Source organism: Microtus oregoni, unplaced genomic scaffold, assembly GCF_018167655.1.
Source record: "Microtus oregoni isolate MIOR12 unplaced genomic scaffold, Mior012 000005F_ref0000423, whole genome shotgun sequence".
NCBI classification, from domain to species: domain Eukaryota; kingdom Metazoa; phylum Chordata; class Mammalia; order Rodentia; family Cricetidae; genus Microtus; species Microtus oregoni.
Genome location: NW_024543064.1, coordinates 4301883 through 4432070, shown reverse-complemented (window position 1 = coordinate 4432070; position 130188 = coordinate 4301883). Strand labels below are relative to the sequence as shown.

The following is a 130188-nucleotide window of genomic DNA, read 5'->3' as shown; positions in this document are numbered from 1 at the left end:
AAACCGGCAGTGGTGGTGCAAACCTGTTATCCCCGCACTCAAAAGTGGAGCCAGGAGGGTCAAAAGCTCAAAGTCTTCCTTGGGAAGGCAGTTTAATGCCCAACCTGGGCTACACGAGAGTCTTTTGTGAGAGCTAAAGTGAGCAAAGCTCCCAGGTATCCACAAATTAAATTAAGCTGGTGTACGCGGGCCTGGGGGACTTGATGAAAACATCTGACTCTTTATAATGAGCCCTTCTTACCCTGAGGGACCGGCTCGGAGCCGAGGAATTATGGCAGTGTCCAGGGAGGAAGGTGTGCATCTCAGACACAGACCTGAGTTTCCTTGTTTAGAGCTACGTTTGGCCAACAGTATCTAAGTCACCTCTGCTGAATTCCAGAGTGACTGAACCAGACCCCATTACAAATCCTAGCTTCACTTGCTGACCGAACCCCCAGCTTCATACCACTGGGAGCCTGACAGCTTAACCCCAGCTGCGCATCCTGTCAGCTTCCTACAGGAAGGAGAGGTGAGAAGGTTACGGAACTGAGGTAGATCCCTGCTCAGCCACACCTCTGGTAGTCCCATGTCTATGTCTCCCCCCCCCCACTCAGCCACACCCCTACACTCAGCCACACCTTTCATTCCTCCCCTCCTCTCCATCTTCCAGCTGCAGGCATCTGACCCTACCCTGGGACCTTTCAGAGATTTCTTCTAATGCTTTTATCTGACTCAGATGTCACGCAGACTGAGGGAGAATTTACAACCTGGTAGACCCATACTAAGCATTTGAACTTAGCCCAACCCACGTTGAACGAGCTAAAAACAAACAAAGAAAAATTCACCGTTAGCCCAAAACCAAATAAAATTATGGGGCACAAGCATTTTTTAAAAACAGATTTATTGACAGGCTCCAAAACCACAGAGAAACCCTGTCTCAAAAAAAAAACCAAAAAAAAAAAAACAACCCCAGATTTATTTTAGCTGGTTGTGCAGTAGTACATGCCTTTAATCCCAGCACTTGGAATTGATTGATTGATTGATTGATTCTTGAGGTGGGGTCTCTATATATAGCTGTGGCTGTCCTGAAACAGTATATTGACCAACTTGGCCTTGAACTCATATAGTTCCAGAACAGTCAGGCCTACACCAAGAAACCCTGTCTCCAAAAACAAAACAAAACAAAAATTAATAATATAAGTAATAAATTCTTATTCAGTTGGTGTGTGTGTGTGTGCGCGTGCACGCGCACTCACCCTACATTAACATGCGGGTGCTAGGAATCAAACCCAGGTCCTCTGCAAGAACAAGTGAGCGGTCTTTCCGGCTCTGCAGTCGCTCCACCTTATATTTTGAGACAGGGTCTCTCCTGAGCCTGAGGCTTGCTATGCCAGCTGGAGTGGCGGGTCCATGCGCACCTAGGATCCACCGGTCTCCATCCCCAGCACTGCTATAGACACAATGTGATGTGGTGTTGATCTGAACTCATGCTTGCACAGCCAGTGCTTCTCCCACTCCGGCTCCCCAGCCCCTTATCCTCATTCCTTAGAAAGCACGGAGAGGCCACACGGGAAGGAGGTGCCTGGAGATGGATTCATGCCGCACAGCTCTGGATTCTTCTGTCTTGTCTTTTGCTGGGTATGGAGCCCAGGACCTCCCGGGATGGTAAGTGCTCTACCACCGAGTGCCACCCTGTCCCTCTCCCCACCTTGTTGCTTCCTCTTCACTGTGATTAATGTCTTTGTGAATTTCATTCAGAGCCTGGAACAGACTCCTGGGGTGGGGCCTCAGCCTCTGGGGTTCCCTCTGCGGCTTTAGGGTTTTTTTTTCTTTTAGTTAGTTTTCTTTCCTTTTTTCCCCCTTCCCTTGCTCCGTCTCTCCTTTTGTGGGTGCAGGCCAGAAGCCAACTTCATTCCTCAGTCACTGTTCACTTTTTAAAAACGTGTTTAGCCTGTATATGTAAATGTACTCCACAAGCTCGCAGTGCCCGCACAGGCCAGAGGAGAGCATCAAATCCCTGGGACTGGAGTTAGAGATGAGACTCGAACCTGGGTCCTCTGCAGGAGTTGCAGGTGCTTTTAACCGTGGGGCCATCTCCCCAGCTCTACAAAAATATTTTTTCTTTTCTTTTCTCTTTTTCTTCTTTCTTTCTTTCTTTCTTTCTTTCTTTCTTTCTTTCTTTCTTTTTTTACCGAGAAATGTTTCTTCTGCTTGCTGCGCGCGCGATCTGCAGGTGGGCTGAGTGCTTGCTGCGCGCGATCTGCAGGTGGGCTGAGTGCTTGCTGCGCGCGATCTGCAGGTGGGCTCTCGCCTCGGCGCGCTGCCAGATGGTGTGGAAATGTACTCTGCCTCTACGTGGCGCCACAAGGCCACAAACTCAGAGCGCGCTGCTTTCAGATTCCAGCGCAAGGATGTCAAGGGACGGGATCTTAAAGCTGTCTTCTCACGACTCGTTAGTTTTCAGTCACCAGGCACGGACTAACTCCAGATTTAAAGTTAGTTTCTATCCTATTTTACTTCATGCGTATGGATGTTTTGTCTGCATAAACGTAGGTGTAACAGGGCCAGAAGAGGGCATGGTGAGCCGCCGTGTAGGCGCTGGGACCTGAACTCGGGTTCTCTGGAAGTGCTCTTGGCTGCTGGGTCATTTCCGGCCCTAAGAAGTGATGCTGGGGGATGAATATGCCCCTACTCCAGACTCATGGCTGCTGTTCCTCATCACGAACTCTTCATTCTTTCCTCTTGGCAGTGAGTCCTATTTTGGAGTCCTTTATTAATCCTGAGTTTCTCAGGGAGTTTGTTCTGGGCCAGAGGATGTGACTCTAAAAGTTAAGTTGGGAGCTGGGTGACATGAGGTCAGGGTCCTCCTCCCAGTAGCAATAAGTGCGGGGAAGTCCTTCATGGGTTGCATAGACTTCCTGCTGGCAGCATACTTGGGGCTTTGCCCAGCAAGCACTAAGGACAGAAGGCAAGATCTCTGCCGTTTCTCCGAATAGAGAGGACACCACAAGGGTCTTCCTGGGGTGCAGCTGCCTGAGCCACTGATACTCTTAGGGTTCAGTCTAATTTGGTTGTTGGCACAAAGTTTTGCAGGTGCCTTGTGAAGTCAACAGCACGCTGTGTTGGGCAGGTAGGCCTCTGCCTTGAGGGTGAGCTGCTGAACTCTCCACAGCTAGACTAAAGGTCTGGCGCTCTGGCAGGCAGAAGTGGTGCTGGTCAGCTCATTGTCACAGCCTCAAGACACTCAGCAGGTTCTCAGGTGAATGAACACCCTAGCCTGGAACGCCCAGGAAGCTCTTGGTGGTGTTTACGCAGCAGTTGAGCTTCTGAGTGGGGAGGAGTGCTCTCTGAGGTTCCTCAGCACCGGGACTCTTACCTCAAAGGCAAACACCAACGTTCGGGCAAGGGGCTTCAAACAGGTGTGTAAAGTATCGTTTCAGTAAGCGTTCATTCCTGTGTGCCTTCATTTCCTCATTTTCCACCTCTTCCCAACACATAAGTGCTCTGAGGTGAGAGAGAAAACAAATCTACAAACCAAAGAATACAACATAGGCTGAAGAGACGGATGAACCGTGAGGATGGGGAGGCCTGGGCCCCTCTCCTGGCTGTGTCCTCTGACGCAGGAGACATGCAGGTCCTGGGACCCTGCAACATGCGCCTCCTCTCTCAATCTCAGATTGAACCGGGCAGCATCAGGAAGGGGCTTCTTCCCGGCCTGGACTCTTGGAATCACTTCATCAACACCCCTGTGGCTCCAGACTTCAGCGCAGCCCAGTTTCCTAGCAGGTTCATGTAGCCCTTTGGTTTCCCTGTCCCAGGTCTCTTTCCAAGCACCTGAAATGCTCATCCGATTACTCCTTGCACGACCCTATGGGCAGGTCCTCTGAGCTCTCCACACACAGGGAACGGAGCTGCAGCTGGCTGGGAGCTCCTCTAAAGCTACACATCCTGGTGTCGGCCCCTTTTCTCTTAATTCTGTACTGTGTTAGCCTGTCCCTGGTACTATCCTGTCCCAGAAGGTCTTCAGGGGGTCTTAATGAGACTCACACACAGGCAGGCTGGATGCTCCTTTAGGCTCTCAGAGGTCCTGCACTCCATGTGAAGATGAAAGCAAGCTGAGATGGAAGATCTGCATACTTTCCCAGAATCCCTTCTGGAGTCCTGGAGCTCAGCAGCCATTCAGGCAGATGGACAGGCCACATGGCCACACTGACCACTCCCAGGAACCATGCTCATTTGGTTGTTTCTATGGCAGAAAATTTGTGAATTCAAACTTCTACATGGACCAAATCTTTAGCCTATGATTTTTATTGGCTACAGGTAGTTTGGTGGTAGAAAGCTTGTCTTATACTCTTGACATAGTAGGTTTGAGGAATATCAGCACATGCACAAGCAACACACACACCCAAACACACACACACACACACACACACACACACACACCCTACTCAATGTAGTTAAGTATGTGTTGTCAACTTGAAGAGATTCAGAATAGACTTAGGAGATACAGCTGAGTTGTGTCTTCCAGAGTACTCCAATAGGGCAGCCCAGATAGTCCAAGGGAAAAAAAAAACAATGTTGCCTGTCTCCACTCCTTTCTGAGGAAGGAGGGCATCTGTTTCTGCTGCTGTCACCCTCCAGTGACATGATGCTCCAGTGACATCAGCCTTCCAATGCAGACCGAAGATTAACAGCTTTGGATTGGGACTGCTGAGGCACCCAGTTTCATGGACTGAGCAGCGACCAGGTTCTCTGCCTCTCTAGCATGTGGACAGCCATTGATGGGCCATCCAGGCAACTCCTATCAGGAGAGCCAACACATCAAATCCCTTTACAAGTTATTTTTTTTTTTTTTGGTTTTTCGAGACAGGGTTTCTCTGTGGTTTTGGAGCCTGTCCTGGAACTAGCTCTTGTAGACCAGGCTGGTCTCGAACTCACAAAGATCCGCCTGCCTCTGCCTCCCAAGTGCTGGGATTAAAGGCGTGCGCCACCAACGCCCGGCACAAGTTATTTTTTTTTATTTATTTTTATTTATTTATTAAAGATTTCTGCCTCCTCCCTGCCATCGCCTCCCATTTCCCTCCCCCAATCAAGTCCCCCTCCCTTGTCAGCCCTAAGAGCAATCAGGGTTCCCTGCCCTGTGGGAAGTCCAAGGACCACCCACCTCCATCCAGGTCTAGTAAAGTGAGCATCCAAACTGCCTAGGCTCCCACAAAGCCAGTACGTGCAGTAGGATCAAAAACCCATTGCCATTGTTCTTGAGTTCTCAGTAGTCCTCATTGTCCGCTATGTTCAGCGAGTCCGGTTTTATCCCATGATTTTTCAGACCCGGGCCAGCTGGCCTTGGTGAGTTCCCGATAGAACATCCCCATTGTCTCAGTGTGTGGGTGTACCCCTCGCGGTCCTGAGTTCCTTGCTCGTGCTCTCTCTCCATCTGCTCCTGATTTGGACCTTGAGATTCCAGTCTGGTGCTCCAATGTGGGTCTCTGTCTCTGTCTCCTTTCACTGCCTGATGAAGGTTAATATTCAGGAGGATGCCTATATGTTTTTCTTTGGGTTCACCTTCTTATTTAGCTTCTCTAGGATCACGAATTATAGGCTCAATGTCCTTTATTTATGGTTAGAAACCAAATATGAGTACATCCCATGTTCCTCTTTGCAACCACTTTGGAAAGCAGTGTGGCGGTTTCTCAGGAAATTTGGGATCAACCTACTCCTGGACCCAGCAATACCACTCTTGGGAATATACCCAAGAGATGCCCTATCATACAACAAAAGTATATGCTCAACTATGTTCATAGCAGCATTGTTTGTAATAGCCAGAACCTGGAAACAACCGAGATGCCCTTCAATGGAAGAATGGATGAAGAAAGTATGGAATATATACATATTAGAGTACTACTCAGCAGTAAAAAACAATGACTTCTTGAATTTTGCATACAAATGGACGGAAATAGAAAACACTATCCTGAGTGAGGTAAGCCTTTACAAGTTATTATGTGCATGGGTGTCTTCTGCGCATGGAAGCAAGCCTGCTAGGTGAGTGCAATGCATAAGGGGCCCAGGAGAGGGCACTGGACTCCCTGGAGCTGGAAGGTTGCGAGCCCCTCTCCTGGGGCTGGGAACTTTGGAAAGAGCAGCAAATGCTGCTTGCAGCTAAGCTATTTCTCCAGCCCCACAGTGCTGGAGAAATACTATTTCCTGTGTCTCAACATCTGGAAAATTGACATAGGAGGATAGAGAGTTTGATGTTGATCTGGATTACATATTCCACACTGGGTTTCTTTTGTTTGTTTGTTGTTTTGTTTTTGGAGACAGGGTTTCTCTGTGGCTTTGGAGCCTGTCCTGGAACTAGCTCTTGTAGTCCAGGCTGGTCTTGAACTCACAGAGATCCCCCTGCCTCTGCCTCCCAAAGTGCTGGGATTAAAGGCCTGTGCCACCACCGCCTGGCTTCCATACTGGGTTTCATGGTCTGAGCTGATGAGGACGACTGAGCAGGTCTCTTCCTCAGAACAGCGACTGAATGTGTATGAGATGGAACGTCTCAGCAGGATTCTAGGCATCACACTGAGACAGGTTGCACAACGATGACATTAAGAAACATTTCTATCTACAGAATGAAGTAAACTACAGGATACGGCAACAATGCTTGAGCTACTTCGGCCATGTTATGAGAATGAATGACGCAGATATCTGAAGATAGCACTGCTTGGAAGAGTGCACAGGATAAGGCAAAGAGGAAGGCCCAGAAAACACTGGCTAGACAGCATAGAGGAAGACTGTGGAACTTGGGTATGACAATAACACAGGCATCTAGGATTACCCAGGATAGGAACAACTGGAGAAGCGCCATAAACGGGCTGCCCATGCAGGCTTCAGCATTGCTGGGGCATAAATGATATGATGATGGGTTACATATTGATATTGTTTCAATACTTAAAAAATTCATAGTAGTACTTTTTTGAAGGTGCAGACAGTCTGAAAATTATGACTTGTATACTTAATTATTAATTATAAAATCTTGGCCTTAGCTTAGGTTTGTTCCTAACTAGTTCTTATAACTTAACTCGTCATTTTTTTAGTGTACATTATTCCATGAGGCATATTACTTCATCTCCGTCCTGCTCATCCTGCTTCCTCTGCCTGGCCACTCTGCCTTTCTTCTTCCCAGAGTTCTCTCTCTGCCTGGAAGTTCTGCCCACATTCTTCTCCTAGCTATTGACCGTTCAGCTTTTTATTACACCAACCACAGCACCCCTTCTTCACACAGGGTACAAATAGCCCACAACAAAAATGAAAACACCTTTTCCAGCACAGCCATATGACTCTGGAATCTGAGGGACAGGCGAGGCTGGCTGCAGCTGTGTGTCATGTAGAGGAGTTAAATCATGAGACAGAGTGGGAAGCAGAAGGCTGTTCTGGGGTGGACGGTGGAGAGGGAGTGGAAGAGAGCAGAGCAAAGGAAGAATTTGGCCATGGGGGGGTGAAGACAGGTGTGGGGGTGTGGAGGGAGAACCTAGAAGAGAGAGTGCTCCCAGAGCAAAGAGATCACGGTGAGTCAGGAAGTTGGCTTCTCCAGGAGAATTTTAAGGCTTATTGAATGGGAAGGAATTTAAGTGTTGTGGTAAGGAGAAAAATCTAGATAGAGTGATCTCAGTGGAGACTGGGAAGACGGGAGGGCAAGGGCTGTGCTTGCAAGCAGCATTTCTGAGGAGTTCTGCTGACACTGAGGGACAGAAAGGGTCTAGTAGTTTGAGAAGAAACCAGAAAGCTATCTCAAAGAGGAAGTAAGAGGCTGCAAAGAACAGAGCACACCCATCAGCACTGTCGCTTAGCAACGGAGGGAGTGTTAGCCCAAAGAGGGATCTTCTACATGCCCACAGACCACTGTGATGGAGACAATTCCCCAATTCGGCTTCCCTCTTCCCAGGTGATTCTAGTTTGTGACAAGTTGACAAAATTTAACCAGCATGCCATCTCTATACCCACCTGGAAACCTTATTTCTTGGATGCATTCCAAGTGAAGATAAGGGGCAAGAACAGTACTTCAGAGTGTAGCTGTGCTAGAATTTGTATCTGTTCACAATATTTTTGTGTGCCGGCACAGGTGACAATTTTTTTTGAGAAGTTTACACACAGTTCTAAGGATGCATATATATTTGGCTCTACATTCTGTGAGTTTTGAAAAACTTACCTAAGACCTATGTGCTGGCTATTCTTGGCTGTAAACTACATCTGGAATGAATTGAAACCCCAAACGGATGACACACCTGTGAGGGATTTTGCTTAATTTGCAGTGGGACAATCCACTTCTAATCTGGGTTTTTGAGGTAGGAAAAAATGCCTTTAATCCAGATCTTTTGAGGTAGGAAGACCTACCTCTGATCTGGGCCCTGCCTTCTGACGGAAGCTTATATATGGACGTGGAAAGACAAAGCATTTGCTCTTTGTCCACTCGCTCTCGCCTCGCTTCCAAGTCCATTACTTCACTGGCATTGGGGCCTACTTATTTGGGATTTGGGTTTATACTGGAGACCAGTTGAGACCCCGGAGTGAACAGCTACTGGACTCTTGGGCTTCTGGCTCATGGGCAGCCATTGTTGGATTAGCTGGACCACAGCCTGTAAACCATTCTACTAAGTTCCTTTCTGTATATACAGAGAGATTTACTCTGGAAGTTGTTACTCTAGAGAACCCCGACTAACACACCCAAGAAAGTCATGGACTATTACCACTCTAGAGCCTTCCCTCACACCTGTTTCTAGTCTTTTGTCCCTGCTGGCAACCGTAGTTCTGTTTCCACAATAGCTTAGAACTTTCAGAACATTATATAAATGGCACTACGCTATTCTGTACTGTAGAATTGCACGTCACAACCCCCTGATCTAGTCACATTTTCTTTTCTTTTTTCTTTCTTTTTCGAGACAGAATTTCTCTGTTTAAAAGACCTGGCTGTTCTGGAACTAGCTCTTGTAGACCATGCTGGCCTCGAACTCAGAGATCCGCCTGCCTTGGCCTCCCAAGTGCTGGGATTAAAGGCGTGCGCCACCACCACCGCATTTTATTTCTAACATTTGTGTAAGTGTAGTGTATGTTATGGGTAGGTGCCGGAAAAATCTCAAAAGAGGCATCAGGCCCCCTGGATCTAGCGTTACAGATGTACCACTACGTGGGTGCGCACTAGGAACCGAATTTAGGCCCTTGACAAAAGCAGCAGTTAAGTTCTGAGGTATCCTCTAGCCCAGAAAATCCCATTCTATTATTCTGCCAGACTTAATGCTCTCAGGGGTTTGGGGGTGTTGTGAGACCCAGCTAGTAAAAAAGGAAAGCTTTAGGCTTAGCAATACCTTCCTCTTAGATCTGGACCCTATAAGGGGAAGTGGTGGTATTTTAACAGTACCTAAACCCTGGAGGGCTTTCTCAATTTATGCGTAAATGCTGGGAGGAGAACACAGGGTAGAAGCCACTGCCACTAACCCTCTACTCTCAGCCCTAAAAACTGAACCCTTTGAATAATAATTGCAAAATCCCAGGGAAGGCTGGGGTGTGTAACATGTGCCTGCTAGGCAAGGCTTTTATCACTAAGTTCCATCTGCTGGCACCTGGTATTTAGAAGTGGCAGCTCTCTGAGGGCTAGCGGGCTTTAGTTAAGTGGGTCGAAGTTCTGTTAATGGGTCGGTTTTCTTGGGAAACCGCACAGGTCGCAGAAACCCTGTAATGATATAGGCGGGTGTGTGTGTGTGTGTGTGTCAACATTTCCCTTTTTTGGTGGCTTCTGTGGCCTGCGATTTGGACAGACTCCATTTCTACGCATCTTAGGCACCTTTGGGGCAGCGGCTGCCCCCAGCTAGCGCTTGGGGGTCCCGGGGTGTCTTTTTGGAGGCGACCTGGGCAGTGTAAGCGGAGACGGTGCTGGGGTAGGGGAGGGTCTGCGGCCCACAGGGTCCCCGGGTTCCGGGTCGGCTACCGGAGCCAATGCCTGCCTGTCCAGGAGGCCTAGGCCGGGCGCCCGGGTCGGCGCGCGGCTCGCAGGCACCGTTCCCGTCCGGGTCGGGCCTCCCCCCGGTGACCTCATCGGGTGGCCGTCCCGGCTGGGCAGCGAATCGCCGCGCGGGCGCCCAGGAACGCCCCGTAGACGCTCGGCGGAGGGGGGACTCTCGGCTCCTCGGCCTCCGTCTGCGTGGTACCGGCCGCTCGCCTGTTCCGCGCCGGCGCGTGGGGTGCGCGCGCGCGCGCCCTCGCTTGCGGGCGTCCGTCCGCGCTCGCGCCACCCAACGGCCACCGAACCTTCTGGAAGTGGAGTCCCACGGCCGCCCCCGCACCCGACCGAGCTCGCCGCCCCCGCCGGCCTCGAGGGCCGTGGAGGCCTCTGGGCAGGGGAGAGGGAAGGGGCCTGGGCGCGGGCGGGGCCTCCGGGGGGCGTCCGCTTGTGATTCGCCGCCTCAGCGCAGGCCCCGCCTCTCAGGAGCCATGGCCCCGCCCTCTTCCTCCCCCTCCATGGCGCCTCCCAGGCTCATTCATTCGGCGCCGGGCCTGCTAGACACCTGTTCTCAACTCCCGCCGTCCTCCGCCGTAGCAGAGACGATGTCAGACCCCGGCACCGACACCCCGTCCGCCATCCAGATCTGCCGGTAAGACGGAGGCCTCCCGAGTCGACCCTTCCCTGCTCGTTCGCTCGCTTGCTCGGGCCGGGGCCGGCTGAGGCAATGCTCGCTCTTAGGCTCGCTAGGATGCCGCCCTCATCCTGGGCCGCCCTGCCAGGCTCCACGCACCCGGGACCCCGACCCTGGAACCCGCCCTGGACCCTATCTTTGGACCCAGGGCCAGGACCCTCTCCCCGGACCCCGCCCTGGATCCTTTTCCCGGTCCCCACCCTGGACCTCCGCGTACCCTCCTCAGGGATGCTCCCCGCCATGCTGCAGAACCCGGCCGGCTCGCCGGCTCCTCCCACCGGCCTCTGGCTGCATCCCAAGGGCGGCGGCCGCAATCCTGAGGAGCCTCGGGCTTCGTAGACCGGGCAGTGCAGGGACACTGGGACAGGGAGACTGGCAAAGGGTCTATCCTGCGTCTTCTTGTTCGTCCTACAGGGCTTGCCCCACCCCGGGCTCGGCTAGGCGCCTTATGGTCTGAGCTCAGCCTCCTGCGGGGTTGGGAAAGGATAACTCAGGCTCCAGAGGGTGGTGAGGAGGATGCCCAGCGCAGTGGGAGCACATACGGATGGGTGCCTTCGTGAGAGCGGGCCCGGACCCGCTGTTCCTTCAGAACCCCGCCTCAGCTGAGAGGAGCGCAGGTGTGAGAAGGGAGAACTCATCCCTTCAAAGGCTTTATTGCCCAGGAAAAGGGAGTGAGTGGGTCATCTCACACAATAGGGGTAAAGGATTGTTCTAACCAGCGCATCCTCCCCAGTCTTGCTCCTTTGGGGGTGCTGCTTAGATGTGGGTCCCCAAAGGAAGCTGGCGCTGATGAGCAAGCTCATTCACCCCGCTCTCTCGCGCCCCTCACGGCAGGGAGGGCAGCCTCAAGGTTACCCTGCGGTTTCGGTTCACTAAAGTGGAAGCCCAGGCTAGCTGGCGTGTGTTGTACAGCAGCTCAGTAAGGGACGCGCGCGCGCGCGGTGGGGGGTTGGGGGGGGGTGCAGTGTGCGCTGCCCGCAGGGCAACTGCGTTGTCTGACAGACTCCCGAGAGTGAGAGTTTTGGACGCTGGGCATCACACTGACCTTGTGTCTAAGCCGTACCCAGCAGAGGCAGGCTTCTTTTTTTTTTTGTGGCTGTCCCTGCTGGATAGCTGGAGCTCTTTGCTCTCAACCTCACGTTCTAGCCTGGAAGAGGCCATTTCCTGTCTTCAAGGACAGTTGTGACCTCCTAGAGAGCTTTTGTTTAGGTCTCTTGCTTCCGTATTGGCTGTGCGGCTGCACTGGCCCTTTTACTAGAACTCTCTGACGTAGGAGTCTTGGGCCTTAGTGTTTGGGAAGAACCTGTTCCTGTCCCATCGTACCTTTCCTGGGAGCTGGGTGGCAGCGTCCTTCTTCCTGTTGTATGGAGGAGGGAGTTGAGGAACCCAGTAAAAGCCATCCAGCTCCAGGAGCTTCAGGGTCCGCTCCTACCTGGGTCACTTCACCAGGATGGCTGGTGACTAGACAATCTTTTTCCTGCTAGCTTCTAACAGCCGATGGATCTTTATGTAGCTTGGATACTTTGATATGTTCTCAAATGTCTTATGTGTGACTTTTCTCATTGTACCCCACAGGGCCATCTCTCTGGCTGTCAGAGTTACAATTGCATAATTTTTCCTAAGTGACAGAATGGGTTTGTGGCCAGGAGGCCTGGCTGAGATGCTTTGGGTGCAAAACATGGCTGTCAAGGGAGGTGGGACTGTGAAGTGCATTGTGGTCTTTTGGATTTGACCCAGAGAAACCCTAGGATACTGGAACGTGGACCTAACAGAGTGGAGAGCCCTTTAAAGACATGTGAGCCAACCCACTGAAAGAGGAAACTTCTGGCCTGGTACATCCAAGTCATGAATTTAACAAGACTTTACCAGACACCTCCAAGGAGCATGCACTGGGAAGGACACCAAGCAGTGGAAAGTTTAGTCCTTATCTTAGGAGAGAGACAGTGTCATATAGATGGGTTCCCATCATCCTCTGCTTTCAGTTCCCAAGCTGTTGAAGGAAGAAAGCTTTAAAGACAGGGGCCAGGGAGATGGGACCTGAATGCAGAACTCACATAAAACCAGACAAGGTAGCGTGTGCCTGTCACTCAGTGGTGCTACAGCAAGATTGGGAGTGGAGACTGAGAACGTTCCTGGACGCTCAGGTCAGCTGGCCCTGTAGCTGCTGCAGTGAGACCCTGTCTCAGGTGACGCTTGAGGTGGTTCCCTGACCTCCACCCTCATACCATGGCATGAGTGCCCTGCACACACACACTTCCTGCAAAGGTAAAAATAAGTGTGGCATGTGGCCTCTGCCCTTGGTGACTGAGTGACCTGGAAGCCCACTGCTTAACTCTCCTGTGTCCCTGTTCTCTTGTGGGTCTGAGTATTTAATAAGCGTCAAGATAGACAGGTGCTGCATACCTTTAATCTGAGTTCAAGGCCAGCCTGGTCTACAGAGTGAGTCCAGTACAGCCAGGGCTATGCAGAGAAACCTTGTCTTAAAAAACCAAATTAATAAATAAAGAAAAGAAAGAAAGTGTGGCCAGACCTGGTAGAAAGGCTAGCACGTAAGTCAGTGAGCACTCATTATGTGGAAAGTGGGCCGCAGCTCGGGAGGCTGCCAGCCTGACTCCACTCCTGCGTCTGACCCTTGCAGGTTGCTTGAGTGGCTTACCTCACTTCCTTAATCTCACAGCAGAATCTCACTTGACCTTGATTTTCTTATCAAGAAAATCTGTTTATTGGAGCTTGTACAGGGCCTTTCTTTAGCTCGCTGCAAGGATTGATACCTTTGTCCCATTTCCTGCTGGTAGAAACGTTACAAAGGGAGCCATTTGAGAGCCAGCTCTTTGGGTACTCACTCAGACCACAGCAGGTCATTGTCCCTGTCTTTGGGTCTGTTGCAAATAGATTGTCAACTTTCAAACGATATGCTGGTGGATGGGCCTTGGTGCAAGATGACCTACCAGGGCCATAAGCACATGTTCATGTGTGCACGTATATGCACATGTATGTGGAAGCAAGTTATCCATATTGGGTATCTTTCTGAATTACTCTCCATTTTGTATTTTTCTTACATCTATTTGTTTATGACATCTATCTTTTAGTGGTCTTTTTGTTTTTTTAAGACAGGGTTTCTCTGTGTAGCCCTACCTGTCCTGGAACTAGCTCTGTAGACCAGGGTGACCTCAAACTCTGAGATCTACCTGCCTCTGCCTTCCGAGTGCTGGACTTAAAGGCATGTGCCATCGCTGCCCATTGCCTCTATTTTACTTATTTATTGCCTTTCTTGCATCCAAGTTTCACTTTATAACCTATGCTAGTCTTGTCCTTGGCTTTCGCACCAGCCTTGTGAGAGCTGGGATTCGTGCCTTTGGAATCGGTTTGGGGTTAAGGATATGATGTCTGCAGGACCTGTCTCACTTTGCTTGTCCTGCTCTCCTTTTCCTGGGAGCTGGGCTGCTTTGTAATATGAGGATTCCTGCAGTGCCGCCTGGAGTCTGGCTGAAGGTGGAATTAATGAAAACATAGAATCTGTTGTGGCACCTTCCATAAAACACAGTGCTGGCTCTGTACCTGGGAGGATGTATGGACCCTGAGTGACACTCTCTGTAGCTCAGTAAGCCTGTGGTGGAGGGCATCTAAGTTTGCTATTGTCCTGTTAAATGTTCAAGGCAGCCCAGTGTCTTTGCCCCTGCAACTAGCCAGCTCCCTGGTACCATTCAGGCCAGAAGGTGTCTTTCTCTTATTTACTTAAATCTGATTTGTTTATTATGAGTATGGATGTTTTGCCTGCATATATGTCTATATACTGTGTGCGCCTGGTGCCAGAAGTAGGCATCGGATCTCCTGGGACTGGAGTTGTGTATTGCCATGTGTTCTGGTCTTCTGGAAGAGCAGCCAGTGTTCTTAACCAATGAGTCATTTCTCCAGCCGAAGTGCCGTCTCCTGAAGAGGACCCATGTGCCCATATGAAGGGTTGGCCCTGTTCAAGTGAGTTCTTGTCAGGGCTGACCCCACAGGTGCCTTGGTCTTCCATATGGGTGCTGGTTGTCACTCTTGGAGACTTCCTGGGAAGGGAGTTAATTTATGTCCTCCCCACTAGCTACCTACCTGTCCCCAAATAGCTGGGGAGACTCTTCACCATTGTGGACGTCAGTGCCCGAAAATAACATTTTAGTAGAGAATCAACAGAATACAGATTTTAAGTATTTATGGATGCTAGTTCCTTGAAATCTGGGCAGCGTAGCCTTTATTCCCATAGACATAGTCATCCCCTCAATTGAGGATAAGGCAGGAAGATTGAGTTTAAGGACAGGCTGGGATACAGAGTAAGTTCCAGGTTTAACTAGGCAACAGGGAGACTATCTCAAAAACAAACAAACAAACAAACAAACACCCTCTTAGCTCGGAGAGAGTCTTAGAAAAGAAAGAAAAATCTCTTGGGGCTGGAGAGATATCTCAGTGGTTAAGAATGTTTGCTGCTCTTCTGCAGGACTGGTTCAGTTCCCAGCATCCGTGTGGTCAGCTCACAACCATCTCTAGCTCTACCTTGAGAAAAACCAGTCCAGTCCCTCACATATACACATAATAAAAATATTAAAATAAATTAGAAAAAAGACTTAGTGTGAACTGAATGATACTTGTCATTCCAGTATGTGGCAGGCAGAGAGAGGCAGAAGCCACCTGGACTGTATGACGAGACGTTCTCCGTTTTTCCTTTTTTTTTTTAAATTGATTTTTATTGAGCTCTACATTTTTCTCTGCTTCCCTCCTGCCTCTCTTCTCCCCTTCAACCCTTCCCCAAGGTCCCCATTTTACTCCCAATTTACTCAGGAGATCTTGTCTTTTTCTACTTCCCATGTAGATTAGATCCATGTATGCCTCTCTTAGGGTCCTCATTGTTGTCTAAGTTCTCTGGGATTGTGATTTGTGGGCTGGTTTTCTTTGCTTTATGTTTAAAACCCACATATGAGTGAGTACATGTGATAATTGTCCTTCTGTGTGTCTGGGTTACCTCACTCAAAATGATGTTTTCCAGCTCCACCCATTTTCCTGCAAAATTCAAGATGTCGTTTGTTTTTTTTTTTCTGCTGTGTAGGACTCCATTGTGTAAATGTACCACATTTTCCTTATCCATTCTTCTGTCAAGGGGCATTTTAGGTTGTTTCCAGGTTCTGGCTATGACAGACAAAGCTGCTATGAACACAGTTGAGCACTTGTCCTTGTGGCACGATTCAGCATCCTTTGGATATATACCCAAAAGTGGTATTACTGGGTCTTGAGGAAGGTTGTTTCTTAATTTTCTGAGAAATCGCCACACTGAAATTCAAAGGGGCTGCATTCCCACCAGCAATGCAGAAGTGTTCCCTTTAACCTACATCCTCTCCAGCATAAGTTGTCATCAGTGGTTTTGATCTTGCCATTCTTACAGGTGTAAGATGGAATCTCAGAGTTGTTTTGATTTGCATTTCTCTGATGACTAAGGATGTTGAACATTTCCCTTAAGTGTCTTTCAGCCGTTTTAGATTCCTCTGTTGAGAGTTCTCTGTTTAGGTCTGTACTCCATTTTTTTTTTATTGGATTATTGGTTCTTTTGACGACCAATTTCTTGAGTTCTTTGTATATTTTGGAAATCAGACCTCTGTCTGATGTGGGGTTGGTGAAGATCTTTTCCCTTTCTGTAGGCTGTTGTTTTGTCTTGTTGACCGTGTCCTTTGCTTTATAGAAGCTTTTTCAGTTTCAGGAGGTCCCATTAATTGTTTCTCGCAGTGTCTGTCCTACTGGGGTTGTATTTAGGAAGTGGTTCCCTGTGCCAATGCGTTCAAGTGTACTTCCCACTTTCTCTTCTATAAGGTTCAGTGTAGCTGGGTTTATGTTGAGGTCTTTGATCCATTTGGACTTGAGTTTTGTGCATGGTGATAGATATGGGTCTATTTTCATTCTTCTATATGTTGATATCCAGTTATGCCAGCAGCACTTCTTAAATATTAAATATGCTTTTTTTCCCATTTGATATTTTTTTGCTTCTTTGTCAAAAATCAGGTGTTCGAAGGTGTGTGGATTAATATCTGGGACTTCTATTCGGTTTCATTGGTCCTCCTGTCTGTTTTTATGCCAATACCAGGCTGTTTTCAGTACTGTGGCTCTGTAGTAGAGTTTCAAGTCAGGGATGGTGATGCCTCCAGAAGTTCTTTTATTGTACAGGATTGTTTTTGGCTATCCTGGGTTTTTTGCTTTTCCATATGAAGTTAAGTAATGTTCTTTCGAGGTCTGTGAAGATCCCTTTTCCTTTTAAAGTATAATTAATGTTATTAATGCCAGATAGAGACCCATGAGATGACTCAGCTCTTGAAGGTGCCTGCCTGCTAAACTTGATGAGCGCTTAGAGTTTGATCCTTGGAACAAGGCAAGAACCAACTCTTGTAAATTGTCCCCTTCCACTCACCTGTGATATTCAGGCAGTGGTAAGCCCACCTCTTTTCTATAAAGAAATATGTGGGAAAAAAATTGCTCACCCACCCTATGTTCGACCCAGGGCCTCATGTGTGCAGGCAGCTGGTTGTCATTTATTTATGTATTTCACACATAAAAGAGGCATTTATTTATTTATTGGTTTTTCGAGACAGGGTTTCTCTGTGTAGCTTTGCAGCCTGTCCTGGAACTATCTCTGTAGACCAGGCTGGCCTCGAACTCACAGAGATTCATCTGCCTCTACTTCCCAAGTACTGTACCACCACCGCTGGCTTGAGATTTTATTTTTTATTCTGTGTATGTAGGTGTTTTTGCCTGCACCATGTGCATGCAGTGCTTGTGGAGGCCAGAAGAGGGCGTCGGACCCTCTGGGACAGGAGTTAGAGATGGTTGTGAGCTGCCTTGTGGGTTCTGGTAACTGAACCCATGTCCTCTGCAAGAGTAAGTGCTCATAACCACTGAGCCATCTCTCCAGCCTTCTCAGTTGTCATATTGTCTTTTGCTGTTAAAAAATATTTATTTTAAATATTTATAAAATGTTTTGTCTTTCTGCAGGGAAATGAAGCTTAGGGCCTTGTCCCTGGCACCTGAGTGCTTCCCCACCAAGTTGTAGTTCTATATTGAGCTTTGCTTTTGTGAAAGCCTTTTTAACATATAGATGCAATTAAAACGGCACATGCTCCATAAACCATTCTGTCTGAAATGCAGCTGCGTTAAATGTTCATTTCACCGAAGTTTGTTTTCTTTTAAAGTGAAGTCTCACATAGCCCAGGCTATTTTCAAATTTGCCACGTGGTGGAGGATGGCCTTGAACTCCTGATCCTCCTGCTTCCACCTCACGTCTGAGATTACACACTCACCACATTGCAGGTGTGTGTGCCCGTGTGCGACCATCTGACTGTGACCCAAGGTATCTTCATCACATCTGATAGGGAGGGGCAGTTATTTCCTTCCTTAGCGACTGGTACCCAGGGGCTTGTTCTGCGGTTGCCTGGGGAGGACATCATACTTAGCATAGTGCCTGTGAGTGTCACCTGGGTGGGTGCCAAACTGGCTTCTGTGAACATTCGTGATTTTAGCTGTTTGTGGATGTGGTTTACAAATGCAGGTTTCCTAGGCATTGGGATGTAATCTAGGGCATGGAAACAGTCATTTGGTGTTTGATGAGGCTGAGGGATTTTTATTATATGTTCTAGGTGTATTTATTTATTTATTCATGTGTTTACTTATTTTAAAATGGAAAGCCAGGCCTGGTAGTGCATGACTCTAATCCCAGCACCTGGAGGCAGAGGAAGCCTTGGGCATCTTTATGGGTGTGAGGCCAACCTGGCTTACATAGGTGAGTCTAGGTGAGCCAGGGAGACATAGTAAGACTCTACTCTGTCTTTAAAAACCATACCGCACCACATGTGAGGCTTCACTGTGTTGCCCAGGTTACCCTGAAATTCTGGGCTCAAGTGAGCCTCTTCCTCTGCTTCCTAAGCTCCCAGCAAATGGAAGAACAAATGCCGTCTTGCCTGTGGTGGGTTTGAGATGCCCCATTGTCTGTGGTGTTTTAGAGAGGATGCTGAAGTATCCCTGGATGCCACTCCATGCTGGGATTTGCTGCAAGATAACTTGGCACTGGAGCATGCTGGGAGTGGAGAGAAAACCAGAGGTGGCCTGGAGGCGGCCGAACTGACTTTTTGTTTTGGAGCTACAGGGTGGGGACAGGGGACTCTGAGCCTCTGGTTCTTTCCAGGATAGAGAGTCAGCTCTGGAGCCTCAGTCCCTGGGATGTGAGGGTGGGCGGAGTCCAGCCCTGTGTTTTCCTCTGTGGTCCGTCCCACTGCAGCCCTTTCTTGTCCTCCCAAACTTCCTCTGCCTTCATGCTGAGCCAGGACCTCTGCCCTACTTGGCAGCCCAGCCTTGCTGAGGATCTTTTGGCCCAGGTGGGACCTGTGCTTCAACTTGGCATAGCCAAGCAGGGTGAAGCTTAGCTTCAAGTTCTTGGAGATGGGGGTCCTAGAGGGAGCTCTGTCAATTGGCAGCAGGCGGTGCCTTTGTCTCTCCTCCCCATTTCCTCCCTCAGAGAGGTAAGGCCAGGCTGAGTGACTTAAATCTCTTCACTTCCGTGTGAGCTGCTTGCATCACTGGGCCGCAGGAACAGGCCCACCAGCTTGCCTGCCTGCTCAGCAGTCATTTGTTTACCTCCTAGTGGTAGAAAGAGGAGCCAGTCAGATTCCCTTGAGGAGGCCCCTTTGCTAAGCTGGGTGCTGGCTGGTGGACACGGCAGCTAAGCCTTTGGCCTAGAGGGAGGAGTTTGTTTGTCCCACTCCACAGGATGAAGCTGCTTTCCAGGACTCTGCGCCTCTGGGAGGTGGCGAGACAGGTAGCCTCCTGGAGCCTGGTGACAGACCAGGGGTGTTTGGGGCTCAGGGAAAGAAGACGCTGGGCTTCCATGAGGGCTGTCGGAACCAGAGCATATCTCCAAAACTCTGATGATTACCTCATTGCCACGAGAAGGTAGGATGACTGGCGAAATTCTGTTCCCTCAGGACTCTGCTCAGGGCCTCAGGTCATAAAACACCGAGGGTGTGCTGTGACTTCTTCAAATGAGGGTTGGTGAACGGCCTCTTGTCACTAGGTAGCCATCATTTGAGACCTGTAGTGCTGTTCTTTTGGGGACTAGTGGCTCCTGGACTCTAGGCTTCGCAGCTCCAGGCTGTAGGAAGCTGGGCCCTTCCTAGTCATGAATTCCTTTGGGTGTGGTTGGAAATCACCACATCCTAAGAACCAGCAGCTGTGCCCGCCCAGGCCCTCTTCCAAGCTGCTGTTCCAGGTGGCAACTTCCGCACACGCCCTGTTTGGTCCCGGATGAATGAATGGGCTTTTATTTCGCCTGAGCTTTGCAGAAACTTTATTGAGATGTAATTCACGTCTGTACATTTTACCCATTAAAGTTTACAACCTGGGCGCTGGAGAGATGGCTCAGTGGTTTAGAGCGAGCACTGACTGCTCTTTCAGATGGACCCGGGTTCAATTCCCAGCACCCACATGGAAGCTCACACCTGTCTGTAATTCCAGTTCCAGGGAATCTGACACCTTCATACCAATGCACATAAAATAGTTTTTTTTTTTTTAAAAAAAAAAAAAAGAGGTATACTCTTGAAAAAAAAGTTCACAACCTTGTGGCTTTAGCACCTTCTCTGAGCTATGTCACCATCAGTTGCCTCAGTTTCGCAAGGGACAATAAGGTGTTCCCCCAGCTCTTCAGACTCCAGGGAGTACAGGGAATGTCTTTGTATGCTAATGAGGTGACTGGGGGGTTGGCCTCTTGAAAGACTGTGGGAAGGACTGGAGGGTTTGAACTTTTGGCTCCATCCCATTACTTGCTACTCCCGGGGTAGAGGAGGGTCTCAGTTTGAGTGACCAGTGACTTGATCAGTCATGAAACCCCTTTAAAGCTCCTGATGCTGAGGTTAGCATTTATTTCCGAGCGTCCCATTGGCAACCACCCCATCAATCTGGCTGGTCCTGGTTGTGTCTTTTATTATTTGTGTAATTTTGAGCTAAAGCCTTAGGATATAATCCAGGCTGTCTCCCAGCTCTCCTCTTCTGCACCTGCCCGCCCAGTGCCAGGATCCCAGCAGGAGTACCCAGTGCCTGCAGTCTTGGCTTGGGTAATGAGCCTGTTAGAAGTCTCTGAGATAGCAGATGGAGGAGGGGCTTGTGGGAAGACTGATTTAGGTGACAGTGACGAATGGGCTTGTGTCTCATGTCTGAAGCAGCTGGTCTCTGGGGAGACTGACAGAGCCTTGGGCCTGTGGAGTTGGTGGCATAGGGGCACTGAGTTGAAGGAGTGGAAATGTCACCTGATTTGTCAACAGAGGTGGTGTGTGCAGAAACAGCTCACACCTCTGGGAGTAGAATCAGAACCACCTGGTCACCAAGTCAGCCTTTGGGGCATGCAGGGTGACTTCCACAGGACCCGGCTTCATCAACCTCTCCTGGCCTGTGGGAGGGCTAGTGTCCCCACATCCTGGCCAGCACTTGTTTGTTGGTGGGTGTGTAGTACTGCCCCACTGCAGGTCTGATAAGCACTCGCTGGATGACTCAGGTTTCTCTTTGCTTTTTTATTCCAAGACAGGGTTTTTCTGTAACAGCCCTAGCTGGGACTTGCTTTTTTTGTTTGTTTGGCTTTTTTTTTGTCTTTTTGTTTTTCCTAACAATGTATTTTGTAGCCCGGACTGTCCTGAAACTAGCTCTGTACACCGTGCTGGCCTCAAACTCACAGAGATCTGCCTGCCTCTGCGCCCAAGTGCTGGGATTAAAGCTGTGTGCCACTACACTTGGCTTCTTTTTCTTTTTAAGGATTTATTATTTTTTAATGTATGTATATTATGTGTGTAGCTGCCCCCAGAGGCCAGAAGAGGGTGTTGGGTCTGTACCGATGTAAAATGAATGCAGGCAGATTGTAAAAAATATATACAGCTTTAATGTAGAAATAGACTTACAGTACCACGGTTCCGCGGAGAAACAGGAAGCAGAAGAGGAGGGTGGGCACACCCGGCAGATTTATAGGTAAATATTACCCCGAGGTGAACATGCCCCCTAAGGCTGGGCTTAACCCCCTTTTGTCTAAATAAGACAGAACTAAACCACATACAACTATATACAATAATAACAAATAATAAATATAACAAACAATATTGAGAACAAAAGTTTTGCTAGACATTCTATCTCAAGGAGTCTAAATAATGTAGAGAGTAACTACAATTATATAATCTTCAACTCCGTCAAAGATCTGAGAAGGGAATAAATATTACTTAACAAACGAGAGATATTCAAAATGTGCAACAATTGACAGAGACAACTGACTACCTGGGCAATCACCCAAAGTCTTGTTTGCAATGTTGAGTCAACCAACTTTGGCTAAGGCCTAACATAACTGACATACCATTATTAAAGGTAAGGAACTTTCTTAGAACTATCCTACCCTGTCTTGGCAGGATAAGACAATCCTGTTTCATCCACTTAGGGATATTCTGTATCTTTGTCAGAAGTTGAGGTATGGGCTTTTCTTAACCCAAAGGCCAGTTCTGCCAAGAAGACAAGCTCCCAGTGGAGTGTCTTTGGTGCTCAACGTTCTTTCGGGAGTAGAGTGGCGTTGCCAGGAGTAATTGTGTCTCGTTGGCACAGAATTCTAGGTTAGATTAAAGACCATTTTCTACAGCTCTTCGAAGAGGCTGAAGATTATACTATCTATAAATATAATCTCTATGTATCTAAAAGACCTGATTAACCTAAAAATAAATATGATAAACGTATAATTCTCAATACCTATCCAACTGTGCAATATATGAAGACAATGATCTTCAACTGTAAACAATGTCATTACATATCAAATGTAAACAATGTTATTATATAAATAGTATCAGAGGTAGAAATGTACATTGTAATATGGTAGATGTATCAGTACAATATAGACAAAGTTATAAGCATACTCTTATACAAAAATAGAGGTAGGAACACTCACATTCAATATTCAATATATCAATATACAGGAAACAGTACCAATAGAATTTTCTAAAAACAGTAATTCACAAATACCAATCATCCCATCAAACCAGTTAATCCTCCCCCCCTTTTTTTTATGAAAATACCCCTAATTCCATAAAATATCTCCCCATCCCCTCAACCCTGAACCAACCACTAAAAGATGTCCCTAGAGCCAGGCGGTGGTGGCGCACGCCTTTAATCCCAGCACTTGGGAGGTAGAGGCAGACGGATCTCTGTGAGTTCGAGACCAGCCTGGTCTACAGAGCTAGTTCCAGGACAGGCTCCAAAACCACAGAGAAACCCTGTCTCGAAAAACCAAAAAAAAAAAAAAAAAAAAAAAGAATAAAAAAAATAAAGGATGTCCCTAAGCCTGAGGGCAAACTCTGTTGGGAGAGGGGATGTCGTCCTCTAAGATTGCTTCTAGCTGACATGGGGGTGACGTTCTCCTTAGGGGCTCCTGTGAAAGCAAATGATGGTAAAATTCCCAAATTAACCTTTGACCTAAGAAAATTGTAACTAGTCTCTGAGCTAGTTTTGAGAAGGTCCGGCCAGAGTGTTGTCAAAAATGTGCACCATTCAAAATTGTCTCGTGCAGTTGGTACCAAAAAACAGGTCTAATATTAGCGCTTAAAAAAAAAATTCATGATGTCATAAAAACCATATTGAGTTGATGTTGTCGGGCCCCGTCTTCGTCCTGGAAACTTCAAAGATTACTGTAGGAAAATTTGTTGCTTGTTATGGGAAGTTTAAACATTATCAACAAAGACATATACTGACATATAAAGAAAGACACAGATATGAGGAAAGGCAAAGAAAGTTTATCAAGTATATAATTATTCTTATTCTGTCCCATTTCATGGCTCCTGACCTGAGACAGAAACTCTGAAATATCTCTTATCAACAGGCTTGGGATTGAAGAGGGACTAAGCCATAGTCCAACTCCAAAACCAGCTCTACATATTTATGAAGAAATGTTTAATAAGACATATATATAAATTTGATACTTACAGAATATGTCCATCCATCAGTAATTAAATATTCAGGGTCCCTTAAATTCTTTGAAGATGAATATTTTCCTGTGGAGATAAGAAAAGAACCCTGCCCCAACCTATATGTATTTCTTACCATCAATATGTTCGCCATTCTTGTGAATGAATTGTTATTTATCTTTTCCACGGGGCTTCTCTTCTTCAAACCGAACCTTTATTAATTTTGACGGTATCCACAATTTTTCCTCACCTGTGGAGACAAGAGCAAAACCCCTTCCCCAACGCAGCACATCTCCTGGCTTCCATTGTGAGGTCAGCACATCCTTGAAATAAACTGGTTGATTTAGTTCAGTAGACTTTTCCATTATCCATTGTCTTTCTGCAGCTGTCATTCCCTTCTCATTGCGTTGAGAAAATTCAAGATTAACAAAGCATTATGTAACCTATTTCTGGGGGTGTTTTCCACCCCTTTCTGTTTGTTCAACATATCCTTTATAGTTCGATTTGATCTTTCCATGACTGCTTGACCTGTAGGATTGTATAGTATACCTGTAACATGCTTGATATTGTAATAGTCAAAAAACCGTTTCATTTTCCTAGAAACATAAGCAGGACTATTATCTGTCTTTATTTGTGTAGGTATACCCATGAAGCCATGACTTCTAATAAATGAGTGATTACTGAATCAGCTTTTTCTGAACTTAAAGCAGTTGCCCACTGAAAGCCTGAATAAGTGTCAATGGTGTGATGAACATATTTTAATTTGCCAAATTCTGCAAAGTGGAACACATCCATCTGCCAGATTTCATTCCTTTGGGTGCCCTTTGGATTAGCCCCTGCAGGCAGTGGCGTTTAGTTATAGAAAGAGCAAGTAGGGCATTTCTTTACAATCTCCTTAGCTTGTTGCCATGTAATAGAAAACTCTTTCTTCAAACCTTTGCTATTAACATGATGTTTTTTATGAAATTCAGAGGCTTGCAGCACACTACCAATCAATAATTGATCAATTTCTGCATTACCTTGTGCTAGAGGACCTGGCAGACCCATATGGGATCAGATGTGTGTTATGTACATAGGGCAAAGCCTGTTCCTGATCAAATCTTGAACCTGGAGAAACAATGAGGTTAGTTCTGTATCATCAGGTATAAATTCAGCAGTTTCAATATGTAAAATAACTCTTTCTGTGTATTGTGAATCAGTAACTATATTAATAGGTTCTTTAAAATCCTTTAGCACCATAAGAATGGCATATAATTCTGCCTTCTGGACAGAATCATAAGGACTTTGTTCCACCTTACCCAAGTCTTCTGATTTGTAACCTGCCTTCCCTGATTTATTGGCTCCATTTATTGGAGCATCACGGACGATTTGAGGAAGGATCCAAGAAGTTCTCTTTATGAAGTTAAGTCTCTTGCTTTTTGGATAGTTGTAATATGGTAGATGTATCAGAACAATATCCACATCTTCTACATAAACCTGAAGGCTGAGTCCTCCTATTTCTGTTATTTCTAGAAGATGCATTATTATTATTTCTGAAAGATGCATTATTATTATTATTTCTGAAAATCCATTGTCTACAATTCCTTTTCATATGACCCATTTTTGCCACAATTAAGACATTTGGTATTCTGGTGTCTCCTTTTACCATTGGAAATTGCTTCTTCTACCCATGCTTCAGTGCCATAGTCAAATATATCAACATTCAGTGTATGCAGGACCCATTCTTCCAAGGGCGCTGATCTGAGCTTTAAAGGGCCCAAAATCTTTTTGCATTCCACATTTGCATTTTCATAAGCCAAAGACTCAATCATTATACGTCTTGCTTCTGGGTCAGGTATCCCTATTTGTACAGCATTAGTTAGTCTTTGTAAAAATGCCACTAAAGGGTTCTCTCTGACCCTGTTTAACTCTGACAAATGATTCCATTCTCTGTCCTGGGTCTTGTACCCTGTCCCAAGCCCTTAAGGCTGCTGTAGTACACATGGAGAGTGTGTTTTCATCCAAATTAGCTTGTTCCTGAGGGTCGGAAAAGAGCCCTTCACCTAGAATTTTATTTAGGGAAATGTCAATTCCCTTCGCTTTTTCCTGCTGTTCTAAGAGTCTAGCCTCTTGCCTGAATAAGCATTTCCATTTCAATTGCGGTCCACTCTCAAGTACCGCAGAGCTCAGCTGCAGCCAGTCCGAGGTGGTTGCTCTGCTTGTTGTGGTCCAAGATTTTAGCATCTCTTTAACAAAAGAGGCATGCATCCCAAAAGTCATGACAGCCTGTTTAATTTCTTTGAGATCATTCATACAGACAGGCTCCCATGTATCTTCCTTGATGACCCTAGGGTTTCTGGAACCAATCACCTTCTCTGTTATTACTGGAAAAGCAGGTAGAGCTGTAGGTAGAGCTTTGTGGAAATTGTCCCGGAGGGATTTACCCACAGATGTAGTTAAAATTTGCCTTTCTACCCTTTGCTCTTCTTCATCAGAATTTAGAAATTCCTCAATCTTTTCAATTCTGTTCACCATTGCCTTCGGCCATGTCTGAATCTCCTGTCCAGAATTATGTTCCAAAGCCTTCATTGAGGATTCTAAAGTATGAAGTTTGTCCATTAGAGATAACTTCTCATCTTTGGACATAATTTTTATGGCTTAAACTGTGCCTTCTTGTATTGACAATCTTTCCACCAATCCGTCATAAGCTTTAGACAAAATTCGATTGTCACATTCAGCAGTTTTGATTCTCTCAGTTAATGTTTCAGTTCCTACAGAAAGGGACTGATGAAGCTTACGATCCAAATCGTAATGTTCCTTCTTCCATAGTAATGAATTTCTCCTTAACATCAGCCTGTACCTTTTCTAAATTTTGCTCAGTTAACCGAGTCATGTTAAACAAAGATCTGTTCTTTTCCTGGAGAACTTCAAATTGATTCTTGAGAAGATTGTTGTCATTCTCAATAGTTTTTAAAACGTTCAACCTCTGCCTTAAGAATCCTGGATTCGTCTTCTAAAGACTTTATCATATTTCTAGTATCAAGCCACATAGTACCAAGGAAAACTACAAATCCCAGAAAGATCCATAGATGTGGGGTGATAGACACCTCTTGTAAAATCTCCCACGTGGTACACTCAAAAAGGCTCTTAAAGTCTCGAATTGTAACGTTTTCAGACATTTTATTTATAAAAAAAAAAAAAAAAATTTTTACCTGCAATGACCGGTTCCTGCCAGTGGTGGCGAAAGAGTCCACTTGAGTCCACGTGGCCTAAATCTGAAAGAATTGACTCAAAACTGAAAATTGGAGCAGACACCAGACTGATAAATAGCACTTGGGGGGGGGGGGGGGGGAGGCCAGGAAGCCTGGCAGAACTAAGCCACCCGCAGGGAGGGGACCCACTCTGTACTGATCACGCTGTTACAGAGGCGCTTGTACCACTGTTGGGCAGGGCAGGGCGCACAGACTTGGCCGATTCCAAACTTCTGGGCTAAGTCTCCCGTCCAGTTTGGCGACTTTCTAGCAGGTGCCAGGAAAAATCGAGTCGCTCAGAATCTCAGCTGCTTCTGCCGCCATAGTCGGCAGAAGCGAACCGGCAAGGAGCAGTGCTGAGAGGGTACAATCTGCGCGCAGAGGGAGGCCTCTGGAGGGGGGTTGCCGCTGTCTCCCAGCGGTCGCCCCGAGGAGGCTCTGATTCGGGGCGGGTATCCGCAAAGCCTCACTGGGCGCCAAGTGTACCTACGTAAAATGAATGCAGGCAGATTGTAAAAAATATATACAACTTTAATGTAGAAATAGACTTACAGTACCACGGTCCCCCCCCCCCCCCCCCCAGAGAAACAGGAAGCAGAAGAGGAGGCTGGGCGCACACCCGGCAGATTTATAGGTAAACATTACCCCGAGGCGAACATGCCCCCTAAGGCTGGGCTTAACCCTACGTGGGTGTTTTGGAGCTGCAGTTAAAGGAGGATGTGACTGCCTTGTGGGTGCTGGGAACTGAACTTGGGTCCTCTGGGAGAGCAGCAAGCATTTTTAACCAATGAGCCAGCTCTTTACCACACTTCCTCCGACTCCTCCCCACCCTTTGAGAGAAGATGTCACTATTTAGCTGGGTTGTCCAGGAATGAGTTCTGTGGACCTGGCCAGCCTTGAAGTCACAGAGCTCCGTCTGAGGCGTGCGCTGCATTCAGCTGTCTTTTGACTTCAGAGTCTGACATCAAGACTAGCCTCAGACTCGATTTTAGTTGAAGCTGGCCGTGAACTCTGACCTTTCTGCCTCCACTTCCTGAGTAGCTGGGGTTGCAGGTGTGTACCACCACATCTGATCTTGGCCTGCTTTCTGGTAGGCTTGTTTTTTATTAGTTGAGTTCATAAAAGTTCTTTATATATTCTAATACAATTTTCCTTCTCAGATATTTTTCCTAGCTGCCAAAATTTGTTAAAGTTCAGGTAAGATCACATTTATGAACTTAACTGTTTCAGAGTGTGGGGTTCAGTGCTGTTTAGTTCTATCCATACCACATTGTCTCCCGAGAAACTAGTCCAGCCCCATCAAACTGTCCCCATCAGTCTTCCCCAGTCTCTGGCAGCCCCCCTTCTATGGTAGCGAAGGTAGAACTTTCTGAATCTGACTGCTCTGGGGCTCCAGGTGAGTTGTACAGGTCTCGTGATAGTGTATTCATTAGTACAGGGCCTTGCTCATTCGCGTGGTTGGATGTGTTGGGATTTCCTTCCTTCCTTTCTTCCCTTTAGTTTGTTTGTATGAATGTATGTATGTGATATATGGTCTCATGTAACCCAGCCCACCTTGAGATTTTCCATTTGATTTATGTGTATGGGTGTTTTGCCTGCGTGTGTATTTGTGCACCATGTGTATGCAGTGCCCTAGGAGGCCAGAAGAAGGTGTCCCATCCCCTAGCACTGGAGTTGCCGACTGCTTGAGCTGCCGTGTGGGTGCTGGGAATGGAATGTGGGTCCTCTGTAAAAACAACCAGTGTTCCTTACCCACTGAACCATGTCTACGGTTGTCAGACTTGGTGCCTGGTTTATGCAGGGCTTAGAATCAAAGCTTTGTGGGCAAGTGTCACCTCTCTAGAGGTGGTGGGACCTAGGAGAATGAAGCAGAGAGATGAGGTGGGCTAAAGCCTCATGCGATTGCCTGCTTTATTCAGAGCCTCCGACAGTTTATACTCGAGGATTGAGGGTCACATGAGTAAAAGTGTCCTGAGTTCAAGCTGTATACAATCACAAAGACTAGCCACTCTTGGCAAAAATGTGTTTTTCCATAGAGCCATGGGAAGGACAGGTTAAACCTTTAACTGAATGACAACAGCAAGCAATGATGTGTACTCTGAAGTGAACTCACTCCTGTCCACTCCACCTGGGAGAGTGTGAAAACACATTCAAAGAACAGTTCCCTGTTTGAAGAAACTGAGGTCACGAGACTCTTGATCTCTTGGAGTGCTCTCTCAGCACCCAGAATTGGCTCTCATGGCTTTGCTCCTGGTCTGTGTGCCGACAGGCGAGGACTCTGCCCACGGTGCTGTGTCCTCGGCCTCTTTCTTCCCTTTTAAAGGCAGGGTAATGTTCCTCATGTGGACAGCACATGCTTCCTGTTTATATGCCTGATGGTGGCTTGTGGGCAGGTCCCCTGTGCTGACTATGACATAATGCTGCTGTGAGCATGACCCATTGGGATAGCTCTTTTGATTGTTCCAACTGGACATACTCCCAGAAATGGTTCACCAGATGATAGGGTAATTGGCTCTAGTTCTAATTTTCTACAGAGTACGCCAGGTTCCAGCCCCAAACCAGCACACTTGTTATTTTCTGTTGTTTTTAGGGGGACAAACCACGATCATGCCATGTCACCTAGCTGGTCCTCTAGCTCGTGTGTCCGTTCTCTTCTCTTGAGACAGTGTCTCATTGTGTATTCAGACCCTACCCTGCACAGGCCTCCTCTGCTTTGTGAATATTGGGTGTAAAGGTGCTCCAGGCCCGGCTTCTTATTAATTTGTTTATTTATTTTTATCTATTTTTTTTAAATCTGTAAGACTTATCGCAGATTTCCAGGAGGTAGAACAGTTAACTGTAACTTCAATAGAAAAGTCTTGTCGCTGTGGTCATTCCAGTCACTAGTGGATGGCCTCAGGATAGGGCGTAGCCTTCTGTGGTGTTGGTGTCACAAACTTACGCTGCAGCCTCCATTCCTGAGCCAGTCACTGAGCGGAGTGAAAGAGCGGTGTGCTCATGCCCTGGGTGGGCCGTGTCTTCAGTGTCCACAAACACCTGGGAAGCAAGGAAGAAGGGTTGGGTAGCCATCTACCACACAGTCTTTTGGGTTCTCCCTCTAGTGGAGGTACCTGTTGGCGGGTGTCAGTTTTTCTCCACAGGCCACCTCTCTGTGTGTCCCTTGACACTCAGAGTGAGACAGGGGTGACCTCATATTCGATACTCAAAGTGAGATGGTGGTAGCTTCATATTTGGGATTGTTTGGGGCACTCCAGCCTGCTGCCTTGCCCATGGTGCATCCCTGTAGATATATAAGTATCCTCATAATTGTAGACATGTAAGTATAAATATCCCCCCACCTGGGACCGCTCTCCCCAAGTAGCCCTGGCTTGCCTGGAATTTGCTTTGTAGACCAGTCTGACTTCGATCGTCCTGCCTGTGCTTCCCAGTTGCCAGGATTGCAGGTATGGGTACTATGTCCAGCTCTTCTGGGGGCCGTGTGCCAGCATGGTGTCTGTTAGTGCAAGGCTGCAGTGTTCTCAGTGATGTCCTTCCTGGGGGTCACGAGGCACAGAGGGCTTGGGATGGGACCAAGTCTCAGTCTCCATCCCATAATTGTACTTACTGAAATGGACTGAGCTCTGAGAGTGCACCCAGGGTCAGCGTGTCAATCCGAAACCAAAGGCAGCTGTAAAGAGTATAGGCTCCTGTAAAGGGACAGTGCGGGTGGAGTTGGCACTCGTTCAAACTACTTTATGGAGGCATAATTTGTGTAGTTCAACCCACTTAATGTATTTGCTCAACTTTGACCTATATGCATACATGCCTGCAAAGCTAGGCCATGGTCATGATAAGGGACAGGCCATCGCCCTTGGGAGTTTCCTCCTGTTAAGTTTTATTTCTCCCCGCCTGTGGTGGTTTGAGTAGGCATAACCCCCATGGGCTCATATATTTGAAAGCATAGTCATTGGGAGTGGCGATACTTGAGAGGGATTAGAAGGTGTGGCCTTGTTGGAGGAAGTGTGTCACTGAGGGTGGGCTTTGGGGTTTCCAGTGGTTCACCTCTCTCTTCCTGCTGCCCTTGGATGCAGATGTAGAACTGTCATGGTGCTTCTCTAGCTCCTTGTCTGCCTGTGTGCTGCCACACTTCCTGCCAGGGCAATAGTAGGCTAAGCCTCTGAAACTGTTAAGCAAGCAGCTTTCTTTTCTAAGAGTTGCTGTGGTCATGGTGCTCTTCACAGCAACAGAACACTGACTGAGACACCACCTCTTGCCTTCCCAACTTCAGGCACCTGCTGACTGGCTTTCTGTCTTGTGGTTTTCATTTCCCTAGAATTTTATAAAAATGGAGTTTGAGCAATACTTTGGTGATGTATATCTAATCCGAGGCACAGGCAGCAGTGTCGCAAATTCAGAACTAGCCTGAACTACACAGTGAGGACTGTCTCAATAACCAAGAGCATGGGGCTCAGCAGTTAAGAACCCTACTGCTCTTTGAGAGGATCCAGGTTTGGTTCCCAGAACCCACATGGGACACCTGGCAACCACCTGAAACTCCTGCCCTCTTTTGGCCTTCACAGATACCTGCATACATGTGGTAGGCGCGCGCACACACACATCCCTATCATGTGCAGGGGCTGGACTTCATTCATGTGGCTTTCTGTCTGTATTTGTCCCTCTCTGTGACTGGGTGGCACTGCAGTGTGAATGTCCCATCAAGTGACAGATGAACGGATTCTTAGGGGGCTTAGGCTGTTGTATAGAAGATGATGTGAATACTTGACCACAGGCCTCACTGGTGCTTGTGGGTGATTGTAGGCACGCTGCAGGTGGATGTAGGCTGGTGTGCTCAGCATTAGTCCTTGAATAATACACATGCTATCTGGACTGTATCTGCTCCTTATACAGTCCCTCAGTATTCCCTCTACTCCCCACAGCCTTGCTGGCCCTAAGCTTATTTCTGTACATGCTTAGAGCAAGTGAATACATTCAGATATCTCTGCAAAGACAGAAGAATTAAATGTGAGTGCCTGGGATCCTTAGTGCCAGGTTCAGTGAAGTTTCCCACAAAGACTTACTCGTTCTGTAAGCTTCAGGGCTCATCTCCATCTTTGGGTCATACTACTGAGGTTTTTACTTCTTTGCTTAAGTGTCCCAGAGTAGCTGGGGATGAGACAATGATGTTGACGATTCCAATCCTGGTGTTGGGTGTTCCCCTCTTTGGACGGCTGTAAGAAGGTGCAGAGAGGTGATCGTCTCAGGCTGTAGTTCCATTTTCCAAGTCTTCAGTTTCCTCACTGTTTTCCTTACCCTTCAAGCAGTAGTTGGAATTTTCTGGGTTAGCTTGATGAGTCTGTGACTTCCTGCCACCTTGCACTCAGCTTTCAGTTTGATAATTAGCTGTGCTGTCCACATGGTGATCTCGCATCTGCTAGTGTTTGTCTTGGAACTCAGATTCAGAACTGAGCCCACGCTTCACTGGGTGGAAAAGTACTGGGGAAACTGGTCACGCTTGCAAGGGCCTGGTGACTGTGTCAAAAGTGGCTTCTTTCTGGTGTCAGTGTGTGTGTGTTCTTTCTACTTCTTTCTTGTTGAGACAGGGTTTTCTGGAGGCTCAAGGACACAGGTTCAGAGGTATTAGCCCATTGTTGCCAGGAGGGCAGAGCAAAAGAGTTATGCCACCGTGGGCAGGAAGCCTGAAGCACAGGCTCTAAGAGATCATTTTATTTAGTTAGGATAATGAATAACAGGTTTTATTATTAGTTCTTCCTTTTCCTTCTTGGTTTATATATATGTCTGTGTACCATGTGCATGTCTGGTATCTGTGGAGTTGAGAAGAGGGAGTCAGATCCCCTGGGACTGGAGTTCCAGACAGTTGTAAGACATCATGCGGATGCTGGGAACCGAACCTGGGTCCTTTGGGAGAGCAATAAGTGCCTTAATCTCTGAGCCAACACTAGCCCATCCATATGACATTTAATACACTGTGTCATTGTCTTTTGTTGACATTTGCATACCCATCATCTTTCTGTCCCCACCCTTCTGTTCTCTTCCTTCCTTCCCACAAACAGTTCACACACACACACGCACACACTCACGCAATACACATGCACACATGCGTGCACATGCACACTCACACACAATGCACGCATGCATGCACACACGCACACGTGCGCATACACACTCAGACATGCACACTCACACAATCACACACACAATGCATGCATGCATGCACACACGCACACACACACACACACACACACACACTCACATTCAACTTTTTTGAGATAACTTTTTGAAGTCTGGATCCAGCTTCCTCTGGCCTGACGGTTGGGCTGTAGAGGGAAGGAACATGCCCTCTGTCTAGGGGATGTGGGTGTGTCACGTCCTGAAAGCCTGCTGAGGCCCTCTGTAAGTTGGCCTATTGTTCTTTTGAGTTTCAGGTGCCTGGCTGGCTCTGTACCCACTTCTCTGTGACTCTAGAACTTGGTGCTTGGTGAGGTCACCTACTCTCTTTGGAAAGAATGCTTTTCCATGCTGTTGAAAGCTGCAGAAGGTGGTGGTCTATATTCCCTGGAAAAACACCAAACACAAAGGGAGGTGTGGGTGTTGCCTGTTCCTAGGCCCCCAGCTGTCTGTTAGTGTAGGAGCGGCATTACCAGCTAGCGGAGTGGGTCTTTCTTTTGAGACAGGCCCTTCTATGTAGCCCTGACTGGCTTGGAACTTGCTGTGTAGACGAGGCTGGCCTTGAATTCACAGAGATCTGCCTGCCTCTGCCTCCTGAATGTTGGAATAACAGTCATATGCCACCATGCCTGGCAGCTGTGTGTTTTTGCTAAGTCTTGGGCGTGCCTTTCTGGGTCAAGGGTGCTTTTGGAGGGTCCTCCCAGAGCATTGCTCTCACGGCCGGCCTATGTCCATGTTATTTCCCATATCCGTTTGGCTATTTATAACTTCTTGAAATAAAACTTGCAAACCACAAAGTTTACCCCTTAGGCTATACATGCGGTCCCTGGATGTTTAGTGAACCCAGATATTGCCCAATCTGTGTTCCTGGGCCCTTTGATCAGCCACAGAACGGTACCTGTGCTCTACACGGTGCTCCGTTCCCCCGCCCAGGCCCTGGCAGCCGTCAGTCTACCGTCTGCCTTCTTCTACTCTAACCCAGGGCCTCATGGGTGCAGGATGAGTGTTTAGTACTGAGTCCACAGCCTTTTACTTCTCAGAGAAAGACTCACAGTGTAGCCGTCAGCCTCAGTCACAGCTTTCCTGCCTCAGCTCTCTGAGTGCACAGGCTGGACCACCACTCTCTCTGCTTTTGATACCGTTGTTGTGTAGGCCCCTCAGTCCTTTTTAAAAAGTTAATTTGTTTATTCTTGTTCGTGTGTATGTGTGGTGTGTGCATATGTGTGTGCATGTCTGTGCAGGTGTGTGGAGCCCCAAGTCCCTGTGAGGTGTTTCCCTCCATTTTTCTCCACTGGCTTCTTGTTGTTTTGTTGGACAGGGTCTACCTCTCCACTGGAACTTCCTGATTTGGCTAGACTGGCGTGTTCTGCAAATGCCTTGAGGTCTTCCTGCCTGCACCTCCCAGCTCTGGGATTACACTATTGAGCCTGGCTTTTATAGGATGCTGAGAATACAAGCTCAGATCCTCTGAGACATCTCTTGATCTCCCCACCAATCCTCTTTATGGTCAAATGATGCTCCATTTATGGACTTAGGAGTGATGGACATGAGGGTTGTTTCCTTCTTTTGGTGTATGAGGGGTGCCGCTGTAAATGCTCCCAGACATCTGGTTTTGTCACATAGGTGACTTCTGGTTAACTTAGTAGGCAGAAGCATTAGCTCTGACTGTTCTTTTTTGGAATTATTCATTCATGTGGCTGAACCCTGGGCTGTCATCCTCTGTCATGCTCAGTTACCATTACTCTGGAGGCCTAGTAGGTGCCTTACTGCTTGGGGTGGGTAGTGTGCTTGATATATCTGGGGCCAGGTATGGGAGAAGCGGGGGTTGCTTAGGGAGGAAGCAATGCCTGCCTGGAGGGAGGAGACAAGTCCAAAGGGCACAGCACTGGGTGCCAGGGCTGCTCCCCTACTTGCTTTTGGCTGCAGCTTCTAGAGGGAGCAGAGACGGAAGAACATGCTCCTACTGCAGCGAGCCTTGTCTCTTCAAGTCCACAGAAAGGGAGTCACCCAGGCCTGCCTCAGGGACAAGGTCAAACAGTGAGTTAGGACCTGGGAGGACCTGGGAGGAACTGGGGTTCCCCAAGTAGGAGAAGTATGTTGAGACCTGCCTTGATACCCGGGTGGTTGGGGCTGTGGTGTCCAACCCTGGGTCCTAGGATGCTTTGGTGTCCTTGGGGTGCTTTCTTCTGACTTGAAGGTAAGAAATGGACCAGAACCGCAAGGCTCTGGAGCCTTGTGGTGTCCGCTGCTTGCAGGCGTGATGCCTGGTCCCGGGTCTTTCTGAAGCAATACTCTTCTGTCTCTTGGTCCAGGAGAGGGAGTGGGGGTGAGGAATGCCTATCCTGGCCAGGAGATCTTTGCCTGGCTCAGGGAACCCCATCTTGCCTAGTGTACAAGGCATGGGGCAAAGATGGGAGAGATGCGCTTGGTCCTGTCTTGTCGTGTGACTTACTCACATCTGACATGACCATGGTGCTTTGCCTGGATAGGCTACAGTCAGGTCTGGCACCTCTCAGGCCTGTCCATGGTGCTCTCTGCAAATGAAGGCATTTCCCCTTAGGATAAAATGCCCCTGGGTAATCAAAGACCCAGGTTCTGCATCCCAGGGAGGGCCCCTGGCAGGCTGTGTGGGTGGGGGAAGGCCCTGAGGGTTCCTCAGAGTTGGTCTCCGACTTAGAGCTCTGAGGGCTGTGGCCCCTGGCTTCCCTCAGGGGAGAAGTTTGGTGTAGTTGGGGGAAACTTGTTTAGGATCATCTGTCCCCAGCTTCTAGGTGTGCACTAGCCCTAGGCTGTCAGACCAGGGAGGGAGGGCCAGGGAGTCCCAGGGGCAGGGCTGCACACCCTCTCTTTGGGGCCTAGCTCTTGTGGTGATCAGGGGACAGGGTTACTGCCCTCCTTCAGGAAGGCTAGCTCTTAGAGGTACCTGTAATAATTTGCCTTGGTTGCTTTTATCAGATAGTCACCTAGTTAGGAAGTCCCCCAGGGCTGGCCTGTCAGGAGCGGAAGCTGGAAGCAGGTCCTTTGGTGGGGCTGTCTGCTAGAGCAGGCCTGGCTGCTGCTTTTTGTCTGCTGGGCTCTTTGGCCTCAATCCCTGTGACAACAGATGCAAGACCTGGGCCAGGTCAAGATGCTCTTTCTGGAAGGACACCGAGTAGTCTACAGTTGGCTGTGTCCGTTGCATGAGCCTGTTAGCCTGTAGCTTAGTTTCCATTTCAGTTCTGCCTGGAGGTTCATGGAGTCGTGTGAGGTCTGATCCCTCCCAGGGATCAGCCACTGTACTTGTCCCTGGCCACTGTGGCTATTGACTTTGCTAACCAGTGGTGGGAAGTGGGCGTGATGAGAAGAACTGGCCATGGTGGGAGGCACTGGGGACCCTCGGGGTAGCTGGTAGCTCTAGAGCTGTCCTGTCTGAGAAGTGGTAGGAGCAGACTGTGAGGCCCAGACAGTTCCCATGATCATGTGAGGGCTGGGGCTAGACATCTGTCCCCTTCCAGCTGCCCTTAGGCCCTGTTGCTAGAGTCAGATCTGAGATTCAGTGGGATGCAGGCTTAGATCAGGCAGTCTCCTTTCCCATCAGCCTTTCGGCAAGTCTAGATGGCTGGCAATAGCTTCCGGCTGCGGCTCTTCTTGTTTGAGCAGGGCTGGGGAGGGCAGAGCCTCCGGACTGCATCCTGAGTACTACTGGGTGGGGACACCTGCTTTCGCTCCCCTAGTGTAGTTGCCAGAAAGGGCTGCAGAGTTGCTTGAAGTAATAAGGGCGGCGGCGGGGCTGCGTCCCCAACACCCCAGCCGCCTGCCCGGCTAGCTTATGCCCTGAAATAATTACACACAAACTGTATTCATTTAAACACTGCTTGGCCCATTCTCTTCTAGGCTAATTCTCACATATTAATTTAGCCCATTTCTAATCATCTGTATGTAGCACCCCAAGGTGCGCTTACCGGGGAGATTCTAGCCTAGTCCATCCTGGGTCGGAGCTTCATTGTGTGTGTCTGCCAGGGAGCAGGGCATGGCGTCTCTGCTGAGGCGTCTGCTCCGGAGAGCAGAGCTGTCGAGACTCTCTGAGCTCACTTCCTCTTCCTCCCAGTATTCTGTTCTGTTTTCTCCTCCCACCTATCTTCTAACCAATAAAATGGGCCAGGGCAGTTCCTTTATTAGCCAATGACCTTCCTCCATCAGTTGCTTCTTCTGTAATGATCAGTAAAACAATTTCCATGACAACTGGCTTTGGTTGCTACAGCCTCTTCCTGTTTAGATTAAGCAGTTCAGGAAGTTAGCACCATAGTCCCTGAAGACTGGTCTGGTCAGTGGTTTGTTGAGATGGGGCTGGTCCAGGCAGACCTTGACTGCTTCTAAGGATGAGTGGCTCTAACTACCATTATCCTTGCTTCCTCCTCTTCTTATCCCCCTCCCCTTTTTGTTATTTTATTTTATTTTTCCGAGACAGGTTTTTTTTTCTGTGTAACCTTCCTGGAACTCACTTTGTAGACCAGGCTGGCCTCAAAACTCATAGAGATCCACCTGCCTCTGTCTCCCAAATGCTAGGTGGGATTAAAGGTATGCACCATCATTTTTCTTCTTCTCTGAGCTTGTTTGGAGGTTGTAGCAGGGGAGTGTAGCTACTCATATACCCTTGACTGAAGATAGGCCCTCCTATATACAGGGAAGGTCGTCCTCTTCCATCGAGAGCACTGAGTGCACAGCTTTGGGGCGGATGCACGTGAAGCAATGAAGAAGCCATGGTGATGGGTGACAAATGTCACAGCCAAATTACCTTCATATCCTGTTTTTGTTTTTGAGACAGAGTCTCACTTTATAGCTTTGAATGGCTTGGACTCGCTATGTAGATCAGGCTGGTCTCGAACTCACAGAGATCTGCCTACTTCTGCCTCCTGAATGCTTGGACTAAAGGTGTCTTCCATGAGGGCTTTTGTAGGGATAAGTCCCGCCCCTTAGGGGGCGTGTTCGCCTCAGGCTAATGTTCGCCTATAAATTTGGCGAGCATCCTCCCAGCCACTGCTTCTGCTTTCCTGGTCTCCGCTGGACCGGTGGTTCTGTAAGTCTATTAAAGCTGTATATATATATTTTACAATCTGTCTACATTCGTTTACGCCGTTACATTTTGGCGCCCAACGTCAGGCTATTTTGCCCCCAACTCAAGCGCATAGCCCAGCTAGCTCAGTCGGTAGAGCATGAGACTCTTAATCTCAGGGTCGTGGGTTTGAGCCCCACGTTGGGCGCCATTCTGTTGTAATAGGGGCGGCGGGGCTGCGTCCCCAGCACCCCGGCCGCCTGCTAGCTTATGCCCGAAATAATAACACACAAACTGTATTCATTTAAACACTGCTTGGCCCATTTCTATCTAGCCTCTTCTAGGCTAATTCTCGCACCTGGACTAGCCCATTTCTTATAATCTGTGTAGCCCACGAGGTGGCTTACCAGGGAGATTCTAGCCTACGTCCATCCTGGGTCAGAGCTTCATTGCGTGCGTCTACCCAGGAGAGCGGAGCATGGCATCTCTGCTCCAGAGAGCAGAGCTGTTGAGTCTGAGCTCACTTCCTGTTCCTCCCAGCATTCTGTTCTGTTTACTCCTCCCACCTATGTTTTAACCTATGAGGGCCAAGCAGTTTCTTTATTGCTTAACCAATGAAATCAACAGATTGATATATGACACTCCCACATCAGGCTTTCTTGACCCCTTCTGAGTCCTAGTCTGGGGAGTTCTAGTTTCATGGTTTCCTAGCCCAGCAGGTACTGTTCATCACAGCTCTATCCAGTGCTAGATTGAGTATGTGGGGAACACTTGGATGTAGCTCCTGTGCCAGGCAGCCTGGGTGGCCTCGTGTAGCCAAGGAGGCCATCAGGAATACCCTGGTCTTGTGTCTACTCACTGTTAGGAATTTTTCCTAATGTGAGCTCTCTGCCAACGCAAAAATTCCAATCAAGCCAAATCAAAACAAGCCAAATTAAGAAATATCCAGGTTTAATGGGATTCTTGCTCTTGGGTGGGTGGCCCCGAGGGGGAACCAGGAGGAAGGAAAAGGGACCACATGATCCTCTTTTGGGAGTTCACTTAAATACTCTGTGGGAGTGGTCCTGACCCCCCTCCCTGCCCTGGCATCCTGGGATTTGGAATCCAGACCAATACAACTCTCAAGTCTGAGGGCTGGGGGCTATGCTCCCAACTTAACACTCACCCTAGACATTAGGTGGCACCCAAAGCTGAGATAGGGAGAGGACGGGAAGTCAACACAAGACACCCAAAGACCAACTTCTCAGCACAAAGGAGATTGACTTGCCCTAGAGGGACAGAGGTCAGGGAATAAGAGACAAAGAAGGGAGACAGAGAATGAGGGAGAAGGGAAAACAAACAAGGGGTAAGGGGAGAGATATTTGCCCCAGAGGAACAAAGGACTGCCTCTGGATAGAGCAGAGACAGACGTGACCCACAGGAAAATGGCGGTTTAGGAAGGGAAAAGGGAGCCCCTGTGTTAGGATGAGTTGGTTAATTTTTGACTGGGATGTTAATTAGGGTCGTCACAAGGGGGCTTTTGATTACTGGACTTCAACACTTTGATAGCTGGACCTTGGTAGCCATCCTCAGGTGGAGGAAGTGGCCAAATAAATAGCCAGCTTTAGGAATGTAATCTAATGGTTTTTAGCAAGGCAGAGGGAATTGGGGGAGAAGGGCAAAATGCAAAACCTGTGGGTGCCATGTTTGAAATGTTAGTTCCTGCATTGGCCATGCTCTGGCCTGCTAGAGCCCTTCAGGAAGTCTAGCCCTGGTGACCTGGCTCTGGATGGGGTCAGAATGTTTCTCATTTGGAGCCTCTGGGGTTGTGGCTGGTCTCTAGTCCCAGCCTCACCCTGCTCCCTGTTAGGAATTTTTCCTAATGCCAGCTCTCTACCCATGCAAAAATCCCAATCAAGCCAAATCACAACAAACCAAATTAAGAAATATCCAGGTTTAATGGATTCCTCCACTCATGGGTGGCCCCGAGAGGGAACCGGGAGGCTGTGAACACAACCACTGGCGGGAGAGGAAAGAGACCACTCATTTCTCCTTTGGGATTTCACTTAAATACCCTGTGGGAGTGGTCCTGACCCTCCCAGGGAGGGGTCAGGACCTGGCATGCTGGGTTTTGGAGTCCAGACCAATATAGCTCTCAGGCCTGGTGGCTGGGATGGATGCGAGGAGATGGGGCTGTGCTCCCAACTTAACACTCCCTTTCTTTCCCACCTTCCTGTGTCAGACTGTCTTGTTGACGTTGTGGGTGCTGGTCTGTGGGCCACACATGGAGTCTTTGGTCATTTCCCTGCCCCAAGCATGTATGAGGTTGGGTGTCTGGGAGAGGTTGTTGGCTCTTTCCCCTTCTGCTGTAGAGCCTAGAACACCCTTAGAACCTTTTCTTGCTGTGGATGGTTCTCCTACCCCTGCCCACTTCTGGGGTTTGTAGTATTGTTTCTGACTGTGCCCACGTGGGAACTCACACCCTCTCCTTGTTCTCTGGGCACCTGCTGAGTCCCAAGGATCTTCTGACCTGTCTGTGCTGGAGCTAGTATGACTCAGCCCTGCTCACACCCCTGCAATAGGCTCAAGGGTCCTTCCTGTCTTTGTCTTTGGGTGCTTGGTGGGACCACGTCTTAGTCCTTTAGGTTTTCTCTGTTGAGTGGAGGGAGCCGGCACACCCCTCCCCTGGTTGTCATGGTTTCCACACAGCAGTGGTTTAATTTTAGCACTGACATTTCCAAGGCGGATTTAGAGATACTGGCCACAGTCTCAGTGGGCTGCGGGAGGAGGAGACAGAGGTCATCTCTCTCCCAAGCTGTTGCCAAAACGGAGTGTGGGGCCTCTGAATGGCTCACTAGTGCCACACACTGTTGCCTCAGTGGAAGAAGGAAAGGCATCTGAAGGGGATAGGATGGATGTGGGGGTGTGGCCCTGCTATGGGAGTGACTTAGAGCAGCCAAAATGAAGACGTCAGATCCAGGAGTCAGAGTCTTTCCTGCCTCGTGGTTTCTGCTGGCTTCCAGGGATCTCCGGCGTTTCCTGGCTGGAGCCGAGGCACACTAGTCTCTTACTCTCTCTGCAGTGGCTTTTCTCTGTGTCTCAGAATTTCCCTGTTCCTGTAAGGGCATTAGAGCCCTTTTGGATGTGAACTCTAAAATACTCATGCATTGAAAGCCTGGTTCCTGATGCAAGAGGTGGGGCTTTGGGGAAATGGCAGGGTCCCTGAGGGCTCTGCCTTCATCAGTGAGTTAGTTCATTGGTGGATTTGGAACTGGAATAAAAGTGCGTGTGCGTGCGTGTGCGCGTGCAGGAGTGCGTGTTGGGGGGCATCTGGAGCAGTAGGTCACTGGTTGTGTAACTTTGAAGAGTCCGCCCTACCTCGTCTTTTCGCCACTTTCCAGACCACAGAGCTTGACATATAGGAAGGGAAGATTGGGTCTGGCTCCTGGTTTCGTTCAGTCCATGGCGGTGGGGAAAGCAAAGGAGTGGGGGGCAGGCAAAGGTTCATATCATGGTGGCCTAAGAAGCAGAGAGTGAGGCAGGAACCGGGCTTACCCCTGCTTCTGCTTAGGCTCTGCACCCCACTCTCAGAATCTTCCCAGCTAGTGCTCCCAGCTGGGAACCAAGTGTCTAAAGCGTGGCCTGTGGAGGAGCACATTTCACCCTGTAACAGGTGAGCCTCTGCTGTCCCTTCGTCCCCATGCTGCTCCGCTGCGGGCTCTAGGGCCGAAATCCATCTGCCCTGCTTTTAGATTGCTCCAGGTCTTTGTCACGAAGTCTGGCTACAAGCAGTGTGGGTTAATTAACACCTGCAAAGGTCTAACTCCAAGTGCAGCCACTTTCCTAGTTGTTGGGTGAGACTTGGTCCTAGAAATAAACCAGGTTCAACCCAAGTTATGGGTTCCACGCAGGGCACTGGACTGGGCTCTACCTTGGAAAGAGCCCAAGGAGTTTGGGGCCAGGTACTGTCAGAACAGGTGTGGCCACAATGCTGCTGTGAGGCTGTGGCTAAAAATGGCTTCTTGGCTGGAGAGATGGCTCAGCGGTTAAGAGCGCTGACTGCTCTTTCAGAAGACCTGGGCTCAATTCCCAGCACCCACATCGCAGCTCACAACCGTCTGTAACTCCAGTTTCAGAGGATCTGACAACCTCACACTGACAGACACAAGCAAAACACCAATATACATAAAATAAAAATAAATAATTCATAAAAAGGATGGCTACCACTTCCCCTGGGGTGGTAGTATGCGCCTTTAATCCCAGCATTCTGGAGGCAGAGGCAGAAATATCTCTTGAGTTCAAGGCCAGCCTAGTTAACAGAGTGAAGAGCTACACAGAGAAACCCTATCTTGAAAAACCAACAAAACCCAAAAACTACAGAAAAGAATGGCTCTCTGACCTTGGTCCTTCTCCCTTATTCTGATGCCTGCGTTTGGTTTAGAGCAGCATTCCCTGCCTCATATCTGCCCCCTGGACTGCATGGACTGCATGAGCATCTGCAGTCCCAGGGGCAGATGTGGGCTGCACCCTGAGAATACACCTGCAGGGTGCTGCAGGAATGGATGGGCCTGGCCAGTTTGTGAGTGCAGAGGAGATGGCCGAGTAGACTATCAGGCTGATGGGGTGTAAAATTGAAACCCAGTCCCAGTCCAGTTGACATCTCCCTTCTCCAGGGACAGCTGGTCACTCTCCAGTGGGCTTCCAGCTCAGATTGTTCCCACTGTTATTCCTTATTCTTTCTGAGACAAGGTCTTGCTATGTTGCCAGGCTAGCCTTAAGGTAATGTTAATCCTCCTGCCTCAGCTTCATGAGTGCTGGGATTACAGGTGTGAGCCACTATATCTGGCTTTGTACCCGTCATTATTTTTTAAAAATTATTGTTGAGGGGCTGGAGAAATGACATAGCAGTTGAGAGCATTTGCTGCTCTTCCAGAGGACCTGAGTTCAATTCTGAGCACCTACATTGCATGGCTCACAGCCATCTACAGTATCACTCTAGGGGATCTGACACCCACTTCTGGCCTTCAGAGGTCCCTGCACACATGTAGCATACACTCATACAGACACATAAGCACAAATAAATCCTTAAATTATTGTGTGCATATACACATCCACGCATAAATAGCTTTAGATCAGCTATATGTGTGCAGTTATTTGTAGGGGAACTTGTAATAGGTCTGGCTCCGTCCTCTAGCAGCCGCCATTTGCCACTACCTCCTCTTGCTAGGGTGGGGATCGTCACCCCCTTCCCAGGTCTCTCCTTTGCTGTAGTGTTGATTTGTGGTGCAGGTCTGGCAGGCACCTGTAGGTGGTGTGAGTCCCTTCATGTTTGGAAGACATCGCTTTGTCCCAGTCCTCTTCAACCTCTGGTTCTTAGTCTCTACCCCGTCTCTTCCACGATGCTCCTCGAGCCTTGGGGAGAGGGCTGGGATACAGCTGCCTCAGTTTTGGCTGAGCACCCTAGACACTAAATTTTTTGGGAGCTTCTGTGAAAAACACAAATTCTTACAAAACTTAAGTGAAGGTTCTAGAAGCTGCCTTCATAGTCTAGGACTCCTTGTGCATTGTTAAACCTCACGTTACGGTTACAGTGTGCAGCCACTCTGCAGCTCCACACCCCGGTGTCAGGCAGGCTTGGTCGCTATGTACCATTTGACTTGGTGAAGGGGTGGCCTTGAAGGTGGGTGGCATCACGAGTGTTTGCCATTTGCGTCTGGCTCTTTCTTGAAGCTTTTAGCCCAGCTGGCTAAGTATGTGGTGAAGGGAGCAGCACTGCTTAGCATGTGCTGGGTGCCAGCTGTGCATAGTCCCCTGGCTGGGCAGCAGGGCCCTGGCATGTTCCCAGGCTCTTTGTCTTCCTGAGCCATCGTTGAGGCGTCACTACTGTGACATGTACATTTTACAGGTGAGGAGGTGAAGGAATGATTAATCCAGTTAAGTAATTGATTGGCAGCTCTTGTCCTGGAGTCCCGCCTGCTCAGAACTGGGGCCAGGCTTGATCTCTCAGAGTCCTGACTTACTCAGACTGCCAGCTACTGCTGTAAGAAGGCTTGGCAGCTCTAGGCCTGAACCTGCTAGTCTGGGACCTCACTCAGCAGGAGTGAGCCGCAGATAGCGTTAGACACATAGGCATGCTCCCAATACATGCTATTAGTGATGTGGATGTCTGGGTGGTTTGTGATAGCACCGAACTGGCTTGTTGAGAGCCCTGAGCTTTTATGCAGCCTCTGAGTGGCTGTCTGCTGACAGGAAGTGCAACATCTCTTTTCTGGAAGAATGAGCTAGTGTTTCTATTCTCCCTGACCCTGAGAGATCCCAGCTCCCAGCCTTGGGTCCTTGGTACCACGTTGCATCCCTTGAGGACAGGCAAACAGTGGACCTGTGAGTATTTAGTCCAGAGGTCTTGAAGCTGTGGCCTGTGCCTAGTTTTTAGAACAGCTCCAACTACCCTGTCCTCTGGGCCTCCTATCAGTTCTGCTCTGGGGTTTGCTCCTGGGTTGGCACCTAACCTGTCTTTGTGCTTGTTCATCTCACCTGTAATCAGAGACCTGGCCCATGGTGAACGTGGCACATGCTCTCTGAGGGATTTGTACAGCTGAGCCACCTTCTTTCTAGTGGTCTTGTCAGTCCTTTCAGACCAGGAAAGGAGTCTCCCTATGGCACCTGTGACCTCAGGAAGGGAAGGTCCTCTACTTGCCTTCTGTCCCCTATAAAGAGGACTGTGAAGTCCCCTCTGTGCCTGTCAGATTTGCCTTGGTGGACACGCTGTATTGAGGGAGAGCCAAGATGTGTGGGAAGTTCTTGTCCTTCCTGTGGGTACACTTGCTTCTCTCTCCAGGGGTGACTGTTATAGTAGTGTTCTCTTGAAGAGGCTTATCTCATTTCTCTTACCTGCTGTAGGATCATGCGGCCAGATGATGCCAACGTGGCTGGCAATGTTCATGGAGGAACCATCCTGAAGATGATTGAGGAGGCAGGGGCCATTATCAGCACCCGGCACTGTAACAGCCAGAATGGGGTAAGTGCCCGGGCCTCTGTTCTTATGTGCTAGAATTACCCACGAGACTGGACTCCACAGCACCATAACAGTGTGGGGGTCTGGGCAGCAGTTCACGGGGAGGCCAGATCTGCGGCATATTTATTGCCTTGCCTACTAGGTCCGGGTGTCTGGAGGTTCTGGCACAGTCAACCCTGCTTGGGTCCCAGGGAATAAGGTTTGGCCTTGGCCTCAGTGTGGAGGGTGGGACATCAGCAGGGACAAAGCTGCTGGGCGGCTGAAGGGTCTGCTTACCACCTCCATGCTGGGTCCTGTAGGAGCTATGGCTTGCACGTGGTCTTGTCTCGAGCCTTGCTAGCTCCTTGGTTGTGGTCAGAAATATCGTATGCCTGTGTGGATCTACCATTTATTTAAGAGCTGACGTGTGGGTGCTGCCTGAGTACCATCTGTGTCCCTGACTGAACTCTGGTGTTGTGGGCAAATGCTTTGGCTTTCTGGGCTTCAGCTATGGTCTGAGCATTGCTGGCCCTGCATATTGCCGGGCCAGTGTTTTACCTGCTTAGGAGCTGTTCAGTGGGAGGTGACCCTGCACTTATTTTGGGGTCTGTGTAGAACAGTCTCTCTGGGTTTAGAACCTTAGGGTCTCTGTAAGCTGTCATGAGATGAAAGCCGGAAGGACCTGACATTTTTTCTGAAGGCTAACCAGGGAGAGAGCATCTCCCTTGACAGCAGCTGCCTGCTGTGGTAGGTACAGATGTGGGCCTGCAGGGGTCTGTAGTGCATTGCCTCTGTGAGCTGTGGGTCTCAGCTAGTGCCCTGCTGGGCAGAGAGGAGGAAGATCCCACCTCACTTAAAGACCCCTCTTTGGACTGATGTGAACACAGGGTTTATTCAGGACAGGGAACCCCAGAGAGGCCCTGAGTATTTTGACCTGGCAAAGTTAGCACAAGGGACATACTGGCCTGGCTGTGCAGCCTGCCATAGCAAGGCCCAGATGCCCTGTGCTGCTCCTTGTTTATTGTTCTCACATTGTCCTTTCACACTTGGCATTGAACAAATAAATCTATTGAGGCTGTTTAAGCAGGAATGTCTTGGCTGTGTATGAGCCTGTGGAACCTTTTGATAATTCTTCTGTTGTTCACTGTTTGCTCACCAGATCTGCTCTGAGGCAGTTTTTAAGATTTTTAAATAAGAAAAATATGTGTATGTGTGTATGTATGCATGAGTGCAGGTGCCTTGGAAGCCAGAAGAGAGTGTCAGGTGCCCTGGAGCTGGAGTCATAGGCAGTTGTGAGATGCCCAGCTGCTGGGAACAGAATTCTGGTCTTGTATAAGATCAGAACATGCACCCAACAATCTATCTCTCCAGCCCCAATATCCTGGGTCTTGTGCATGCTTAGGCAAGTGAGTGATATTCCTAGTTCTGCTCAGTTATTACTTTTGTAATTTCTTCCCCAGGACAGGATTTCTCTGTGTAGCCTTGGCTGTTCTGGAATTCACTCTTGAAGTGCATGCTGTGGGTGCTGTGTGACTGGGAAGGGCAGCTTTACTGAGAGCTCATAGTCTGGAGTGCCTACCATCCTGGCACCTGCCATCCTGGCTAGCCAGCAGCCACCCACACGGAGGCAGCTGAAGGCTTAGGTAATGGTTAACAGATTTTCAAGGCTGCATCAGACTTTCGAACCAGGGTTTTGCTGTGTACTTAAGTGATCCTGGAGTGAGGCTGTTTCTTAGTTTTTTGGTATCATGCCGTTGCATCCTTGGCAGGCCACTGCAGTGCGAGCAGTTTCTCACAGAATGCCTCTGGGTTGCTTGCTTACATTTTCTTTATTATGGTATCCTGATGAGTCTCTCTGGTAGGCTCCAGAAACCCAGGATGGCCTGTGAGCAGCAGAAGCTGATCTCTCACCCGTGAATTGTCTGGGGAGGGCCTGCTCCCTAGATCACTGTTGGTGCCGTCTAATGGTTGGGTTCACGTGGGACCTCTGGTTGTCTAAATAAAGAGCACTTACCTCATTTTCATTTAAAGGATGTGCCCCTGGCCCCATCACCCCAAGCACTGCCCAAAGCTCCACTTCTGGTTCTGTCCTTTTGGTGGGTGGAGTTTACACGATGAATTTAGACCAGAGCACAGCATTCAGTGTAGTCAGGGAGCCACCCGTGTCACAGCTTGTGTGTGTAGAACGAACCTTGCCAGCCCTTTGGGGTGGCTGTGCGGGCCTTGGTGGGGTGGTGGACTGGGGACTACCTTGTGAAGCTGGCTTCCTTCTGTTGGAAGGTGCTGCCCTTAGAGCTTGGTGCGTCTGGGTGCCCTCTGGTGGCTGTAGAAAGGGAGGTGACAGTCTCAGAGGCCACCCTTTCTGTAGAGAAGCTTCAAGAGAAAAAGCAGTGTGCATGCACCTCAGGAGAGCTTGACGAGAGAATGGACTTGGGAAGAGGAAGCTGCTTGAGCTTGGGGATGAAGGAAGAGGATGACTTGGGAGGACAAGTGGGCAATGATGCCAATAAAAATTGTAGCACTCAGGCTGGTCATGGTGGAACTTGTCTTTATGACCAGCACTCAGGTGGGTCTCTGTGAGTTCAAGGCCAGTCTGGTCTACATAGTGAGTTCCAGGGTAGCCAAGGCCCTGTTTTCAAAAAAAAAAATTAAAAAATGTGGAGTAGCTATCGCCATCCTGGAAAATGTGCTTTTGCTCGTGTGACCTTATCTTACCCTAGAGATGTGGTGACATTATCACTGCTGCTGTCTCTGAGGGGCTGAGCCAGCCATAGAGGGGTATGGGCCACTTAAGGAGGCAGGTGGCAAGTCTGGTTCATGGAGCTTGAGTCCCTGCTTCCTCGGGATCCAAATCTGGTAGCTCTGTTTGGATATTGTTGTCTTATGCCTTAGACTCCAGTCATAGGTGACTCCTAGTCTGAGCACTGTGATTGGCAGTGCCACCTCCTGCCTGGGATTGTTGGGACAGAGTGTCTTTCTGGTCATTGCCCACCTCCCGTGGTGTCTGTACCCAGAATAGTAGCCCGTCTCTTTAGATGTGACTGGAGCACACCACACAGTAGGGCAGCAGGTGCTAGTCCTGGAGTTCAAGCCCAGTCCACACCCAGACCCTCCTGCACCCCCTACTCTGGAGCTTACTTCCTATGGCTCTTTTTCCTTGTCTGCCCTGGGTGTGTTCCTGCCTCTCGGCTTTTGTTGTGCTCTCCTCTGGTCTGAGCTGCTCTTCCGTAGATGCCTGCAGGGTTTCATTCTCTCTGTGGACAGGGCTACTGGGAACAGAGAGGGAGCAGGGGGTGCAGGCTGGACTCTGCTTTCTTTGGGCCAGAAACAAATCAGAAGACTCCTGAGGTCTGTCCTGGGGACAGCACAGGGGGAGGTCAGTGTTGTCTTCCTGCCTCTCTGAGGAGACTGTCCTTGCTGAGGCTAGCCTCCAGCCCCAGGGGCCCTTGGTCTGCCTTTGACTGCAGCTCTCCTGACTTCACTTGTGGCGCTGGGCCTGCCTTAGGATGACTGTCATTGCCGCTCTGGTCTGCCCTCCTGACCTTTCTCCCAGCTTGTCACCTGGGTTTCAGTCCAGTGTCCCCTCATATGACCTTGTCTGTGTGTGTCATCCCACCGGGATTCTGAGCATCTAACTGTGCCGCCTCATTTCCTTCTTAATCATCTGGGCCCCAGGGCAGTGCTCTGACCTATCCCACTGGAGGTGGCTTCCATGATTCAGGGGAGAAGTGACCTTAGTACTCTAGGTAAGCAGTGGAACGGTTGAGCTTCGAGGCTCCCGCCTCTCAGACCTGGACATGTGCACGAGTTTGTGCTCATGTTTTGTCTGTGTTGGGGTCTGTGCTACTCTTCATCAGTGCTGCCTGGCCCTGTGCACCGCTTGGTTTGCTAACAGTGCCTGGGTGAATAGGGCCAGGCGGGATTACCAAAGAGTAGTAACACAGACCCCACCACAGACACCAAGGTAGTATTGTCATGCTCAGAGTCATGCCTGCGCTCTCCTGGCTCTGCCTAGCCCTTGCCTTTCCAGCTTCTGCCAGTGGGTGGTGCCATAGTCATGAGAATGAACTTGAGGGAAAACTAACTCCTTCTTGATCTTTTTATTTTGCATAAATAGGCAATGTAGCGGGTGGGAGGGCACAAAGCCCTGCAGATCCAAATCAGAAAGTTCAGGGCAGGAAAACATACACCCCTCTAGAACTTTCCGTTTTCTGCTCAGGCTTGGTTGCCTTGCTGAGTGAGATCTGCCTCTGTGTTGTCTGTAAGATCAGAAGCTCACAGTCTCCAGCCTGTTTGTGTGCGAATTACCCAGGAAAACGTTGAGTCAGGTCTTGGTCGCATTTCCAAAGAGATGGGTTCTAGGAGCGAGGCATGCTCCTGACTCCTTTCCTCATCTGCCAGGGGCAAGTGAGTTCTCAGGCGGATAGGAGAGCTGTCTGTATACTGGGGGGTGGGAGACTGGCTCAGCAGGTAAGGAGTACTTGCTGTGCAAATTTGAGGACCAGAGTTTAGATCTCCAGCTTCCGAGTTAAAACTCGCCGTGGTGGCTGTATATGCCTCTAATTCCAGTGCTGGCAGGGGTGCTGAGTTGGAATGCTGAGGCTTGCTGGCTGCCTGTTTACTCAAAAAAAGTGGTGGCGCAGGCCTCTAATCCTAGAGGCAAATGGATCTCTGTGAGTTCAAGGCCAGCCTGTTCTACAGAACGAGTTCCAGGACAGGCTCCAAAGCTACAGAGAAACCCTGTCTTGGGAGAAACAAAACAAAACAAAACAAGCAAACAGCAAGTTCCAGGTCCAGTGAGAATTCCTGTCTTGAGGCAGAAGATGGAGAACTGTGCACTGCTACCGGGCTTGGATACCGAACCCTGACTGGGGCAGCAGGGGAATGAAGAAAGAACAGACACAGGGTCAGGTGGGGACGTGCGCTCTGATGGAAGGCACCTACCCACCCCCAGCTCACTAGGTGCAGCACAGGGGAGGTCTCTGTGGGGGAGCGAACATCTGGGAGAGGAGGGAGCTAAGCTGCGAGTCCTTGTGGGCACTGATGACTCTCACCCTGGACTCTGGAGGGAAGCTTTGCCATCCCTCCTGATCCTCAGCGGGCTTTGCCACTCTTGTAAGGCTGAGGAGTTGGAGCCCTCAACATGGCTGTACCCGTGTCAACACAACATATTCTTTGCGGGCTTTAGTCCTTCAGGGGCTCCTCCGTTACCTACAGTGGAGGCTGATAGAGGACTCCTGATGCCTTCCTCTAGTCTTCCAATGTGTGCACACCTTCACACATGTGTAAGCATATGCATAAATCATATGCACACATGGGGGATACAACAAAGGCTGGAACTGTTGCCCGCCTGCTGTGCAGTCACAGGCAACTGTCCTTCCATCTTGGCTCTTGTCAAGGGCTACTGCGAGGCTTGGCTGAGAACTGACACCAGGGCTGCTTATGTCCTTGTCAGTCCAGTGGCTGCCCAGGTGCTTGGTCAGTGGAGGGTCCCAAAGTGCCGAGTGCTTCTGTGGGAAGTGATTGCTCACAGTGCCACTGCGAGGCTCCAGACCATCTTGCCATTGTCTTAGCAGGGATGGAAGATAGGCTGTTGAGTAAGGGCACCCTGAAGTCCTGTGACCATGTGGGTCACTGCTAGCCTTCTGAAGAGGCCTTTGTGATTGTGTATCAGAACCCTGACTCCTGACGTGCAGATGACGTTGGATGGGCAAGGTTGTCCACTATAGTATTGCTTACGCCACAGCTGAAGCTGGCACATGTCTAACAAAAGATGGGGTTCCTATTCTGTTTGATCATGAAAGCAGCTGTGCAGTGGGAGCCTAGGAACAGGCTGAGGAGGTTCTTCCGGTACTGCTATGGTCTCAGTGTGTCCTGAAAGGGGAGGGTTGTGGAAGGACGAGCTCTTCGGGTGATGGGTCTTTAGCTTGTGTGAAGGGCTCAGCGCCCCATTGATTTATTTACGTAGTCTTTTTGAGACCAAGTCTTGTTCTGTACTCTAACTTCACAATGTAGCCCAAGCTTCTCTTGCAGCCCACCCCTTCCTGCCAAGTCCTCCTATTTTACATAGTCCTGGAATTGCAGGTGTGTGCCAGCAGGCCCTCCTCCATGGCCTTATGTTAAGGGACAATCATGTCCTCTTGGTCTTTCATTCATGAACCCGAGGAAGGGCTTTAACAGACTTGAGTACACCCGTGTCTTTATTTTGGACTTATATACTGAGAAATGGAGAGATGAATTGCTCTTGTTTATAGCCCACCTGGTTTATTTCTGTTTCAGCAGCTCTAACAGACTGAGAAAGAGCCTGTAGGACCAACTGAACTAGACTAGGACTGGGCCTGTAGGACCAACTGAACTAGACTAGTACTCAGCCTGTAGGACCGACTGAACTAGACTAGTACTCAGCCTGTAGGACCGACTGAACTAGACTAGTACTCAGCCTGTAGGACCGACTGAACTAGACTAGTACTCAGCATGTAGGACTGTCTGAACTAGACTAGTACTCAGCCTGTAGGACCGACTGAACTAGACTAGTACTCAGCCTGTAGGACCGACTGAACTAGACTAGTACTCAGCATGTAGGACTGTCTGAACTAGACTAGTACTCAGCATGTAGGACTGTCTGAACTAGACTAGTACCTGCCCTGTATGTTGAATCAAGGGCGGCAGGCTGCGTCCCCGGCACCCGGCCGCCCCCACTGCTAGCTTTACCCGAAATAATTACACGGAAACTGTATTCTTTTAAACACCGCTTGGCCCATTATATCTAGCCTTTTCTCGGCTAACTCTCGCACCTGGACTAGCCCATTTCTAATAATGTATGTAGCCCACGAGCTGGCTTACCAGGAATGATCTTAACCTGCATCTGTCTGGAGTGTGAGAATCATGGCGACTCCCTGACTCAGCTTCTTTCTCCCAGCCTTCTGTTCTGTTTACTCCACCTACCTAAGGGTGGGCCTGTCAAATGGGCCTAGCAGTTTCTTTATTGCTTAACCAATGAAATCAACAGATTGATATATGACACTCCCACATCACCTGTAGACTGTGAGAGATGGTTTTTTGGAGTGAAAGGCAGAGTCTCCATGCTCGCATCTACCATCTGGGCTTTACCATGGAGTTGAGGCTGTGTATCCAGGGCTCCTAGGTTACTCGGGGACAAGGTGACTGGAGGCACACCTGGTGCCAGATGCTCTTTTAATAATTTTTAATCATAAGACTGGGTTATCTGTTTAAAGGTTGGAAGGGTGAGTGTGTGTGTGTGTGTGTGTGTGTGTGTGTGTGTGAGAGAGAGAGAGAGAGAGAGAGAGAGAGAGAGAGAGTTTATTAGTGTCTAGTACCCCAGGGATGCCACTTCCCTAGGTGACCTTTCCTGGGACCCATGCACCCTGTGGGCTGGTCTTTCTGGGATCCACATTTTGCACTTGGATGACATAGTGACAACAGGCAGGTTCTTTTCCCCTGGTGAGTGAGATCAGAACGTGAAGTATCTAGAAGGTGCACAGCCACCTAAGACTAAAGCAGAGGAAGAGACAAGGCAGCTGAGCCCTGTCCTGAGGATGGAGCCCAGAAAGACCCAGATGGTAACGGCTTCTCTTAGGAAATGATTGATGCTGCCCCTCCACTCTGTGTGCTTCTTGCTATTCCGTATGAAGCAGTATGTGTTGTTGTAGACAAATAAGAAGAAACGGCCCTGGTGAGGGTGTGGCCAGTTCAGTCAGTGGCAGCTCTGAGGTACTCGCTGCTGCTGCTCCACACTTAGGCCATCAATCAGCCATATTATTTCACAGTGAGGAACAGAACAGGTGGTTTTGAGGGAGTGTTTCTGTGGTAGGGACTTGCTGGCCTGGACTAATGGCCTTCTCTGGTCTCTACAGGAGCGTTGTGTGGCTGCCCTGGCCCGGGTGGAGCGCACTGACTTCCTGTCACCCATGTGCATCGGCGAGGTGGCTCATGTCAGTGCGGAGCTCACTTACACTTCCAAGCATTCTGTGGAGGTCCAGGTCCACGTGATGTCGGAGAACATCCTCACAGGTGAGTCCCAGGTGTTTCTCACCAGCCAACGTGGCTCAGAGTCAGTGCTCTGCTTCGCTTTCTGTCACTGTGATCAAATCTGAGCCAAATCTCACTGGGGAAGAAAGGCTTTGTTTGAACTGAGAAACCACAGCCATCACTTGGGGGAAGCCGAATCAGGAATCTAAGGTAAGAGCCTGGAGGGAGAAACTGAAGCAGAGATGGTGGAGGAATGGAACGCTGTTTACCTGCCCCTAACTCTGGCTTGCTCACCTGCCTTTCTTACACAGCCCACTACAGCCCCTACATCAATTAGCAGTTAAGAAAATGGCTTCCAGACGTGGTCACAGGCCAGTCAGATTTGGGTAGTTCTTTAGGTGACTCTCGGTTTGTGTCAAGTTGACAGCTGAAGCCAACTGACACACAGCTTGCTCCGACTTGGGGGGTTGGCCGTGCCCATGGGCTGGCTGCGTCTCTGTCTGACTCCTTTGGTCCTCGTGGACCCTGTGGGCAGATTTTCTCTATCCATTTTTTTGCAGTTTTCAGATGAAGTCCACTTAAGCCCCTCCAGCGAGAACTGGATTCCCAGCCTCCTTCCCCTCCTTCTTGAGACCAGCTAGGCCGTGGCCACCATCCCCTGCTCTTCTGGATCATGGCTTGTATGGCTGTGCTGAGGTTGCTAGGAAAATCTGTCCCTGCCCTTTAGAAACCAGGCTTTTATAGAAGCTGTTGGGTCAACCTTAGCCTTGGTTCATCTAAACCTTTTTTGTAGCTGTGGTAACCATGGAAACCCTTTTCCTTTTCCCTACTGACACCACAGGGGAGCAGAGCTCCTTCTCATGAAGTACTTATGTTTCTTTTATAACCTGGCTGTTGACTGGGAAGACAGGCCCTTCATCCCACTCTGTCTGCTTACCATCACCCTGTGGTTCCATGAGCCTTAGAGGCCTGGCTGGTTTATTCCTTTTCTCCTTCCCCAGGCTCTCTGCAGTGGTAACCCCATGGAGTGATGGCTGAGGGCTGATTAAGGGGCTCAGGCTGTCTTGGAAGGGCTAAGAACACAGTTGTCCATCTGGAACATTCTGATGACCTCAGCAGGGATGGATCAGAATGGGCTGGGTCACCTTAGCCACCATGCCCTGGAAGACTGTGAGACTGCGCTCTTGCTCCTCAGTCTATGGGCCCTTTGGCATTAGAGTGTTCTTTGGATGCTGGTCTTAGGCTGTGACACAGGAAGGGGCCTCTGTGCCCCACTAGGGGAAGGCAGGCCCGGGGCAGAGAGGAATTGCTGCGATCTGTTCTGTGGGTCTTCCTCTGCTGGGCCTAGCTAAGGTGGCTGGTCACCCCTGAGCAGGAGAGAGGCTCTTCGGAACACCCTGGTCTTCATGCTTGTTTGTAACCAGCCAGTAGATCTTTTTGCTGTGGGAGCCTTCAGCTTCAGAAACTATGTGGGGCCCATCCTACTGGAGTCTTACAATGGGTGGAAGTGGCACACACTTTTAATCCCAGCACTCGACAGTCAGAGGCAGTCAGAGCTCTGTGAATTTGAGGTCAAACAGTACAGAAAAATGAAAATATATCCTGTCAAAAAAATACAGCCTAGACTATAGCACAAGTTCTAGGACAGCCATGGCTACACAGAGAAACCCTTTCTGGGGCGGGGTGGGGGGAATTTCTTAGGGCTGGATAGATGGCTCAGTGGTTAACAGCACTGACTGCTCGTACAGAGGACCTGGGTTTGATTCCCAGCACCCACATGTTAACTCACATCTGTCAGTACCTCCAGTTCTGAGTATCTATCTGGTGCTGTCTTCTTGCCTCCAATGGCACCATATGGATACGTGGTGCACATACATACACACAGCAAAGCCTACACATCAAGTGAACTAGAAAACAAGAGCGTGTTTCTGCCTCACCTGAACAGCCAAGCCTCAGCCCTCGCAAACCCGGTGACCAGAGGCCACAGCAGTGTGCGTCAGGAGAGCGGCAGGGCACTAAGGTATTCTGCAGCTTTCAGAATTGTGAGGGCACGCATGTGGTGCACAGACACATGTGTAGACAAAATACACATACACACACAATACATTTTTTAAAGCAATAAAATAATAATTCTTAAAAAGAGAAGCCTGAAGCAGCAATGCTGCCCTTTGTACCCCAAGACCCTTCCTCCTGTAGAGTCTCCTCTGCCCTGAGGGGAGAGTGCAGGGGGCCTAGCAGAGGAACAAGCCCTAAAGGGCAGAGACAGTGCTGGTGCAGTCTCCCGGGACACGGGACAGGCCCTGCTTACTCTTAGTGCTCGGGGAGGCAGTGCATGGCAGCTTTTCTCAGTGGGGCCTGGCTATTGCCTCAGATCCTCTTGGTCCCTCCTTCCTGGACCATGGATGGGCACAGTCTGGTCTCAGAGCAGGAAGGGCTTAGAGGCTTCTTTCCATGTCTTCGTTGTCTTACCCCAGAGCTCACTCTTGTAGACTGACATCTGGGATGCCAGGGTTCTCTGCCATTTCCCTCCTCACATGTCCATTGGAAGGTGAGCTTGTGATGCCTGCCATCTGACCCAACACCACCCTGACCACATGCCCTGGTTGATTGGATGAGTGACGGGAACACTGAGTCTAGGGGCGCTAAGTGCACACCCAGGGCTATAGCCCTTGTGAATGCCAAACTTGCTGTTACTAGCATGACCTCACCACAAGAGCAAGGACCCCAGTCACCATGCTCCCTTTCGTGGGGCTGAGCTGTAGTCCAGACTCCTCTGTGTGAGCACAAGCCTGGCTCACTACTCTTACATCTCCGCTCCTGAGAAGCCGTGCGCTCATCTCTGCTAGAGCAGAGTTAGGCTAATGGGGTAGCATGGCTGCAGGCTGCTCTGACAAACAGCACAGGGCTGGGAGGCATTTGTAGCGCAACAGTCTTGACATGGTTTCACTGGAGGGTGGGGATTACACAATTAGTGTGTTTGCCTCATTTTGCTCAGTGCTGTTCATTTCGGTTTAGTGGGCCACTTGGGTTTCCATGGAAACCAACTCTTCATGCTGGCACTGAGTCCAACAGGAAATCTTTATTCCCAAAAGCAGGTTGTCAGTTTCATTCAGTCAAAGCGTGGGGAAAATATTTTTCTATCGTGTCTGCCTATGGTTCCCAGGCATGGGAGCCCACAGCCTTGTTCTAGGGATGCCATGTGTCTGGGTGGGGCTGTGAGGCCTGCCATTATGGAACAGGAGGGCCCTTGTGGGCATTTCTTTTAATACCCCCCCCCCCCCCCACACACACACGGCAGTGCTTGACTGGGAGCCTGGGGCTGTTTGGTGTAACCTTAGGGAAACCCAAGGTTCCTAGGGAAGGTACTCTAGAGGTAGCTGGAGGCACTCTTCTCCAGGGTGGAGAGCCCATCATTGCTGTTCCTGCCTCCCTTGTCTCCTGTCTCTTGCTGTCCCCACACTCCCAGGAGCCTTCTATGTTGTCAAAGCCATTTCTTAAAGGCACATTCCCATGCTTTCTGAAAGTGACTGGAACTGGAGAGCCTTGGTATATGCTTAGGATGTCACCACGCTGCCCTTTGACCTTTGTGAAAGCTCTTGACCTCTCTGGGCTTTTAGCTTCTTACGATAAGCAGGGCCATGGGCCAGTGGAAAATGGATTCCTTTGATACCCAAAGACCATGAGCTGTGGCTCTGAGTCCAGATGGGCTTTCCTGTTTTGGAAGCTTCGTTCTACTCTGTGTCTGGACTCAATGTCCCAAGTGAGTCTGAGCCCATCACCCCTCTTGGACTATGTGGGGGAGAGGATGGGGAGAAGCAACTGACCTGTCAGCACTGGGCCTGAGGAACTGACCCAGGCCTCTGTGCTTTGGGCAGTGGTTGGCCTTGCTTGTTTCTGCCACCTCAGGACCTACTCAGCTCTGCAGTCTCTCGACATGCCACGAGGTTTGATTGTGTGCACCCTTTAGGCTGCCTGCCTTTTCTTTTCTCTCTGTCTCTCTCTGTCTCTGTTTCTCTCACTCTTTCTCTCTCTCTCTCTCTCTCTGGTTTCCTGCTGGTGAGAATTCTTGTAGCATCTGGACAGGTGAACAGACTCTTCTGAAAGGTCTGTACTAGTCTAGACTGAGGATGCCAGGTGTTCACAGGCAACAGCAATGTCTGCTGGTGGGGACTTGGGCGAGCTAGCAGCTTGGCCTGGCCTCCTCAGCCTCCTGTATATGACAGGGCTTCCTCTGCTGCAGGTTTATAGCTGCACCCTGTTTCTGTGAAACCAGCTCTGGGGCTGACTTCGCTTAGCGCCTGAGTCTGCAGCCCGCCTCTGTAAGGGGAAAACTTCCACAAATGTAACTCCTGGGACCTCATGGGACTCTGGTCCAATACGTCCACAATGGCAGTGCCCTCAAGCCGGGTGGCTGGACAGGACCTTGGGGATTTGGAGCCAGAGGTGACAGCATTGCAGCTCTGACTGCTCAGGGCTGGAGGCAGCACCTGCCTGGTGTAGCCAGACTGAAGCATCTCTCATGTGATTTTCTTCTCTTAAGGTACCAAAAAGATGACCAATAAGGCCACCCTGTGGTATGTGCCCCTGTCACTGAAGAATGTGGACAAGGTCCTCGAGGTGCCTCCTATTGTGGTAAGGTGACCCTTTCTCATGTCTCTTGGGGCAACTGTAGATGCTGGGCCCCTTGGAGCTGTGGGAGGCCCATTTAGCCATAGGAGCAGCCCAGAGGATCATGGGGTAGACTGTAGCACCAGGCCTCCTTGGGGACCTCGCAGGAACCTCTCTGGATGGAGGAAGAAACATTGAGCTCATGCCCTGAGGAGGTGCTGGTCTTGCAGTGCCTGTGACTCCTGGAATGCACCTGTCAGTGGCCCACATCCCAGGGTAGGGCGTCTCTCTGTGTCACACTTGCTCAGGGGAAGGAAAGCTAATGACAGCACTGTCTCTGATTAGTGCTGGGTCTGCTAAAAGCAGGCTGACTGGGCCAAGCAAGCCACTCCCCGAATCATGTCAGCCTCTGAGGCACCCATGGGAGGACTTGGTCTTATGTGAGCCTTGACTTCCCCTCTGCTGCCTCTTCTGGCATCTTCCTTCTCTTTTGAGTGTCTCTCATTGCGTGTGTGCATACGTATGTGCACATATGCACATAACTTAATAGGATGAGAAGAGCCCGTGTTTGTCTCTGGAGGGTCCCACTATAGGCAGGCAGTCTAGGGCAGTGTCGTATGACAAAACTTTTGCTGGGAGATGAGCAGTGGTGGCACACGCCTTTAATGACAGTACTCAGGAGGCAGAGGCAGGTGGATCTCTGTGAGTTCGAGGACAGCCTGGTCTACAGAGCTAGTTCCAGGACAGCTAGGGCTGCTACACAGAGAAACCCTGTCTTGAAAAACCAAAACAAGAGAAAAGAAACAACTTTTGTTGGGGAGGTACAACACACAGGTCTATTTATCCCGGCCAATGTAGTAAACCAATGAGTTGTATTGGGATTACTTACAGGAACAGGTCTTTGAGGTGACTCAAAGACAGCTGCATCACCAAAATGCATCCCAATATGTGTGACAGCCCACAAAGTTAGGAACCTTCTGGAGCACACTGCACAGCCTTCAGGCTCACAACTCTCAGCAGGCTGGAGAGTGTCTTTTCCAAGTGATGGGGCTGGTCTAAACCCTCCCAAGCAGCCCGGCTGGTTTCTGCTTCTCTCAGGGTTGTCTTTTTTTTTTTTTTTTTTTTTTTTTAAGATTTACTTATTTATTATGTATACAACTTTCTGCCTCCATGTATACCCACATGCCAGAGGAGGGCACCAGATCTCATTACAGATGGTTGTGAGCCACCATGTGGTTGCTGGGAATTGAACTCAGGACCTCTGGAAGAGCGGACAGTGCTCTTAACCACTGAGCCATCTCTCCAGCCCTCTCAGGATCGTCTTTGCAGCTCAGCTGTCTGAGTCTTCTTTGCAGCTTGGCTCAGCTCTTCTGAGGACGATGTACTTACTGCTTCTCTGGTAGAGAGGGGCCTAGTGTATCTGCTCAGTTTCAGGGACTTCTTGAAGCTATTTGGAGTTGTTTTCCCTTCCTATGTGTTGACACCTAGGGCCTTTCAGCCGTGGTGAGGGTTTGTGTAGAATGTGAAGAACTGTGGGCGTGGGAGGGTTAGGATGGGCCTGCCCTCTGCTTGCAGACCCACCAGAGACGGACAGCGCTGGCACCCACAGCCCTTGTTCCTTTTGGGCGTCTTCTCTTCCTCAATGGGCTGAGCAGGGACAGGGAACGTGGGTGAGACAGTTCTCTCATCTCTTCTCTTCCTACTGGCTCTGGGTCGCTTGGGTCCATGGAGACTTATTCCTCATCATTCCCCCCGTCACTGTTAGTGCCCAGCTGGGCTAGGGTGCAGGTCAAGGTGTGCTTGATTTGACATACCCTTCACCCTGTTCTGTAGCCTAGGCTGACTTTGAACTCAGCGTCCTCATCCTCCTGTCTCAGTGCCACCCCTACCCCTGCCAATGTGTTAGCAGTACTGGTATGCACCACTACACCTAGCTACTCTGTTGTTGTTGTTGTTGTTGTTGTTGTTATTGCTGTTTAGTTAGCTAGGGTGGTTTGGATGGGAAGGCTTGGGACAGACTGACCTCTAGAACTTGTTGTGTCCCAGGGTGACCTGAACTCCTGATCATCCTGCCTGTACCTCTCCAAGTGCTGTGATTATGGGTGCTACTACATACACTTTTAGAATTTGTTTATTCTATAGCCCATGTTAACTTACAACTTTCCATGCCATTCAGACTGACCTTAACCTTGCCTTCCTGCCTCAACTTCCTGAGTGTCAGGATCTCAGGTGTGCTCTACCACAGTTTGATAGTCTAGGTATTTTTAAGTTTTTTTTTTTAATATTTATTTATCTATTATGTATACAGCATTCCTTCCATGTATGCCTGCAGGCCAGAAGAGGGCACCAGGCCCCATTACAGATGGTTGCGAGCCACCATATGGTTGCTGGGAATTGAACTCAGGGACTTTGGAAGAGCAGGCAATGCTCTTAACCTCTGAGCCATCTCTCCAGCCCCCTTAAGTTTTTGTTTTATGTACATTGGTCTTTTACCTGTCTGTATGCCTGTATAATGGTGTCAGGTCCCCTGGAACTAGAGTTACTAGTTGCTAGCTGCCATGTGGGTGCTGGGAAATGAACTCAGGACCTCTGGAAGAACAGCCACTGTTCTTAACCACTGAGCCATCCATATCTCCAGCCCCAAGTCTAGGTATTTTATTTTATTTTATTTTTTATTTTTTTAAGGGATGTCTATTATTTATTTACACTCCAGAATATGAACAATAATATCCAATTGCCTTCATAATTTTTCAAAATATACATAATTATTTTCAAATGTATCTCTAATTTATCTTGAGGAATAACTGATGTTTTTAAAGTTAAATAACAACCATTTTATTTCAAATGAATAGGATATTAGCAAACAGAGTATTAATATAATGCACAATGTAGTGATAAGATCAGGAGTGTTTACACAGTAGCAGCAGAAGTATCTGAGGTAGTCTAGACATTTAATTTCTTCTGAAAAACACAGCAAGCATATCAGGCAATGCTTTATATACATCAGCAGAAACGTCTTCTCTTTTATAGTTTGTGATTTTAAACCTATGGTTCATTTTGTGTATATGATTTATAACATAATATTCTGGCCATTATAGAGAATTATCAATTGTCTTACCTTTGTTAAATTGAAAATTGTTGACTTGTCTTGTGAATATTTTTGTTGTTGTTCTGGGAAGTCTAGGTATTTTAAAAGAACCCTCTGGTGACAGAGAACTCCTGCTTCTGAGAAAGGGCAGCTTAGCCTTGGCCTAGCTGTGCTGGTTCTGGTCAGCAGTTGTGCTCAGCAGGTCTCTTCCTGTGAGCAAAGCAGAGGCCGGTGGTCCTCAGTCCTGCCTGTGTTACTGTCCTGAGATGGCTGTGACAAAGTGTTATGGCTCTGGGTGGTTTAAAAACTAAAGAAGAGCTGACCAGTGGTGGCATATGTCTTTTGTCCCAATACTAGGGAGGCAGAGGTAGGGGCAGGCAGATCTCTGAGTTCAAGGTCAGCTGGTCTACAGAGTAAGTTCCAGGACAGCCAGGGCTACACAGAGAAAACCTGTTTCTAAACCACCCTCAAGAAAAATAAAAAGTAAAAATTAAACTAAGGAAGGCCAGAAATAATGACACACACACACACACACTTTTAATCCTAGCACTTGGGAAGCAGAGGCAGGTGAATCTCTGTGAGTTCAAGGCCAACGTGATCCACAAAGAGTTCTGGGACAACCGAGGCTACAGAGAGAGAGAAAGAGAGAGAGAGAGAGAGAGAGAGAGAGAGAGAGAGAGTCCCCCTGTCTCAAAAGTAAAATAAAATAAAAATTGAAAACTATAGAAGATTATTTGTTCACAGTTCTGATTGTCAAGCCCCAAATCCTTTGTGGCCAGGGCCGCATGCCCTGTGGAGCTCAAGGGGAAGTTCCCATGTCCTGTTGTAGCTCCTTGTGGTGCAGGCGTATAGCCTCATTGTCCACCTCACTTTCCCTTTGGACGTGTCTTTGTATGGTCTTAGACACTGGCTGTAGGACTTAGGGCTACCCTACTCCAACTGCATTTGCAAAGTCCATTTTCAGAAATGCCCCCGTTCTGAGGTTCCATGGTTCTCTCTTGATGAACCCTGTTCAACCCTGGGTGTGCTTCTTGGGCCAGCGCCCACCCTCCCTCTCACGCTCCCTCCCACCCCTCCTGAGCGCCGCTGCTCTTCCTGCTTCTTGGTTTGGCTGCTGCCTGGGGCTCAGGCCTAGTGGCAATCAAATGCATGGTAATAGCCACTCTAGAGCGCATGTACACTCTCCCCTTGTCTCAGCAAGGTCCCACAGGAGCATCCCTTGCAGTCCTTGATGCTCTTGTCCGGTGTGGCTGCAAGGCTCTGTGCTGTGGCCTCCGGACATCCCTAGACTGAGCACATGACTACTTTTCAAACATCAGGCCCTAAAGGCTGGAGCCACTCACAGGCTCTAGCCAGTTGCACGGGTGATCCAGAAAGTCCTCACCACAGGGACCGGCTCTGGCTCTCTGCGCTCTTACCCCATGCTCCTTGTGCAGTCACGAGTGCCCCCCATGTGCGGAAGGAGGCCTACAGCCTTTTTGTTTGTTTCATGTATCGGGGTTGATGACACATAAATACTAGTTGGGCTTTGTAGAGGAGTGTGTTGAAACTGGGCCACCAAGCTGAGGCCAAGGGGGCCGAGGAAGGAAGTACACCAGCCCCCAGCTGCAGCAGCTGCTGGAATGATCTGGAGTCTTCCCACAGATACCAACCAATTTTCTGGGAATATAGGTCCCTGTATTCCCTGGCAGGGCCCGTAAGAGATCTGTCCTGACCCTGGAAATCATGACTCCCTTCCTTGTTCTAGGAGGTACAGGTACCTGGAGCTTGAATTTAGGCTTCAGATGCTATGAGCATCCTCCTACCAACCTTTCACAGAGAGTGACAGTCATTCAAGAAAGTGTGCAGCTGTCTGTTGCTATGTGTAGTACACACGCACGCACACCTGAGTCCAGGTTGGTTACCAGGTGTGACTGTGGTCACTGTGTCACTTTAGAGTATGGCTTGTCGAGCCTGGTAGACTGCAGCTTTCCTTGTGATTATTAAAGAAGTCAGCGGGACTGCTGCGCCGGGAGGCCCCTGGTGCTGAACAGACCGGCTCCTCTGGAGTGTTTCAGTGCACTTGCTCTAGGAGGCCCCCAAGTCTGAGGACCTGAACGCATTGTCTGCTGCTCTGGTTTTTATGTTTTGTGCCTGAATGTATATCTGTGCTCCACATACGAGCAGTGTACCGTAGAGGCCAGAAGAGGGTGTGGGATCGCTTGGGACTGGAGTTAAAGATGGATACGGGTCTTCTGCAAGAGCAGCCCTTACTCCTAACCACTGAGCCATCTCTAGCCAGCGCTTGGCCTTGTGGTGGTGGTGGGGGTGTGGGGGGAACCCTGCACCTTGTGCACCATCCTCTCTAAAATCTCTGGAAGGCGTTTCTTGAGGATGTTGGAATCTGACCATCAGTTCTGTGTGATGGACCAAACACAAACAGATGCTGCTCTTGCCCCCTGAACACTGGGCATGAGCGTCAGGAAGTAATCAGCTCACAGAAGGGAAGGTTGAATGTCTCCTGCAGTGTTAAATGTTCCTTACAGTGGCACTTGACTTTTATCTTTTGAGCAAACCTCTCAGCTCCCTCCTTGGCCTACTTTGAAGAAGCATTCTTCAGTTGAAGGGGATGGATGGTTAATCCCCAGAATTCTGCCCAGCTGCTCAGCCAAGCCTGGAGCAGGAACGTGTCTTTAGAAAGGAGGTCTAAAGCTGCCATTCAGCGTGATTTATGGTCAGAGAGGCTTTGACAGGAAGGGAGGAACCGGAGGACTTGGCCAGAAATGCAGACTGAGTGGGGAAGCAGAAGGGGAGGCTGAGAGCAGGGAGACTGACTGGGCAGTGCTCAGCACGGAAGGCAGGGAGACTGACTGGGCAGTGCTCAGCACGGAGGGCAGAGAGACTGACTGGGCGGTGCTCAGCACAGAGGGCAGGGAGACTGACTGGGCAGTGCTCAGCACGGAGGGCAGAGAGACTGACTGGGCGGTGCTCAGCACGGAGGGCAGAGAGACTGACTGGGCGGTGCTCAGCACAGAGGGCAGGGAGACTGACTGGGCAGTGCTCAGCACGGAGGGCAGAGAGACTGACTGGGCAGTGCTCAGCACGGAGGGCAGGGACAGTGACTGGGCAGTGCTTAGTGTGGAGGGCCAGATTAAGGGGAGTGTGTACTGCCCCTGGGGGCTCAGGACAGAGGCTTCCGAGAGTGGGTGGACAGTGGACTTGGTACATACCTGAAGCTAGCACCCAGGACTCCAAGGATCCCAGGGAGGAAATGAGGCATTAAATGTGGTATTAAAAATCCTTTATCCCCGTCATTTTCAGGATTTGAGAAATCTCAGCTTGTATAATAGATTTTATTGATACTTAGTTGTTTTTTTTTTTTTTTCTACACAGAGTTGCTCTGTGTAGCTGTGGCTGTCCTGGAAGTTGCTCTGGGAACCAGACTGGCCTCTAACTCAGAGATCTGCCTGCCTCTGCCTCCCTAATGCTGGGATTAAAGGTGTGCATTATAATAGATTTTATATTTACACTTCCTGGACCAAACTCCTGTGATTCATTAGGAGCGCCTTGGGGCTGTTTCAGCCTGTTTTTGCCTGGCTGTGCAAAGGTCCTGCCTGCTGATTGGCTGGTGGATAACAAAGATAGCAGGAGGGTGATCTGGGATTCTTCAGCTTAATGTTCAGGACAGAGTCAGGCGCCAAGTGATAGGATGTGGCCAAGAATCATCAAAATGGTGTCATTTTAATAGCAGAGAGGGACACTGCTAAATGACCATCAGTCACATAGACTGTGTTGCAGTGACATAATGAAGCAGGGGCTCAGCTCTCGTGTCAGGAACAGGACTTTGTATATCCATAGGTATACTGAGATCTAACTGTGGTGTCTACCAGGCTGTCTCTGATGAGGGGCACACTGTGAACCTCTCATCTGTCCTGTATTCTTGTTATATAGTGGTCATGCCGTCAGAAGAAAGGGAGCAGTTCTGATTACAGAATGCTAGAAGGGCGGGGTTCTGGCCTGGAGCCTGGAGGGTATGGAGGAACGCTGTGTCCCCCACCCCACTGGACCCTTTCTCTATCTGGAGGGTATGGAGGAACGCTGTGTCCCCCACCCCACTGGACCCTTTCTCTATCTGGAGGGTATGGAGGAACGCTGTGTCCCCCACCCCACTGGACCCTTTCTCTATCTGGAGGGTATGGAGGAACGCTGTGTCCCCCACCCCACTGGACCCTCTCTCTATCTGGAGGGTATGGAGGAAGGCTGTGTCCCCCACCCCACTGGACCCTTTCTCTATCTGGAGGGTATGGAGGAACGCTGTGTCCCCCCACACTTGACCCTCTCTCTGTCTGGAGGGTATGGAGGAAGGCTGTGTCCCCCCACACTTGACCCTCTCTCTGTCTGGAGAGTATGGAGGAAGGCTGTGTCCCCCCACACTTGACCCTCTCTCTGTCTGGAGGGTATGGAGGAAGGCTGTGTCTCCCCACACTTGACCCTTTCTCTGTCTGGAGGGTATGGAGGAAGGCTGTGTCCCCCCACACTGGACCCTTTCTCTATCTGGAGGGTATGGAGGAAGGCTGTGTCCCCCCACACTGGACCCTCTCTCTGTCTGGAGGGTATGGAGGAAGGCTGTGTCCCCCCACACTGGACCCTTTCTCTATCTGGAGGGTATGGAGGAAGGCTGTGTCCCCCCACACTGGACCCTCTCTCTGTCTGGCTTCCTTTCCACAGTATTCGCGGCAGGAACTGGAGGAAGAGGGTCGGAAGCGCTATGAAGCCCAGAAGCTAGAACGTATGGAGACCAAGTGGAGGAACGGGGACATCGTCCAGCCTGTCCTGAACCCAGGTGAATTGGGGGCTGGGGACGGGATTGGAGTAGGCTGATACCAGGGACAGATGCCATTCCTCAGGGTGCCTCACAGGCCACAGAAGCTTACCAGTATGCTTTTACTACCCTCCGGGCTCTTGGGTGTTGAATTCTCTCCTGGAGCCAGCGTTTGTCCATTGTCCTGCCCTTGGCCAGGTATACTTCTTTCTGTAGCACAGCTGGCAGGCAGAGGTGGCATTGGCTCCTTCTGAGAGTCTGGGTGGGGACTTTTCTCAGGAACTTGTTTTTGAGCAAATGTCTACAGCATTAGCAGAACCGGTCTGGGGTCAGGAGACGACCCCAGATTGAAGCACCTTTTCTCCAGAACCGGTCTGGGGTCAGGAGACGACCCCAGATTGAAGCACCTTTTCTCCAGGAACGGTCTGGGGTCAGGAGACGACCCCAGATTGAAGCACCTTTTCTCTAGAACCGGTCTGGGGTCAGGAGACGACCCCAGATTGAAGCACCTTTTCTCCAGGACCGGTCTGGGGTCAGGAGACAACCCCAGATTGAAGCACCTTTTCTCCAGGACCGGTCTGGGGTCAGGAGACGACCCCAGATTGAAGCACCTTTTCTCCAGGACCGGTCTGGGGTCAGGAGACGACCCCAGATTGAAGCACCTTTTCTCCAGGAACGGTCTGGGGTCAGGAGACGACCCCAGATTGAAGCACCTTTTCTCTAGAACCGGTCTGGGGTCAGGAGACGACCCCAGATTGAAGCACCTTTTCTCCAGGACCGGTCTGGGGTCAGGAGACGACCCCAGATTGAAGCACCTTTTCTCCACAGGCTCCTGTAGGTAGATGTTTGCCTCTGCGTAACTCTGTTGTTCTCACCACGCAAGTGACAGGCTTCAACTCTCATTGTGGGATCTTTCCTTCCTTTCCTCTGTCCCCTACCAGGCTGGTATATGTTTCCATGTAGTGTCTGTCCAAAAACTAAATAGGGGCTTCCCTAGGTTCCTTGGTGACATTCGGGGCAGGAACTTGGTGAGGGATTGTGTGTGGGCCCACTGTTAGAGGGAGGTTTTCCAGGTAACGTCTGTGACTCCCTGCACATGCAGTCGCCAGAGTTTAATAGTCTTGAGAGAATACTTTCTTTCTAGAATGTGCTAGGAGCTTCTCTATCTTGCTGGAAATAGCCTGCATCCATACTAATACTCAGGATTCTGTTTTGGGTTTCTTGATGTCCCTGAGCAGAGGACTTTCTGGCCTCCAGTGTCTCAGGCCCCTGGGTGAGTGGAAGTTTGTCTCTACTTGGCTCTCTCAGTCCATGCGGCCTGAGCACACGCTGTGGGACTGTCCATGCAGTGGCACTGCTGCGCATGCGCAGGTGTCTCACCCTGTGTCTGCCTGAGCATCCAGCAGTTTGCCTGTCATTCATTCTTCCTCCTTTCTCAGCTTACTACACCCGGAACACCCGTCATCCGGGGCCCATGGCCTGGGCAGGGTGTAAAATCTTCACTCTTGGTTGGGCTCTTCTACCCCTACATCTGCTTTTAACAAAAGAGAAAGGAAGGAGGGAGAGAGAATGAGAACTGAACTGGAACCCCAGTGTTCGGAGGGCTGAGGCAGGTTTGCAGCGAGTTCAGCTCTAGCCTGGACTACATAACAAGACCCCATCTCAAAAAAAACCCAAAGAGCCCAGTTTTGGGGTGTTAGACCTTATCTTACCATCTCGGAATCTGAAATTACTCAGCTGTCAATCAGAGTAGCTTCCTCTACTCCGGAGACTGTCGTCCCCACCTTCTCCTGCTGTGACTCTGATACTTAGATGTCATCACAGTCCATTGCTTGATGACAGTGATTGAAGTTGGCAGTGTGAACTCGGGGCTTTCTGGGGGATTTTTACATGTTTTGTTTTTCTGTCTCTTGTAAAAATACATCTCCCTCAGCTGATTGGATCTGAGAAGTGGAACAGGGGTCACGTGTCTGCTCTTTACTCTTTTCTCATTTTTTTCTTGGGTAGCGAGGCTTGAATCCAGAGCCTTGTACAGACTAGGCAAGTGTTCGCCCTTTTCATGGTCTCTGTGATACTGTGTTTCCAACTTCCGTTTCCTGGCAGAACCACCCTTGTTCTCTTGGGTCCACTGTCCCTGTCCTCCTGCCTGTGTGGTGGGCTCTGCTGAGTGAGTGGGCTGTTGGGGTGCTGTGTCCACAGGAGCAGTGTGGACAAGGTTTGTATCTTTCCCAGATGGGGCTGTTGTATTATCTTTCCTAGGGAGACAGGAACAAATGTTCCAAATTTGGAGCCCCAAAGGCAGAAGAAGGAAGTCATTTCACCCCAGGCTCTCTTGGTGTGCCGGCTAGTTAGGAGTGTAGGAGACTCACAGGTGTTACAGGTACCCCCTCTCCCAGCAGCGGCTGTGTGCCCTGACAGGAAGGCGACACACACCGCCTCTTGGAAATCCTGTGAAGTCTGAAGTCCCCCTCTCTTCACTAGGGAGTTTTGTGGGCAAGGGTCCCAATCGTAGCTGCTTTACTTCAGGATGACAGTGCCCCTCCCTCATTCTTGGAGGGTAGAGCTCTACAATGTAGCATTCATGCCTCCCCTCCCCCACTGCATTCACCTTTTGGCCTCACCCCTACCTACTTATGCAACTAGAACCTGAGCTCAGTGTTGCCTAGCAACCTAGCCTCCCCCCCTCCACTGTCTTTCAGGTAGGTGTCCTTGGGGAGTCTGGTAATTCTTTAGAAGCCCCCTTTCTGTGCCATTTTCTCTGTCTGACAAGAGAAAAGTTGCTTTTGAGCTGCCAGGTTTGTGACCATCAGCTGCCCAGCTTTAACACCGCGGGGGCTCAGACCACAAGACCATTTCCAGGTCGGCTGGGTTTATGATGCCATCAGCATTACCTCAGACGTGACCAAGTGCTGTCTTCACTTGTCCTTGAAATAGTGTTCACTTCCCAGGCTACCTCAGGCAGAGCAGTGGGGAGCCTTGGCAGGCCACCAAGCTCCTGATCCTGGATTAAGCTCTGCCTTCCAGGGTCAGCAGTGCCCAGGCAGATCCGCTTAGAGCCACTCCCTGCATGGCTTTTGGTCCTAGTCCTGTATCTAAAGTGCCTCTCCGATGTCCATGACCATCCAGTTTGGCCATGATCCTGGTTCCTTCAGCACTGGTCTTGGGGGAATCTGGTGTGTGGAGACAGGAGGAAAGGTTCTGGAGTTTACTTGGTTTCAATCCCGGTTCTCTGGGCATCTAATCCTCACTTTCCTTGGTGGAAACAGACAAGGCAACACTGAGCTGCAGGCTTGTAGGGTGAAAGGGCGCTGGGTGTAACCTGGGCAGGGAAGTAGCTCCTGGCAGGTGGGTGGGCTCGGAGAGGGGGTATGTCTAGAGCCTATGAAACCTTGCCTGGTGCTTCCCTAGGGGTCCCCAAATGGTTTGGAAACTCAGGTTTAAAGGTCAGAGTCATAGTAACTGCTGCAGCAGGTAAACCCCAGCATGTTAGTGCATAAATAGGGATGCAGTTCCTGCTTAGGCAGATTCAAAACTGGGTTTCCCTCAAATGGTGGAGACTTGGGGACTCAGGCCCCTTTTTTCTGTAGCTTTGTCATCTGTTTGATTAAATTGAATATATTTATCATATACAATATAAGACTCTGTGTGTGTGTGTGTGTGTGTGTGTGTGTGTGTGAGAGAGAGAGAGAGAGAGAGAGAGAGAGAGAGAGAGAGAGAGAGAGATGTCTTCTCTTGGCATCCATGGGGGATGGGTTCCAGAACCCAAGGGTGCACAAAATCTCATGACTAAAATGAGTGGGGCTTGCATATAACCTCACACACTGTATCAAACACATGGAACCTATATATGCAAACCTCCTGTATATGCTAATTCTTCTTGTAATTACGAATAATACCTAACATCATGTAAATGCTATTAAATAATAGTAATTAACCTGTTTTATTTGAGAAATAATGACCAAAAGCCCCTCTCTATATGTCCATACAGACATACTCCCCTCCTCCCAATTCTTTTCGGACAGGGTCTCACTGTGTAGCTCAGGCAGCCCTTGGCCTCAACCTCTTGAGTGTTGGGATCACAGGTGTGCATCACTATCACTGCTTGTGTTGCAAGTGCTTTTTGGTTTTCTGAGACATGATTTCTTGTCTGTGTAGCCCTGGCTGTCCTAGAACTCGCTCTGTAGATCAGGCTGGCCTCAAACTCAGAGATCCACCTGCCTCTGCCTCCTGAGTGCTGGGATTAAAGGTGTGCGCCCCACTGCCCAGCTGCTGCAAGTATTTTTGTTTAAAAGTTTGGTTGACTCCATGGATAACAAAGGCCACTTGCCTGTTGTGGAAGCTGATTGAACTGTTACCATCCACCATCAATAGCAAGTGGCCTGGAAGAGCCTCTAGGACGGGTCATTGCAGGGGCTCACATTCCAGATTTTAGATAGGTCAGGTCTAAAAGCAACCCACAGCTCTTCTGAGACTCGTGGGTAGTGTGGCCAGTCCCTATTCCCCACACTGGAGCCAGGCAAGCGCGGTCCACTGTGTATGTGGGACAGGGAGAGAACAGGCCTGACAGTCACTTGGCTCCATTTGTCCTCACATCTCCATCCCAGTGTCTTTGAACATGGAGAACCTGTCTCAAGGGCAGTCATGAGGTCCTGTTTAGACGTGGTGGTGTGTAGTCCTCTCCACGGTGTTTGCATGCAACACCTCACGGTCCTGTATCTGATGCCTTGGGAAGATGGTGCTGGTGCAGCACCTCGTGGTCCTGCATCTGATGCCCTGGGAAGATGGGTGCTGTGCTTGCCCAAGTGCTTGATTATGGTTGATGAGGGAGCAGAAGCCTGGGAACTGCAAAATGACAGACACCTGAGCCCAGTTGAACCACACAGTAGTAAACCCTCCAGTGTCTCAGGCCAAAGCCATGGGGATAGCTCTTAATTGGATTCTGTTTTGTTTTCTTGGTGTATTCCGAGATACTCTACTAACTGGAAGCTTCTTCCATGTCCGTTATTGACACGGGCATCATTCACAGTGGGTACAGGGAAATGGGGTCACCACCCACCTGCTTCTGAGTGTGAGACTTGACCCGTCAGAACTTCTTTAGGTGCCAGTTCCTAGGACAGTGACTCTACCCAGAGATCTCCCCAGGGTACTTTCCATTCTTCCTCACCCCACCGCACTCTTCCTCCATGGACAGATGTGGATGAGGAAGTCACACTATCTCAGGGTTCTTGATTCAAGTTCCCCTCAGCCCCAGGTCTGGAGGCAGGACGTCTATCTATCTGACCTTTGATGCCGCGAGTCCCTGAACTCAGATCATCCTGGGTTCTGCTTATAAACTGCTGCTTTCTGGAGCTTCTGTCTTTCCTGCCCAAGACCAATGGAGGCAAAGGTCTCCATGACCTGTTTCTATTCAGCCGTTTACTTCAGCACCATAACTCAGTGGGTGTGCAATTTAGATTTGTGCCCCGCCTTTTATGCAGACAAGATGGTAGTAACCTCTTGGGCTCTGCAAACAAGGCTCTTTGTGCAGCACCTCGCTGGTGCCTGTATTCAAGACACTCTCCTTTCTGTGGGTGTATCTGCTTGTAGCCGACCCCTTTCCCGTGTTCCTTGTGTCACTTAAAATGTAGAATGTGGGGGACATGGGAGGGGCTCTGTTGGATTCACTGCCACCCCAGGAGCTGTGAACCAATAAAAAGAAAATGGACATCACCTGCTCCCACAGCTCCCTGAGGAGTTAGCTAATGGCCAAAGAAGGACACCAGAGAGGCACTGGTGCTTCGGCGCATTGGAAGCTTCTGCGTGCAGGTTCTAAGCACTGAGCACTGGCCTCACCAGTGTTCTCAAACAGACTGCGGAAGAGCTGGGTGTCGCTCTGTCCTGCAGCTGCAGTTACCTCCCGCTGCTGTGTGCACAGTCGGTTTTCAGTGTGAGAAAGAAGGGAGCAAGGCAGTGGCTTAGGTGGTAGACAGCTTGTTAAGATTCTAGGTTCTATTGCACGAATAATAAAACCCAGAGACAGATATTGGGGTTCAACATGAAGATCAGAAAAGAAAAGCAGCCAACCACTAGAGAGACCTTTTACCTCTACCAAAGCTTCATCCAAAAGGGCGAGATCCTGTCTCCACAAATCCTCAGACTTCACACTCCAGTGAGTTCCTGTTTCTTCCCCTTTATATTCCTCTCTCCGCCCAGCCATATTTCCTGTCTCCACCTCCCTAGTGCTGGGATGAAAGATGTGTGACTCCCAAACACTGAGATTAAAGGTGTGAATCACCACCATCAGGATCTGTGTCTGTATTGATCCTGTGTAGCCCAGGGTAGCCTTGTACTCACAGAGATCCACCTGCCTCTGTCTCCCGAGTGCTGGGATTAAAGGTGTGTGCATCACTCCCTGGCCTGTATAGCTGACTAGTGTGGCTGCTTTGCCCTCTGATCTTCAGGCAAACTTTATTTATTAAAACACAAGTAATATACCACTATAAGGTTCAATCCCCAGCACCACATAGGTCGGACTTGGTGGTTCCCACCTGTTTTACAAGCAGAAATCCAACCTTATAGATACAGATGGAGTTGGAGATGAGCTGGGACACTTAAGATTCTTCTATCAAAAGGAGTAAAAACACACTGGGTGTGGTAGGTCCACACGGTGAGTTCAGCCCAGCCAGGTATGCAGTGAGACATAAGCGTAAAAGTAAAACAATCATTGTGAGAAAGATTTCTGTAAAAGTGTGTGTGTGTGTGTGTGTGTGTGTGTGTGTGTGTGTAGGCACAGGCATGCCACCAACTGTTTTGCTGCTGAGAAGTATTGTTCAAGGCCCGATGAGGACAACATCTCTGGGACCTGACATGTGCCTGTTGTGTGACCCTTGTCCAGCAGTTCCTTCAGCAGCTGGGGCAGGAATGGGTGCCTCTCGCTGATCCCAGCATGAAAGGAATGAGGGCTTCTCCATGACCAAAGGCTTTTGGCAGGATGTGGGTACCTGCTGAGGAGAGGGAGCCTGGAGGAGTGGCATCTGCCCCCAGGGACAGAATTTTAAGTGAAGCCTTTCCCAGCCAGTTGGCAGCAGCGCTGAGTGACAGGAACTCTGCTGCAGTCCCCTGTTCTTGGAAGGTTTGCACTGACAGAGGCAGGCATGGAAGAGGGGTACTCAGGGAAGCCAGCCCAGACACCTGTCAAGCCTGAGACTTTCTGGGCCCATGCAGGAAGCAAGAAACACTGTCCTTGCTCTTTGTGTCATTGGAACGGAAAATTAACTGAATGATGGCATCCTGTGGAGGATCAGAGTCAGGCCTGGAACCTTCTACCAAGGGATGCAATTACTGCCATTAGCAGGGTCTAGTGAGCACCACCATACCCAGAGTGCACTGTGACTTGCTGGTAGAGGCTCCTCAGTACTGCCCGAGACCTCCATTGTCTTAAGAGAAACCTACCTAAGTGACTGCAGTCCCCCTTCTGGTGACAGAGAATACAGGGCAGTAGTAGCCTTGCTACCTTTGGGCTGTGGGGACCTATCTGTACAACATCTGATCTCTTTCTTGTTCTTTTTTAGAGCCGAATACCGTGAGCTACAGCCAGTCCAGCTTGATCCACCTGGTGGGGCCCTCGGACTGCACCCTTCACGGCTTCGTGCATGGAGGTAGGGTTAAAATTGCTCTGGCTACTGCTCCATCCCCTGCCAGGGCAGCATCCCCCAGGAGGCCCCTCTCCTGCCTGCCCTGAGCATCCCCCAGGAGGCCGTGCTGCTTACTGACCTAGTTTAGACTTTCATGTCTGGTGAAGTATAAATTTAAACTTTCAAGAAGTTGCATAAAAAATTACTGAAATACCGCTGGTGTCTGTTTTTAAAATTGGAAATGAAAGTTGGCTGGATGAGGGCACCCCAGGAGAGGGCAACATGGAACCCAGGGACCTCAGAGCTGTGTGGTGTCAGGGCTTGGTCTTGCAGTCTGGGAGAGTACCCGGTAACCCACTGTCAGCTGCTATTTAGAAATAAATGTTCTCAGGTAATTGCCTTTACTGTTTTGAGTTGCTGGAGCTCTTCCTCTCATGACATAGGCCTTAAAGGTCCTGGCCAGGTTCCTCTGACTGTGACACAGAGGACGTGGCTCTTGGCTCATGGAGGACAGTTTTTACTTTTATAATGTACGATTATTTCTTTATGATATAAGACAAACACACGGAACCCATCTATTGCACAAATGGATATTGCCATCTTGGGTGAGAGGAAAGTATAAACCGCGAAACTGAGTCTAGGGCTGGCGAGATGGCGATGGCTGTGGAGTGGGGAGTGCTCGCTCTACAGGCATGCGGCAGAGATGCGTGGATTCCCAGTGTGTCGAGAGTGGAGGGCTGGCGAGATGGTGGATGGCTGGGGGGCGGGGAAGAGTGCAGCAGAGATGCTTGGATTCCCAGTGTGTCAAGAGGCTCAGATGGGAGGCTTATTCAAGGCCAGGAACTGGAGACCAGCCTGGGTAGCAGCAAGACCCTGCTTCTAAAACAGCCATAAATGGATCTGATTTAAAGAGAAATGCCAGACCAAAGCAGCGAAGCAGTGCAGAGGATGGCAGGAGTTGGGAGGTGACATGTGGTTCAAGGTCTGAGCACATCTGGTCCTCAGTCCTCCGGTGTAGGAGGTGCTTTTGTCCATCACTGTCCCTTCTGCCCTCATCTCAGTGCCTGGAACACTGCATTCCCGTTCGTCCTCTGTAGAAGATGCCTGTTTTATTTTTATCCCCAGTTTAGATGGCTTCATTAGGTTTACATTGATGTTTCTGCCAGGGATTCCTCAAGAATGGGAACCAGAGTCTGTCTTTACCTGGGAAGTAGTGCCTCACACAGATGCAAAGAGGCATGGTTTACTTTTGAGTTGAAGGATCACTGGCCCTGGGTCTGCCACAATCCGAGTGGCCTCTGATTGAAGCCTTGGTCTTCCTATTTTTAACCAATCTCCCTTTATGTGGTTCTATTTTCAGTTTCAGGATTGTTTGCATCTTTTCACTAACGGCTGTCTGCATGCCTCTTTTGATTGGCAGAGGTCCCACCCGGATCCCACCTGGGGGAAGTTAGTTCTACTTTGTAGCAAGTGCTGCTTCCCAGGCCTGCCACCGGGAGAACAGCTCTGTCCTTGCCAGTGCCCCACACCCCTGCCTCACTGTCTCAACTCCAGGTGGACAGCAGCCTCCCTCTCCTCTAAGCATAGCCACTGCTGGCGAGGCTCCTCTGAGACCAAGACAGGCTCTCCAGCCTCTCAGAGCCCTGGCCTGGGAGGTTGTAAAACCCCACGCCGCAGTGTAGCTTATTCTGTTTACATGCTAGAGTTCCACCAAGGCTGGCAGCTCCGTCTTACTGCTCCTTGGTGAAAGTACACATCTTAAGTGGGTCCTCTTGGCTTTGTCTGCGAGGCGTCAGCAAGAATGAAGTGAATGCGTTAAGAATTCTCGGAAAGCCCCTGAGAAGCCATGCCTGTTTATAGAGTGCGAGCAGTCCTCTGGTCTAGGCCCTTTAAGTGTGTGTAGGAAGACTCACAGCAGCCTTATGATGCCGAATGCCTGTTTCTTAGTTCCGTGTGCATGATTTATAAAATATGCCTCCCAAATTTTACAGACCCTAACATTTCCTGCGTACCTGTCAGTTTGCCAGGAGTGGGTGAATGACAACACCAGCAGCTACCCACCCATTGCTGTCCCTGTCGGTGTTGTTAACCGGGGCGGCTGAGACCACTGAGTCAGTCTTGACCGAGCCATAAACAGTCACATGAGGGGATGGTGAACCTGGACACAAGGGAATGTTGCCACAGTCCCTGGTTCTGTGTTATGGGACTTTAGAAAGGTGCTGACCGAGTGACCCAGTTGCTGGTTGAGCTTGGCCCTGGTGTGACAGGGTTGTGGAAGGTGCATTGGGATGGGAACCTTTCTGTTAAGAACCGCAGTGGAACCCAGGTGTCAGCTTCCCAGCATCTCACCCGTCCTCCTCTCGCTGCCTGAGGGATGGAGGTCAGAGTGGCCATGGCTGGTGGGATATGGTCATTTTCCTTTCCAGTGGGGAGTTCTGAGTTGGGGCACATTCCTAACTTTGGCTTCTGCCTTCTTCTGAACCCCAAATGAAACCTTACGGCTCCTTCTTCTGAACCTAAATGAATTACAGCCCCTTCTTCAGAACCCCAAGTGATACCTTACAGCCCCTTCTGAACCCCAAAATGAGATTTTACTGCCACTTCTTCTGAACCCCAAATGAAACCTTACAGCCCCTTCTTCTGAACCCCAAATGAGACCTTACAGTCCTTTCTCTTCCTGACAGTGCCAGGTATCAGTTTGTAAGGATCCATTTCCTTTCTGGTTGTTCCCCTCACCCCACTTGAATTATAACTTACTGGGGTGATTGACGAGCATTGGGATCAGAGTACAAGTAAGAGAGACTCCAAGGGGTCAGCCAGCAGCTCCATTCAGGATGGATCCTAGAGGAATCCAAGGCCCTAGCCTTTTTGTTGGTACCTTCTTGCTTGCTTCCTTCCTTCCTTCTTTCCTTTCCTGCTCTAGAACTCACTCTGTAGAACAGGCTGGCTTCGAACTTACAGACATCCGTCTGCCTCTGCCTCCCAAGTGCTGGGATTAAAGGTGTGTACCACCACCACTCAGCTTACTTTTTTAATTTTTTTTATTTCATTATTTTGAACCTGAAGTATGACATAGTGTCACTACCTCTTGTTTCCTCCTTCTTCCTCTCTTGTAGCTACTTTAGATACTGCTTCTGTTCTTCTAAACTGCCTGCCGTCCTAACATATAAGGTCAGGCTGTAGCTACAGGAAAGGGTCCAGGCTACACCAGGAGGGTTGCAGTTGCCTTCTGGGTAAGGTGGTTTCCCAGATTGTTGGGTCCAGCCCTTGCACTGTGCCAGTGTTCCCTGAAGATTCCATCGTTCAGGGTGCCTTTCACCTGGGTTGGATGTGTGACTCCTGGGCCTTGGGTTGTCCTCTGCTGGTTTGGGTGGGTTCCATCCTCCAGTGCTTCCCACAGCAGGTGACAGCTTCTGCGGGATGAGGACGTGCTGCTGTGCAAATGCCCTCAGCTGCTGCCACAAGGGACAGTGTGGCCATGAGTGACCAGGGCTAAAGTGACAACTTGGTGGTGGGGGCTGCTGGAGAGATGGCTCAGTGGTTAAGAGCACTGGCTGCTCTTCCAGAAGTCCTGAGTTCAGTTCCTAGTGCCCCCATGGTGGCTCACAACCATCAGTGATGAGATCTGGTGCGCTCTTCTGGCTTGCAGGCAGACATGCAGGCAGAACACTGTATACATAATAAATAAATGTTTAAAACAAAGGTTAGTGGGGGCAGTCCACAGGGTCGTTGGACGCTGGGTGGTGTGAGAGACATGTCATGACACTGTGAAGGAAAAACTCATTTGCAGTCATATTCTCTGTCATGGGGTGTTGAAGGAAATTTTTCTGAATTTCGCATGTCTGAAAACATGAACTGGCTAAGTGTGGTTCTTTTGGAGAGTCCTTCTACCCATAGGGCTTTGGTCCACATCTTCAGCTTCCTTGGTTTTAGCCAGCAAATGCACGGCTGAATCCCCTTACACCTGTCCATTGTGGCCCCATCTCTGCTGTCTGTTGATGTGGTTCTCACAGTTGCAGAGGCCTCTGACCTGTTGGCTACCCCCCATCTTTATGTGACTCCCCACTGGCCCCAGGCACCGCTGTGCTACTTGATAGACAGTCACATTGGACAAGAGCTATTTGAAGCTGCTTCAGACCTCACCAACAATCATCAAGGTTAGGGGCCAAGAACTGGGGTTTCTGTCAGGCTCTATTGGGGAGTGGGGTCTCACTACTGCCCTGGAGCTCCTCTTGGGAGAACCCTCCCCAGTGAGAGTTCTTCCTGCACCTGTTGGGCTCACGATTTCTACAGCTCGGACCTGCCTGGCTTTCTCACGGAAAGATCTGCATCCTGTCCGTGGTCATCTTGCCGTGACCTCTCTTTTCTGTCTGGGAGCCCTTGCCGTAGCAAATGTTCATATCCCATCTCTCTGCTCTCTCGGCCCATTTGTGTTGTTGTTAGTCTCTTTACAGAGCCAAGCCGCATTCCTCCGCTGCCTACAGCTGTGTCCTTGGATCTGCTGGGCCTCCCCGGGTGGCTGGTTGTGGACAAGCTGTCCAGTGGTCTGGGTGGCCAGCCTGGAGTCCAGCAGGCACTGTAGTTGAGAGTACATCCTCTTGGGTTCAGCCTAGACGTGGCCATAGTTGATGCAGAGTGATCTGGCGGGTTCAGCCTAGATGTGGCCATAGTTGATGCAGAGTGATCTGGCGGGTTCAGCCTAGATGTGGCCATAGTTGATGCAGAGTGATCTGGCGGCCTCTGCAGTTGAAGCTCCTGGTCTTCAGAGGACAAGAGGTGGGGTGTGTGTGTGTGTGTGTGTGTGTGTGTGTTGTGTTCTGTTTTAAAGAGCAATGTTCTGGTTTGCATTTGGTTCTGGGTCAAACTGGTTCCTCTCAGCAATGCTCCCTCCCAGGGTTTCTTCCTGGGTAGAGGCTTGAGTGCTGCTGAGATGCCTGGAGGGGAGGGAGGGGCTTGTGGTAGCAAACTGGAGACCAGGTGGCTTCCTAAACTAGTCTGATGGTTGGCAGTTCTCTTGGTACTTGAGGGCACTGTGTCTGCAGTCACAGACCACAACCAGGGTAGTTGATGGGTCACACAGTGAGACCCTAAGAAAAACAAATTCCAGGCCGGGAGATGGTGGCGCACGCCTTTAATCCCAGCACTCGGGAGGCAGAGGCAGGCGGATCTCTGTGAGTTCGAGACCAGCCTGGTCTACAGAGCTAGTTCCAGGACAGGCTCCAAAGCCACAGAGAAACCCTGTCTCGAAAAACAAAAACAAACAAACAAAAAAAAATTATTGGCCTCTCCCAAAGGGATGTGCTGGTGCCTAGGGCCTTCTTGTTTTCATAAGGAGTGCCTGGCTGGCTTTGATGACTTAGAAGGTGAGAAATCCACTTGGAACTTGTCTTTGTCCTAGCAGTTCAGTGATACTGTCCTTATGCCCCTTTCCCTCAAGTTTTTCAAGCTAAGTGTACATATTATGTGTGCATGTGTGTGCACGGGATGTGGGGGTGCATGGGCGGTTGGAGGACAAGTTTGCGTTTCTCTTTCTGGACTTGAGCTCAGGTTGAGCCCGTGCAGCCAGTGCTCTCACCTGCTGAGCCATCTTCTAACTCTTGCTCGCAGTTTCTGAAAAGCATTATCATTGGCCCTGAAGCCAGCCGTCTCTGGCTCAGCATTTATTCACTTGCTTACCTTGGGTAGGAGGGAGTGGCACACATGCAGTGAGCATCCTATGCCCGTGGTGTTCAGAGGACACTGGAGGGAGCTGGTTCTGTCCTTCCACCGGGTGGACTCCGGTGCAATCTCAGCCATCAGTCTTGGCGGCAGGTGTACTTCCCTGCTGAGTCATCTTGCTGGCCCTCTTTATGTTTGAGATGAGTCTTGCTGGTGCTCAGCTGGTTTTGAACTCCTGGCTCAAGCGATCCTCCTACTTGAGCCTCCACATTGTTGGAACTACAGTGAGTTCTCCTGTGTTCATCTCCACTTTGAGAATTTGTCCTGTTTACTCCTTTAGCTTTTTGTCGTGGGCAGAAGGAGAGGATGTCTCGGACAGTTAATCATTTGTCTGTTCAGAGGGCATTTATGCAATATGATTGTTGGATTTTCTTTTGATTGTAAAGAGCATTTTAAATACGATGCCCCAAAGCAGGTTTGGTAAATGCATGAGCTGGACCTGGGTAAGTTAAGCCTGGTGGCACACGTCCTAAAGGAGAAGGAGCGGCTGCCCCACAGTCAGGGAAGAGGGCCAAAGTGTTCGCAGGAAAAGTGGGCGGCTTCGAGCCTGTGGGACTTAAAAAGAAAAAAATACCAAAGTGTTGGTGCTGAGAAGAACAGACTCTGCCATAGAAAGAGGGCTTGGGGGAGGCTTCCTTCCCACCTCTGTCTCGGGCTTCTAGGTCCCTGTGCTCCCCTCGATCCTCATTCTTTTATCATAGAAGATACCTGAGTTCATCTCACTCCCCAGCATCCTGTGCTGCCCCCCATCATTGTGGTTAGCATGAGACCCCATCCCCTCCTGTAGAGCTGACTTTCTCCTCAGGACCCCTCTGCCCTCTGCAGCAGCTTTGGCGATGGTTCTGCTGTGAGCCCCCCTGACACCTGACGAGTAAAATGCAGCCTCAGGCTCCATGCTTGGTTGATTCTGCTTCCACCAGTGGCCAAGCTCAGGAGAGGGAGTGACAAGTGGCCAGCCTCCGTGGGCATGCCGTTATCGTGGGGCTGGTGACCAGAGCACAGGCAGCTTCCATCCTGTGCTCTCTCCATGGGAGTAGAGGGAAGCCCTCATTCGCAGGACGACCTCATGGAGCACGAGTTCCCCGACTCTGGTGCTGGCTTACTTTTGGAAAAGGATAATAGAGTTACCTTTGGGGGGGGCCTTTGTGAGCTAGGTGGCAGGTGCTGCGCTTGTGAAACTGTCTAGGTGGATGTGGCCACAAGGACAGTGGCAGCGGGGCCCCCTTCTCCCTGGTAAAGGGTTCTGCCAGCCACTTGGGCCTCTCCTCTCTCAGTCTTGTGCTGTAGCCTGGGCCTGCTGCTCTCCTGAACCTGCCCACTGCAATGGATAGGTGCTCAGGGCTTCTGCAGGACTTGCCACTTATCGCTCCCCTGCACACCTCCTGGGCCAGTCCTTATCCCCTCCGCCACTGCCCCTTCAGGCCCTTTTGCTGTGCCCTCTGCCTGCCCGCCTGCTTCAGACCTCAGTGCCTGTCTCTGGACCCATTCATCTGAGGCCATGGCTCCTGTATCCACACAGCTCCAGCCCATCGTCTGCCCTGGACTCTGACAGCAATGCTGTTCTGGAGCTGTGGCCCTTCCTTCCCAGCAGTCTCTGTCCTCTGTCTGACCAGATTCCTGCAGGTGGCCCTGACTCAGGTCCATCCCAGAAAACCTCCATCTCCCCTCTTGGCCTGTCCTCTCTCAACGTGTCAGGATCTGAGCACATACACCATATGTCCTGGTCTAAAACCTGGCTACCCTCGCCTCTGTTGACCCCCCACTTCTCCACATGCCTCCCCAACACAGCACCATCCTTGTGAACAGGAGCCACGCTCTGACTGGGACCTGAGAGGCAGAAGGTGAAGGTTCTTTACTTGGCCATTTCTGTCTCTGTGAGTTCATCCCCCTGAGGCCAACTGGCCTGCCTGCCACCTCTCCAAAGCTCAGACTCCTGGTATGTCAAGGCCCAGGAGAGTACAGGTACTACCCCTAGGGTCCCTCTGCCCCATTTCCCACTACCCCATTACTGTCCCTAGACTGCTGACTCCTTCATGTTCCCTGTTGACCACACGAACCAACCTTTTCTCCCTCTTTGGCTGTGACTTCATTGGGGTGCCCAGGGCAGGTGGCCTCTAACTTCGGTGTCCTATCCCAAGTGACCAGTGTGTTAGTCTAAACCAGCCTCTCTCTGCTCCAGTCCTGACTCCCTGAAGGAGCCTGCCCTTTTATGGCTTTAGGTTGAGGCTAAGCCTGTCCTCTGGCCTATTCTCCTGGGTCTGGATTTACACTGCTGTTGTCTCTCCACAAGTCCCCAAGGCCCTGCGTGACAAATGCAGCCTGCTGCTCTGCTGCTGCCCTTGACCCTTGAGCAGACAGCGTGATTTCTAGTTTCCTGAGGCAGACTGGCTAGCCTTGTCATCCTGGTCTGTGATGCTCCGGCCGTGATTTCTAGTTTCCTGAGGCAGACTGGCTAGCCTTGTCATCCTGGTCTGTGATGCTCCGGCCTGGCGTGACTACCTGGGACTTTGCGTAGTATCTGCTTCTTAAAAACATTACATGTCCTGCGTGCTATGGCGTGAACATGACTGTACAAGACAACTTGCTAGGATGGTTCTTTCCCTCCACCAACGGTCTGCTTTGGTGGCAAGAACTTTACCTGCTGCACTGTGTCTGTCTGTTTGCTGAAGTCCCACTTGTGACATTTTGTTACTATCTTTAGAAATTTGTGGTTGTTTGTATGCTTCTTGCCAAAAATGACCTGTATTAAGTGCCTTAATTAAGACTCCTGTGCCAGGGATTCCTTAGTTCTGGCCCAGTGCCGCAGGGTGGTAGGACCCAGAGGAGCCAGGGCCATGAGGGAGCACTCACTCACCTGCATCCCATAATAACCTCTTGTCATCACCAAAGGGTAGGATGTATAAAATAAAATGAAGTTACTATCATTTTCTTAATATAGGAGGCTCTTACCCACGCTCCGTCATCTGGGATTAAATTTAGAAATGGGGGCATCTCAGATCCCACCCACAGAGCAGGCGGCACCGGCTCCAGCTTCAAGCTGCTGGCTGCTGCTATGGGTTTGTAGGCAGGCCTGACCCAGCCAGCCAGCAGCCTTGGGAAGAGAAAATTAAACCTCTATTTTTAATCCAGTCAGCATGTTGTCGATACTTAAAGAAAAATCAAAACAAAAATCTGTAAGCAGTTAAATGTTAAGATACAAAAATATCTCTACCGCCCGGTGTTTATTTCCATGTTAGTGGCCAACAAGCCTGCTTCTTTTCCTTCCCATAGTTCCTGAAGTGAATGCAGTCTCTAACAACAGCAGATCCTACAATTTTGTTGGCGTCTTTTCAAATTACCAATCTTGAGAAGCAGGGACAGCCTGTGATGGATTGTATAATTTACCAAAGTTGTTTTTTTGATGTTGATTCCAGTAGTGTCTGAAAGGGAAGCAGGTGAGGAGGCTTTCCGTGGACGCGAGCTGGCTCCCCTACCCCGCATTGTTCCTGCTCTGAGCTCAGTCAGAGGGTAGAAGAGCAAGCTCAGTCCTGGCTATTTCCCCTGTCTGGGTCTTGTCACAGAGATGCCAATGTAAACAATACAGAAGATGGGTACTAGGGAAGTGGAGTCATTTGACTGAGCACAACACCAGGTTGTTCTTAGGCCTTTGGAACTGGTTCCTGGAGGGATTTGGGAGAATTTGGGGGCAGAGACTAGAGAACAGAGCTTAATGTGTGATTATGCTGGAGCTCAGAAGAGATTACTGACAGGCAGTGGTGCACACCTTTAACCAGCACTTGAGAGGCAGAGGCAGAGGCACAGAAATCTCTGTGAGTTCAAGGCCAACCTGGTCTATAGAGCGAGTTCTAGGACAACCAGGCTACAGAGAAACAAAAATGAAAGAAATATGGGCAGTGGTGAGCCAAGTTCATGAAGTTTCAGAAGGGAGCTGGACTAGAGACCAACCGTTGTGTGTGCTCTGGCAAAGGCGTCTGCATTTGTCACTGTCCTGAGACTTTGAGGCCAAACTTAAAAGAACGGATCATTGCTGTGGCAGAGGAACAGCTGCAGGTTGTAGCGTGGTTGGTGTTTGTTGTTGTTGTTGTTGTTCTAGCCCCTCATTGGAACACCAAAATGTTGTTATTGGTTATTTTTTACTCTTTATTCCTTTTTTTGGGGGGGAGGAGGCTGCCACCCAGGTCCTAAGTAAATCACACTCATGGAGTTTTATTCTTCTTATAAAACCGGACCTTAGTTTGGCTTGTTTCTAACCAGCTTTGTTATCTCATCCACCTTTCTCTACTTCTGTATATCTTACTCTTACTCTTACTCTGTGGCTGGCTGGGTGGCTGACCCCCAGTGTCCACCTCTCTTTCTTTTATTGTTCCTTCCAGATTTCTCCTTTTATATATTCTCTCTGCTTGCCAGTCCCTCCTTTCCTTTCTCCTGCTTCGCTATTGGCTGTTCAGCTCTTTATTAGACCAATCAGGTGTTCTAGACAGGCAAAGACTCACAGCTTCACAGAGTTAAACAAATGCAACATAAAGGAACACAACACATCTTTGCATTATTAAACAAATGTTCCAGCCCATAAACAAATGTAACACATCTTAAAATAGTATTCCACAGCACATGGATGTTGCTGACTAAGAGTAAAAGTTTTTTTTTTTTCAAAAGTTTTAAGGGTTTTGTTGTTTTTTGTTTTTAACTGTCAAGTTTGATTGAGAAGGAATACATTTAAAGTTGTGTGTTTGTCTTGGTGGGAAGGGGTTGTTAGAAGAGATTAGTGACATTAAAATGAAATCAAGAGCCAGTGAGATGGCTTAGTATGTGAAAGTACTCACTGCCAAGCCTAATGACCCAAGTTTGGTCCCAGGCCCCTTATGGTGGAAGGAGAGAACACACAAATAAAGCAGTTTGCACTGGGGCCTAGGAAAGATGCTCCGAGGACACTCCACAAACTGCAGCTCCAGAGTGTACAGACTCTGCCTCATTTGAAAAATGTGGCTTTGTGCTGGACATGGTGGTGCGCACTGTTAGGAATATTTCCTAACGCGAGCTCCCTGCCGACGCAAAATTCCCAATCAAGCCAAATCAAGAAATATCCAGGTTTAATGGGATTCCTGCACTCTCGGGTGGCCCTGAGGGGGACCAATGAGGGAGAAAAGGAGACCACATGTTCCTCTTTTGGGAGCTCATTTAAATACCCTGGCCTGCTAGGATTTGGAGTCCAGAGTGCTAACTCTCAGGGTCAGGGGGCTAGGATAGATTCAAGGGGCTGGGGCCTAAGCTCCCAACTTGATACACACCTTTAATCTTAGTGTTCCTGAGGCAGAGGCAGGTGGATCTCTGTGAGTTTGAGGTCAGCCTGGTCTACAGAGCAAGTTTCAGGACAGACAGGGCTACACAGAGAAACCCTGTCTCAACAAGAAAGCAAACAAAATAAACAAACAAAACCAAAAAGCCGCTTGAGCTGAGACCACACAGTGAGCTGCCCAGGGAAGGGTTTTCCCACGTCTGCTTACTGCCCAGGCATTCAGAAGCCCGTGTAGCCATGGTTGGGGGTGGGGGCCCTGACTACTGTTCGAGCTGGCAGCAGTCCTTGGCATGGTCTCCACCTAGGCATACAGAATTCAAAATTTATAGAATCATTGGGTCTTGCACCCAGATTTTGAAGGAAGACCTGAGGGGCAGGCAGTGTGTGGTGGGTTAGGATCCCTGCAGGCAGCTCTAAACGCTACCTGTGAAGCCGTGGGCTGAATGAAGCCTGTCTCACTGGAGACCCCAGGGTGTCAGAGAAGCTAATACAGTGGAATATTTGTGGGAGAAACCCCGAGGAGCTAGGGGATAACTACACCCATCCAGAAGAGACTGTGGGGCTACGTGGTGAGGCAGAGGAGTGGGGGCTCCCCAAGCCGCCTGTTGGTTCTGTTTGGAATAGAAGTGGACTCTGAACCATGCATGTTGGTAGTATGTGACTTTCTGGTTTTTCCAAGGACTGACGATTGCCCTGAGTCTCCAAGGAAACTTAACTCTTCGCTTTTGACTCTTGTTAGAACTCTTAAAAACCTCTGGGAGTTCTTGGAGGTGGGCTTGGATACATTTTGCATAATGAGATGGACATGAGTCTGTTGGGCTTGAGGGTAGACCAGTACTGTTTAGAGTGATAGTTTGGGGTCTTCCGTGTCTGTTTCTCTATCCGTGCATTCATCTCCAGTTAGCCATCTCTTGAGCACCCAGAGCCAGGATCAGTCTTGGGCCAGGGGAACTGAGGTACAGATCAGATATCTTGTCACTCATTATCCACTGCAATCATTGTGGAGTCACAGATGGGCCAACATTGCCGTGTGAACCAGAAACTCACCCAACAATGCTTGTTTCTTCCAAAATTTACTGGGGATCGCAGCCTTGCACGTTAGAACTCTCGGCATTTTAGAGACAGTGGCCCCTGGCCCCTAGTGCAGTTGATGATAACTAGCTGGCATTTTTGATAAATGAGGCAAAACTACATTTTTTTTTTTTTTTTTGGTTTTTTGAGACAGGGTTTCTCTGTGGCTTTGGAGCCTGTCCTGGAACTAGCTCTTGTAGACCAGGCTGGGCAAAACTACATTTTAAAATGTTTATATCAATCTCTTACATTTTATTCTTACATTTTTAACAAGTTGTATTTGTAAACAAGGGGCCAATTAATAGATGTAGTGAGTTCTAGATTTATTGTTATTGTTTTGAGACAGGGTTTCTCTACTCTATGATTCCCTGGCTGTCCTAGAACTCACTGTATAGACCAGGCTGGCCTTGAACCCGGAGAAGTTGGCCTTCCTCTGCCTCCCAAGAGCTGGGATTAAAGTTGTGTGCCATGACTGCCATTCGAATCCTAGATTTTTAACAATCTTGTTCTTTCCTTCTTTGTCCCCTCCCATAACTAAACAGTCGAGAGGCCAGGGACATGCTCTGGGCCATGACCCCCTCTACGCACACAGCAATTTTCCTTCCACCCTGCCGTTCACCATGATCTTGAAATCGTTGCCATCACCCTACTTAAGAATTCCTCTTCACTTTTGATCTGGCCAACCATGTTGGAAAGGAGCATCGCTTGGCCTCAGCCCCCTGAGCAGGGTCTGGACCCAGTTCCTGCTGTGTGTCTGGGACACACAACTCCTTGTGTCTCTGTGCCCTGATTTGTGAGACAGACAGCAATGTGCCTGTCTTCTGGGGCTTTCCAGGGAAGCTCAGCATCATTTGTCTGTGTTTGTTGAGAGGCCAGAGGCCCGGGTCTTCCCGGAGCTGACTCCCCCCAGGTTCCTGAGCTCTGCCTCGCATCAGTGCTTCTGCAGTGCAGCCGGTCCTGGACATCCGAGTCCCAGGAGGCTTTATGGCATCTCCAGGTGTGTGTCTGTCTTTTCTCCTGTGCGCCAATGCCAGAATTCTTCTGCCCCCTTTGCACTGTCTTCTGGACTTTTTTACTTTCTTCTGGAAAGAGCCAACTCATCTTTGTCAGATGGACTTGTCTCCTAAAAAGGACAGCTATCCTGAAGGTATAGCGCTATGAACCCAGCATTTAAAGAAAGTTGTCCCAGTGAGGCCAGCAGCCACAGTTCCTAGACTCCTGTCTCTTAGCCTTTCTCTGCTTGACTGATAGGTGTGATCTAAACCCACATTGGAATTCTGAGCACATCTTTTCTTAGTGTGCTCACACTGTCAGTGTTGTGTAGCAAGTGTTCTTGATGTTGATCTGAGCCCAGGGAGCTTCTGTGGTCACCAGGGGCGTTGCTCATGGTATGAGGGATGTTTTATGGGAAAGCACCTGAGTGCGAGCCGGTGCCTCGTGCTGATTCTGCTGTGCGTCTGGCTGCTGTCCAGCTGCTGTCACTGCTGGTTTTTATGGAGAAAATCTGTCTAGAAGAACTCAGTCTGTGAGCCCCCCTTACTCCGTCCTCTCCAAAGTCCTTAAATAAGTGTGCGCACAGAGACTTGTCATGAAGCCATGGCCCAATCAGGAGGTAGTGGCATGGCCCAGATGTGCCTCTGAGTGGCACCTGGCCAGGGGAGGTTGACTTTCTCTGGCCCCTGTGCCCACCTGAGCAGAGTGTGGATGCTGCCAGATCTCCCTTCTCCTCCACAGACATCCTATTTCTCTTTCCTTATGTGTTCATTTCCAGTCCTAAGTTGGCAAAGACGCACAGGAAATTGGTGTTCCGTTCAACAACATATGTTGTTTCCCGTGGCGGCGGCAGCAACCACTGGCCCATCATCAACTCATGCGATTGCTCCTCCTCAGTCACCCTGCATATGTGCTGATACCTCTTCAGCACAGATGGCAAGTGCCACCTGCCCACCTGGAGGCATCCAGTCATGCTCTCAAGCCGTCCACGTGTGTGCACAGGGTTTGGAGAGGGATTGTGGGTGCTGAGGCCCTTCCAGGGATCAGGCATGGCGTTGTACACCCAGGATGACCAACTCTAGACCCTGTCCCCTGAGCCACTGTGGTGGGCTTCTACACTCACTTAACTCAGAACCCAGTCTTTCCAAGGCTGTGAACATTGACTCACAGATGATCCCTATTGTGTTTTTGATTCTAGTCCTAGGCTAGAGAATTCATCTTACAGGTCCCTCCTCTGCTGAGCCTTGCCTGGTCTCAACTTCCACGAGGGCCCTGGCCTAGGGTGGGGGGAAGGATCCTGTGTTGGGCTCAGGTAGAGCTGTAAATGTTTCTGTAATAAATCTTCATCTTTGCAAACACCAAGCCCAGTAGGACCCCTGTCCAGATTTGGAGTGCAGAGCTGCAGCCCCTTTGGTACCCTCCCCTCCCCTGCTCAGGAGGGAGGACGCGGATGCAGTGGTGTGTCATTTATCCTATGCTTAGAACTGGGCGCTCTGACTCTGCCCCTGTTTTTGTTTTGAGAAATGAACTCCTGACCTCCTGTGTAGGCTGAGCAGGATGGGCACCTGCATGCCTGCAGCTCTCCGCATTTCCTTCCCCTCCTCCACCATGGTTAGCCAAACCTTCCACTTAATAAGAGTATAATTCTCTAAAACCAGGAGCACTAAACTCTGAGGTAGTTTTGTTTGTTTTTGTTTCTTCACTGGGGAGTACTCAAATGGAAAAGCCAAAGGAAGTGGATGTTGAACCAGGCCATCCACACCCTTGTGTCCTTGACCGTCAGCACCTGGACATTGCTTTTCATTGCTTACTCGCTGGAGCTCATCAGGGGCAATCTCAGATGTCATGAGCTCAGTGTCTTTCTGTTTTTTAGCACTTACCCTGCCGATCTCACATCCTTTGAAATTAGATGTATAGATCCTTTGTATCAAGTTGTCCCTCTGTGCCCAGTTGACCCCTCAACTGCTTGTGACTTTTTCAATCAGGTACAATTAGAATCCAGCCAAGGCCTTTGTAGCCTTGAAGATGGTTGGCAGGACTGAGCAGCAGAGGACCTCTGCTGGCCAGTGGTGTCTCTTGCCAGCATATCATCTTGTGACTGCACTAGAGCCTCGACCTTGGGGGGCGGGGGTGTGCCTCCCGGCTTTGCTCCTCACTCTGTGTCTTTAAAAGCCAGTACGTCCGAGAATAATGAGCACTTAGCTTTCTAAAGTCCTGACATCTATTGGGTGGATCAATATCACTTGGATGCTTTTGTAGGTTATAATCCCAGTGCTTGGGACACGAAGGCAGGAGAATCTTGAGTCTAAAACCAATCTGGGTTACATCAGCAAGACCTTGTCTCAAGAATAGACGAGCAGGGACAGAAAAGATGGCTGGCTCAGTGAGGAAAGCACTTGCCATACACACCCAGGGCACAGCCCACATAGAGGTAGAAGGAGAGAGCCAATGCCACAGAATTGTCTCCGACTGCCACATGTGTGCAGTGGTACATACAACACGCGCATAGATAAATAGGAGTGTAGTAATCACTAGGCAGGCAGTGCCGCTGGTGTGTACATACAACACACGCGTAGATAAATAGGAGTGTAGTAATCACTAGGCAGGCAGTGCCGCTGGTGTGTACATACAACACGCGCTTGTAGATAAATAGGAGTGTAGTAATCACTAGGCAGGCAGTGCCGCTGGTGTGTACATACAACACGCGCATAGATAAATAGGAGTGTAGTAATCACTAGGCAGGCAGTGCCGCTGGTGTGTACATACAACACACGCTTGTAGATAAATAGGAGTGTAGTAATCACTAGGCAGGCAGTGCCGCTGGTGTGTACATACAACACACGCGTGTAATAAATAGGAGTGTAGTAATCACTAGGCAGGCAGTGCCGCTGGTGTGTACATACAACACACGCGTGTAATAAATAGGAGTGTAGTAATCACTAGGCAGGCAGTGCCGCTGGTGTGTACATACAACACACGCGTAGATAAATAGGAGTGTAGTAATCACTAGGCAGGCAGTGCCGCTGGTGTGTACATACAACACGCGCGTAGATAAATAGGAGTGTAGTAATCACTAGGCAGGCAGTGCCGCTGGTGTGTACATACAACACACGCGTAGATAATAGGAGTGTAGTAATCACTAGGCAGGCAGTGCTGCTGGTGTGTCCTCTGGCTCTCACTGAGGAAGGAAGTGGCTGCATTGTGAGCTGTGTTTTCAGTGTTTTGAGGACCCTCTGTGCTGTTGTTCACAGTGGGTCTGCAGTCCCACTTTCCCACTGGGCGCTGTTGTTAATAATTCTGTGTGTTAAACAGTTTTGCAGTGTGATGTCTGTCTGCTTGTGAGTCACACTGGTGCTCAGAGTCTGGTTTTGGAGCACTCCAGGGTTCAGCCTTTGATTGGGAAACATTGAATTCCCTCTAGAAGAGAAATCCTGTGCCCCCTGGCAGTCACCCCCATTACCCTTTGGTCTACCCTCGCTAGGGACCCTTGGGTCTCCCTCCTATAGCACAAGAGCCTCTTACCGAATGTGGCCCCCAGCATTCGGCTCGCTTCCCTCTGTGCCTGTTTTAGGTTCACCGTGTTAATGTGGCTAGGCGGGCCACATCTTGCAGACCTTTATCAGCTGTAGCGTCTGTGTTGTCCCTTGCTAGCAGTGATGAGTGAGACTGCCTTTGAATTTGCATTTGCAGGTTTGTTTCTCTGGGGCATCTCTGTCCCTAGGCATGGAACAGTTGAAGTATGCTGTTTCTTTCTACAAATTCCAAACATTTTCCAGAAATTGCCCCTTCTCAGTCCCTTTAGGAAGGACCCGTGACGCTGGGCAATGGTGGTGCACGCCTTTAACCTCAGCACTCAGAAGGGAGAGGCAGGTGGATCTCTGAGTTTGAGGCCAACCCGGTCTACAGAGTGAGTTCCAGGGCAGCAAGGGCTACACAGAGAAACCCTGTCTGTCTCTGAATAGATAGGAAGGACTCATGATTCTGAGCTGCCCTTGCCTTGTATTATCTGACTTTGTCCTTACTGTTTTGAGACAGGACAGGGTCTTGTGCTGTGTATCCCAGGCTGGCATCAAACTCAAGATCCTCCCGCCTCAGCCTCTTGGATATATGGGTCACAGATGTGTGTTATCATATCTAACCAGCTGATGTTTTGGCTGGCGTCCTCCCAGGGAACATTGTTATGACCTCTTTCTGGCAGTGAGATTTGTGGAGAACTTTGTCAGGTGCCTTGAATCTCACCTGAGGCCATTTTCAGATGTTGCTGAGGAAGTCAACTTTAAATGAGAGTCAGGGTGTGCCACACCCCAGCCCCCTGCTGATTGGAGCCCCTGCTGGTGTGGGTGGGAGGACGTGTTCCCAGGGTGTGAACATCCCCTCTTCCTTCAGGACTCACCAGCCACGTGCCCTTCTTCTGTGCAGGTGTCACGATGAAGCTCATGGATGAAGTGGCCGGGATTGTGGCTGCACGCCACTGCAAGACCAACATCGTCACAGCTTCCGTGGATGCCATCAATTTCCACGACAAAATCCGGAAAGGTAAGCGAGCTCTTCCCGCGAGAATGAGGGGAGTAGCTGTTTAGGGTCTCTGGGTCCCTGGTGCCATCTCGCTTTGTGCTCACACCTGGTGTCTGCCTGTGTGCACAAGGGGCAGGAAGACAAAACTCTGCTTTGTCCTTTCCACACATCCGTGAGGCTGCTATTTATTGATCTGACTTCACTTGGAAACTTTGGGATGAGGAGGCTTTTGTCCCTGACGCCCAGCATTAATTCATCCTCTTAAGACAGACTGAGTCCCGCGATGCCCTCGTTTGAACAGCCGCCACTACACCTTGTCGGTTTCTTCTTGTGGAATAAGAGGTGACCCATGGCAGGGTGGACCATGATGGCAGGACAGGGCTGAGGTGCCTCAGGCGCTCCCTCCTTGGCTATCCCCGCTCACCTTGCTTGAGGGCTGCTCAGGAGTTCACATGGAAATCTAATTGTGTGTCTGTAGCTTGTGGAGCAAGTTCATCAGTGCCTCAGCCTTAGGAGTTGCACGGGGAGGGTGAGTCCAAAGCTGAGCCTTGGCCCTGGGATGCTGCACTTGAGAGCAGCTCATGGGATCAGTGGATAAGGCCAGGCCTCCACATGGCTGATTGCAGACTAGGAGCCATGCAGTTTAAGCCACTTCACTGCTTGTACTCGTGGTGCTGAGGCCAGAGCCTTGTGGGCCTGGGTGCTTCCCAGCACCTGGTAAGGGCTGCTGCATGGTCAATGGGAGCACTCCGAGATAGAGCAGGTGCAGGACTCCCCCCATTGCCCTACCCTGCTGTGGACACAGGCTATCTAGTAAGGATAGCCAGCTGTGACATGGCTCCTGCTGCTTCCAAGAATCTGTCTTGATTGACAGGTATTTGCCAGAAACACAGACAATAGTATCGCTTTAACAGTTGCCCGCGACCGCGACAGGTGGGTCTTGTCTACTTCAGCTTGTTTCTTGGGGCCTTGTGTGTCAGAAGCTTTGAGTGCTGTGCTCCTTGTAGCTCATTCCATGAGTCTTTCGGGAGGGGAGAGTACTAAGTGTCAGATTTCATGCTTCCCCTTTCCTAGAGTTCCTGCCTGGTGACATGGCTGCTCTGCACTCCATTGTTAAGTGTAACCCAAAACCACCATGGAGAGCAGGCTCGTGCACCACAGAACTGGTCTTACTCGGCCATCCTATAGTGACCCCAGAACACTGAGAAAAGCGTCCTATGTAGCAGCTTTTCTTCCATGTCCACCCAGCAATAGATGCACCAATAAATCCCTGAGTCAGAGAGCCCTTAAAGGGACTCCACTCTGTTCTCGGAATGAAGCCACCAGGGAAACCGCTTCTTCACCGTTAACCCCCTGCATGGCCAGGAGCTTGGAAGGGGCTTTTCAAGATTCAGTGTTCTAAGATGAGAGTCTGACAGCTTGTCTAGGGTCATTTCTGCCACCAGAGATGTGGGGCTTTGAGGACAGAGACTGACTTCTAAAGGTGCATTTATCTGCAGCAGTTGGAAGTAAAAGGGTCTTCACTTTCTAAGGTCCCTGATTTACAGTCTGATACCCTGTTCTGCACTGGCTTTCTCAAAGGGTCAAGGGAGGGAAGAGGGCCATTGCACAGAACCTCCTTGTCTGGTCTTTGTAGCTAAAAAGATGTTGTGGTGCACATCTCTAATCCCAGCACCTGGGGGTCCAAGGCCAACATAGTCTCCATAGTGAGTTCCCAGCCACCCAGGGTTACATAGTGAGACCCTATCTTTAATTTAAAAAAAAATCTCTGATATGTGGCCCCTTCCCCAGAGCCCCTGTAAAGCCCATACTACTACGTGTACTATGGTCCTTTAGTGCCTTACTCCATGTGCTGTGTATGGTACTACTCCTGTAGATACCACCTGCACTATGGGACCAGTCAGGCAAGGGGCTGGAGATTGAAACACACAGAGACAGAGATGTGGGTCATCCTTGAATTCCCCAAGAATGCCCCCTTTATTGTGTTCCAGTGTAGCTTATATAGGGATCCTTAACTGATAGCCACGCCCCAGCCAAACCCACCAGAAACCACTCCCTGCCATCAGGAACTCCTGAGGGTCTCTTGCTCAGAGCAGCTGCAAACACAGGAAAACAGGTTGTTCACAGGAAATTCATGGTCTGGGGGTCCACAGCCCCCAACAAGCCCCCTCCCTCAGTGACTGCCACAGCTTGGTCTTTTTTTTTAAAATATTTATTTATTATGTATAATTTATTAATTTATTATGTATACAATATTCTGTCTGTATGCCTGAAGTCCAGAAGAGGGCGCCAGACCTCTTTACAGATGGTTGTGAGCCACCATGTGGTTGCTGGGAATTGAACTCAGAACCTTTGGAAGAGCAGGCAATGCTCTTAACCACTAAGCCATCTCTCCAGCCCCCCACAGCTTGGTCTTTGCCCTTGTACCGTTAGAGCCTTCTGTCCTAGCGACTTCTGAGAGAGACGGCTCCTCCCAGCGAGCAGCAGATGATGGCTGTTTGCTGAAATGACATCGTGCTTGGGATTTGAAGGAACTGAGACAGTAATGAAACAGCAGTTATGGAGTCTGGCCTACTTCCGTACCAGTATCCTTGAGCTTTTGTTTGCACTGAGAGGTCTCCTGTGAGGTCCCATGTATTGTCCTTTTACACAGGAGCCATCCTGGAGTGTGTCCAGGGAGGAGGGTCCCTCTTCAGGTGGCACAGGCTGCATCTTTATCACATGTGGTTGTGACATTCCATGTTGGGTTCCTCAGTAGAGAGGCTAGTGAGTTCTGTTCTTCACTGGAGGCTCAGGATTGGCAAGTCCCTTCTGCCTCTGGGTTTGTGATGGTACAGTCCACGCGTGTCAGCAGCTCTGTGGAGAGAGGAGCTGACAGGCCTGTTCTGATAAACCTGCTGAGGTCACCTTAAGCCTCCAAGGCTCTGGCGCTTCTTGAGCCACCTTCCTGTGCCTTTCCTTTGTCTCACTCCTCAGCTCTAGCAGGGAGGAGGTCACAGGAGACAGTTTCCACCTCCTCAGAAGAGGTGTGACATGCATCATTGTGTACAGGATAGGGCAGCATCTACAGAGCCCTGGGAACCTTGCCTGCAAGATGGGTCTGGCACACCTGGACTCTGAAGAAGTGTTAGCCCCCTGGAGCTGCGGTGTCTGATGCTCACAAACTGGGATGTTTAAAATGACAGGAACAAATTTTCTGCTGATCTTGAAAGCTAACATCTGAGTCTAGGAGGTTCTCAGAGCTACATACCCTATGAGAACCTATACTGCCTCCTCTGGCTCTCTGTGTCCTTGACCACAGGCCATTTTGGGGGTATGTCTCTCAGAAGATTTTTTTCTGTCAACTGTAGCGTGGCTAATAAAAATGTTAAGACTGATTTGGGGGTTCAACCTGAATATCTGAAAAGCAAAGCAGTCAGCCACTAGCTCTTACCTCTACCTCAGTGCAAAATGGCAATCCTGCATCCAGGAGTCTCAGAATGAAACTGTGTCTGAGAGCTGTGTCCTCCCATTTTATAAGTCTCTCTAGGACTGGCATTAAAGGCATGCACCGCCCAGTTTCTATGGCAACTGGTGTGGCTACTGGGATTAAAGGTGTGTGTCACCACTGCCTGGTCTATAAGACTGACCAGAACGACTGTTTTACTCTCTGGTCTTCATGCAAGCTTTATTAATTAAAATGCAATGAAATATCACTACAGCCAACCAATAGGATGTCCGTCAGAAAGCTTTAGCAACAGCGTTCTATGGTAGGAAGAGAATGTGTGAGTTCTAGTCCATCGGGAAATGTGCTAAGGTAGAGTTAGCTGCCCCGGGTTTGCACACATAGGCTGTTTCAGGGCCAGGCCTTCCATATGGCGACTCAGGCTACGGTTCCCCTGCTCCTGCAGAACGGCCAACTTGCCGTTTACAAATTTGGTTCTCCGAGGCTAACTCTTCACTTGTTCTGAGAATAGAGAGGACATATACCATCCCCTGCTGTGGTTCACAACCTCCACGGCCCCCTGCAACCCCATGCATTCAGGCTGCTCAGCCTGGCATCCTGGCACACTGAGGACAGCTGTCCCCTGTGCACACTGAAGGTGTAGGTTGAGTTAAACTCTCCAGCGACTTCATCCATATACTAGATGCGTGTCTAGCCCTGTATCTCTGATCCCTCCCGTGTCACTTAATCCCTTGTCCAGTAAGAAATGGGGAGGACAGAGATCCAGCTTCTTAAGTGCTGCTGACCCAGCAAGAGCATCTCAGGCTCTTCATGCTGGTACCGTGGATGCTGGGGACAGTGGGAGCCTGAGCTGTGTGACCAGGTCGAGTTTGATGAGGATCCTGGACAGCACACAGCACAGGGAACCTGATGTGGACAGAGTGCCATCACTCGGTCAAACAAGAAACCTCAACTTCATGAGTGTGATGTATCCCATGGGGTACTGTTTCCATTTTCCTCCTCAGCTGAGACATTAAATCCAACCAGGTTCCTTGAAGAGATGGTTTTCGGAAGTGCGGTTTTCTTGCAGATACCCAGTCTTCAGACTAGGAAGACTAGACTCAAGAGGCTGCAGTGTCGTGACTGCATCAGCGCCCCGCTCTGTGACGCGGCCCTCTGCTGCACAAAACTCAGATCTCTTTGTAAACTTGGGAGGGCTTGACAGGTCTCAGGCTTGGTAACAGCTAATTTTTTTTTTAATTAGGTTGTTTTCTGTTTCAAATCCCTGGCATACTACTGTAGTCTGGCTGCACTGCCTGGGAAGTGATGTCGTCTTCAGGGGAGTCAGCTAGGGCAGCTGCCAGTCTTGGGTGTGCGCTCCAGGTGGGCTGTCCAGGTGGACTTCAGAGCAGGCGGTTCACAGCCCAACCCACTTGCTACATTTGCCTTGGATATTGCTGACGCCACAGTCAGGCCTGTGCCAAGTGCCCTCCCGTTAGCCCTCTGCAGCCTGTCTGCTCGGTGTTCCAGTCTTTAGCTTGAGAGGCTAAGGAAGCTGCCCATAGCCCAGGGCACAGTGAGGCATCCCGGGCATACAGCAGCTCCAAGGTGAGTATGTGTGTGCTACATATGACCTTCATAGGTCAAATGCCCTGTCATTGGCCTTTGTTCACCGTGGATGTGGCCCAGCTTCCGTCGCTGCTCACATTTGAGTAGGAACGTCTCTCCTCTGAGGCAGCGTGTAGAGTGTTAGTCTAAGAGGCTCTGCTCCGTTCCGCCCTCATCAGCCTTCATCAGGGTCCTTTTCCTGTTGAGTTTGGGGAGCACCAGGTGGACAGTTGAGTCTGCTTCCTGCAGCAGCTCCCCGCATTCCTTTCTATTAGCTTTGGTTAAAAACAAAACAAAACTGCAAAAACCTCTTCAGTCTTTTTCATATGTGTCTGTGTTTCACCTGCACATGTGTATGTGATCATGTGTGTTCCTGGTGTTTGTGCACTAGAACTGGAGTTTGAATGGTTGTAAGCTCCCATGGGGGTATTGGGAATTGAATGTAGGTTCTCAGCAAGAGCAACAAGTACTCTAAGCTACTAGACCATCTCTTTAGCCCCTTAGCTTTGTTTTTAACTACTGTGCTGCCCACAGAATAGTCCCAGTCCACACATGACTATTGAGAGTATAATTAAAATGATAATTAAAGCTGGGTATACTGGGGTGTGCTTATAGTCCCAATGTAGCCTGGCCAACACAGTGAGGCCATTCCGGGAAGGCAGAAAGATTGCAAGTCCTAGGTAGCCTGGGCTGTGTTGTGAAACCTCTAAAGAAGAAAGACCAGAAGGGGGAACAGAAGGAAAGAGAGAGAAGGGATGAAGAGTGCCGATCCTCATTGTCCCAGCCGCCTTCTGATGTGCAGAGCCCTGTGCGGCTGCCGTACAGGCAGTAAGCCGTTCCATTGTGTCGCACGTATGTCCAGACACCTGCAACTTTGAGTGTGGGTGGCCCAGGTGCTGTGTGCTGGTATTAGCCGTGGTGCTTGCTTACCCACGAGGCCACCGCCCTAGGCAGAGGGACAGAGCTGCAGGAGCTGTTGGCATTGGGGCTGGCCTGCTCCTCCACCAGCTCTGAACATGTATCCACGGATGCGCCAGGTTTTATCTTCCCACTGCCTGGGTGCTGAGGTCTCTTTGCTAACAAGCGTGTTTGTAACCAGGAGGGTCACTATGAGCCTGGACTCCCCGTTCTTTATTCACTTCATCTCTGTGCGCCTGGAATTCTGGGTGCCTGTGGAATGGCTGCCCTGCTTCCACCTGGGGAGGAGATTGTAGGGCAGCCAGCCATTCAGAGGACGGAAGTGGGAGGATGCATCGCCTGGCAGTGTTTTGGTGGAGGCCTGTGCCGTGCTTCTAAGCCACACAGTCCAGGCCTGTCCAGGGCCTCTGGATGCTCTGTGCCTCCCGGTCACTAGGGCTGAGGATTTTCAACATGGGGTTTCAGTTTGATCCTGTTCTCTCAGTGACCTGGTCAGGTGCCAGCATAGCAGATTCCTATGTCTGTGGGGTTCCCCCGAGGCGTATGTGTGACATGGTGATGTGGCTCTCTTGGGAGTGAAAATGCCTAGTCTTGGGGTGTTGCATGGCACCCCTGGCTCTCCAGACCCTTCCGTCTGCTGGTCCTCTGGCCCAGTACTCAGAATCAGTCACTTTTTCTTTAGACTTGGAGACAGGAGCTGTGGACTTCCAACTCGGATGCTAAACCCTGAGCAGCCAGGGTTTCACTGTGAGCCATGGTAGGAAATGTTGACAACAGGACACATGTCTGCTTATCCTTTGGAGAGCCTAGAATTTACTTTTTGTAGCAGTGTGTGCCATGTGCCCGTCACACAGTGGCCCCCATGAGCCTTGACTTTGGGGAAATCTTGCCGACTTCCTCTTTCCCATGTCTAGCCTCACAGCCCAGCTCTCAGTGAGCATTTAGGAGAGAACGGAAGCATTGTGAGACATGTGGTGACTAGTCTAAGCTGCTAGACCCTGAGCGGGTGACAGTCTCAGGATGTGGCACAGGTGTGTCACCTGTCAGATGCTTTTGTGTGACTGCGCACTCCAGCTCTTACCAGGCCACCTGTCGCTGACCTCCTGGCTCCTTCCTTCCCTCCCAGAAATGGCCATGTCCTGCACTGAAGCTCCTTGTGTAAGTATGAAGTTGAATGTGGAATGGAGCTTTCTGATCTTCTGAACAGAAAGCCCTGCTACCTCCACTGTCTCTCTCTCTCTCTCTCTCTCTCTCTCTCTCTCTCTCTCTGGCTGTCTCGGTGTGTCCTGCAGGACCTGTCTTGAAACTAGGATGCTAGATATGTGTCGTAGGGCCCTACAGCCAGCACTGGTCCCTAGATATGTGTCGTAGGGCCCTACAGCCAGCACTGGTCCCTAGATATGTGTCATAGGGCCCTACAGCCAGCACTGGTCTCTGCTGAGTAGTCCTGTGACCCACATGGCCTGGCCCAGAAGAAGACCGTGCTGGAGGTGGGAAGAGGATTCTGGTCACACATCGGTCAGAAATGGCAGCAACCAAAGCCCTCACAGGCCAGCACACCTATGTCCAAACCCGTCATAATGGGAATGATGACCCTTGGCAAGCACTAGACTAGGCGCTGGGTCTACTGCCTTTCCTTTCACAGGTCCCTGAAGGGCAAGTTCCCTTGTGCTCATTTGTGAGAGCAGAACTGAGTTCCTTGAGACCAGGGTTGAGAGGGGCAAGGCCTGGCAGTGGAGGGGTCTGTATGGAAAGGTGGGTGGTAGCAGGGGAGAGGCATCAAGCCCAGAAGTAGAAACCATGCTGACACGCCATGTGCCAAGGATGTAGTAGTATGTGTTGGCTTAGAGTTGAGGGGTCACGCGGGCATTTACAGAGACCCAGACTGTGGACTAAGGTCATGGCCACTCGACACCATGCTGGTGTTGAGAAGAGGTGAATTTGGGCACAATTCTGACATGACGTCAGAGGATGAAACTTCAGCAGACCTGACAGATAGTCACATGACTCCACCCAAAACTTGATGCCATGACTTGTGTTAATCCAGCATAAAGATTGTAAGCCTCTCTGGTATTCTCTCTGGTACTCAGCATCACAGGGGGGCAGCTGTGTGGCCCTAGAGGACAGGGAAGGTGGCAGGTGTGACCTTCACTGGAGGCAGGACTGAGCAAGCCCACCCACAGCCTGGCTGACAGTCTGCTCCTCCTGGCCCTGTGTCAGTGGGGCTGGACCCAGTGGCTGCCAGAACTGCTGGGGCAGCAGGGAACGTATGCTCAGGAGACAGACAACTCACATCGACTAATAATGGCACATACTAATAGTTCGTTGTCATAATGTCCTTGTAGTTGCTGCTGCCTGTGTTTTCTAACCCAGTCTCTTAACTGTTCTCAGTAACGTGGGTTTCCCGCTGACCTGCCCCTGCCTACCTGGCGCCCTCGTGGGTAGAGCTCAAGCTGGCATCCGCTAATGCAGTGGCTCCGTGTACTCTACAGGCTGTGTCATCACCATCTCTGGACGCATGACCTTCACGAGCAATAAGTCCATGGAGATTGAGGTCCTGGTGGACGCTGACCCTGTGGTGGACAACTCACAGAAGCGCTACCGGGCCGCCAGTGCCTTCTTCACCTACGTGTCCCTGAACCAGGAGGGCAAGCCACTGCCTGTACCTCAGCTTGTGGTGAGTGTACCATCCTGTCCTAAACAGGGCAGGACTTAAGCCTGTGATCATGGACTGTGCCCAGGTTTAGTGAAGTCTCGAGAAGGGGTACCTTGTAAGATGCAGGCTGTAAGATGGGCAGATGGGTCAGACCTTTCTGAGCTCGTCACCATGGCTGGCACAGTGCCTATGTCCTCTAGCTCATCAGGGGGCCTGGGAGGACTGAGGGGTGTGCCCGTCCAACATGACTTTTGTGTCAGCTGATGAAAAGCAAGCTTCAATTCTGTGCTACTAGGGGCTCGTGAAGATGAGAAGGGTGGCCCACTGATCGATCAACTGTGATCTTAGGCATGTGCCTTCTGTGTGCCTCAGTTTCTCAGATGGGCACAAAATGAGGCAGCTCCAGTTCTGGGCGGGCAGTCTGCATCTTGACAGGGCTCCATCTGATAAGCCTGCCAAGTCTGGAAGTAGAGAAGGCTGGTGCTACTGTGGGTGTGGTCACAGCGCCCACTGATGCGGGGTGTGAGAGCAGTTGGTGAGGGCAAAGGGAAAGATTCTAGAGACAGATTCCCTGAGCTTAGCTGTGCCTAGGAAGCAGCCACACAAGCACGAGCCCTAGGCCTCAGCACACACATGTGTACTGCACACAGCTACATGAGTGATTGTGCTGCCCCTCCTGCTCCTGCCGGTCCCCTACACACACATACCGTTGCCAACTATCTTCAAGCTCGTGTCTATTTTTAGCTCCCTCCCCAGGGCCCTGCTGACACGGAATGCAGCCTCTCCTTGTTTGCTTCTGTGGAGGTGTTTCCTGGTGTGGGGAGAGCTTCTCCACCAGGGTCCCTGCAGCTGCTGCCAGTGTTAGCACAGCATATCCCACACCTTCAGCCACCCATCCTCCCTGGGGCAGTGCCCTCTGACCTTGGGGTAGGAACGAGCCACAGGCTTCTGACTAGGACTGAGGATAGTAGCCAATGGGAAGGCATTGTAGGAGAGCTGCCTCCAATGGTTTAGGACCTGTGACTCTCTGGGGCCCCTAGGACCTATTCGGTGTGATTTTTTTCCCCCCTTTTTGGCTGAGGTAAAGGTAGTGCTTTGAGGAAGGTAAGAATCATATAGAATTGGTGTTGGACCGAGGATACCTCAGGCCCTTTGTGTGGACTGTACTTGCCGCAGTTAGAACACCACATCCTAGACACCCGCCTCCAAAAGAAGATGCACTCTGTAAGCCAGAGAGTGGCCAGCCTGGGTCTGAGGAGGTAGGGGGTTCTCAGAAAATCTGGATCCGACTCCAGAGCCGGCTGCTCATCTCAGAATGCCCCAGGTCATGCCGCTGCCTCCCGTGCCTGCTAGTGTGCACCTAACAAATGCACTCGGGCAGGCAGGACCAGACCCTGCCTTCGTCAGCAGCCCTCAGCTCATGACAACATGTGTTGTAGGTTAAAGTGGGGGCAGTGAAGAAACGGGTCGTGGCCAACTTTCTTCTTCCAAACCGAAGCTTGCTCATTGCCAGAGGAGCTCAATTAAGGGCCAGTAAAATGTGCGCTTTTATATCTTCTCAGCTGTAGCGGGCCTCACCTGGGGCAGTGAGCTAGGTTTGCCAAAGACTTCCCATGAGCCGTGACTTCCCACCGCTGGACAGAATACCCGAGGAAAACAGTTGCTCCTTTTGGCTTCTGTTTTTTAGGGGCTTATGGTTTCAGATGGTGCAGTCCATGGTGCCTTGGCTCCATCACTGCAGGCCCCAGGAAGGGGAGCATTGTGCACAGGGGAGAGCATGATAGAGCAGACCTCTAAGGCAGCTAGAGAGTGAGCAGGGGAGAACTACACAGGGCTCTGCAAAGGGCACACCCTGTGCCCGTGTCCTCTGAGTAAGTCCTTTCTTTTGTGTGTGTGTTTTATTGTTTTTGTTTTTGTTTGTTTTTTCAAGACAGGGTTTCTCTGTAGCTTTGGAGCCTGTCCTGGAACTCGCAGGCTGGCCTCGAACTCACAGAGATCTGCCTGCCTCTGTCTCCCAAGTGCTGGGATTAAAAACATGGGCCCCCACTGCCCGGCAAGCCTACATTTCAAAATGCCACAGCTAGAAACCACATGTTCCCTATGTGACGGTCTAAAGAGCTGTCCTCGGCAGGGATGCTGCCTGCTTAGAAGGAGGTGACCGCTGAGGCACGCATGGTGCCACAGCCATTCCTCGCCTCTCGGAAAGGTGAACATAGAGGGGTCTGAGAAGCGAAAGGGGCAGGCAGTTGGGGTCCTTGGTGCTGGCCATGATCATGGAGTCTTCACCAAGCTCCCCACACTCTTCGTGTGTGGCATGTCTGGAGTGAGGAGACGGCAGATGGCATTCTCGTCCTGAGAGGAAGACCTTGAGGCAGGGTAGAACAGGGACTCTTCAGTCTTCACAGTTGTCAGGCCAGAGGAGGGCAGCTCACTGCTTCCAGACCGCATTGTACCTCCTTGGAATCAGACCTGCTGGTTTGGCCTTGGGAGTGTTGGCCTCAGTTCAGGTTCTGGGACAGGTGTCCGCAATGGGGCTGCAGCCAGAGCCTGCAATGTGACCAAGAACCTGTTAGCTCTCACACATCTGCTCCGCCTCGCCTGCCGCTCAAGGGAACTTTGTGTCGGCCCCAGGTGATTTCAGAGCCACCTTGGCATTTGGTACACAGTGCCACACCTTTCCCGGGTAGCCACACCACCACCTGGCACTGGCCTGAGTAGTGTTTAATCCCGGGCCTCTGATTTCCCACAGAGGCTGAAACCCAGTTTCTCTCCAGCCTCTCTCCTGGGCTCAGCACAGACCCCAGGACATTCCAGAATGCACCCACTTCCTGCCCTTGGCACTCATTCTGCTGCTTTACCTCCAACCTCAGTGGACACATCTGCACAGTGGCTACAGAGCCACCCAGTCTACTTCAGCTAGCCAGGAGGTGTGACATGTGACCAAGGGACTGTCAGCCTTCTGCCCCAGCCTTGGTAGCTGAAATGCTGCCTTTGGAACTGTCTGCAGTATGGTGTCAAAGCTGTGTCTTGGTGATGTGCTGTGGGGTTGGGTAGAAGGAGACCTTGGCTGCTGGCTGCCCCTTCCATCTTAGGGCCTTCGTACCTGACTGGAGTCATTAGCAGCCGTACTGCTGCTCTTTGAGGTTCCTCTGTATGGTTCAATAACAACTCACTCAAACCCATCGAGCCATTATGCTAAGGAGGAGACAGGACATGAGTTTCTATGGCAGTCAGCTCCCTTCCCCACGGTCCCCAAGTCAGATCCCAGTCCCATAGCACAGAGGGGCCCGGGCAGAGGGAGGCTACAGCTCCTGGCCCAGCACTGCAGAAAGGACACACATCCTGCTTCCCTTGGGTAGGGGACAGGGGCTCATGGACATCTCAGCCCACAGGCTTCTGCAGGTTCTGAGGGGCCATGTTCAAGCTGCAGAACTCTGGGTCCACACACAGGACCATCAAACACTTCTGTGGTTGGGACACTGCCATCTTGTCCCTTGGCTAGCCGAGGCTGTGCATCTGTTCCTTCACTTATCTATGGAGTGGTTCTCAGTGGCCTTGGGCAGAGGTAGGAAGCACAGCAGTTTGGGGCATCTTTTCCAGGAAGGCATGGGAACGGCCCAGCCTCAGGAGCGAGGCAGGCCCCCACCGTGCCAGCTCTCGGGAATGAGTCACAGATGAGGACGTCCAGGATGTTCTCTGTCCAGTATCTCTCTGCCTCTGGGTTTGCAAGATGACTCTACTGATGAAGAAATGTCAGGACCTTAAAGCTGACTGTTGGGCACATAGAGGGACCTGTGAGCCCTGTAGTCCCCAGAGCCATGATGAGTATCGTACAGGCGTTTGGCTCAGCTAAGAGGACATACCATCCTCCACAGGCCTGCCTCTGTCTCCATCCCAGCCTCTTCATCCCTTTGCCCTTCAAGCTTAGGTGCTGACCTGTGCCTAGCTGTCTGCTGAGCTGCTCCTGTTCTTCCCCCGTAGGTCCACCAAAGGGGTTCACTCAGGCCAGTCCAATAGAGTACGCTGGAACAGGGACTTGTCACCTCCAGTCATGATGTACAAGAGCCACTGACCACAAATCAGTGTGGCACATGGATGCCACCGTGTAATGGGATGAGCCTTGCCAGCTCACTGGCCAGAAGGCAGGGGAAGGAGTGGGTCACAGCCCACTCACTCCAGTCTAAGAAAGGAAGTGTTAAGGGCAGGAGACAAGGTGAAGCCTGGGCCACTAAGAGGTTTTATGGTGGAAGCTCTGGCCCCTTGTATATCCTGGATCAACAAAGCACACCACCATCAGCAGGAGAGCTGCGGTCCTGGGCAGTTTACCGGCCACACCCAGTCACTTCTGTGTTGTCAGTGCTGGCCCTGCCAAGCCTGCTGCAGTTGATTGGCGGTGTTGTCAGTGTCTGTTACAAAGCCATCAGTCTTGAATCTGAACATGAAGGCCACACACACCTGTGTAGATTAAGACTTCCTACCGGGTGGTAGTGGCACGCGCCTTTAATCCCACATTTGGGGAGGCAGAGGCATGCGGATCTCTGAGTTTGAGGCCAGCCTGATCTACAAAGTAATTTCCAGGACAGCCAGGGCTGTTACACAGAGAAACCCTGTCTCAAAACAAGCAAACAAAAACCCCAAAAACAAGCAAAAAGATTTCCTTGCTTTGATCAGTTATTCATCCTGCCGGTCCAGATCCAGTTTCTTGCCTCCACCAGGATGAGAAGGACCACTGAGCAGAATCTGAGATGAGGACCCAGCTCTGGCGGGGCTGTCGTGCCAATGAACTGCCTTCTTATCTTTGCTGTTGTGGAGACAACATGGGAGCTATGAACATAGCTGCAGAGACTAGCATGCCTGTGCCATGGGAGAGACCTCACAGAGGCTGACTCCTCCCTTCTGCACAACTGATTCCCTGCTCCCAGCCTCCTGGTGGCCTTTATGCATGGGATTTCTCAGCTCTGTGGGAACAGTGGATTCTGTGTGAGCCCATCCCCGCAGATAAGAGATGCCCTGTAAGGGCACTGATAACTCTCCGTGAGGAGACTTCTGCAGGGGATGGGAGTGTGCATTCTGCCTTCCAGGGGCCTGGCCTGGCCTGGCCTGGCCGTGCTGTGCTCGGGTTCTCAGGCAGAGCTGGACTGTGTTACTCTCTCCATCTTCTCACTGGGGAGACCGTGAGTCCTGTGCTGAGTCTCCCTGTCCAGCCCGATGGCTTCCACACATCGCGGTCCCCCAGCCACACTGATCAGATGCTTCCATTGATTCTGTGAGTGTCTGGTACCCCTCTTCCCTCCCAGAGGATCATGAGAGTGAGTGCACCGTGTGGCTTCCTGATTAAGGTTTGTGTCCCTCAGACTAACAGGAAGGTGTTTTGTCACCTCTGGAAGCCTCCTTTGACCAGACACTTGCTAATTACAAAAAGGACAAGCTATTGATTATGTGGAGGGCAGGAGTCAGCCACTCATCCTCTGTGCTCTATTCTAAATGTGTTCTTGAGCACAGAGAATGCAGAATGGAAACACTTGGTTTGCAGCATGAGGCTCTGAAAGCCACAGGCTTCCCTCTGGTGGAAGCGGGCCCAGGAGATGGCACTTGGCAGTACGTATGGAGGAGGGAGGAAAAGATGCAGATTGAGGCTGGAGCTGCCAGGCAGGGGGAAGGGCTTGGTACTTAGTGCCAGGCAGAGCCCTGAGCATCCAGAAGGCAGTGTACTTTTAACCTATGGCTGTGCGACATCACCCTTGGCTTGCAGTTCTCTGAGTGGGCAAGCTGCCCTCAAGGCCCAACTGACCTAGATGACCCCCAGGCCATCTGGCCCTCCTCCTCCTGGGCCACTTCCTTGAGTTAGCAGTGGTTGCCTCCTTGAACACGCTCCAGCCCTAGGAGTGCATGTGGCCTCAGGAGGCAGGATGACTCCACAGATGCCCGTGCCTGTGACCACATGTGAGGGACACTTATGCTAGGTCCCATAGGCCATACTTCAACTGCCACTCAGAGTTCTTAATTCAGGTGAGGGAGCCTAGCAATAGTGCATGGGAGATTTCCCAACCAGATCCATGGACCCAGACCGCTCCCTGTGTCACCTCTCCATCCTTCCCACTAGACAGGTCCTTCCATTCCGAAAATTCCCTTTGTTTGCCTTTTGCCTTTGGCATGGCATGGGGAACCTGCTCAGGGCTGCAGGTGGATACTCTAGCAGCCAGGAGCTGCATGGCCCAGTGCTCACTAGCTCCTTTTCTCTGTTGCCAGTCTTGAGTCTCCATGGAAGAGCTTTTGCCTTCCTCCCACCTCCCTAACTCCATGAGAAACGGCACAGCCAGCACCGTATGTTTATTTACTTTGCCCATGGAGGGGGTCAGGCTGCAGGAAGTGGCAGCTGTGTCGTGGTGAGGGCTGTGCACAGGGAGCCATCTGTCTCCTGTCAGCTCCAGACCCAACAGGGCACGGCAGTTCTGTTAGTCACTGGGTAGGAAGCCCACCAGCCCCTCGGTGCTAGGGGCCTTGTTTTCATGTGAGGCAGGCAGCAGACTCTGCTGTCTCCTCAGGCTGGCCATGAAAGGTCCTTGGCTCTTGCCCTGCCCTGCCCTGCCCTGCTAGGCCCTCCAGGGGAAGGAGGCTTTGTTGTCTTGGGATGGCAGTGAGGCAGAATTGGACTCCTTGGCCTGCTTGGTTTCCCATCTCTGGGCACAGAATACTGAGTGCAAGCCACAATCCCTAGAGAGAAGAGCATGAGGCTGTCGGTTGGCACCTTCCTCACAGGCTCCTGCAAAGCCTTGGCCATGCCCTCCTGGCCGCCCTCCCACACACCCATCATCAGGCAGCATTCATCTTGGCTGAGGGCGAATCCTGGTGATGAGGTCACTGCAGATATCGAACATCAGAGAACACCAGAGCTGCCTCAAGGCCCAGCGCCAGACCCCACTTTGCCCTCCGCCCTGAGCTGACCGTTACAATTTCCCTCCTTGGGTCCTACCCTCACGTCCTAGTGAGACAAGCATCCTGTGCCTTTGGTACATGCTGAAGCCTCTAAGGCCTATTGGCTGCTGAGGCTGTGACAGAGAATGGCTCGGGCAGTCTCTGTCACAGCTGGATGTGGACACCTTGTCTATCCCTGACCCTGCATGGATGACACCCAATATGATGTCTGCATACTGTTTTAGTTGGCAGTGATTCCCAAATGAAGCCCCCTCCATCCCTCCCAAACTTCATTGTCTGGAAGGAAGTTTCCTCACATCCTTGATGGGAGTAAGCGTCTGGATGTGAAAGTAAAGGTCTGACTTTCCCTGTGTGTTAGCAAGTGTAAGCGGAATGGCCCTGGGTCTGACGCTCTCTGTGTGTTGTGGTGTCGTGTTGCTCACTCTCTGGGATCTGGAGGGCCTGGTATTCAGTATCGTGGTAAACCTGGGCTCTGCTCCCATGCATGATTGACCCACTTACTGATCACTGGAGCCCCATCGTATTGGCTATGGCTATGGGTGTTCTGAGTTACCGCCCACCTCTAGACTCTAGGACCTAAGTGAGGAACCTCTGCCTTTATGGGCACCAGAGTCTTCCTGTAGTTAAAAGGGGAGGAGCCAGTTCAACTAGGAGGAACTTACGATCTCAGAGAGCAGCTCCTTTCTCAAAGGGACAGATGATCAGAGCGCCCCAAAGTCACAAGTTCCCAGCCTACTAGAGCCCACAGGGAGAGGTAACTCAGAACACTCATAGCTGTAGCCAAAAAACATAGACCAGGCAGCTCATAGCCAACAACACCGTGCCCCCGGGCTCTGGAGGCCAAAAGAAAAAGAGCATGTGAGCAGGTGGATGAGCAGAAAGTGCGGTTTTCTTAGCGCTGGACAAACCAGTGTGGGGAAGCCTCAGTTTAGCTAAGTTAAAATAAGCAAATGAGCCGGGCGATGGTGGCGCACGCCTTTAATCCCAGCACTCGGGAGGCAGAGGCAGGCGGATCTCTGTGAGTTCGAGACCAGCCTGGTCTACAGAGCTAGTTCCAGGACAGGCTCCAAAGCCACAGAGAAACCCTGTCTCAAAAAAAAAAAAAAAAAAAAAAAATAAGCAAATGATTTTACTTTGAGATTCCAGTGTTGGTGTACATGGCTTCCCGTGAGAGATCACTTAGCATGTAGGTGCTTACGCCATGGGCCCTGGCTGTCAGAAAAGCAGCACCTAGCTCGGGAGTTGCTCTGCAATTTTTATTTGGCACCCTGTGTCTTCTGGGAGGAGCATTCTCCTGTGTAGGGTAACCCTAACTAAACTTCTGTATGGCAGGGTATTGGTAGCGTACACCTTTAATCCCAGCATTCGGAAGGCAGAGGCAGGTGAGTCTCTCTGAATTCAAGGCCAGCCTGGTCTATAGAAGGAGTTCCAGGACAGCCAGGGCTACATTCCGTGTGTGCAAACAATAACCGGAACCCCTGTGGAGAGTATGTCCGTGTCTTTAAATACCTCGTGTCCCATTGACGCCCAGCTGGCACAGCCTGGACAGTTTACACCTGGTGACATTTAGAGGAAAGCTGGAGGAAGGGAATATTTGGTGACTTGACATTAAGTCCTCTGGCTGGTGGTTCTCCTTTGCCAATATACCGAAGGTCTATAAAGCATGTAGGCCTAAAAATAGCTGCCGGGACTTGGTGTCATCCCGGATGAAGGGCACCTGCCCCATTTCCTTGGCTTTCGGATACCCTCATAATGTCACAGTGAAATGCCATCCCAGCGGAATTAGCACAGCTCATTAAGCCCAGCTCCTTGGCTAGGGCGGTGTCAGATGGAACTTTAGGCAAGACAGATGGGACCTCAAAAGTGACCACCCAATTGCTGCTGCCATGACATCTGCCCAGGGGTTCATAGTGAAACCAGGCTGCTCCTAAAGTGAAGTCCCAGTAGGCCAGTAGACACCAGTCGGAACCCAGCCTGCAGCTAAATCCCTCTGGTCAGGTGGTCCTGCCGCTAATGTTTTGCCCTTCTGCTTAAGTTGCTCAGCCCAAGGTGCCACTGCCTGAGGATCTCACAGTCCAGGGCAGGGTGGTAGGAACCCCTCCCCCCTGGTGATACTGTTGCTCTTAATGTAAGGCAGAGGCCTTTCTAAGGCCACAGCCCACATGGTGCCCCTGCCTTCCCTTTGTGACAAAGGCTGAGCAGTTGTTCCCTGGAGTGGACAATTCTGCTTTCCTTCATGACACAATTTCTAACCCGGCTGTTCCCTGGGATTGGGAACTCCACGTGCTATGGAAGGTGTGCAGGATACTAGTGCCTGCCACCTTGAAGCCCCTTGGCAGAGGTCCTTAGCACCCTCCAGGGACAGTGCAGACACCCCTAACTCTCTAATGTCTAACGTGCCCTCCGGGGACAGTGCAGACACCCCCCCAGCTCTCTGGCGTCTAACGTGCCCTCCGGGGACAGTGCAGACACCCCCCCCCAACTCTCTAATGTCTAATGTGCCCTCTGGGGACAGTGCAGACACCCCCCAACTCTCTAATGTCTAATGTGCCCTCCAGGAACAGTGCAGACCCCCCCCCCCAGCTCTCTGGTGTCTAACGTGCCCTCTTTTGTTATGCCACAGCCTGAGACCGAGGACGAGAAGAAGCGCTTTGAAGAAGGCAAAGGCCGCTATCTGCAGATGAAGGCGAAGCGACAGGGCCACACAGAGCCGCAGCCCTAGGAGTCTTCCTTCTGCCCTGGGGTCAGCACACTGTGGCAACCGCCCCGTGTGCAGTCACTTAGAAGTAGCCCCCATGGCCAAACCCCAATTTCCATTGAGAGCTGGTGTTGTGTGGTGTTACCTGTGCACCAAAGCTTTATTTATATCCCTCCAGTAACTGCTCCCCAGTGTTGTCCCCAAAGCCACCACGGACACCAGAGCACACTGAATGGTCTGTGAAGAAACCAGCACCACTAATAAAGCTGCTGTCTGGCTGGACCCATGATGCCTAGGTGGTCATTTGTCTGAGGTAGGGGTGGGCTGTTTTCTCACTGGGGGTCAGCCTCCTGTGTGTGGCCTCAGCCCTCCATTCCTGGGAGCTCACTGCCTTCCTCCCAGGCCCCACCCCTCCCAGCACCAGCTCTGGAATCTCAGAGTTGCACATGGGGTCTTGTATTGTAGTGGGAACCCTGGGACCCCACTGCCCCTATGCAGCCTGAGTCTTGTGTGCATCCCCTCGGCAAGGGCTCTTGTCCGTCTCTGTGCGTAAGGGCCTAAGCAGATGATGGGTGGGGAGAATCTGCACTGCCTGGTCTGATCCCCTGGAAAGAAGGTCCAGATGCCACATCGGATGGGAGACTCGCAGCTACTCAGGCGGGGGCTACTTGGAGAGGCTTGTGTGGATGAGGGTCTGGGAGGCAGTGTGTCAGTTGGAGTCAGGGAGTGGTTGTGTAACTGTAGGCAGCGGTGTGTGTGTGTCTGTGTGTGTGTCTGTGTGTATGTGTGGTGAGGCACATGTGCATGTCTGTTTTACTGTATGAGGTTCTGTGCACATCCATCTGTGGTGCTGTATGTAGCAGTTGATGTGTGCTATGGAACTGTCTTTGTCACCAGGATATGTGTGTGTGCTTGTGACCCAGCTGTCTTAGGTGTGTAGGGGTACACAAATAGCCACCAAGGCCTCTCCAGGGGCCAGGACTCCACCCCCTGCCTACCAAACAGCCAGAGGTGGCGCCTGGGTTTATCCCTGAAGCCCAAACATCTGTCCCACCGCACGGGGAAGGCAAAGTGTCCTGCCAACAGCTGCAGCCTATCATACAGCTCCCTGAGGCCCCTGGAGGAAGAACCCAGCTCCAGATGTGCAGAAACACCAGCCAAGAGCTTCAGCTTCGGAATCTGTCTCGGCCTGGGTCCCAGAAGACGGGGTTACTTCCTGCCTGGAAGTAGGAGAGAGGACCAGCTCTCCCACATAGAGCCACATCAACTCTGCCTGTCCCGCAGATCCCTAGGCAACCTTCAGGTCTCCAGCCTAGGCCACAAGGACAGCCTTGATACAGTGATGAGGCCACTCTCGGGCCAGCAGAAAGCACACTAGCAAGATCTGTGAACCCAGACCCACCATGGCATCCTAAGCAGGACCTAGGCCTTGGGCTCCCTGAGGCATGTCCTTCATAGACCCAGCAATAAAATGCTACACTTGGTTACAGCCGCCCTCTGCTGGCAATCTATTTATAACCAGGGTCGACTGCACGGGAAACCCTGGGGAATGTTGAGGACACACCTAGAGCCTTCCCAGGCCCTGCATATTACTATGAACCCTCTATTAAAAAATGTCGACTTCTGAGGAGTGACCCTAAGGTCCACCTGGCACCCAGGGACAGAAGTAAGCTCCTGAGTGAGGGTAGCTTGCAGGACACCAGGCATCTGTTGGATTGCAGCTAAGGTGTGTCTGGTCCTTGGTGCCCATCTTCCTGTGGGCACAGGGAGGCAAAAGGATGGTCGTGTCCCACACAACCCTGAGTGGCCCAGAAGATTGTGTGCCGGTTGTGTCACCGGGATGGGGGTCAGGATGTCAGCTCTGCTCTGACTGGAGAGGTCTGAAGAGTTCCCTCACATAGGAGCTGGGCAGTGTAGGGGTGACAAGCCTCACCAGAAGTGTTGACAGAAGGTGGGTTCCAGGAGTCAAGCGTCAGAGGGGACAAGGCTGAGTCCACCGGTGAGGGTCAGTCACCCTGCAGCCCCGAGGTTCCCGCACTGTTCCCAGCAGCGCCCAAGGCACAGGTATTAAGTTGGAACCTTTGGTTGGCCCAACCCTGCCTCCTGCTACTCTGATTCCTAGAAGCCACTAGTCCTCAGGCGCATGAATCCTGTCCCTCATTGTCAAGGATGCTAACATGACATGGCTTCCTCCCTGACTCCCCATATCCCCTGTCCTGTGTTCTCCACCTCCAAACTCCCCTTTCTCTGGCCTGCGAGGCCCGCCCTTCAACTCCAGGCTGTTTAGGGGCAGCCGCGAGAGTGACCCAGTCCCTAAAGGCCCCAACGTGGGCGGGTCCCGTCGTGCGCTCTAAGGGACTTCAGTGCGGCTGCTGGGGCTACGTGGCTGCCGGGAGTGAGGGGCCAGCGCGACGCGGCCGGGAAGGCGGGGCGCGGCCAGGGGGCGGCGCGGAGGCCCCGGCAGAGGCATGCGCCGTGGACCGCCCCCCGCCCCCGGCCGCTTGAGCTCAGCCAGCGGAGCGGCGGGAGCCGAGCGCGGTCGCGGCGGAGGCGGTGCCCAGGGAGGGAGGGCGGCGGGGCCGAGCACAGCGCGGCGCTCTGGCCATCGGCAGCCGCCGCCAGGATGCCCCGACCCGCGGGCTGCTCCTCCGCCAGCCACCCCCGCAGCCCCTGGCGGCGGGGTCTCAGTGCCAGGGCGCGGGAACCGCAGCCGGAGCCGGAGGCGGGAGCAGCGAGCTAGAGCCTCGGGCGCCCGAATGCTGGGTGAGCGCCGCCGCCCCGGCCCAGGGGCACCGAAGGGGAAATCCGGACGGGAGGACGGGACAAGAAGGCTCTGAGAGCACCTGGTGGGACGTGGGGTTCGTCGGAGTGGCCGTGGACAGCCTTTAGGGCCAGATCGCCCCACCACCACCAACTTGGGGACCTTCAGGGTAACTTCTCCGAGCCAGCCTCTCCCTCGGCTCCCCGCCTTCAGGGCTGGCAGCGCAGTCCTTGGCTGCTGGCAGCAGGCAGGCGTGGCTACTTTATGGGTCCCAGGCCCCTATGCCCAACGCAAACTGAGGGTGCGGGTTTGAGACACAGTCCCACCCCTAAGCGGCTCCCCAGGCCGTCGCTTGGACGCGCCCTCGGGGCTGGAAACTGGAAGATCTATAAGAGCCAGGCCGGCAGGGATGCGCCTTTTAGGGGCGGGTAAAAATACCAACCGAACCCCGGGAGACCGAAACCTATAAGTGGGGTGTCAAGAGGCGTGCACTGCGCTCTGTGCCCTGGGCCGCCGTCCATCTGGGCCTTTGGAGACCTTTAGGCAAACCAGAGGCAAGCTCGGAGGCGATATCACCAAGCGTAAGCTTTTCGGAGACCGGTGGGCGCAGCCCGAACCTGGGAAATCCTTTCAAGTTCTGGGTTCTCTTTGTTGCGCAATACAGCCCCGGGGCTGAGCGGCCTCATTGGCCCGGGGTCGTGACGTCACGGCCTGGCCCTGCCCGCCGACCCTGCGGAGGGAGGAGGCTTCAAGGCCTGTGAGGGTCTCTGGATGGTCTCACCTGCTTTGTGGCCTGCCTTGGGGGAGGGCGATTTGACGGGGTTCCCGGTAAGGAGGTGGGAAGCATCCTCCTGGAAATGTTGGAGACGCTTGGAATCCATTGCAGAAGGAGCTTTGCTGGCTAGAGTCGCCAAATCGCGGTGGGGCCCAGTGGGGTCTGGCCCCCAGTGACTGCTGCTGTGGGCGTCAACCGCGTGTCCCCACCGGCTCTTCACTTAAGAGGATCTAGTATCCGTCCCCCTCCCCAACTCTACAGAACATCCCTCTCCTCCCAGAACACAGCCTCCAGGATTCCTGGGGTCAAATATGGCCTGTCCTGGCCCATTGCTCTCAGCTGCCCTCAGCTTGGTTAGGATCTATCCTTCAGGGATGAGCAGCTCAGACAGCCCTTGCTTCTAGGAGCAGTGAAGTACCTTGTTGGGGACTTTTTAGAAGGACTTGGAGACCATGACGTTGGTGTCTGATGCACGCAGTTTGAATCCTGGCTCGGGTTCATAAAGACGTTGGCAGGTGATTTATCACTCTGCCTCCATCGAAATGCCTTTCTGTCGTGAGGATGGCAGCAGTGCCACCCAGTAAAGACCGGAGAAATGTGCCTCCCTCACCACGGGTACCCGGGTCTCTGTCCTCTAGACCACTGAATTGAAGGCCGGGTGAGGACCTCGGTTTGGCTCTACTCCATGCTTCCCTTTGGCCTAGGGAAGTGTTTACTGATGGCTCACTGTGCCTCTGGCTCCGATCTAAGTACTTTGCCTGGCAGAGTGCACCAACTCTCTTCAAGAAAGGCATTGTCGTCTCATTTATGGATTAGAAAACGGAGGTGCAGGGGTGGTATCAAGTAACAAGCCAGGAGCTGGGGCTGGACTCCAGCTTCCTGAGGCCAGTCCACAAAGCTCTTCCTCTCTCACCTTTGTGGAGTCTAGTCTGCAGCTGAGAAGGTTGGCTAGACCCAGATGCTGGAGGAGGTTTCAGTCGGATAGGGCCACCCTGCTGCCCACCCTAGTCTCTGCAAGCATCGACCTAATGTTTGGGCAGAAGCTGCCCTGCCTGCAGCAGGCAGTAGTAGACCCTTCCCCCGGGTCAGAGTCTGGGCAGGCCTGGGGCAGACACACAAAACAAACGAAGAGTCCACAGCAGGCTTAAAGAACTGTGCACACAAGGGCTGGGTGTGGCGCACGCCTTTAATCCCGCACTGGGGAGGCAGAGGCAGGAGGATCTCTGGACGTTTAAGGCCCGCCTGGTCTACAGAGCGAGCCCCAGTACAGCCAAGGCTACATTGAGTGATCTTGTCTCAAAATTATTTTTTTTTTAAAGAAAAGAAATTGTAGACAAGACCTGCAGAGAATGTCTGCTCTGTTGGCCAGGACAATTTGGTTTTCCCTGCCTGAGAGCTGGGAAGCGTGACTGCAATTGTCCCTCCATCCCCAGCTGGAGGCACCGTGTGAGTCTGAGTGTGTGCTGGGTCCTGAGTAGTGCAGCTAATAGGGCTGCAGGGAGCCTTCACTTAGCATGGAGACCCTCTGCATGCTGCCTGTTCCAGGATGCAGTGCTTCACACGGGGAGCACAGGCTGGACGAGGAAGGGACAGGAGGACCTGCCAATCAGCCTTCTAGTAGTGTATGACACCTCCCCTACATGTTTACCTCCTGCCCGGGATCATATGTCCCTCAATCCCAGCTGAAGACTCCAGGACAACACTAGTCCGTAGCTCCCTCTGGGTGAGATCCAGGCCAAGAACGTGGTGCTGATACCTTACAGCCCCCTCTGGGAGTGGAACCCGGCTCCCAGCACACTGCTGTCCCCTATAGCCCCCGCTGGGTGTGGGACCCGGCTCCCAGAACTCTGCTGTCCCCTACATTACCCACCAGGAGTGGGACCTGGCTCCCAGCACACTGCTGTCCCCCTCACAGCACCCGCCGGGTGGTACCTGGGCCCTAGGCTTTTGAGATATGCTGTCTGCTGTCTGTTCCCTTAGCTTCCCCACAGAACCAGCATAGTGCTCCTCAGGATGGGGCCCTGATCCCCCGGCCCCACAGCCTGTGATGCAGATCTGGTCACAGTCTCTGGCTGTGCCAGGGTCTGTGCAGAGGCCCACTATGAGAGATGGTCTACCCACTCTCAGGGTGGGTGTGAGAGTGGTGGCCAGCTCGTGTCTACCTCACAGGTTACCTGGGGGATCAGAGAAGGCAAAGGGAGGTATGGGGGGCTGGGTAAATGCTCAAAGTGCCTGGGCTCGCTGTGAGACATTACCTGGTCTACACCGCAGTTCAAGGCCAGGCTCTCCAGGGTTGCATAGTGAGACATTGTCCCTTAAAACCCCAGACTGAGGATGGAAAGATGGCTCAGCAATGAAGAACACTTGTGCTTCCAGAGGACCTGGGTTCAGTTCCCAGCACCCTCATCCAGTGGCTTACACCCACCCGTAACTCCAGTTCCAGGGGTTCTGATGCCCTCTTCTGGACTCTGGCGGCACTGCATGCGTATAGTACAAACACTGAACGTACATTACATAAATCTTATAAAGAAAACTCAGTGGCAGTGAGGGAATGTGTACTTACTCGGCACCCCTGTATACTGCCCCTTGGGCCTCCTGCCCAACAACTTATGAGTTTCTTCTGGGACAGCAGCCTGGTGTAAGCCAGGGCCGTACAGGACTCTTCGCCTCTCCTTTGGAGCTCTGTGCTGTTGTCTGATATCTCACTGAGTGTCCATTGCTCCCTCCCCAGCTGCTTGTGGCCCCTGGCATCACCAAGCCCCGACGTGTGAGGGCTGCTGCATCGTGAGGAGGAGGAGGATGCCTCAGCCACTTGCCAGCTCCCGTCTGCACCATGAGTGATGAGCGGCGGCTGCCTGGCAGTGCGGTAGGCTGGCTGGCGTGTGGAGGCCTGTCACTGCTAGCCAACGCCTGGGGCATCCTCAGTGTGGGTGCCAAGCAGAGGAAGTGGAAGCCTCTGGAGTTCCTGCTGTGCACCCTGGCAGCCACCCACATGCTCAACGTGGCGGTGCCCATTGCCACCTACGCCGTCGTGCAGCTGCGGAGGCAGCGTCCCGACTATGAGTGGAACGAGGGCCTCTGTAAGGTGTTCGTGTCCACCTTCTACACCCTCACCCTAGCCACCTGCTTCTCCGTCACCTCCATCGCCTACCACCGCATGTGGATGGTCCGCTGGCCAGTCAACTACCGGTGAGCACCGACGTCTGGGTGTGCCGTGCCAGGAAGGACTGCGGGGGGGGCATGCAGGTAGGGGTACTCATGACTGAACAGGGGTGTCACGGCACACAAATGCCTGACGAGAGGGACAGGTGCACGAATGGCTGTCCAGTGAGGAACCCAGGTCCTGCAGTGCTGGCTGGGTAGAGACTGTGGGGAAGGTTTGTCAGGGCCCTCTGTGGTCCCTTGGTGAGTAACGCCAGGTTTCTCTGTCCTGCCCTGTCCCATGCCAGGCTGAGCAATGCCAAGAAGCAGGCGGTGCACACAGTCATGGGCATCTGGATGGTGTCTTTTATCCTTTCGGCCCTTCCTGCCGTTGGCTGGCACGACACCAGTGAGCGCTTCTACACCCACGGCTGCCGCTTCATCGTGGCTGAGATAGGCCTTGGCTTCGGCGTCTGCTTCTTGCTACTGGTGGGTGGCAGCGTGGCCATGGGCATGGTCTGCACAGCCATTGCCCTCTTTCAGACACTGACCACGCAGGTGGGGCACCGGGCAGACCGCCGTGCCTTCACTGTGCCCACCATCGTGGTGGAGGATACGCAGGGCAAGCGTCGCTCCTCCATTGACGGCTCGGAGCCTGCCAAGACCTCGCTGCAGATTACGGGCCTGGTGGTCACCATCGTGGTCATCTATGACTGCCTCATGGGCTTCCCTGTGCTGGTGGGTGAGGCTGTTGGGTAGGGAGCTTCTAGGACAGCCTAGGTACTGCATCAGGTGGCTGAAACCTCAGGCTTGACTTCTGAGCTGTGAATTATCGCTCCCATTTTACAGATTTGGAAGGCAGAGTTCAGAGAGGTTGAGAACCTGCCTAAAGTCAGGGTAGATGTGATGAGACTTGAGCCCTTGTCAGCTGAATAGGTGGGGTCTTTTTGTCACACCACAGAGGTACTTTCTCCCCTCCCTCAAGGCCCTTTCCATGAGAAGCAATGCAACTGCCTTCCCCTGCACAGGTCCCAGGATGTGGCCGGTAGGTAGAGTAGGTAGGGGACGTTGAATTGGTGTAGGGCAGGCCCCTAACACCTTCTCTGAAGTTGCACTTCCTTGTAAGCCTGGAGAAGGTAAATGAAAGGCTCCCTAGATGAAGGCCTTGCTAGCCACGGTGCAGCGGGACTGCCTGCAGTTCGCGGAACAGCTTGGACTAGGCTGGCTCAAGATTGAAGTTTACACTCGGTAAACAGCTCCTGTCTTACTCCTGCCTCAAAAGGTCTGGGAGAGAAAGAGCCAGACCAGAGCCAGCCTGCCCACATAGCCTTGAGTTGCTGCTGGACACAGTCCCAGAGAAGACCCAGATCCAGGGCAGCTTCAGAATCAAGGGCCTCTCGGGCAGCATCCCAGGCTCTCTCTGACACTCTGCCCCCAGCAGGCCAAACACCCTCCCCCTCTAGGGTCCTCACCTACAGTGGGGCCTTTATGTCAATAGTAAGAGCTAAGAAACTGCCCTGAGTAGCACAAAGCCCTGAAAAGACGGGAGGGGCCACCCCAGCATGTTCTCGGAGCTGGGAAGTGGGTGCCATCGATGGAGCCCCTCCGCTTGTCACAAGGCTTATCAACAGTTCTTACTCAGGGCTGGAGAGATGGTTCGGTAGTTAAGAACACGGCTGTTAGCCGGGTGGTGGTGGCTCATGCCTTTAATCCCAGCACTCGGGAGGCAGAGGCAGGCGGATCTCTGTGAGTTCGAGACCAGCCTGGTCTACAAGAGCTAGTTCCAGGAGAGGCTTCAAAACCACAGAGAAACCCTGTCTCGAAAAACCAAAACAAACAAACAAACAAACAAAAAAACAAAAAAACAAGAACACAGCTGTTCCTGCAGAGGACCTGGGTTTTGTTCCCTCCCAGTATCCACATGGTGATTCACAGCTACCCATAGACACGTCTGTGGTGTACATACATGCAGGCAAAACACACATAAATAAATGCTTTAAAGAGTGAAACTAGCCAAGCACTGGTGGTGCACGCCTTTAATCCCAGCACTAGGGAGGCAGAGGCAGGCGGATCTCTGTGAGTTCCAGGCCAGCCTGGTCTACAACGTGAGTTCCAGGACAGACTCCAAGGCTACAGAGAAACCCTGTCTCAAGAGAAAGGAAGAAAAAAAAAGCCCATTTCACAGATGATGAAATGGAGCCCCTGAGAAATCCAGCGGCTTTCCAAGGATTACACAGATCACAGAACAGACACGCTGTGCCCATTTTTGCTTTGTTGCAGCGTCGTTAAACACTTCCCAAACTGAGGAGGGGACCCTGGGAAGAGCCCTTTGGCTGCCGGGGCTCCTCTGGACTCTGAGCTTGGAGGGCCAGAGCTAAGGAGGCCATTGGCCCAGGAAGATATGGCAGGGACAGAAACAGGCTTGAGGCCTGTTTTTCCTGGCCTGTTCCTTTGCAGGCAGGTGGCAGTAACTCACGTCACATCATCCCATTGGCACCCGTGAGGCGGCTGCCCGCACACTGAGGGGTGACATGCACAACTGAGCTATACTCAGGGTGGGCACGGGACCCTGCGGGCACGGGACCCTGCCTGTTTCCTGCAGCCACCACCTAGTCCTCCTTTTCCTCTGGGCAGTGGGTTATGGGTTCTGCCATGCCGGTGGTGCAGCTGTGGCTAGGAGGGATGTTGTAGGGAGGGCCCTGTAGGTCAGGCTAGCCCTGTGCCCACAGGTGGTGAGCTTCAGTAGCCTGCGGGCTGACGCCTCGGCGCCCTGGATGGTACTGTGTGTCCTGTGGTGCTCAGTGGCCCAGGCCTTGCTGCTCCCTGTCTTCCTCTGGACCTGTGACCGCTACCGGGCAGATCTCAAGGCAGTCTGGGAGAAGTGCATGGCCCTGATGTCCAATGATGAGGACTCTGACAATGGTAAGGACAGCCTCGGGGTGGCCTTTGGGGAGGGCGGCGCTTGGGTGAGATCACTGGGTATCAGATGAAATAGTCATTTGGTATATCCCCACCGCATGGCACTTAGGTGACCATGTTCACCACCACCAGATATTCCTGTAGTGATAGTCTGTGTACCAGGAGCTGTCAGCCTGTGGGGGGTGTTTAGTCCCGTGGAGTTCCCACCCCAAATCTCAGAGGAGCAAAGAAGCACAATATGGCAGCCTTCAGCCTCACAGCTGAAGTGTTCTGTATCTGGGATTTGAACTCTGAACCTTGCCTGCCCTTTCTGCAAACAAGTCCCTTCCTTATGGGGATCCCTAAAAACCTTCCTGTTGCTCCCACGTTGTCATGGTGCCATGCTTCCGTCCTGTCCTGCAGAGACCAGCTTAGATGGCAGCATCTCCCCGGACCTAGTATTGGAGCGCTCCCTTGACTACAGCTACGGAGGTGACTTCGTGGCTTTGGACAGGATGGCCAAGTATGAGCTCTCTGCCTTGGAGGGAGGCTTACCCCAGCTCTACCCTCTGCGGCCCCTGCAGGAGGATCGGATGCAGTATCTGCAGGTAAGGTTGAGGCAGAACAGAGGGGCCTCAAAAGTCTCTCTTTCTCTCCCTCTGTCTCACTTGCTCGCTCTTGCTCTTGTTCTCTCTCCCTCTCTCGCTTGCATGCACGCACGCAGAGATCAGTGGCAGTGGATGGCTGTCAGCCTTTGGTTTTTACCTCGAGGTCACAGTCTGTGCGGGTGGGCCCATCCCCGTGCCCTGGAAGAGGTATCCATTGGTGTCTGTGAACCCTCCCATGAGACTTTCCAACTGACCCAAGCTCAGTCAACACCGAGTTTCAGAGAGGTTGTCACATGCCCCAAATCTCAAAGCACCGATCCAGGGGGTCCTAGTCCCTGACCCACACACTGCTCTGCAGGGCGCGGGGAGGCATCAGAGCGGGTTTCCAGGAGGGCACCCCCGTTTCAGCCCGGCCGGGTGCTCGCAGGTCCCACCCACACGGCGGTTCTCCCACGATGACGCCGACGTATGGGCCGCCGTCCCGCTGCCCACTTTCTTGCCGCGCTGGAGCTCCGGCGAGGACCTGGCAGCCCTGGCACACCTAATGCTGCCCGCGGGGCCCGACCGGCGGCGCGGGAGCCTGCTGGCTTTCCCTGAGGACGCACCCCCATTCCGCCCGCGCCGTCGTTCGGCCGAGAGCCTGCTGTCCCTGCAGCCCTCGTCCGTGGATGGTGGCCTGCGTCGCACCCACGACTCGCCTCCGGGCAGCCCGCGTCGCCGCCCCGGGCCCAGCGCCCGCTCCGCCTCGGTCTCGCTGCTGCCCGATGCCTTAGTGCTGACGGCCTTCGAGCTCGAGCCCCAGGCCCTGCGTCATCTACCCGCCCCAGCGCGGCCCTTCCCGGCCGCCTCCTACTGCACAGGGCCTTGTGAGGTCCCGACGCCTCCTGGCGGCCGTGCGCAACGCAGCCATGGACGCAGGGCCACGCGCGCGCATGCGGGGCCCCTGCAGACCGGCCTGAGCGCGTCGTGGGGCGAGCCCGGAGGCTTGCACGTGGTGGGCGGTGGCAGCACCAGCAGCTTTCTGAGCTCGCCTTCCGAGTCCTCGGGCTACGTCACGCTGCACTCGGACTCACTGGGCTCTGCGTCCTAGGGCCCTCACGGGCCTCTCCAGAGACGCCATACAGATGGGAGAGGCGCTGCACCAAAGATGCCACCGCATGTGTTAGGAGCGCGGACAAGTGCCACCCACCCTAGGGGTGATTGGATGGTTGTCTCTGCGCCCCTCGTGTGGTTCCTTCCTTCTGATATCGCCTGGAGGAATGATGGCCGCCCTTGATGGCTGCATAGGACATAGACCTGCTGCTGAGCACAGCACCTCCCAGGAATGGACAGACTGTGCCTTTGAAGTGAGTGGCATCTGCACACTTGGTACACCTCCCCCAGCCCTCTGAGGCTAGACTGGGTATATAGGGGACTCTGAGACCCGTCCACCATGAGAAAGGACAAAGTCTGTTCTCGGAGAAGCTTAAGCCAGAAGCTACAGGACGACATTCATCTTTACTGGCCCTGCATCTGCCTCCCCTCAAGGGTATGGCCTGTAGAGCTTCTATGAGCACAGGGGTCTTCAGAACCCAAACAAGTTCTACTGAGCAGGCTTCCCCGTGACCTGCCTCAGTTTCCCTTCTCTGATGAGTGGATGACCATGATACATCTCTCAGGGCTGTTTGAAGAATAATCCTGGTCTATGTCCCCTCCTACTTGAATGGACCAGATGCGAGAGGTAGTCTAGGGCCTTTTGTGAGGGTTAGCCTTCAGCACATGACCCCCTGGATCTGAGGCCTCCCCGTCTCAATGACCCTGCCCTCTTGGAAACTCACCTTAGCTAAAGCACAACACCATGGGTATAACAGCCACCTTGGCCCCCATTAGTGTCCCCGTGCTCAAGACTCCACCGTATTGCCTGTCTCCCACTGTGCCGGCCACTCCCACTATCCCGGCCACTCCCACTATGCCGGCCACTCCCACTATGCCTGCCACTTCTGTATCCTGCCGTCAAGGCTGTGGGTACCCGGTGCAGAGAGCTGAAGCGATGGAAGTGGGCTTCCCTGTCTTGGTGCCCATCTCCAGCTTTGCCTCCCACCCACGCAGGCAAAGGCCCCACACAGGGTGTCCTCTACCCCTCCTCAGCCACAAAGAAGGGCTTTGCTCTTCTGGGTAGACCTCTCTCCAGGCTGTGCCAGGGACATAGGTCTTCCCTGGAAATACCCAGGCTGTGAGCTGGGATTGGGGTAGCACTGCCATGTCAGGTCTGGAGATGGTCTTAAGGCCATCACAGAGCAGCCTGTGCCCCCTTTTTCACTGCCCAATGGCCAGGTCTATCTCCTCTCCCTCTCCAGGCAGAGTTCCAACTCCAGCTGGGGATGGGGGTGGGTGACTGCCCTATCCTAGGCCTCAGAGGTCCCTGTAGTCCCTGGGTATGGGGTCAGCGAAAGATAAGCCACCCCAAATGAGCAGAGCAGGAGACTGCAGTCTGTCCATCTCTGCACGTGGGAGAAGCTTCCTCTGGCCCATTTGCTGCTGTGCCTTTAGGGACTGATGTCATGTGGGTAGGGGCAGAGGCCACCAGCTAGCCGCTGTCTGCCTCACCGGCCTCAAATCATCAATTTATCACCTTCAGTTTTCACTCTGTTTTGTATTCAATGGCAATACTTGTAACGGGGACATGGTCCCCCCCAAGTCTCTTCTACTTTTTACAAAACTTTAAGGGCAAACCCCAAGCAGCAGAACACCCTAGGCTCTAGGGCTCTTTCCCAGTCCTTGTTCAGCCTCCCTGTTTGCTGACGCCTGTAAGGACCTCGGCCACGGGTTACCGCTAAGAACGCTAACTGTATACCACCGTCCAGCCCCGAGTCAGGGATTCGTTTGTAGATTTTTGAAAAACAGCTTTTCTCTTCTGTACAGGACCCAATAAAAAAAATGTCCTCATGGTTTGCACACAGCCTTCTGAGGCTGGTTCACGGAAACCTGTCTTTGCAGCCCAAACCAGCTACTCCCCTGACGTCTGGACCGGTGTACCATTCCCTTGGACTTGTCATTTCTCCAAGCAGGTGCTGCAGTCCTAGCCAGAGAGACAGACCTGGGCCCACAACCCTAGGAAGCAGCGGGTGGGCCCCAAAGCCCACCAGTCAGAGAAAGGTCCTCTGACACGGGTGGTAACCTGACCTGTGCGTGGGGCCAGGGTTTGGTCGCCCCTGTGAAGTTGTCTCAGTACCTCTACGACTGGCTTGGACATCTCGCTCTCAGACTCTGGTGGAATTCACCGACCACTCCTTCCTGGTCCTCGCTGAGAGGCCGCCACCTAGCGGTAGAGGAGAGCAAAGTCTTCGCTTTTCTCCCACCAGCTTGGCTGACCAGAGGCCACCTTGAGATGGCCAGGGCTGGGCTCTGTACTGGTCCTTGCTCCAGAAAGCCCGCGGTGTGGGGATGGGTTAGTGTGGGAGAGCCAAGTTGCGGAGAATCCTGAGTAGACCAGAGCGTGTTTACCGGCAGGGCAAGAGCCGCCCCAAACTTGATATTACATGGTACACTCACGTCTCGGCCTCTGTACAAACAGCCAGTCTTTATTCAGAATTGCACGTGGGTACTAGGAGGTGCTGGACCCCAGGCTGGCCCACGACAGGAGCCTGGGAGAGAAAAGCTCTCCTCTGTAGTCGCAGCTCATGGTAACAGGTGCAAGAGCACTCCAAGAGCCTAGGGCTCAGAAGGCGCTATGTGGTCCCGGGCACCCGTCTTTTCAGAACATAAAATGCGCAGCTCTCGGAAGTGCGGAGCTTTGCACGGGCGGTGCCACGCAGCGATGGGTGGGACCTGGGATTGTGGCGAAGCAGCGACATTGGCGCACTCAATGCACCTTAGGGGCGGAGCCCCTGCTCTGCACCAGCACCCTGCGAAGGGAGGATCTTGGAGAGAGCGCCCACAGGGTGGGCCCCGTGCGGAGGCGGAGAAGGTCTTGGGTGGGGGTGGAATGGAATGGGAGACCCTCGCTGGAGGGGCGGGGCTCTGCGCGCTTTGTGCCCGTGGGAACGGAGCGCTCGAGGCCGGTTGAATGGACCAGGGCGGGGCAGCGATTCTCCTCGCTGTGAGGGGTCCGCTCTGCGCTGCTGGCAATCGCGACCTTCCCACCGTGACGCAGTCGTGGAGAGGGGGGTCAGGGGCGGAATGCCAGCCCCGGGTCCCTGGGAAAGGGGCACATTCCACACGTCCTCTCCTAGCTCCACTGGAGGTGGGAGGAGGGAGCTGATCTGGCTGGTGGGTGGGACCGGTGTGGGTGAATTCACATTGACCACATCCGCAAGTGGCTGCGTGGATTTTTCTGCAGCCCCACCAGGCCACCGATTGAAAGAGTTCCTGCAGTCACCATAGGGGCGCCCCAAATAGTTTCTGTGTCCCCAGACTAGACAGCGGGTGATGGGGCAGGGGAAGGGTCTTGAGTCTGAATCCTTGCCAGGAACTCACCAAGGACGCCACACCCCAAGCCCGGGTCTCGGGTTCTCGGTTTGGCAGTTTGACGCTGGTTGTGGTGCGGGAACGCCGGTAGAGGACTCGGGGAGACCTCTAGGGAGCGGGAACGGGGACAGCGAGGACTGGGAGTCACCTGCAGCGGAAGCAGGGGCCCAGAGGGCCGGGAGGCAGGGCCTGAGAATAGAGACCGCCTGCGGGCTGGCGCTGTCCATGGTGCTGCCTGCCCTGCGCTCGAGCACCAGGGGGCAGCGCAGGCCGCTGCCATCCTCTCCGTGCCGAAGCCGCTGGCTCACGCCGGGCAAGCAGCCTTGGAAGCCAGACGGGTGGTCGAGCCCACTGGGTACTGGCCAGAGTCCTGAAGAAAGGAAGGGAGGAGAGGAGGGAACAGAAGAGGCGTGGAGGATAAAAGGAAGGGGAGATGCTTAAGGACATCAAGGGAGAAGATGGTCTCCTGGGTGGGGCAGACTATGACCTATGCTCAAACTCAGGCTGCAAGGCTACAGACAGGCCAGACAGGCCTTAGCTGTCCTTCCCCACATCCACCCCAGCTAGGAGGTGGACCCTCCTCACCTACCTGTTCACCGGCTTTCTCCTTTGCCCATCCCCCATCCTACCCTTGTAGCTCAGACAGCTCTCCAGCTCTCCATCCTCCTGCCTCAGCGTCCCAAGTGCTGGGTTTACTGGCAAACGATGCCACGCCTAGCCCCAAGACCCCATGGCTAGCTCTCACATGTCCCTCCCAGTGTCTCATTGTAGATCTTCGAGCCCTTAACTACCTTGCAATGAATTCTGAAGGCTTTTCATGTACTTGACACTCAGCTCCAGGATGTCAGCCTTTTCCAACTTCCGTTTCCGTATCTGCCAAGTCACAAGATGCTCTCTTTACAGGCCGACTGGGGAGGGCTGGAGCAGTCGCTCCCCTCCTCTCCTGCCTTACCTGATGTGAGTAGTGTCTCTCCAGAAGAGACTTGAGCTGCTCCAGCGACATATTGATGCGTGCACGGCGCTTCTTCTCCATCAGAGGCTTGGAGATCTGTGGGCCATCCAGTAGTCCTCAGAGGGAGAGCCCTAGCTTCCCAGGCCTCCATTTCCTCCACCCCAGGGGTTCCCACCCCGAGAGTCCTCATCCCAGACCCTTCAGGACCCCCCAGACCTTTCGGAAGCTGCTGGCTGAGCCACTGGGGTTGCCCCTTGACGTGGGCTCCGTGCCCATTTTGTGATGTCTGCGCAGACAGTAGGCTGTGGTGCCTTTATAGGGGTACCTCGTTTGCATGTCAATGAAGCTCTAGGAACTGGAAAAGCCCAGAGGGGGAGGGGAGGGGACAGAAAAGGGATGCGACACAGGAGAGCTGTCCCTGTGTCCCTCTATGGGACCCCTTCCAATGGCCCAGGCTGCCTCTGGCTTTCAAGATGCTTCCTGTTTCCCTGAGGACTCTTTTTATTTATTTATTTTTTTAAAATTTCTTCCTTGACTCACCACTACTCTTTCAGTATGAAGACTTTTCCCAAACCCATCCTCTCCAGGCGTTGTTGAGCCAGCTACTGTAGGTTCTGAACCTCACCACAGTCTCTGCTTGCCAAGTCCTCGCTGCTTCTTATCTTCCAACATTCTTCTGGTGGTCCTCCAGTGTCACAGGGAGCTTTGTGGGCTGCATGCCACCCTAAATGATGACGACAGAGCCCTAGGTGTCCTGAGGCCGGATGAAGACAGCAAGGAGTGCTGGCCTTTCCTTTCACGCTCTGGCCACGCTGAGATGCTAAATTAGTCGCTCTAATGTCGGGACAATGTAGCAATTTTCTGCCTGTGGCTGCTCAAAGCCAGTAGCAAGTGGGGCCTGTGGGGGCCATGCGGCAACATGTGTCCCATTAAAGCATGCAGCCCGCCCGCAGGGCCACAACAGCCTCCTCCATCCAAGGACCCAGTGCCTGGAGTATTGACTGATAGGACCCAATGTGGAGGGGAGGCAGACCACCCCAGCCCCAGCCCTAGGCTTCCAGGCTTGTGACCCTGGTGAAGGACCAGTCTTTAAGAGAAAAAGCAACTGAACTGTGTGTGATAGCTTGCCCTTTTAATCCCAGCATTCAGGAGGCAGAGGCAGACAGATCTCTGAGTTCGAGGCCAGCCTGGTCTATAGAGAGGATTTCAGGACGGACAGTGCTACACAGAGAAAACTTGTCTCGAAGGGGTGGGGGGCGGGATGGAGGAAGAGAACAACTGGGGTTCAGTTCTGCATACGTTCTCTTAAGTTCGGTGGGTGGGGAGTCGGGGTGGGGACCACTGATGCTCCGAGGACAGTCCAGACTGCATTGCATGTCCCTGTCTGCCTGTCCATTGTCCATATTGTGAGGACACAGGAGGCCCTGAGACCACCTACTATATAGGAAAGGGCAGCAATCCCTCACTCCTCTCCCATTGCATCCGGGAAGTCGGAATCACAGCTGTGACTGACAAGGCTGACCTCCAGGGAAATTTTTGGGTTCAAACCTAGATAACGCCTTTTCTTGCACTCTCTGGGTCTTAGTTTGGGGGCCAGAAGACTGAAGTGACATTCCTGACAATGCCTATGAGGCCAAAGAAGTCGCGCAAGTCCTACAGTTTTTTCTGTGGTCACCGAATGAAAACAATGACCTCTGTAGGGGCTCACGAGGCTATTGCTGGGTGAAGACGCCCCCAAACCGGGCATCTTTCTGACCCCTTCACTCTCCCCCTCCCACCCCACTCTGGGCATTGACGGGCCTTGTCGGTGCTCTCCCAAGCGCCAAGCAGCGTGGAGAATCGAGACCCGCCCTTCCCCTTTCAGGCCTGGGCAAAGGCAACCAGAACTCTGGAACGTTCTCCTGCCCCCACCGCAGGGCGGGTGGACCAGGTCCGGCTGGGTTTGTACCCTGGACTGGTGATGGGGCTGAAACCCAGTGGCGAGCGCTGCCACGCGCCGGGTAGCTTTAAAGCGCCAGGGCCAGCCAGGTCCGGATGGCCTCCGTGCGCCTAGCTACGGCTTTGGGGAGGTGGCGGTGAGGTACAAAGGCGCCGCGGGGCAGGCAGGCGGGAGGCTCGGCACAAAGGGAGCAGCCAAGTGTTAAGGGCATTGTGCGGGTTGTACAAAGCGGCGCCCGCGCCCGCGTCCGCCTTCTCGGGGCCAAACTCCTGGCTCCCCGCGGCGCTCAGGCTTCCAGCTGCCGCACAGCTGTAGGGAGGCCGGGCGCGCGCCTCACCTCGACGGGTCCCCTCCACCCTCCTCGCTCTCAAGCCAAGCGAGAAGCAGAGCAATTTGTCTTGTAATTACAATACTTCCCCATAAACTGCAGCCCGCGCCTTTCAGTCCGGTGCATTAGCAAACCAATGGTTCTGCGCACAGCTTTCCCGGCGCGCTGCGGGGCGCGGGGTACTGGTCCCGCCACCTCTCCAGAATAAGGGTCACTATTAAATTTCCCTCTCTTGCTCCCGCTCGCACCCCACTACCCTCCACAGTCTGGGCCATCACCCCTCCCAAGCCTACGCCCAGGGATCCCGGCTGCACTATGTGGGGCCGTTCATGTGGGTGGCTAAGTGTTTCTTAGGTAGTGGAAAATTGACCACAAAATGTACTAATCTGCAATGTTCTGCTTTGGCTGGGGGAAGTGAGGCCCGCCACGGGGCCAGGACCGGATTCTCAGCGGTTGCACTCTGCTAGGATCTGTTTAACAGGCTTGCTGCTTGGCTGCATCTAACCTCCCACCGCCCCTTTCCTGTGGGGCTGGTCCTTGGTCATGGATCTTTCTACCTGTGAGGACTTCCCTGCTTTTTCTTCCTCTAACGCTACAACCCTCCTCCCCGCCCCCGTGCCTGCTCCTATGGCTGAGGGTTGTGCAAGCTCACACACACCAGGAGGGACCCCTCCATCTCGCCCTCTCCCGCTCCCAGTTCCTAAGCCATCTTCTTCCTTCCACTGCATAGTTTCCATTTCGGCTTCGTCCTCTAGGTAGCCTCCTCTCCCGCTAAGTTAGAGCCAGACTTTTGCATCCAGCAAGGTCACTGGAAAAGGTAAAGAGATGCAGGCTGAGGACAGCTGTTCCATCTGTCCACGAGGGACGTCTTACCTCCACCCGCAGGAAGACCCACCAGGGAGAGTGCAACGCTTTCCCAGAGGTGAGGAGAGACAGCTGCTCACCGTACTCTCTATGAGCAAGCTGGGCACAGTACACTGTCTTTTGGACTGCCGAGAAGGTCATGGACCAACTTAGAAACCCTGCTTATGCAAACCAGGATGTAGGCCACCAACTCCCTCTCTGTCTTTAGCACTCAGAGTCCCCAAGGTACCTGGAAAGGAGTACAGGCCCAGGAGGAGCAAGGGGGAAAACCCAGGCCCCTTTTGCTCATTCAAGGAAAATTGTTCGCTCTCAGCCCACCCTCGCTCCCACCCCTTTCTCACACTGAGGAATTTAAGGCTGAAAATGACCCAGTGTCTTTGTGCCTTTCCCATTTACTTTCTCGATTTTGGAAAACACGCGCGCGCGCGCACACACACACACACACACACACACACACACAGGTCTGAAAACAAAGCGGGAAAGGGGTTTGGAGCCCCCAAACAAGACCCCTCCCAGATGTCCCACTTCCCATCTCAGACACCAGCCCTAGTGTCCTCCTGAGTGGTGAGAACGCTTCCTTCCCGAACTTTCTGCTTTAATCCGGTGCTAACGGTGGAGCCTGGCTTGCAGAGCACTGTGGGTGCTGTGGTAACCGGAGGAAGAAGCCTGTCCCCCTCACAGATGTGGGACCAAGTGACGGCTGTGTGTAATTAACTATCAGGGACACAGCAAAGGCCCTGAGAGGACTCCGTCCATTGTCTCCAGATGAGGTTGGAGAGGCTGCGATTGTTTAACTCTGTTTAGCTGTGTGGAGACTTTGAATTGCACAGCAGCCAAGGGCCCTTCAGGGGACAAAGGCTGGGACTTCAGTGAGTGCATCAACACTGACCGCACCAGCCCAGCTCAGGAAGAGTGAATTCAGAGAGAACCTCTTTGTCCTGGCCTTTTGTGTCTTTCTGGAGCTGGCTCTAATCTTTAAATATTTACCCGGCCCCTTTGTGCACATATGACTTATGCGCAGTGGGCTGATGTACTCATAAATCACGCGTCATTTACCAGACTGGAAAGAGCCGCTTTCATTCCTCCAGCCTGTGACTGCCAGAGAAGAGGAGCGAAAACTTTCTTTTGGAAGACTGGGCCATCTCTAGTGGAGACTCAAGACCACGCTGGCCAAACTCCTCCCCACTGCCCTAAATAGCCAGGAACTGCAGAGAGGGAAACAGCCCTCTGCAGATGACTGATCTGGCGTCCATCACTGGGGAGGGTGCTGAGAGAGCCTCCTGGGCCTTTCTCCTGCTTGGCTTCAGGCTTGAATGAAATAACACTAGCCAGCTTCCACCCTGGGAATTTTCTGTGTAGGATGAGTGAAGGGCTTGTCAATGCTCGTCTTGTCCGTGCACCTGTACCTGCCTTGGGCTTGGTCTCTTCTTCATAATCTCTCTCACTCAATAAACTCATGCGGCTTCAGAAACTAAAGTCTGGCGGCTGGAGAGATGACTCAGTGGTTCAGAATGTATATTGTTCTTGCAGAAGACAGCTCGAGGGGGTTCAACTCGCCTTTGGCTTCCACGGCACCTACACTCACATGCAAGCACACGCGCCTGCGCGCGCACGCACACACACATTTAAAATAATAAAAATGAACCTTTAAAAAGTCTGAAGATGACTTCATCTCAGCTTGTGGTTTTATTTGGAGATGTTAAGGTGGTTTCTTAGTGTTGGTAATCGCCTCAAGTCATGAAGAATTGAGTCAAGTTGTACCAGGCAATAGTCCCTAGCCATCAAGAATTGCTTGGCCACCGCCTGACCACTCTGATCCATTTGTAGAAACAATATACCTGGATACAGAAACAACCCACCCTGCTTCCAGTCAAACGGAAAATATCTGCAACTTCCTGTAGCTACCTACATACGTGTGCATGTGTACAGACATGTTTCCAGCCTCTCTAAGTGCATGCAGCCTTCACCCAGAGGAAAGATTGGGGCTCCATGCTGTTCATAAAGCAGTGTCGGCCTGTCCAGACCAAGTTTGTCTGCTTCTCTGCTTCAGTTTCCTTAGTGTCTGAAACAAGACAGCTCTCCAGCGGGGCCCGGACAGAAAGGCTACTTTAGCCTGTGATGGCAGCATCTAAGGATGGGGGAAGGCACAGGCTGCGGGCTGTGGAGGGACCCTGCTGCCTGAGAAGGAGCTCCTTTTGTGCTTGCCTGGAAGCTGCTAGGACAAAACACTCAAGCGCTTGCTTATTTTCAAGGAGAGAGGAGCAGTGCACCCCAGGACTTCCCCTTCTTTTTTACCATTCTGGAGATCTGTCACCTCCTGTGTTTGGAGGACAGCTGGGGACACAGCGTGACTGTTCTGTCAGACTCCTTTCCTCTCTGGTAGGAAAGCAAGCCTGTGTTTCCCTGTGTGCACATCTGGATGTGGCGCTCTCAGTGTGTGGCCGTTTCCCTGGGTCTGCATGTGCTCTTTGATCACATCCCTGGATATACGCATGCTCTCCACATG

The 130188-nt window shown here is 51.4% G+C and overlaps 3 protein-coding genes across 9 annotated transcripts; 2 read left to right on the top strand and 1 right to left on the bottom strand.

Moving 5' to 3' along the window:
• The first annotated feature begins 10167 nt into the window (after positions 1-10167).
• Acot7 (acyl-CoA thioesterase 7) lies at positions 10168-109252 on the top strand. Of its 3 annotated transcripts, none has more exons than XM_041651616.1 (9): positions 10168-10610; positions 44945-45062; positions 52913-53069; positions 57568-57659; positions 65431-65545; positions 73075-73161; positions 90635-90751; positions 99173-99357; positions 108896-109252. In XM_041651616.1, the coding sequence occupies exons 1-9, from the start codon at positions 10450-10452 to the stop codon at positions 108992-108994; spliced, it is 1131 nt and encodes a 376-aa protein (XP_041507550.1). In that variant the 5' UTR covers positions 10168-10449; the 3' UTR covers positions 108995-109252. The 3 variants fall into 3 exon arrangements, with proteins under 3 accessions (XP_041507550.1, XP_041507549.1, XP_041507551.1); XM_041651615.1 differs by lacking the exon at positions 10168-10610 and adding an exon at positions 19288-19613; XM_041651617.1 differs by lacking the exon at positions 10168-10610 and adding an exon at positions 34956-35070.
• Positions 109253-111486: 2234 nt separating this feature from the next.
• On the top strand, positions 111487-122081 carry Gpr153 (G protein-coupled receptor 153). Of its 2 annotated transcripts, none has more exons than XM_041652993.1 (6): positions 111487-111733; positions 115238-115695; positions 115956-116385; positions 118377-118569; positions 118969-119153; positions 119581-122081. In XM_041652993.1, exons 2-6 carry the CDS (start codon positions 115340-115342, stop codon positions 120241-120243), a joined length of 1827 nt encoding a protein of 608 aa, XP_041508927.1. In that variant the 5' UTR covers positions 111487-111733; positions 115238-115339; the 3' UTR covers positions 120244-122081. The 2 variants fall into 2 exon arrangements, with proteins under 2 accessions (XP_041508927.1, XP_041508926.1); XM_041652992.1 differs by having other exon boundaries at positions 119512-122081.
• A 656-nt stretch (positions 122082-122737) lies between these two features.
• Hes3 (hes family bHLH transcription factor 3) lies at positions 122738-127755 on the bottom strand. 4 transcript variants are annotated; one of them, XM_041652873.1, is made up of 7 exons: positions 127692-127755; positions 125092-125275; positions 124768-124906; positions 124552-124647; positions 124391-124472; positions 123609-123969; positions 122738-123328 (listed from the first exon to the last, which is right to left on the bottom strand). In XM_041652873.1, the coding sequence occupies exons 3-7, from the start codon at positions 124885-124887 to the stop codon at positions 123301-123303; spliced, it is 687 nt and encodes a 228-aa protein (XP_041508807.1). In that variant the 5' UTR covers positions 124888-124906; positions 125092-125275; positions 127692-127755; the 3' UTR covers positions 122738-123300. The 4 variants fall into 4 exon arrangements, with proteins under 4 accessions (XP_041508807.1, XP_041508808.1, XP_041508809.1 ...); XM_041652874.1 differs by having other exon boundaries at positions 122738-123969; XM_041652875.1 differs by lacking the exon at positions 124768-124906.
• Positions 127756-130188: the final 2433 nt, after the last annotated feature.

Excerpts from the sequence above, each read along its gene's own strand:
- Acot7 (XM_041651615.1), top strand. The coding sequence starts at position 19,432 with ATGAAGCTGCTTTCCAGGACTCTGCGCCTCTGGGAGGTGGCGAGACAG. Across the intron at positions 73,162-90,634 it reads TCACGGCTTCGTGCATGGAG|GTGTCACGATGAAGCTCATG; the intron begins GTAGGGTTAAAA and ends TCTTCTGTGCAG. Across the intron at positions 90,752-99,172 it reads CCACGACAAAATCCGGAAAG|GCTGTGTCATCACCATCTCT; the intron begins GTAAGCGAGCTC and ends TGTACTCTACAG.
- Hes3 (XM_041652873.1), bottom strand. The coding sequence starts at position 124,887 with ATGCAAACGAGGTACCCCTATAAAGGCACCACAGCCTACTGTCTGCGC. Across the intron at positions 124,473-124,551 it reads AGAGACACTACTCACATCAG|ATACGGAAACGGAAGTTGGA; the intron begins GTAAGGCAGGAG and ends GTGACTTGGCAG. Across the intron at positions 123,329-123,608 it reads CTTGGGGTGTGGCGTCCTTG|GGACCCGGGGCTGGCATTCC; the intron begins GTGAGTTCCTGG and ends CCCCTTTCCCAG.
- Gpr153 (XM_041652992.1), top strand. The coding sequence starts at position 115,340 with ATGAGTGATGAGCGGCGGCTGCCTGGCAGTGCGGTAGGCTGGCTGGCG. Across the intron at positions 118,570-118,968 it reads TGATGAGGACTCTGACAATG|AGACCAGCTTAGATGGCAGC; the intron begins GTAAGGACAGCC and ends CCTGTCCTGCAG. Across the intron at positions 119,154-119,511 it reads ATCGGATGCAGTATCTGCAG|GGCGCGGGGAGGCATCAGAG; the intron begins GTAAGGTTGAGG and ends ACTGCTCTGCAG.